Here is a 117242-nt window from a genome sequence, read left to right on the forward strand (position 1 = left end):
AAACATCTGTGGGTGATAAATGACGATTGATAAGTGGTGCCGACGCCTCAGCCTCGTACAACCCTATTCTGACATTGGTTGTTATAGCTTTTTCAAAAGCTTGAGAGTATGTTGAGCCCATGGATTCAAAGGTACACAAGTAATAAACTGCTATGTAATTATGTCTGAGGTATTTATGTGTACATGGCAACCTCTGATCAGTAATTTATATTTTCACTGCAGAGCCACATCATCCACGGTGAAATGAAGGACTTCAGAAGTGCACCATACTTCTGTCATCTCTTCCCGTGTCCTTCCAACGATTCGCTCACCTACACTGGGCCGGTGACCCCATTTTACTACTAGATTTTTATTGAAGACTTTCTTCATTTCAAATATTAGAGTTAGAGTTTTGCTGCAGAGAGGGTGAACTGGCATTTGAGATTATTGAATTATTGCCGCACATGACGAAGTCGTTGCCATTGGGCTGCGTGGCCTTTGTGACTGAAGCCAGAGCCATTGAGGGCAGGATAGAGAGGATAGTGGAGCAAATGACAGACGACAGCAGAAAGAGGGAAAAGTAGAAGAGATAAGAATAATACAGACAAAAACAGACTGAGGCCGGGAGTTGTAGAGAGCAGGAAGGTTGGAGTGTGCTGGCCGGGCCCCAGCGGAGCCATCGATCCAGGCTGGCCTTTCATCAGAGACAGGAAACCTGAGCTCCATGCTTCATCACCTTCCCCACAGAGTCCTCTCCTCTCCTCTCCTCTCCTCAGCCTCCAGTACGAGGCTGCTGTCAAGTTATCATTCTATGGCAGAGGCCGTTTCACTGGCACCAAGTACACGTGCAGGCGTCCATTCACAGCCACTCATTTATTATGCTCTCTGTGCATGTGTGTGTGTACTTGTGGGTTTCGGCGTATGACGTTGTGTACACATCAGTACACAAATTGTCTTGCTTGTCCTGCTTTTGGCGGGGGCGGGCGGGTTGTCATGGAGGCCGTGCGACTTGGGGGTAACAAGGTTAGGTTATCAAATTTGTTTGGGCGTCACAGCCTCCTTTGGGAGAGCTCAACCCCCACACTCCACTACCTTCGCCCTCATCTCTCACTCAGCTCAGTCTAAAATAGCTCAGCAGGCCAGTGTCAGGGTTCTGTCGTGTAGCAGCTGGTGTGTTTGCGTATATGTTTCATGACACTGTAAGAATCCATTTACTAAATAGTTTAAGAGATGTTACCATTTACGCTCTGCAATTAGCCACAGCAAACGGCAACCCACTAGAGAGTATTCGTCTCAGCTGCTGGACAGCTGTGCCTGATTTCAAAGTAATTACAGTCAGTACAACAACAGTCGAGTTAAGAATACTTGAGTTCAAATACAAGGGATTATAATGATATAATGATTATACTTATAATTTTTCCTCTAACGCCATAGCGGACCTTTGGTTTAACATTCCCTGAAATACAGTATCTTAATATTTACAGGATGTCTTGGCACAGAATTTGGTGCAGCACCGATATCCTCTTAGAACAGTCGGATCAAAATCATTTTGGGGAAAGCTATTCTTTAATTGGTTTTAACGTGGTTTTGGATCACTTGGCTACTATTGATATAAACTAATGGACCCCCAGACGATGAATCGTCATCAGATCAAGGCTTGATTTTGTCGAGTGCTTTGGTTTACGATGGAATACCTGCAAAGCTAACAGTCTCTCAGGCTCAGCTGAGCACAAAAGTCAGCGCTTAATATTATGTCTGCGTTGAAATGTCCTGGGGAAGCCCTGTCCAGATTTGACCACACATTCTGCACAGCACACTCAGTTTTCACCAGGAGAGATGAGCCTAATGAGCAACCCAAACAGGACACACACACTCTTCTCCTCGTACTGTATTGATCACACTGTCGCTCCCTGAGACACCCCGTCACATCTAAAAGTTTAGCTGCCTTATCGGACACAGAACCGCTTTATTTCACTGCCTGCTTCTTCATATCCTCATCATGCGCATTGATCTGTTCGCTTGCTGTCCTGATCAATGCTGATGGATTTCCCTCGACAGGGACTGGTGGAAGAAAATATGTATACATCTTACTATGAATAATACATTGCCCAAGAACTGCAGAATGACATCAGTCTGTGTTTATTATGGGAGGTAAAGTAAGAGCTGCATTTCTTTGTGTTGTAATGTGACATAGTGACTGTTGCATCAACAGATCTAACCCTTGCAGACTTCATGTTATTTTCCCATTCATCTTAATAGGTGACACTGAAATCTACAACGTCCAACAATGCTATATGCAGGCTAAAACGCAGCACCAGAGTGTTGAGTGTTAATTGTGCGTTAAAGTGATAATCCACTTAGTAGGGCAAAGGAAGTGCTGGAATTAGAGGTAAACCACATACATAGAGAACAGATATGAAATTTAACCTTCGGGTTTCACCGTTAGTGGCATCACGGTTCACTGCGGTTCTGGAACAGCGTTAGCCTTTCCCTTTTACCTGCATGACTCGTTGGAGCATTTGGATGCCTCTAATGAATTTTTCAGTATCACAGGTAGATTGAGGAGCCTCGTAAAAAATCAAAAGAAGAAATATGCAGACGCTAACAGAAACGGAAAGCCCAGGTTTTAGCGTCTGGCCAAACGGATTTCTGGAATATGAATAATGTAAAAACCAGAAGAGGGGAGCTGAGAGAAGAAGATATGGCTCCAGTTCAAATAGAATTTAGTCACAGAATATGCTGGTCCTGTCGATGGGCTGTGACACAAAGGTTCTGGTCTGACCATTATGAAGTTATAAAAATTAGAAATGCATATCATGCATATCCTTGAAAGCAGCAACACAGATGTCTCCATCAAGCCTAATAGGCAGCGGTGCCATCTTCATCCAACTAGGAATCTTCTTGGCAGGTCTCACTTTGCCCCCCCCCCCTGCACAGCCACATGCAGAGTGAGTAAATGGTCATCATGATCAATATCTATTTCCTGCGGAGTCAGGTTTCAGAATAATGTCCATATTGAACCAATGTTTCAGCAGACTCCCAGTTTTTCTCTCCAGCTGCGCAAGGTTTCCATCACTGAAGGAGAGAAAATCCCTACAAATCAGATTAAACTAATTATTTTCCGAGAAACAATTGATCATCCATCTCGCTCCACTGGCCTAACTGGGAGAGCCTAACAGTGCAGACTGGGAAATTGAGAAGGGAATGTGTCTCTAATCGAGTTTACAATTTCTGTTTATCCTGCACAGATCAGCAGTGTTAACTTAATAGGTGGAAACTCTCGATCTCACCGCTACTCTGAGTCTGAGGCGACCCTTAAACCAAAATCCATGCGTCCTGCTGGAGGTTTAGGTTTTTGATTTAACGCAACGGCTCCAGAATTGATAACCTGTGATCCCGGTAAAACCGGCTTACTTTCCTGACATTCCAGTCGACGCTAATTTTACAAAATTTATAGTAGGTCAAGTCTCTGTTTTGTGTTTCTGAGCACTGTAAATCAAGAAGAGGTTCACGTTTCCATCATGTGTTTCTGTGGGGAAAAGTCCAAGACCGACACCCAAGATCAAAGAAAGATTTCACTGAAAGTTTGATTTTTACTTTTGAAGGACAGTTCAGGTCTAGGTATTACAAATCAAATGCTTTCCTGACGCAGTACTCCTTACTGTGATATTGAGTACATTGGTTTCCACTGGTTTCCACACTCCTACCTCAGGAAACTGAGTATTTATCTTGATGGGAAAGAAAAAGGCCAGATCTCGTCTGCACATTTATGTCTTAATCATTATGGGAATATCGTCCTTCTGCTAACGACAATAAACTGTTGGATTACCTTGATACTGCATTGCCCTTGCATTATCAGTGATTCTGGTTATTTCGGCTGAAAGATATGATCTTAACACATCAAAGGCCCTGAAACCTCAACAGGCTTACTCAGTAATGAGAGTGAAACTATTTTGTGTAAGAATTAGAAATGCTTCAATCGGTTTAGCTCATTTGAAAATATAATATAAAGCTGTGACTATCAGAGTACCAACAGCATTTCATAATACATCTGATGATGCAAGCCCATTATGTCAACATCTCCTGCAATCACAACCTCATGCGACTGTCATCATATTTGTTAAGATTTGCATTTGAAACATCACTACTGCACTGGAGTCGAGTCGAAATACGCAAATGTACACATCCAAGTTATTTTTTTACTAAAGTGATACACTTAGTGACCAATTTGTGTTTTCTTTGCCAGCAGAAATTAGAGCCAAACTACAACCTGAAGTTGTGATGAACTGGAAGCATTAACCAGCGCAGCAAGCAAGCGACTGATAAATGAGAGCGACAATTAATCTGTGGCAGTTACAACCTGCGGGTTCTAGCAAGTTGCATCAAAATAAGAGCATGTAACCCATCATTTACGGTTTAACTCGTCGACAGTTCAGAAAGTACTTTTTACTTTTCTAATCTCCCTGTTATGGCTGCACAAATAATATGCTGTCCATAGTCCACACTCCCAGCCAGTCTTACTGCAGGTGTCTGATCCTGTTCTGATGCGCCAGTGACACCCATCGAGGCAGGGTGGGATGCAGGTGCTACAGCCCACCCGGCCCCACCTTGAACACGCTGCACCATTTCCTAATGAACACTCATTCTTGGGCCCGATCGCTCGTCCTCATTTGGTTTCATTTCACTCTGGCACTTTCCTCTTTCTTCCTGTGCGCCGCTCTTCTCTCCCGATGCTCATGCAGGCAGGAAGTGCCAGGTCAGGCCAGGTTATTTCAGGCCTAATTGGGGAAATTGATGTTCCCTCAGAAACCGGGCACCTTGACATGCCTTTCATCCTCCCTGCGACACTTCCTCCCAAATGGCAAGAGCCAGACATGTTGACGGCTTTCTGAAACACAGACAACTGTCCTTTTCGAGGACTTTTCTCGCCAAATGCATGACTGACACTTGCCGGATGAGGAGTATAATCAGGGGTAAACCAAAAACAATCTCGGCAGGTCCCTCAAGAAATGAGCTATTCAGCTTTATTGCATCTTTACATGAACAAAGCAAATTAAATGTTGAAAGGAAGAGAGCGTCCCTGAAAGGGTGGGGAGAATGGGGGCATCGCTCTGTGCTAATGGGGCTATTTGTGGGGAATGTCTGGAAGGGAGTGGCAGGGCAGTGGCTCTATCGTGTCCCCGATCACCGGGTCGCCTCGGAGCGGGCCGTAACCTGAACCCTACATGCACTACTTCCACACCACAGGCAGTGAGCCACTGACAAAGACGAGGACCAGAGGACCATGTCCTGGAGGTGGTGCAGCAGATGTTCTTGTATCATTCTAATCTGTCACTAATATCATCTTCAAGTCCCCAAATCTCCAAAATCTGGTCATGTAAAATGAGAGTTCTTTTTACTAATCACCTACAATAAATGCAGTAAAATCTTTCAAATTAAATATAAGGGAAAACAAAACCCAAATGGGTTTGGCTGCTTACTAATGGAAGGCATGACACAGACATAAAAGAAGACTTTGATGTACGTAAGTAAAGGTAGCGGTATCTGCTACAAGAAGAAGTCATGCATCTGAATTTGTATGAAAGTAAAGCAGTGAAAGTCAATTTAACTTCAGTCGTTGATCTACAGCGTAACTTTAGCATTTCCCACTGGAGATCAGTGAATTTGCTTTTTAAACTTTTATGCATGATATTTATATCAAAACAAATAATCTACTACTGTACTTTCGGCTTGTCCCGTCAGGGGTCGGCACAGCAAATCAATGTTCTCCACTTCACCCTGTCCTTCGCATCATATCAGAACAAATAACACTTTGTATTAATAATCAGGACCTACAAATCAATTCAAAACTAAAATAGTGAACAATGTCTTGTAGTAAAAAGTAACACTATATGCCTGAATAATGGAGTAGAAGCATTGACCTTCTAGTTAATGCTTTGTAGCTTCTAATTAATTACAGTACTTGAGTCAAAGTACTTGAACGCATGCAGTGACCCAGTGGGCTTATCAGTTTTGTCAGTGACCCTGCAACAACACTGCTCTGGGCTTTATTTTCCTGAAGACAAATGTGGGCACAGATACAATGAACAAAAGCCTGTCTGAGGGGCTCCCGACCAGAACACCCACCAATACCGACAGCCACAGCTAGATGCCCATCCAGGAGTGGATGGCCAGCTGAAATTACCAATTAGTTTACCAATTGGCTGCAGCAGATTCGATTGGTTTGTAAATAATTCTAGTTACTGGCCCGTAGAGCAGGACGGATGGCGCCATGCCTTTGTCCTACTGACACACTATCCCATAGAGCTGGGCCTCGAGGGGGAGGCAGCGGACATCAATACAGGCCCCGGCAGCTACTGAACCCTCCTCCACCTCCTCCTCCCAGACACACACACACACACACGCTCTGATACACAAACACACGGACCCTCTTGCAGCGCTCGGCTGATTCTGGAGAAGGCGAAACCTCAACCGCCTGAGAAGGTGCTGATGACAAACAAAGACAACAGGAATTGTGTGTGTGTGTGTGTGTGTGTGTGTGAAAAAGACAAAATCTCTTCGGCATGTTTTGCGACTGGAATCCAGAGAGTGTAGTCCAACAGCTGGAGCGGAGAGGAAACTTTACAACTGGACCACACTTTATTATTTTTTGTTTTAAGTCACTTGAGACTAGTGTACAAATACATACATACATAGTTTGAATTTGCAAGCATTTTTATGTCACCATGTCTCTGTATGAGCAAGTGTGAGAGGATGGGGGTGCTGCACTGGGCCAGAGTGGAGGTCACATGGTTCATTCATACCTCCCACATTGAAGGTCAAGGCTTCTACACTCAGGAGCAGAGGAGAGGAGGTTGAAACAAATCGATCATGCAGATAAAAATACTCTGCACCTCAGCCAGTCTCCTTTATAAGTGCACAGACACACTTTCACAAACATATTATTCACACACCGCCAACGACACGACTTAAATGCCACAACAAAGAATCCTGGCCTGATTTTAATGAAAGCGATATCAAAGTGAGAGCACCGACTCCCTAGCCTTCGGGATAAAGATACTGTAATGGACAACCATTAAAAGATCATAGTAGTTTAAATGTGTTGCTCCTGTCTAAACCTCATGAAATCAAACCACTATTTGCACTCAATAGGAAGAGGGGGGGGGGGGGGGGGGCAAGATGGTGAAGTTACTTCTCATTACAGCACTTCATAGATATCACCGGTGCATGATGTTTAAAAACGACTTGCACGGTGACGCTAGAAACTGCAGTGGGCAATGGCGGGCTAAGAGTGTGAACATCGGACACAACGCCTCTCATGATAAACGACAACGTGTGATTTATGCGAGCGGCGAGAGGAGTGGTAATTGGGAGTAAAGCTCCACAATGCTTTTAGTTAATCACAAGTCAACTAGTGAAAGATGTCTGTGCCGCCGCTGCTTCTATTATGGATGCTGGTAAATGGTGAGGAGAGGGCTGTGCCGGTGAGCACTCATCAGGTAATGAATGAGGAGCCGCGCTGTGAACGGATGGGGGGCCGTGGAAGGAGACTCCCAGATCAGGCAACCTTTCTGAGTGGTGATCTGGCCAGTACATTAAATAGTGCTGTCAAAAATAGACTGATCAGCAACAGTCCTACTTCCTGCCGTCGATCTGATAAACACGGCTCTGCAAAAACAATAAAAGGCCGCTAAAACCCAGCACTGCGAGAGCGACTGAGGGCTCACAAGTCAGACGGGTAAGGAAACGGCCAAGTAATCCCAGAAAATGAATGAGCAACACGTCTGAGCTCACCGCACGCCTCATCCTCAGCCATCAACGGCCAAGACGGACGAGTGAGATCACCGCAGGAGAGTTCCAATCAATAGTGTTCCTATATTTCAGCAGGAGGCAACTGCTGGCGTGACGCTGTTGTTATTAGGATAAGTAAGAACTATTTCCATTATTCTACAGCATCAGAGCAGAGGAGATCCAAGTTCTACTAATCTGAGTAGAAACACTGATGAGTTCTGTCCCATCCAGGCCCTTAATGCATTTGCTGTCAAATTATGCAAATAGTGTTCATTAGCAAGATGGTCAGAACTGCCTCGAGTCTTATGATATATGAAGTGGTATAAACAAAGTCAAGTCAACGACATAAATAGAGACAGAGTTTGATAAAAAAAAAACAGAAAAAAAACTACTAATTGTGTGTGTACCTGGGTTGCATGCAGGTTCATGGTGTTATTCAAACAAATGCAGCACATTAATCAAGAAGAGGTTGTCATAGCGACAGTGTCAGGACTGAACTCATGCTGATATGTTTACTGATGTTACTGAAACACAGGGGCTACAGAAGCTTTAAAGATAATGGCTAACAGTCGCTTATTATGCATCATCAGCTAACTGGTCTTGATGTTACCATTAAAGTTCTTTTCAATTATTCTAGTGCATAAACCATTCAATGCTTTGCAAACTGCTATCTGCAAACCTGCAGGCCATACCATAGTGTATCAATTTAGAATTGCATTCTCTCACTCATTGATTCTTTCAAGAGCATTACGAGCATTAACGTTTGTGCAGTTAAATGCGGCATGCAAAGTGCTTGTTGAATGCCATGATTTCAAGCACATTTATTTACCCAGACATGGGGGGTGTGGTTTTAAGTTAATAGAATTACAGATGAAGTTATAAAGTTCCTATACAATTTAGTTGACAATCTGAATGTCAGTGTGACCCTTAATCACTAAAGACATATGTGCATGCATACACGGGGGCTACGGGGGGGGGGGGGGTAATAATGCCAACAAAACCACAATCAATATTTCCACTGTGTCGTGACATGAATCCGTCACAGTCAAGGTTAAATACATCACATCAAGCAACTGGCGTGATGTTGAATGAGATGTCTCCATTCCAATATGGCTATATCAGAACTGCTCAAGCTTGCAAAACATCCAGAGCGGGGGGGGGGGGGGGGGGGGGGGGGGGCAGAAGAAGTGGAGGTTTAGGGTGCTCGGAGCATGCCTGTGGCAAACCTCAGTCAGATATAGTTTGTCTTTAGCACTGGGCCACATGAAGAATTGATGAAGCTCTCTGGAATGGTGCTATCATCAAGGCAGCGAAGAATCAGAGCATCACAAAACCTGCATCTCTGCCTCCCCTGTGCAAAGCGCCCGCCATTTATGAAAGTCATCCATTAGCTTCAGCCACACGGCCCAGCTCCTGCATGCATCTGCGGTCACTGTGGTGTGTGTGTGTGTGTGTCAGGAAGAAAAAAGGGTAAAAAAAAGAAGAAACAAGGAGGTGAGAAGAAGAACCAGTAACAGTTATCATATACAATGTTGGTGATGACTTGATAACCAATAAAGTGATTGGCTGAAAAACATATTGTAGACATTTTGAGCCATGCCACAGTAGGACCAGCACACTGTTAAAGCCAGCAAGACAGAAGAACAAAAGAAAAGTTACAATGAGATAAAAGGCAACACAGAGAGGCAGCAGAAGACAAACCTGCTCTCTCACACACACACACACACACACACGCAGCTGATCTTCTTACACAGCCTTGGCTGTCTGTAGGCTAACCACAACCCTGCTCCCTGCAGTGGTGACCGCAAAGCAGTCAACAGAGGCACACTGGGCCTTATCCTGCATGACACGCTGGTCGATAATCATGCACACAGCCGCATAGCACAACACCGCTGTAACTGCTATAGCCCGCCTGTCTGCCTGCTGCGTAAACAAACATGCCTGGATGGAGCCGCTCTCACACAAACAGCAATTCATCATTTGACAATCAAGATTTTTTTGTTTTTAAGTTATTGAATATTTGATTTCTTCTCACTGTCCAAAGTGTTTGCACAGCACATTAAAGCAATTAAAGCTATTTGAAGCTAAACGCACATTGAGATTGTGAAGAACAAAAGACAGATAGAAGAAGCTGTTTGATGATCTGCCAGTCACTGTGTTGTGAAAAGGCCTCCATGGCAACACAATTCATTTATTTACATTCAATTTGTATTTCATACTAATCATAAAACATGGAAACATTTGCTTGTTTCAGCGCTGCCGTTTAGTGGATTCTAGCTGTCAACTATACTAAAGATAAATTCATATATAAAAAAAAACATTAAATTATTTTTTTATGTAATGCTGAATATGACTTAACATGTGGATGATCACACATGAATAAAGACATTTCCAGGTGATTTTGACGACAGAGAATCCCTCTAACGCTCTTTTTGACAGCACAACATTCTCCCCATTCTAACAGGGCCATACATACATTATCCATTCTTAGCTGTTATATATTGTTCTTAGCTCAACAATCCAGATTAAGATTCTGAGAAAGGTAAAGAAAAGAACCATTAAATAACTCTGAAACACCTTCTCCCATCCTGTAGTACTGGACTGCAAAATGCAACCTGTGGTGTTCTTTATTTTACCATGACAAAATAGAGCATGACGGACAGCCAACAACCAACCTTGGACTGCAGACAGTGACAGAACAAAGACAAATTGTCACGTAAAGCTGCTGATTTAAGCCCTCATCGGTATGCATCAATAATGCCAGCAACCCGTTCCCACTAAGGTTTTAAACTCAAATGTTATTTAAAGTTCTAATTTCACAATTAAAAAAGCTGATGAAAGACATTATGAACTGTTCACGTTCTACATAGAACCTAAAAATGTGCTTGGCAATTTGCATGTTGCCATTATGTAAAAAAGAAATAAATCACAAAGACACAATTCAACTTATCGAAAAAAAGAATCTACTTCTCACCATGCGTGTGAGCGTGACGGGCTTTTCAGACACCGTTGAAACGGTCTGTAAGGTACATATGAAAAATAAAAATGTATTAATAATCAAATGCAATTATAATCGATAAGCCATTCATCGTAATGCTAAGGTATTAATCAGATGCAGTGATTTGCTGAGATTTTAGAAAACATTCAAATAATTAGGATTCATCGAGTAAACTTAAAATGCCTATGTGATGCATGCTTTATGTTTTTCTCAGCTTTTAGATCCAGCCTGTGAACAGTAGGGATCATTCGCAGAAAACTAGGTGTTTGGAAATTTGGAAACTAGACAGCACCACCTGCTGGTTGATATGTGCACTGCCCATTGTGTGGACCCGTAGAGGAAACACACAATAACGTTTTTACAAAGCAGGAAACAACCATTTGATGGTAGAACACTACCTGACTTTGGAGGCAGTTGGTTGTTGGCTATATTAAAAGAATCGAACATCAAATATGACCCAAATTAATGTTGTATTATGGCAATTATTTTTACTACTATGACAACTGGATATTAATATCCTGTAAGTTGATGCGGATTCTGCCTCACCTTCATATTGTTTTTGTGTCATAAATACAATGTTTGCCTTTAATCTTAAAGCGCCGAGCAGGAGAAACAAGGTTAGTATCAAAGAAGCTTTTTCAAAGTCCATGATGCGTTTAACCAACGGTAACGAAACTCATATCCTTTAAAGAATCGGTTCACAGGCAGGCCAGCCCAGTCTTAAATAAGGAAGTAAAGTTTTTGATTAAATCATTCAGGAACAGAAAAAAAAATACCGCTTTATTTTTAATGGTTCACATTTTTTTAAATTTGGATGAAATATTACTAAAAATGCTAAAATATCCTGTGAAGCAAGTTAAAATATAGCTGTGTAGTGAGATTCTTAACTCCGTAGCTTTGCATGAATACACATGAAGGAAAACAAACCTGAAACCTTTTTATCAGTGTGTCCCATCACAGATCACTTTCCTCTCTCTAGCCTCTCAAACACAGCAAAGACACACAGAGACAATCCATTATGATACACACAAGCTAAACCTGCCCACACCTACAAACACACTTTACAAAAATCCATTATGAAGTCTTCACAGACACGCAACAAAGAGGGGCGCTGGTCCAGTCTGAGTGGTCCATGAGTGTTGGTCTTCTCCTGGGCGGACTTTGACTCCCCTTGTGGCCTGGATCAGAGCTGAATTCCTTCCCGCTGCCAGAGGGTCAAGACACTTAGCAATTTCACAGACTTCCCTTTCTGGATTTCCAGCATACACACATAAGACGCAACGCAACGCAGCGCACGTGCATGTAAAGGCACACAGAGGCACTGCGTGTGCACCAGAGCACGGGCACAAACACGCAGCACGGGGCGATATAAGGCTGCAAGAGACCATCAGGCCTGGAAATATCTAGAAGCTAGACAGAGAAATGGGGACGTGAGAAAGAAGAGGAGAGCATGAGGAAGGTGATGATGGCTTTGGGATGGAGGTGAAAGAAGAAAAACAAGAACAGCAAAGAATGAAGTCACACAAACAGGCACATAAATACTGTAAACATGCACACTTTAATTAACATAAACACGTACAGGATCACTTTGTGACATCACTGCTAATTGATTATTTATGAAATCCATGTGTGTGTGTGTGTGTGTGTGTGTGTTTTGCGCTGCCTTTATCCCACTGTCCAGAGAATCACGTCAGGGAATAACAGACACAAGAGGATCAAATTGATTAAGGCAGGAGTTCTCAGCAGCAACAGAGGATTAAGCCGGCTGATAAGTGTTTCCTTCAAAGCCAGGTGTAGATCAAACGTGAGAGAGACCCCCGGCTGGCTCTCTGGAGTCAGTATGATTCTTTCCTCTCCTCCTCTTCCTCCCTCAGCTGTTGGTTTTCGGCTTTATTATGACAGCCACTACAGATCGCCTCTCTAACAACGACAGGCCCTGCCCTTGTACCTACACACCATTAGCTCTCCATCTGTCAGCTTCCTAACAGGTTCCAGTAACGCAGCCAAGAACTCACTTCCTCTCCAACGGACAGCAGTCGACTACGGACTGGCCTCAATCCAGAGATGTTCCTGTCTTTGACTATTTGCTCCTCTTTCTTACATCCTTTTTGCCTACACCCCCTCCTCTTCCCTCTTGATCCACTTTTAACCCTTTAACTCCAGTCCTCTCATCCCCCTCCTGGTTCTCCTCCCGACGTGTTCCCTCTAGTATTCGGCGAGGTTCAGGACCGGTGCCAATGGTCAACAGGGGATTAACAAGACTGGAGGTTGGAGAATGTGTGAAAACCCGTTAAGTCCCTCACTCTGCAGGCCAGAGGGTTTTTTTTTTTCTTTATCTCACACGTGATCACGCACAAACTCACACACGAGGAGAAAACCCACACCTGCACAAAGTCAAACCAGGAGAAAGCTGCATCTGGGATCACACGTTTATCACTCAGCATGCAACCCCGGTCAAGACCCAGGCTTACTGAGTGTAATGAATCTACAATAAAAGAGCGGATCCTACAGTGTGGTACAGTCTGCATGACCCAGCAGCTTCTGGGATAAAACCTTCCATGTTGTCTCATGTTCTGTGTGGGAAGCCTCCAGAAGTTCCAGTTTCCTCCCAAAGTTCAAGAGCATGAAATAGAAATGAGTGATTATTCTCATTTGCATGTAGGGAGCTTCAATCTATCTTCAGAGCGCCACCTGCGTTTCACCTCATAGCTGCAATATAGACTCCGACCACCTGGGAAAGGATAAATGGATGGATGGATAGACAGACACCATATTTGTTGAAGCTAAAATTATTTCTAGCCTAAAATAAAATACAATAAAATACTCAAATGAGTGTCAGAAGGATGTAGTGGCTAATGGCAGCAACAGCGACACTGGTCCTGGCAAATGGGCTTTGTGGCCGTGTGTAACTCTATCTGTGGAGAGGGACGAGAGCAGCGGTTGGGTAATGGAAAGGTCATTTAGCCAATCCCCTCGGTAGGGGGGCCGGTCTGACACGGCTCGTTTGTCACAGTTCAATAACTGCCACTCCAGGGAGTGTGAGGGAGAGAGAGAAACAGTGAGATGGGCAAGAAACTAAAGTGTGTGTGTGTGTGTGGGGGGGGGGGGGGGGGGCACAGCTGATTCCCAGCGCTCATCCCTCCATTAGAAGCCTGAAACGGGGTCACCAGGCTGCGCACTTTGGACTCATGTCCTTCTGAAAACTCGTGAACCTCGTCTGTGAGGATTATCTTTGCTCCAACTAGTAGATGTTGGGTTTTGCCATATGTTTAAACTACACCCAGTTAAAGAACCCGTGGATGGTTTCGCTAGAATTATGCCTGAATGTAATTCAGATATTTTTATCAAGCAGCAGAATGAGAAATAGGATGAAGTTTAACTGGTTAAAGGGTCGCAGCGGACCCTAACCCACGCAAAACTAGAGCGGACGGATGCCTGATTGAGCTCTGGGAAAATGTGATGAGCATTTACATTGATTTTATTTTTTTAATTGACTGCACCATCAAGACTATTGAATTCGTACACTATATATGTAATTAAAGTGGTTAAATATGTGGAAATATATAATACTGGACCATTAGTTATTTAATTTAATTGTGATTAAAGAAAGGGCAAAAAAAGCTAATCAAAAACCCATAGCATCATCATTCTCAGTTGGTTGTATTGATTTGTGGCGTCCCCAACATGACCTCATGTGTGTGACAGCATAATCCCCAGCTTTGTGAGAGAGCCAAATATTCTCACACATCTCAGAGCAAATAGAATTTCCCTCAGGGATTAATAAACTATTCTGATTCTGATTGGTGTCCTTCTCCTCACTTTGAAAATCAATAAGCTTCAATGTGCCCGTTCACGTCTCCATGGCTTCCCGCAGATATGCCCGAGGCACAGAGTTTGGGTGGAGATTTCGGCTTTTGAATGGATCTCTTGTGGAGCTTAAAGAACTTCTGACTCAATCAGGGTTCGAGCCTAAAGTGGGTTCGTGCCGACATGTTTTTAAACAGGTCTGTGTCGCCCCCATGTGGAAAGAAGAAGAACGTGCGAAACAGATGAAAGGAAATGTTTGATTGACGTTATGCCAATAGGTTTTAAATCCTGCAAAAATAAAAACGGAAAATTATTAAATATATAGTTCACTGATATTTTCACACGAGTGTGCTGGTAATAATTTGAATTTTCCAACTTTATATTAAAGCCCTCCTCTGTATGTCAGCTGCAGCCAGGTTAACCATCAATCAGGCATCAGTGAAGGGTTTAAAATCAAACCATGCTGTTCATCCTTATGACTGGGGTGGTTTAAGTGGGGGCACTTGTGCTTGAGTGGCCCTTAAGTGGGCGTGGCTCCAGATACACATGATGAAATACAGATCATTTACCATTTGTTGTACAGACATAGTTCATTAACATTGCTGTACATTATACCATTTCTTATTTGTTTAATACTTTTTATGGGCGTTGAACTGGTGAGCGGTCTGCTATCATATTGATTCAGGATAAAAAATAATGATTACCCTTTCGGGTAATAAATATTACAATAAGTATATCTTCAGAAAATGAAATCCACAACATGTATGCGTGTATTTGCGTCCTCGTGTGGTCAGTACTTACATTTTCCTGCAGTTATACTGTGATTCAGTGTAAGTTACACAGTCCGGTTCCTCGAGGTATCCAGAGATGCTTTCCTGCAGCAGTTTGCATGCATAATCCAAAACACATAATACAGAACATCTACCAAAATAGATAATAAAAATATTCATTTTAAATAAAATGTTCATATCCCTTCCATTCCTAGGAAACTGCATGATCATTTCCTTCCAAAACAATGAATGTTCCAAGCTTCTAAGTACAGAGTAACTTCACAGACTTGACCACCTCACTTCCTCATTAACTCTTAGTCCCACCCTCAGCATAGGATACTCATCACTGATTAGCTGAAATAGAACAGCCAATCAAACATATAACAAGTACCGGTAGATTAGCAGGGGCTAAAGCTTTTTCCAATAGCGTCATAAATAATACAAATGCAAAATTGTTTAGACGCTGCACTGTGACAGAAATATACATGAAATTAAACAATACGAAAATCAATAGGAAAAAAATAAAGACATTTTTGTCACTTACGAACATCCTTTACATTTAAAAGTTTTCATTTGCCTGTTCTTGTAATGAAATAAAATGAATTTACAAAACAAAACAAAGTTCTGCCTCTGAAAAGACAGATAGCCAATCGTTGTTTAGAACACTGAGGTGGCTACTGGCTTGGCCAATCAGATTTCATCTGCTCACTGTCACTGTCTAGAACCAACACTTCATCTGCAGCAGATGAAGATCACCCCAAAACGGAAATGTGCTACTTTATAGACACAGACCCTTTGTCATGAGTCACATCTCATCACAATCAAACTGATTTTCAAAAGCATCTTTTATAAAAGGTCTTGTTGCTTTTAGTGACTTATGTATTTATTAATTAGCCCTACGCTCTATGACAGTTCAATTAATAACAAAATCACTTTTTATATATGAGCACCAAAGCAACATGCTCGTATGCCTTCCGCTGGTTATTTTGAAAAGTATCTAAATCAATAGCACATATAAAGATAATTTAACTGCGGCTGATGAATAGCACTTCCTGTGTTCATGTGGGTTTGTGTGAAATTATATCTGCCGTCCATATATTGTGAGTGACCCTCAAAATAACAGCAACAGCTGTTAATAAAGCTCCAAATACAAAACATATTTCATGTGTGAGGAAATCATTTCCGATTTCAACTGATGGTAGAGGAAATATGTCACATGAATATCAAACCATTACATCTGTATGGCTCAACTGATAACACATTTATGTTCTTATACAACCACGTGAATGAAATTCAACGGTTGAAGTGAGTTTATTTGCATCCAGTCCGTTCTTCAGTATACACACAACGTATGTTTGTCCAAAGATCAGCTGGCCGTCTCAAAAATATCAACAGTTCACAACCTCACAGCAATGTAGAATGACGTCATGGTTCTAAATAGTAGGTTCATCATAACTAACAAATAAAACTAAAGGAATTGCCTGACTGTAGCAAACAGAAACTTCAGGTAACACTGATAATACTAATACTAATGCACTTGAGACGAAAAGGTTCATTCACAAATTGTATCAAGTTGAGGGAACGCCCACCACAACTCAGTGTACACTATTAACCTGAATATTTGTGAATATGAGGAACTCTTTCCATCAAACACGGCATTCAGAGGAAAAACAGAGGTGTTCCACAAAATAACAGAAGTAGAAGGAGAAGAAACATGTCTTTGTAGTCTGTTTGTTTTTTCATTTTCACAAATTCTGGTCGAACCAAGTCCTTATGAATAGTGTACACTTACATTTTAGCATAGATTTTCCATTTTAACAACCATGAAATGTCTCCAGAGTTCCATACAAAGTGCAAACAAGCACACACAAAATACAAGCTTCATACAATACTCCCAAAACACAATGTCAAATGTGTTCCAAAGTATTTATAGTCTTCCTCACTTGGGGTTTGAGTGAAAATTTCATGAAGCCAAAATTAAAATGAAAACATCGGCGTTCACATCAGTAATGTTAATTAGCCATAAGGAAATGTGGTTCCTTTGAATACGCAATTAGTCACACACAAAAAATAACATTTAGAATACCAGTAATTTACAAAGCATGTCAATAAATAGCTGGCTTCCCCTTGAATCACTAGTGTATGCTACTTTTTCTTTAATTGTGCAAGGTGTGCTTGAGCTTATGTAACTACAGCTGAACTCTACTGTGGACTTGTCCCGTGGTGCTCCTTGTGATGTTGCGGGTGCTTTGTTCGCTTGGCCGGCTGCGTCCTTCATGCGTAGCTGTTGGTTGTGACCAGCAGCTCATAGGCTGGGTCATGACCCCGCCTGCATAACACCACGCAAGCACAGAGCATGCCCAGCATCTAAAGGCAGACAGCAAGAGAAGGGTGAAAGCACAGGAAGTCACACTCGTTGATTTTCTCATCAACCACTATGATAATGATTTCATTTTGCCTTCTTGCCATCAGGAGAAATAATACTAAACAGGTAAATGATGCTAAACCAATCTTTTGTTCACACCTGCAGCACGTGTGTGTGCCGTTATAGTGAGTTAACATGAAGCGGTCCACCATGCTGTGTCTGTCGGTGCTTTGAGAGCAGCAACAGCAGGTCAGCGCTGCAGTCAGCTCCATTTGTGCTGACAGATTACTGCAGCTCGGTAAATGCTCTTTCACTAGATTCAACTGGAAAGTGTTTTTCGCTGTGGATGAATTACACTCACACTTATATTGGCCGTTCTTTGATGTAGGATTAGTCACCTTTTCCTCTAAAAGTTTAGTCCTCAACTCGGATTATAACTTTTTTTTTGCTTTATACCAAAATATATTCGACCAAATGGCTGATCGGTTGTCTGGCAGGTTTAATGCACATCCATAGATCAGTTGTAGTACTTAAACCACTTATTTCTGAGTAGAAAATAAGGATTGCATATCAGAAATGCTGATCTTTAAACATTTGCATTTACAGTTAAACACAATACGATTGAGCGTAACGCGGTTACCCTTCAGGGCGCCATCCTCGTCCTCCTTACCTGTATAGACGCAAAAGTGAGAGCAGCCCAAATGACGTACATCATGATCTCCTTTAACTTCTTCACAACAAGAGCTTCACAACCCTAAATCACAAAATAATTGTAATTAAAAAGAGCTTCTTACCAAATAAACAGACAGGTGATAATGTCAGAGTGATTAAACATTACGTCTGTTTGAGGCACAGAGAACAGAATAGCCGTGATTTTAATATTGTTCTGTAGTTTTTGTTTGCAGGCTTGGCTCAGAGCATCTTCTTTGTACCTCTTGGTAGAGATCTGCTGGTCGGGAGAGCGTGCCGCTGCAGTTGGTGATGCTGGGCTGACAGCAGCTGACTGGGACGCTGTTGTTCTTGGACTCTTTAAACCAGCGCGTATTCTTCCAGTCAGAGTAGTTGTGAATGCCACAGCAGCGAAGCTAACGGAAGAATACAGAGGAACAGTGCTGCAAAATAAATCTGCAGTCTGGAGTCAAGAGTTTTCCAAGAATGTAAAATAATACACAAACAAATCACCGAACAAAATAAAACCTAAGATCACCCAATTAATTAAAAACAAAATTCCTGTTCACATTAGGATCTAAGCCAACACAGTAGAAATATTTCATGCAGTTTTCTTCTCACCTGCCTCTGCACATAGTCGATGGCACGACTGGGAGCATCAGCGTTGGTCCCGTTGTATTCATTGTAAACCTTCTGGATGGAGTGATTCACTTCGTCTTCTACCTGCAGCACAAACACATCAGTCACGGTTCAGCCACTGAAATGCATCTTCAATGAACGGCATTCCCACATTCTTTAAAAAAAAACTAAAAATAACATGTGTAATGAAACATCATGTGGTTCATATTTGATAACATGTAAATGCGAAGGAAATCTTTATTTATTGCATTGATTGGAATCTACCTTTGCCCTGTATATGTAGCCAAGAACAACGACCACACATTCTGTCACAAACACCAGCAGGAGGATGGCAGCAAACTGAAACGACAGCAAGCAGACGTTCAATTGAGGAGAGTTGGAAATAAAGATGTTGATATTACTATTGATTTTCCACTATATCAACATCATATCTAAGAAAGTATCTCTCTATCTCGATGAAGAAATGTTTGTAAATGTATGCTCTGCCTCTGCCTTCAGGCTGCGATTCCAAACTCACAGTTGCAAGCCCACAGGAGCTTTCGCGTATTGTTGCGCAGCAGCCAATCAAGCCGATGATGAAGAGAAGGGTCCCGACTGCTATGATTGTGACAGCGGGAATCAAAGTGTACACGTCTTCAAAGAAGTGGTCGTAGTCATCGTATGTGATGAAGACATAGGCTCCGATGTAGCACAGAATCCCAGCTGCAGCCTGTGTGGGAAGAGCAACAAGGAAAAGTCGGACGCTTCTTTGGAACTCACGTGATTATATTTGTTCATCGGATTCTGTTATGATATACTACACACACACACAGGAGAAAACACACTGCAGTGTTTAGTTTACTTGCTACTTTGCTTGGGTAGTTAGGGTTGTGTAAAAACACATACTTTTATTTTGTTAAAAAAAACAAAGAGATATGACAGAAAACACACCACAAAAAATATATATAGTGTAGATTCTGTGGAGCATTTTGTGTTTTCCTCCTCACATTCAGGATTATTATGCTTGCATGCCAAGTGAATGAATGAATGAATGAATGAATGAATGAATGAATCGTGTATAACCTGCTCAGAACCTGCTGATTCAACAGTACCAGACAGCTGCAGCATGACGTCATGGCTACAACTTGTGGGTGGCAGCTACCTGCAGTTTAGCTAGCGCCCGTCACACCTTTATTTACCCCCGATTGGTTTCCCTTACAAGCACGACTCTGTCTGTGTATTTCTTGATCAAAACGTGCGCTCGTCTGTCGCGGAAGCTCCGCATGCAGCGCGTCATTGGCGCAGTTTTTTTTTTTTAAGCTTGCTTATGCTAATGCTAATGCTAATGTTTCTTCTCCGTGGCCTCTCAACAGGGATGCTGCACATTGATCCGAGCAACCGGTGCGTTCTTACCCAAAATATGAGATTGAGAAAAACCAAAACCGTTTTGGATGACGTAATTCCACACTGCCCCATGGTATCGTGATCCCTTATATTACAAATGTAACTATTTAAAATATCTAATAATGCACCTGCGCCGTCGCTGTTATTATAATAATAAAATGGCTTCGGTCGGTCCTCCTGTCCAATTGTGCAGACTCTCCTCTCCTGGCTCGGCCAATGAAATCATCACGACTGAGGAAAAGAAGATCACGTGATTGGATGACGTTGCTATTCACAACAAACAGACCGGACGTGTGGACGTCGTCACGTTATACCAGTCACTATATACGTTGTTGTGTTTTTATTGTGTTATTATTATTCATCCATTGTCATTTGTTTATTTTTTCGTTTTTTTAGGACTAAAACAATAAAAAACAAAAAATTGACAAGCAGCATCAGCACCAAGCTGGTCTGTTCATATGCAGTACAGGTTTGTTGCCAGTCGGTGGCAGTGTTGTACTGCTACTGTATTTCCACACTGGTTTAGTGCAGGAGGAAGATGTGGTAAAATGTAATCCGTGTGGTAATCCTTATCCTGACGACATATATTTTTTTCAGAGGTTTGAATTTTTCATTAACGGTCACACGGTCCAAATATGAATAAATACAAGAGTGCTAACTGCTAAGCCTTCGCTTGATTTAAATAAACAAGACCTGCTTACTTCCTGTGATAGGGGGATTGATTATTTCTGTTAAAAATTAGTGCCTTAAGGTTTTATTGAGTTAAAGATTGGCACATTTGTGTCTGTCTGCATTGATGACCATCACCGAGCAATTACAAATTCAAGAAGAGAAACGAAGGCCACCACATTTGCCACCACATACATTCACGTTGTGAATTATGCATCAAGTCTAGCTTTAGTTTTAGTGATTCTTAAAGCAGAACAGTAAAAAAGAAAAGCAATAAGAAATGGTGCTGGTGACAAAAAGCAACCTAAAGTCACGGGCTCCAGCATGTTATTATGACTTGAGGTCATTTGCCCAATCATGACCTCCAATGAATGCATCACTGGCTGTTTTAAAGTTTGTATACACCACATAAAAATAACAAATTTCTGCACCTTATACTAAAAATATACTAAATAAGTTGAGGAGAATTACAGTGAATGTGACTTCACTTGTGAAATAGTAAATGAGATCCGATCATTTTAAATACTTTGTACTTCTTTGACACATGTCGCTTTAACCTCCAGTTATTCTACTATTTATTTGTGTTGGTCTATTTCGCTAATGTTTTCAGTTTATTAGAATTGTTTAATGGCCTTTAACCCAGTAGCTTCAGCACACAAGAGACATATTTTTTTCTTTTGATTTATTACTACCCCCCCCCCGGCTAACCGAACTAACCGACAAAAAAAAAAAGATAAAAAATAATTTATTTTATTGATATTGAATTTATAATTGCTTTCTCCTTGGCAAGCATCACCAACAGAGAAAATAGAAATGCAGAGTAGTTAATTTGTGTGCCGACGGAACGAGGGATTATGGAATAAATCTGAGTAAACAAAGACAACATATAAGAAAACATTTATACAGAGGGTACAGAGTTGCTAAACTTTAAATCTCTCACTCTCCCTGGACTGAGAAGACAGACACACCAGTGAATCAAACCCTTATCTGTCAGTGTGTCACAATTTATCAAAGAAAATCAAAGACAGTGCGAATAATTATTTTATTTAATATAAATAAAGTTCAATGACAAGACACATTGTGAAATGTAATCAACGAAAGGCTGAGTATTGCAGATGATAGTTGTACGCTGGGTAATACAATCATACGGATCACGAGACTACTTTTATTTATTTGTTTGTTTGTTTATTTATTTAGGCTAACCCCATGAGGCCAAATGACCCGGGAATCCGTTTCCATGCGTGCCAGACGTTCAACACTTTGTGTTTTGGAAGTAGCTGTCTAAAATCTTCATCAACAAGTTCGTCTCCTGAAAAAGAATATGAAATAGAACAATCAGTCATTTCATTTCAGTCAATTTTGCGCGCAAACAAAAGGAGCTTGTGGGATGGTGGAACTCGCCTGATGCGCCGGGCGTCGCTCTTGCGTGTCCTCCTGCGCCTGCAGCGCTCCACGCACGAACTCTTGGATCAGCTCCACAAGGGCGCTCTGCTCCGATGGCGCGTTGACTTCCAGCGCGTCTCCATCCTGTCCCTCAGCCGAAGGCAGCAGGGGGTCATCCATAACGCTCTTCTTCCCCATTAAGTGTCCTGTGGATTCAAATCAAGATACCCTCGATATTAAAAAGAAGGCTATACTTTAAAAAAATAGCAACACCATGCACGAATTCAAAATCGATACAGGACAAACGTTCGTTTGTAAAATTAATAATGATAAAAAAAGAATGTATTTGACGGGGTGGCAAAAATGAAATTCCATCATAAGCATAACTCGAAGTTCTCACCTGTAGCCCAAAGGTTGCCCCTTGGATTCAATTTAATTTTTGCAACTTTATTCCTCAGCTCAGTCAGGTCGAAGCTGACCGCGGCGGTGAAGGGCAAGAAAGAAAGGAAGACGAAGGCAGTGAGTAAGCCGCAATGGCACGCATTACGCAGCGTGAAGCCTCCCATCTCAACGCGTAAAGACGCGCTGTCCTCCCTCCTGTTTAACGTTGATCGATCAGAGCATCCGGCTTTTATGGGATCTCCTGAGAGGGGCGGGGCCTGTTTATGACGCGCACACTTTGCATTTAGCCGAATGAAAAGCGTGATTTCCGCGGACTGCGTGTCTTCGGGTCTTTTACGCACGACGGGCTTTCATCTAACCTCAAGTAGACGTTTATATTATTTGCAGTATTGATGACATCGGTCAATAATCACCCGAAATATTGAGGAACAAAATGTGAAGCTCCATTCACTGCAATTTTAATAAAAAAAAAAGTGATCCAGAATCCAGGATTTATTCCGGATCATCACTAAAATGTAATCAACTGTTCCTGGTAACATTCTCAACATTTAATCAAGGATCTGTCCTGAATTATGTTGCTAAAAGACAAGCAGACCAACACCAGTGATTACATAAACCCCTCCTTGGCAGAGGAAATAATATTAATAATAATAATAATAATGACTAATTTAAAGCTTGACTTTCCTCAAGTATAGCTTATTTTAATCATCTTCATACTCACTAGTTTTCTACAGAACAGATCAACTTTATACAAAATGGAAACACACTATTCTTGCTGCAAAAAGGCTTTTACCAAACATTCCCATCAGAGAAATTACTCGACAGCAGCTTAATAAATAAGTCTATGACTCAACGCGACTGAATGTTCAGAATCAGATCAATAATGAGTCCATTTCTGACACGAGACATTTACAGATCAACACTGCTCTACTACATAGTCAAAAAGACATCCTGTTAATGTCGGAATAAAATGAGACAGTTTAAACAACGGATTATGGATGAAGACCAATTTCATATTTTAATATCATCCATATTCAGTTTTCATAAAATATTTCAGGTGGGAATGAAACATGAGATCATTATTCTAAATAAATGCTTGTCCTCATTCTGAGAATTACAAATAAAGATCCTTTACAAACTTAAGCTATCCAAGTTCCTTCATAAAAATATTTTAAAGCTTAACTTTTATTCCCCCCCACTTCAACAAAATGTTCGAACAAATGGTACAAAAGAGCCAGTTGGATTTGACAAAGTCTAACTTAATTCGGTCTTAAAAGGCATGACAGGTTTCTTGGACGTGGTTTATGCTCCTGGAGTCTTGACATTTGAGCACTTCACTCCCGATGGACCAACACAAAGAGCCCCAGCATGAAGAGAACGGCGTACTGCAGAGAGGTTTGACAAATTAGATCACCACACTCAACATCTGCAGGCTCAAAGGATGAAGCAAAACTTACTTTGAACTTGGGATAATCATTCATGAGAATGGTGACAATTCCAATGTATGGCACAAACCTGAAGACGTACAAATAGTGGCGATCAATACATTTATTTGAAGCTCATGTGTGTAACTTTTAAACTGATAACTGTGTCTAAGTTCCACAAACAGCTTTATGACAGAGAGGAAGCATGAAAGCTTAAGACAAAAAGTGTTTTCTTTCTCAAATATCTGTCATCAGGACAGCTACAGAGCCGTGCTCTTTATTTACGGCAAGGTGCATCACACAGATCTCACTACAGCATCCATCCTGCACATCCAGACAATGAAGAATAGGATTTTTTTACATAACACTTACCTGATTAAAATTTCAATTAAGATAATACGGCAAATCTAATCATATAATTTTGTAAAATAAATATTTAACTGTAATGTGAATTTGCTGCTTCTTGACTTTGAGCTGTTTCCAACCCACACAGGTCAATCATGCTCAGTTCAATCTTTGTACTCTTAATTTTAACTGGCAGCAACGCTCCTCAGGTTTTGAGGCAAAACGAAATCTCATTGATACTTCGGTCTTCGTGACGTTACCTCTTTTGTTGTCAATATATTTGTATTATTACACTTTTTCCCCTCAAACAAAGTACTTACCCTCGAGCTCGACCAACGACATCTTTCTTCTCCAGCCAGTGTTGACCCTGCTTGTACAGCCCTCTGTCATCCACTGAATTGTTGTCCCCTTTGGTCAAGAACTTAATGTCTCCATTTTCTCTATGAACAAAATAAAAGATTTTAGACATTCAGGCCCTTTTTTTTTATCAACATAAACATGTCTGGATGAGCAACAATGCCACATGAATGAGAATCCATACTTCTCATGGATCTTTAGTACTCTGTGTACGATGGGGATCTCCCTGCCTTCTATCCTGAAGACAACAATCTCTCCGACTCTGATGGGATCCTCTACACGATTGGTCAGAAACAGCAGGTCTCCTCTGTGAAAAGCTGGCTCCATACTGCCACTGAATTAATAGCACATACAGATCAGAATTAATTGAGGCCATTTTAAACAAACCATTTATTAATATAAGTTTTTCTGGGGGGAAAAGTACGAGGACAGAAAAAACAACAACTGAGAAATCTGATATGGAAATCAAGTAAGTTGAATTTTGTCAAGCAGTTTTTGAAAAAAAGTGAATGAAATATCTCCCATTATTTACCAATGAATCCCATAGGCTCACCCTATGTGATGGAGGTGAGGGCCTAAATGATCACTTTGAACTAACATGGTCCAAAATCTTTGTCTAGGTACAGTTAGAGCTAAGCAAACAGGCAGGAAATCAGATGTACTTCCCAAGGCTGGTATGTTTTTGATACACGCGACACTACACGACGTCGTGATCCCAGATACAGCAACTGTTCACTTTACTATGATTGCTATTTGCAGTATTTATTCAGGAAACATTTAACCTTGGTTAACCGTGAATCACTGGAAGACTGAGGAACATTCATGAACTACGGAGGCTTCGGCCGTGCAGTGCTGAACACATTTATTGTCAGCTAACAACAACCTAAGAGGCACGCAACAGCCTCAGCTCAAATAATCAACACTGTTGAGACTAGAGCACGGCAGTTTAATAAATCCAGATCTTCATTTACTGTTGTTGTACAACACACTTACCTCAGAACAACAACAATCGGACTCTCACTGCCAGTGACAACCATCAGCCCCTTCCAGATCATCAGCGCAGAGGAAACGATCATTCCAAAGTTCAGCACTTGGTAATAGAGCTGCAAACAGAATAAAAAAACAAGAAGCATTGATCATTTTAAAGCCAAATAAAGGATAAACAACGAGAAATAAAACTATTTCAGACATGAATATTTTTTTATATTTATTAGATAGAATGTTAGAGTACATAAACTCCATATGTTTGAAGTAACCCTGAATTCTTTCTAGCTGGCTGCAGCGACGTCTTGTCTAGGTGCGTTTTACGCTGCGAGGTATCGCAAACAAGATGAAAGGCACATCTACGTGAGACTGTTCGCTTTGTAAGATGCTAACAAGTGACAACGAGAACACGCTAGCTGCACACAAAGAGGCGGCCGCAGCGCGGACAGCGCTCCGGGACGTACCTGCCGTTTATTCATGCGGCGAACATCGTCAAGAAAGTCTAGAGATAGCATTTTTGCAAATTCTACAGGGTTGGGAAAAACACAAAAATCATGAAAACGATTAAAGCAACGAGCATATGTATGAAGAGTCGAGCAGCGAGTCTCGCATGGGCTTCTTCCGGTTGCGCTCAGCCGGATGTCCCGCCTCCAGGAAGCGTTGTGTTGAGGTGTCAGTTTACGATACGAGAAAGAGCAGCAGAGGGGGATCCCAAAAACCGGGATGGAGCCGAAGGCTGAAGCTTCAGCAGCGTTGTTCATTAAATGTCTGAGTGTACATCCTTCTCCGTTTTTCAGGAAATGCATCACGAGTTGCATCAATTGCGTAATTTAATATTGGTTTTATTTTTATTTGTATTGTTAATTGTGGATGATTTATGTACGAAGGACTTTCAACGGAAACAAGCCCGCAAGGGCTTTTTTGAAATGCTCCTCTTAGACCGGATGTTTGACGTTATTTGTACTGTAATACATGCTACTGTGCGACTGTACTTGTACTCTAACATTCTATCTAATAAATATATTCATCATCATCAGTGTTGAATTGTTGAAGCAGATTCACCAGAGCCGCTTGAAGTGACAAGAGCTACATTTCATTCTGTGAAATATTCTTAAATCAGAATCCCCCTTTCCGCGAATGGCGCTGCCCTCTAATCTATTTCTGCAAATTCTGCAACCAAGAGTTCATAAATAGAATGTTTGACTTATCCACGTGACAAAAGTAATGACTCCATTATTGTTTCCCTGTCATGAATGGCCACATTCTTTTAAAAACAAGCTTCATGCAAATCTTCTTTTTTTTTATTACTCTGATTAGAGAGACTACAGACAGACAAACATCATCAAAAACATAACCTCCTTGGCAGAGGTATTAATAATACACTTGTAAAAACCTCTGTATACTTCAAGCAAAAATAGATTAACAGTTGCATTACTTTGGAGGAAGTCAGCTGGTACCTGACAATGTTGTATCCGATATTTACTTTATTTCTCAAATGATAAATGTGTCTACTGTTTGGGCCGAGGCACATCGCATTCATCGGGTTCAGCAGGACTAAAACTCTGGCTGATATTTTTCTGTAGATATGCTGCGACAGGTGAGCCCTCGATTGCACACGCTGCTTTAAAAATGTCAAGTCTCTGCAAAGCATTCACAACTACACAAACACAAGAGTTTTTCTGATGATGATTGTGAGTCTTATGAGAGAGCGGAAGCTTACCGTTGGTGACACTGAATCTGGAGCTATCTCAAACCAAACAAGCACCAATGAACACAATCACCCAGAATCAATTATTCATGTCACTTTAATGACTGCTTTTAAAGGTGAGTAAACACTATTGTGCAAATACATTTGCGCCTAATGTGGATATAGGCCAGTTTAATTTCAACAAACAGAAGGCGTAAAGTCTGCACTGCCTCTTACTCAAATGTTAATAATCCAAACAATCTCAGTTGACAAACGACAATCTTCCATCACAACCAATTAATAAATGCTTTCTCTTATGGGGGGGCCACATACAATTTCCTGGAGGAAGTGAGTTCGACTGAATAAGTGATAATAAGATTAGTGGTCAGTCATTAGAAACAAAGAAACGCACTTGCCATTGTGGATAGTTGACTTTGTGGTGATTATTAGTAACACATTTGTTTCATGTGTTTCTGCCATCCTTATAAAATCATGTTTTATTTTAACATTTACATTCTGGTTTTCCCTCAGTGTTCATTTTTGTTTTATGATATGGACTGAGAGATTTACCCTGATGCAACATTATTAACTTTTCCCGCGGTCATGCGTGTTTGCAGGGACACATTTAAATCTGCCTTGTAATAGATTGTAACCCAAGATTTTAAATTCAAGACTATTCCATTGTTTACAGAATTTGCTAAAAACAAAAATAAATATGCATAAAAAACAAAAAAATATATGTTGATGCATTATTTAATTAGATTTGTAAAATGCAGGAGTAAGAAGATGAAGGAATTAGATGGTATTTCTTTTTTTATGACAGATCTGAGGACAGTAACATCATGGTAGTGTTTGCTGTGCTACACATGTTATGTTACAACATGGTACATGTGTCATACAGAGGCTGTTGTGGCTGGATTTAACCCCTCCTTCTCTGGACCTGTCTGAGCAGTAGCTGTGAGGTGATACCAACTGTTCTACTGATAATAGACAGCAATATTGTGAAAATATGCAGCACATGCCATCCACTCAAGCTAATTGAAGGTTTACGCACATGATGTGATGAATATTAATATTCCTACTACATCTGTACAGCATCTAATGGCCTGAGTGTTTGGTTGTTGTTAACACCGAGATGTCACATGATTTTTAGGTCAAACTTCATCACAGATATTTTTGTTTAATCCCATTGGATAAAGATTATTGTTGTGGGTCCTTCCAAAAATCCTCTTCCTGTGCAATATTTGAAAAGGAGGCTGCCTAGTCCTACATAATGTGCATATAGATGATTTATACATTATTTTATTCAGAAGTAGCCTTTAAGTTCACCCATTAGAGGAAATAATGCGAGATATGCATCAGAATGCCAATTTATCATAGTCAGCAGAAGCTTGCTGTGATATGGTAGATTAACGCCGCACTGACAGTCTACTTGGGGGTGGGACAGAGACCAAGCGGCCTGTGACTTTTGTTGTACGGCGATAACACTTTTTTCAAATGCCAACTAGTCTGTGGCATTTGGTGACGTGTGATCCTTTTCATATAATCTGCCTAAATGGTCACAACTCCCGTGGCCCGCCATTGTTCAACGCGGTCAGTCAGAGGGAGAGGGAAGTGGGTCTTGGATGCCACATTTGGCACTCCATGCCCTTGTTTTTCTATGTTATTTGTCCATTCTCATTGTGCCTCTGATATTACACTGTTTACATTCACATATTCTCATTCCTCTTTGTACAGTTCCTCTTCTATTTGATGCTGCGGAAATGGAATCTGAGACATATTTTCACATATTGGCACATAATGAGCCTGAATGTGAGACTGGCTGCAGCAAATCATGTTTAATGTGCTACAGACTCAGTGTGAGAATGTCACATTAACACTGTCCTATTAAAGTAAATGGCAATTACCCAGGCGGAAATGAATACACAAAATGTCTACAGTTGGGGACTAACAATTCCCTCATTTCCTGTATTTCATCCTGGGTATTAATACTGGAATTAATGTGAGTGATCCCATGCTTTTAAAGACAGACCGACAAAGCTATTGCGTGTAGCAGGAAGAGCTGTGCCAGTGCATTTCCCTCCTATGATTTCCCAGCTTCACTGATCATTTCTTCTGCGATGTCTTACAGGAAACTGAATTGGATCAAGTTTTGTCTCATTGTCTGAAATGATTCTTCGCAGGCAAAATTAGATATTTTTAAATTGCCAAAAACGATGACAGTGTGAGGACATGACATTTTCTATTTTCAATTCATAGTATTTTGTGACAATTATGTCACTCAGTAGAATGAAATAAGGACTATAATAATATATCCTCCTTTGCATACTTTGTTTAAATCCTGCTAAATGGTTTTTAGATATTTCTTTCCTTAAACCTATAGAATGAAAACTGTAATAGCGTTAGATAGTGACAGAAGTAACAGAGTCATTGCATGCATGAACCTTCATGTTTCTTAAGTCATCGCCTACAGTTGGTGCTGCGTTGGTCCAAGTGTTGTTGTTTTTTCAATGTCTATTTAATACATAAATAAACATCATATATTTGTTATAGATTAGGAGAAAAAGATACTCAGGTAAGAAGAATGGAAGCATCAGCTTCCTCCCGTTAACGCCTGTCCCCCAGTTGGCAGCGTCTGACCCGATCACGCTACCGGACGACATTAGAAGTGGCACAATGTGAACCTTCATTTACACATTTAGCTTCCTGTTCACACTTGACTCACTTATGACTGGGAATCACAAATGATTATCTTGATGAAGTAAGCCTTTAACCCTGTAAACACGCATAGCTGGTTGTGATTTGTTGTTGAAATATCTCAACTACCAGATTTCCATAGCCATTCTTTTGCTATTCATTGTTCCCAGATTGTACATGATCCTAGCAAGCCCCCAATATTCACCACCATGAGGAAGATTTTTGTGTTTGCCAGTGAAATATTTTACCAGTCCGTTACTCAGATAAAACATTGTTCTCCAAACAAGTCCAAATGGACCTAAAGAGGATGTCCAGGGCAGTTTTTATTTGCTGACAACCACACCTTGTTCGGATGGCCCTTTAGTTTTAATGATAGGATTCTACAGTAAAGTGGATCAACTGACAGCTTTTTATTAAAAATCAGAAATATCTGAAAAAGTATAGACAGATATATAGTTGTTGTAATAGTCAGTACCATTACGGTACGTCTTCTCTTGAACACTCTGCCATGGTGCAAATAAAGGGTGAACGTCACTGTGATGACAGAAAGAAGCGTCCTCTAATATAACAGGAGTCACTGAGATAACGAAGGATAACTGATCCTTACCGATAAATGTGATAACGAGTGACTGACGTGAGATGAGTGGGACAGCTTTCACTACAGTGACTCATCCCACTCCATACTGTGCTAATTTCTATTCTAAAAAAAATGACACGTGGAGTTTAAAAAGGCACGTGTCACGCTCGCCTCAAGACACATTTTATTTTACATCCGGCTGGATGCAAATCAGCAGTTTCCAAAATCAGTGCAATGTGCACAGAATGGCAAGTGAACGCGACAGGTTACAAATCACAGCACCATTAGCCACTGTACAACAATGTTACACAAACAGAGTTAATATGTTTCTGAAAAATACAGTTGTTTATTCCCAGCCTGAAAAGCAATGTAAAACGGTGAGGTTCATCTCAGGTCATAATTATACTTAAACGGACATAATACCTCCACTACATTCTCATAAAAGACCTGCTCCAACACTTTAATTTACACTTGGGCTGCACGTAATGCCACTCCAGTTCACCATTTCTTGTCTTGCACATTCATGTAGTACAAATACACTGACCTGAGACTGGGATTCACAAGCTGTGACCTACAATGGTGCACTTGTTGACAGAATACAAACCTCGGAAAACTTCTAGTCACTACTTTACAGAACCTGTAAATCACAACATGTGAGGGCATCAATCATCGATAAATGATTATGACGAGGAATGGCGGCTGTTCAACTTCAATACTAATGTCAAAGTATTTAATTGATCACTTTCCTGTTCTCTGGAGGTTTTTCCACTCTTTTAGAAATAGAAGTATCATCTGTATCCTGGCTTTTTTTACAGTTCAATCTCTGCTGTTGCGCTGACACACATCGTACATAACACTGACCCATATCCGTTTTTTTTAAAATTTAGATTATCTGTAGCCATCATGTCCCACTGAGTCATAATTACTCTATTCCATTTTAGCAATTGTGGCAGCATCAGCCGCTTTTTGCTTAGTTGGGGTCGATCCTCCTTCCTGCTCTGACTTCCTGGGCAATCTGGGACTGCCACCAGTTTTCCGGCCGGCCTGAGGGCTGGATGAGCTGGCAGCCATCTTGCGTTGAAGAAGTGGACTCTTGGATCCCTTTGGCTTTGTTGGTGTCGATAAGGAGTCCCTGGCCTTTAGTGACCTCAGGCTGAGCAGACCACAGAAGTAGTTGCACTGGTGTTGGGACACAAACTGCTCAAAAAGTATCGGATTCCCTTCAATAGAGAGACCTTGATGCCTGCAACAATAACACACAGCAAAGAATCTGTCAGTTGAAAATCACCTGAAGAATCTTTACATTAGACACAACGCAAACATACGAACCCTGTCGATTTGACTGAGATTCCAACATTGGTGATCTTAGTGTCAAAGCCTGCAAAACAACAACACGTTATTTACTTTATTGTTGAGCAAACTACTTACAAGCGACAGATATGCAAAATTGTCACTCAAGCATTAAAAATATAATACTGAAAAATAACAGACAATCATTTAGCATGTTCCTTATCCCCAATTGTTACAGCAACCTGCGGATAGCGCCTGTGGTGCCCAAAGGTTGTCATGGTTACATAACTGACCTCAGAGATTATGGGACGTTGTGTCAAGTGCTAACCAATTCTGAGCTTTAAATTGTTCATTGTCACCAAAATAAGGTAGCGAGTAAATAAATAAAAAAAGAGGGAATTTGACATGCAGCCTACCTTCCAGCTGAGTAAGGAGCAGATTGCCGTTGGTCCACTGAAATATCCAGTGCTCAAGGGCGCAGCACTTCTGCTCCACATCAGAGCCTGTCCTCGTATGATCCAGGACACGGTATTTCTGATAAACTCCTCTCAGGTCCACCTCCACAGTGGCGTAAGGGACGGTGTTTGCAGGTCGGTACATCAAGTAGACTGGAATCACCCTGAGCAACAAATGTTGTCACGATTTGCATGACATTCAGATTGAGGTTTAATGACTGATGTGCCATCTATGATACTGAGGAGGATGTTCAGTGGGGGTGAATAGATCGTACTCACTCAAGAGTAGGGCCAAAGTTTTCAATCGCTCTTGCCTCTGCAGAGAAGATTTTGCAGTATTCACGTGCCAAATTCTGAATTCTACACTCCTGTTTGCAGATACATTGGAAAATGGCCAGTGAATAGAAGCTCAGCCTACACTGGTATAATACTTTTCCATTTGATTAGTATCACATTAATCCTGGGTAGGTGGCAGGAATGACGCCTGACGCTCTTTGATGCCGTATTTGACATCATACACACCTGCTTGACAGTCTCCAGGTTCCTGTCTAGCAGCAGGCTTTCTCCTTTCCCACCGTACGAGATGGGGCTGCGAGTTTTCACGATGCATGTGTTTCCAGACTCGAACACAGGCTCCAGACCATAGATGACCTTTGCCCTCCAAACTTTATGTGAGCAGCCGTCACCGATATGCGATTCCTGCATCATTATACGGCCAAAGAATCTGTTAGCCCAGCTGCCAGAATCTGCCACACCCTTGCTGAAAATCATGGGTGTCATTTCGATTTCCTCCCCAACTGAGTACAGAACAAAGACAGAACTACAGTGAGATTCTGAGACCAACACTAAATACTGTAACAACAGTAATCACCACATCTTACCGCCGAGATCCTCCCGTAGGGACATCCCCCCCAAGACTGCAGCACAGAGAGAGAAGACAGAGTAAGGCCCAGTCATGCAGTGACATATATTAGCTTTATGACACATGTAAATGAAAGGTTTCCATACTTTCTGTACTAAGGAGACAGTCTGTGGAGTCCGTCCCATAATCATTTGTTATCGTGCATCTGTAAACGCCAGAGTCTTTGGATGACGCCTGAACAATGGCCAGATTGACCTGGCTCTCATCCCCAGCACTAAGGAGCACAGAAACACAAAGAAAAGCAGAATGCTTCGGATAAATGAATAAAATAATCGGCCATTCAAGCTGGAAGGATCGTTATTATCATAAAGTAACATTAATACACAACTGAAATACATTTTATGTTGCTCTGGAAACTTACTTTCTTTTAATCTGACCAATCTCCTCTTCATTTCTGTACCATTTAATTGTAGAGTCACTGAGAACATTGAAGAACTGACACCACAACTTCAAGTGTCCCGAAGTATCTGCAAAGGTCTCGGCCCTGATCTTACGAATGACCTGAGGAGCTAAAAGGACAACATGGTGACACATACTGCATGCATTATACTAACGTCACGTACTGTACAGTACAGTATACCGTCATTATATCGGCAGTTTACCGGGGGCAGCAGTCAATCCAGCTTCCGTGGAAATAAAGGAGACATTCTGAGATTATAAATATTCTGTACAAATAGATGTACAATCCTGATGGATAGATGCCTTTAAATCCTGCGCATTTTACCATTAATAGATCCTCATGTGTGCAACTGGGACACATTCTTGATGGCAGCTAATGAAGGCACTCACAAGCACAACATGAAAGTATGAAATGAAGAAGTTAATATGTTCATTTAATTGGATTAAGTTAAATTAAAATATTGTTTTCCCTAATACAAAATCAACTATATTTTAAACAAAAACAAACCAGAGCCACATCAAGACACTGTAGTTTATGAATATTCTGTTTTTATATACTGTATTTCCTATTTTTGACCTTTGATTTTGATTTTGCATGCTCACTGGAAATGTCATAAACTAAAGCTACACACCGTAAAGGTGTTAAAGCAACATTCAGAAACTAGCTGATGACGTGATGGCCATTTTACCTTTAAATGGGTCATGCTTCACCTTCTCTGCAGGCTTCCCCTCCGCTCTGATGGCGTGGATCTCCTCTGGGGGCGGTTGGTTTGGGGTCAGGGTCTCGGCCGTCATCTTCCTCCTGCTCATCAGTGGAGAAATCCTCTCTGCAGGAGAGGATCGCTCAGTCGGGGGCTGCAGACGAGGCGACCGTCGTGCCAAGCTCGGGGATGGGGAGGGAGTCACCGGACTTGCTGAGGTCTCCTTTTTCTGGATTTCATTATCAACTGGCGACGTGTCCTCCGCAGCCTCTTCGCCCTTAGCTTTGGGTATCATGATTTTGCGTCGGGCACCAGAGGCCAGCTCTCGTGCCGTTGCAGCAGGAATGGAGGAATTGCCATTTTTTTTCTTTAACACTGGACTGGTCTCCAGAACTGGTTTGGTTAAGGCATCGTTTTTTGGAAGTTCCTTCACCGTTGAGATGTCCTGCTGAAGTTCAAGACTATTCGCTTGTTTTTCTGTCCCAAGTTCAAGTAACTCACGTCCAGTCTGTAAGTAATTGCTTCCTGGGTCATGTTCCTCTGTCTCAGGTGAATCTAAGTGCGTTTCAATAGTTCCACTCTCAGCTGGGATGTTGAGTTTAATTTCTGGACTTATCTTTTCATTAAATCCTGTGTCTTTGTCTGGAACAGCTTCATCCTCGGTATGATCCAAAACAGGAATACTTGAGTCTTGATCACGAGTAGGAAGAGTCATAGATTCTTCACATGTTGAAACCAGATTTGCTGCCGGAGTTTCCTCGCTAGGTTTTTTTGCACTGCTCTGAAGTCTTGTACTCTCTGTAGTGGTGTCAGTTCCTACGACTGAGATGGGCGGGATTACGGCTGGTTTCTCTAAAGCCTGAACAGGTGCTGAAGTCGGGGCCTGAGACTGAATTTGTTCCAGTTCCATTTCATTTAGCAGACGATAAACCTCCATCAGTGTTTCTTTTAAATTCCTCGGCATATCTTCAACCTTCGTCACAGGTTGTGACTTCTCCTCCTCCAATTTCCTGTCATCGTTAGCTTTTAATTCTCCTCGCACGCCGTCAGCACGGGCCAGCGTGCCGGCCCCTGACTTTGAGAGTGTGGAGTCAAGAGCCTTTATTTGTAATCTCAAAAGTTCAGCTATAGATATAATTTTTGTTTCAAGCTGTGTAACCTCTTGGAAGTTCTCCGTTTGGACTTTGGACATGCTTGTGTTTTCTGGAGTATTTTTCTGGAGTGGAGAGGCATGATCGATTTCCACCTCCATTCTTAATTTAGATTTGTTATATTCATTCTTCTCACTTTCTTCATTAGCTGCATCCACATTGACAACCTCCCTGTCTTTATCTGCAGCATTTTCAATTTCCATCTCAACTGTATCATTTCTCATCTCATTAGGGGCAATAGTGCCAGACAGTGTTACTAATTCACCTTCCTCCTCGCCCTGCCTCTTCTCACTGACTTGCATTTCTGTTCCTTCTGCATCTTTTATTGTTCTGTCCACTCGGCTTTGGTGGCTGTCGGGGGAAACGTCACACCCACGAGAGCTCTCCTCACCGCCTGGCCTTCGGAGTGGTGACATCTGTAGGTCTGTAAAAGGGATTGTCGGTATTTCATTTGATCCTCTGGAATGATCCAATGAGTCCCGTGTCACTTTATCACTGGCTGTTTGAAGACCCCCGTTCAAAGAAGCGGTCTGCGTGTCACCTGACGGGGCGTGTCCATCCGATGGAGCTTTTCCCAGTGGTTGTGCTTCCACTGTGTGCTGTTTGAGTGGACGTTCCTGGCTGACGCACGCGTCATTCCCGCTCATCTCTGTATCGTCCTGCGTTACCTTGGAACAAAATACAAGCAGAGATGTCAATGCAATGAGTACTTAACTGTTTATCCCTCGCAAGGCAGAACATCAAAATAATGCAGTGTGCCAAAGAGCGGCTGAGCAGAAATCAACTTCAGAACCATTCTAAATGAGATTCTGCTTTGTTTCATCACAGCGCAGCAAAATTATTCTGACTTCTCACTTCATTTCACACACACGCGATGCATCCCAAGGGACTGGCCTGCTGATCGGGAGAGACCTTCCGTAATATTTCACTGTTCAGTCATTAACACACTAAATAACAGCCTTAAATTCAGAGAGACACAGATACCCAGAGCATGTTGTTCACTGTCAGATTCCCATTATTGACCTGATGCCCTTTAAATATTAGCACGAGGAATTCCTCGTCACATTTCATTTCATCATGAATGAGATGAGACATAATTTAACTCAAAGGTTGTTTTGCCTCAAAACGCATCCGTAAATCTGACAAAAAAAAAATCCGTAATCATTAATACTACATATAGAGGCCTCTTCTCATGTGAGGTTGCTATTTTACATTTATATGTGGCCAGAAAGGAATGTGAATCATTGGTGCTTCAGCTGTGCAGTCGTCGCCCCCCCCCTCCCCACAATCTCTGAGTGAGGTCAGTATTCAGCCATTCAGATGGAGTCAGAGTTATTGTCCATAATCAATAATCTAAAGAATCATTCACAATCTAAGTAGAGAATTATTGTACTGTATTTGGGGGGGGGGGGGGGGGATTTGTCTAATTTGTTTACTTTCTAACCTAACCTACAGGCTGGCCCCCCATCAGTGATTGCATAAACTATAAAAGAGTAAATGTAAAGTGTTTAAAAAAATAACTATGTTCCAGTGCGAGGCTGTGAGTCGTCCCCCCCCCCCCCCTCGTTCAACAGGTTGTTTAGAATATAATTCATCAATGCACTATTGCCTTAGAATGCCGAACTCTAAATATAAGTTCAGATCATAGGAAATCTTGCACTGGCTAACTCGCAGTCCTTTGAAACGACAAGATCAAATGGATTGCATGAACATTGCGTCTGGCAGCTTGTGCATCGTGCCATTCTTGTCCCCCAGTGGGACATACCGTATGCATGAACACCAGAAATAGCTGCAGGTTGCTTGTGTTACTGATGAGGCCCGCATTGGCAGCACAAAGGCCTCATGAGCTCATGATGTAAAAACGTTCGCTCACCTCACTCAGCCGAGACGCAGACCCAGCTCTTTGGCAGGCTCTCGTTTCCTTCTCGGACAGCTGATTTCCGTCTCGTTCACATGGATGCAGACGTAAGGAAGTCCTGCTTTCACGCGATGCCTTCACAGAGTCTCTGCATGGCAACAATGCACCACCAGAAGCGCTTGATTTCTCATCGACATCCATGACTGTGACATTTTCAGTTCTGGACTTGTCCTCCTGGGTTGCGCGGGGGGGTTGTTGGGATGCTGCTGCAGTACTCGTCTTTCTTTGCCATGAAGGCAGGTGAGGGCTTTGTTTCTTGGTCTCCAAATGTTTCACTCTGGAAGTGTATTTCGTTTCCTTCTGATGTTTTGCAGGATGTTTACTTGGCGTTCCGGACACATTGCGACCGGTAGACGCAGGGACAGCAGAGGGTAGCAAAGCAGAGAGCTGTTCTTTCTGTGAAGACGTAGTGACCTCCATACTTGTGTTTCCATCCTTTAAGCATCTTTCAGCAGGCGAAACGTCCTTTTTGTCTGATTTCTGATTTTCTGTAACATTTTGGGAGCCTGAATCCACAGCGGATGATGAGCTAACAATGTTCTCCACCTCCATAACCTCCTCTGCTTTCCCCTCACATTGTCCTGACTCTGCGCTGGTCAGAGATACAGATATGGAACCCTTATGCTTTCCTTTTCCGCCCTCGGGTGTACGCTCTCTGGGTGGATCTGATTTTGCAACTTTCCCAGTGTTGGATATTTTAATCTTCTTTTTGACGAAGGGAATTTTGGGTTGGTGTGCAGTAAACATCTTCTGGGCTGCATCATATTTATGTGTCACACTCTTATTAGCATTTTCCCCGATGACCTGTCCATTAGTTAAAGTTGTCAGTGCTCCATTTGTAAGGGGGGCCGGGTTTTCCTTCACCTCTTCCACAGTTGCCTCCTGCATCGTGACATCAGTTTCCACAGCAACAGCCTGATGACTCTCCTCAATGATGTCCTCCTCCATGGAGCTCGGTCTGCTGAGGAAGGCCTCCATGGCGGAGCGGCGTTTCCTCTGGGCGCGGTCCGGACTGATGGTCCGTAGCGGCTCCTGATTTTCTTTACCCTCTGCTTCCTTGCGTCTGATTTCAGCCTTTTGTTTGAGCTTAGCAAAGTAGCGCTGATGGATCTGAAACTCGTTCATTTCACCCACCTCCAAAACCCCAGAGCAGGACACGATGCCTTTAGTATTAATGGCAGAGGCCTGGTATATAGCTGCATCCTCTGTAGTGCAACTGCAAAGAAAAGTTCTTGCAAATTAACCTCACGGAAATGTCTTCAAATCTATTCATTTATTCCTCAATGAAACAAAGAAAAAAAATAATGTTTTGGCAAATGTTATATTAATCTTTCCAAATGTACATACTTGTAAATGTGCAAGGAATGATTTTGTCCATTGCGGAATATTTCGTATTTCGGTAGTCCACAGTATCTGTCTAACTGCACATCATCCTTATACCAAATAACTTGAGGAACGGGGTGTCCTGAAAAGAAGAAGAATAAAACCAGAAAATTGGGAAAATAATTTCCATCAACTTTCATTGCAGTTTGTGTTTTTCATTTTTACAAATCAAAAAGTAAAATGTGAAGCTGTACCTGAAACGGCACAAGAGAACTTCACGTTGCAATTCTCAGACACAGCTTTTGATTTGAGGGTTGTTTCGAAGGAGGGCTGCGTTTCTTCTGTCAGCTGCGCTATAATGCTGCAAAGCGTGTTCCTGTGCAACAAAATGGCAGCGTGTCAGCAATCTATACTGGATTATCATTATCACATCATATCATAGCATTGCACAGTATTCATGACTAGATTGAAACAATTTAGCATCTTCATCAAAATCAAGTTTGAATTTATCTTTGCAAATTAAATATTTTATAAACCACAGAAAGAGAAACAAAAGGAAAGTTTGATCTTTGAGTCCTTCATTGCGAATAGTCGTTTAACTTGTTCTTGCAGACCTCCAGTTAGTCTGAATGATATTAATGAGAAAGAGGAAAATCATCCTCACCCATCTGAATTATTAAAGTGCCCAGAAAGGCACAGAGTATTGAAGGATATAAATTGATGTGGTCCTCTGTGCATGTTGCAGAAGGCTTCCCATCATGTTTGTATATATTACTAGCAGTTTATCCATGTCCAGTGTCGACATCCATTTTAGTGCTGGTTCAGCACACAGTTAAAGTGTTCCCTTACACTTCACTAAGAAAACTAAGCAGCACTAATAATAAAGACAGCCACTCTGTAATAATATACTGCGTATACAAGGTGCTGTTTTATCGAGCTGGCATTAGGTGCTGAGCTATACTGTAAAGGCAACAGAACGCCACAGTATTTTAAAGTAAGATTTGTATTTTTGAAGTAAAAAAGTTTTTATTTCTATCAGCTAGTATTTTCTCTTCATTGTTTGAGAAGGTTATTTTCCTCACAACAGTTATCCCAATGTTAATCATAATAACAATAATAATGGGGCAGTGGGTAGCACTGTTGCCTCACAGCGAGAAGGTCATAGGTTCAAATCCAACTCGGGGCCTTTCTGTGAGGAGTTTGCATGTTCTCCCTGTGTCTGCGTGGGTTCTCTCCTCCCACCACCAAAAACATGCAAATTAGGTGAATTGTTTACACTAAATATGAATGATCGTCTGTAAATGTGTGGCCCTGCGATGAACTGGCGACTTGTCCAGGGTGTACCCCGCCTCTCACAGTATGGTAAGAGAGCGCGGATCATGCTCCCGTCACCAAACTGAGATAATGCAGATTCAGAATCATTCCAAATGTGTGAATGAAAAGCTATTACATCTGGATGAACAGTAGATTTAACCCAACATTATAATCATAACTAATTATCTACTGATTACAAACACATACTGTATATCACATAACTAAATTGAGAAGAGCTGCTCGCTGCTTACTTCTATCATCGGAGGTATCAATAATGAGTTGTTCCATGAACAAAAGTTTCCATGCAGTGGCTACTGTTAGCATTTGCTTGCAGTAAAACGACCCATGCTGCATAACTGGGATGCTGCTGTTTATTTAAACCCTGGTGACCATAGCAACAAGCACAGAAGTGACACGGAGCACATGTATAAATGTATCAAAACGTGCAACCAGGTTGCTATGGGTTGTAAAAGCGCTTGCTTTGTACCTGTTTCCTGGCCTCACGTTGGAGATGTAGCTGCAGCCACCAGTGCGACCGCTCCCACTGAAGTCATCCCCATTGCCGGATCTTCCATTGCCAGACGAGTTGCGTGACAAAGTCCTCCGTGAATCCATTTAATACCAGGGGGTGAAAAAAAAGTTCCGCGGTAGAAAACAAAGTGCGTTGCACCTTATTTTTCTGTCCTTCCAATGAGATTAATAAGAGTGAAAAGAGAACCGTGAGAACATGAAAACCAATTATTTCACCACACACAAAATGACAATTACGGTACATTTAAAAACCAACAACTCCAAAAACATTTCAAGAAAAAAAGTGTTTTCCTGTGGTTGAGATCAAAAACAAACTCTCTCGAGACATGCCTCTGTCCTCCTCATTCCTTACCTAAACAACATTCAGCAGTCATTCCACACAGCTGACTTACCATTTACAGGTTTCCTTCCTTCCTCTGACTGATACCCCACTGCACTGACTGGCTCTGCAATTCCCAATCAAACATGAGCATGCATAAGCTGCTGGGCTATTTATAGCTGGCCTGCAAATAGGCACAGGAGCACACCCAAAAGTTGCCTTTGGACCATTTTATAAATACAAAATAATAAAGCAACCCCAAAAAACACAGAAGTAATTCTGAAGTATGGAAAACATAAAAATCCATGTTATGTCATTCAGTCCATTGCTCGGCCATTCCTGAATGATCAACTCTCTGAAAAGAAGGGGAGGATTTAAAAGGGGTTGCTTCTCGTCTGTTACCGATGGATTACACGAGCTTAGAGAAGAGAAGGAACATTTTTGTGGTCGGTAGTTAGCTCTGTGTGCAGACTGTAGTAAAGAATGCTATGAGCCTGTCGGTCAGGAGAATGACGCCGTCACCGCTCTTCCGTTAATATGAGCAGTGCATTCTTTCAGCCATCCAGACACATGGACAACTTCCAAACATGAAAGGGTGGCGTTACAATGACTTCTATTTACCAAAGAACTTGTTAAAAAAAAACTTCACTATGTTGTTTTATTTAAATAAAACTTACATACAGTTTATAACACAGCATAAGACGGTGAAGATGACCCACTCTCAGGCATGCATTGTCCAGTGAGTGATAATTGCATTGGTTCCCAGGGGGGGGGACGCTGTAGGAATAGAACGGCCTTATATAGGCAGATCCCTCTGACTGCCAACCAGCTCTTATCTTCACACAAGCATGCGCATACACACAACCTGTAGGAATGAAAACGAGAAGAATCACCTTCAGGAGTGATTATTGTCCAGAATATGCCGCTTTTTTCTAGACAAACCTTCCTAATGTTTCAACAACTAATATCAGGCAACACAGGAACTACGTCGTATGATTCAGCCTGCGTTCTCTCTGAATCAAGTTTTCATGGTATGTTGTTGTTTTTGTCACGTACATTTCGTATATGTGTCACAAAGATAGAACGCTTTCCACTATGTTGCCCCAAGATAATACACTGACTCAAGATAAATTTAAGAACTTATTTTCAAAACATTTAGGTATTCAAATGGAAAAAGATATAATTCTATTTAAATCTAATTTATTATATTAATTCACTATGATCATAAATATGTTTAATTAAAAAGATAGTCACCTTACACACACAGTCATTTATTTATGGTTTGCAGAGAGTGTGTGTGTGTGTGTGTGTGTGTGTGTGTGTGTGACTAGCTGTTAATCCTCTATGTAAAGCTGGAAAGCACCGTTTCCTCAGCGTGGTCTGGGCGTGCTGGACGGGGTACAAAGAACCCGAAGGACAATCCAGCGGGGAGTTGCCACAGAAGCCGAGCAGGAACGCGTGAGAGCATTTCCCCCTCTAAACGTGTTCCTGAACATATTTCTGGACGCGACCTCCGGAGATTCTCCACTTGTTACGAGCTACTTCGACAGGCATTTTCCACCAACGTGTGTCTCGTAAGGACTATTTTTGTCATCCAAGTCATATGATTCCCCACTTTGCGCAAAACAAATAAACATGTCAATGTTATATGAATTCAGATGGTCTGTTGGGGGCATGATTTCAGCACCACATGACCTCGTGTTTTTGCTATGTATAGTGCTAGTCAAAATCCTGTTGTGGCTTAGTTTGACAGATTTATACAGGGGCTGTAGCTAATGCTGCACTGACATCATTACTTCTGGCATTGCTGATACTAATTATCTCTCTTTTGCAATAATAATTAGCGGTATGCACGGTTGCTCATACAGATGAAAGAGACCGTATAAACTTCTGTTAGAGAGTGCGGTCATTTTCACTATTAAATCCTTACATCCAAATTAAATACTCCCATGAGTTTGATATTAGCAGAGCGGCAACGCACAGGCTCAGATCTTGAGATCTTTTGTTTTTCAGGGTGCACAGAGGTGCCAAAATTATCTGAATAATACAGCCCTTTATTTTTGGCCAACATAGAAAGGGATAATTAGAAATGGTGCCGTGGCAAACTTGAGAATATGCTTTATTTATCAAGCCAATAAAGACATTTCCTGCAGCAGTGAAGTATTGGCCGGTATCGCTTCCTCTTTTTTTAATTAAGTACCGGTAGACGTATCAAGTGAGTGCATTCAAAGTATTTTTCAATGGAATACTCTAAAAAAAACTTTTCATAAAATGCTTCTGATGAACGTCGAGTAGCTCTTGTTTGATTACGCTAGATTTTCCAAAAATTAAAAGCAAGTTTGGGTTTTAATTGATGGCGCTGCCACCGGAGAAAAAAACCGTCCTGAGATAAATCACTCCAATTAAATCTACCCAATACGCCAGCTGCACGGAGAACAGACTGTCCTAATCCGAGCGGGATATTGCAGCACCCAGATCCAAAATGGTTTCAGTGGTGAAGTGTTGACGTGGACAGAGAAGGGGGGGGCCCACCCGCAAACAAACAGGGCTTGAAGCTCTGATTTGGGGGGATTTGGATCCAGGCATTCATGAAAATATTTCAGAATTTTAATCACCATGATTTTAGACAAATATCTCTCCTAACATCTTGGAAAAAATATAACAAATCTACAATTAGATTTCAGTTAGGGAGTGCCTGAAAGGCTCCGGCCATGAGAGTTTATTGGCAGGGTGGCCGAGGGCCAAATATGTCCCTGAGCACCTCCCACATGTTTGCACAGTTGGACAGCAGCTTGTTTTGATGTTTGACACGTCTCTGTGGAAACTGAGCTTGGTTTTGTACAGCCGTCTGGCTGCTTAAGTTGTGACATCATCATTTGAATAGAAACACCAGCTCTTCGGAAGCAGACACAGGAGAAGACTTAACCTCGAGGGGCAGCTGTGTGCCCTACACACACACACACACACACACACACACGCACGCACACACACACACCTACGCGCACACACACACACACACACCTACACACATACACCATGACTTCATGTAGTCCTGCAATGCTTGAACACCCTTCAGGCCATCACACTTAGATTATAAACATGCAGGAAATTACACGATGCATGATGGAAGTAAATATACAGTAATTATAATAAATAAATCGTTTATATAAATAATAATATAATGAATATGTAACTGTAGAAAATATCACGTTTGACTACACTATGCTTGATATATATATATATGTATATAAATACACAGTATACTCTTCTACTATGAACATCCTCATATTGTACCATCGTTAACTGCGTCTCTAACAAATGAAAGCAAAATAAGTGAAACTCTAAAGGGCAGGTTTTCCGTGCGGTGGCGCTGCTGTGCCCCCTTATGGCGAGAGTGGGAACTACAAAAAGCCACCACGATCAGCTGGGGTCGACCTGGCCCTCATGCTGCTGGTCAAACGCTCCACAAACACCTCACTTTGAATACTGGAACGTGTTTTGTGCATTTTTAAATGAATGAAATGAGAAGTGATTAGTAATACAAATACAATGATATATATCTTAATTGAAACAGCAATATAATTGTACAATATAATTGAACATATTTTCCTGCAAACCCAAACGACACCTGTGGAGACTTTACCTGGCGTGTCTTTGCAGGAAGACTTCTCTTTTGCGGTAACAACATGGCGTTCGTTGTAACCAGCTGGTTGTTACAAATCCTGACGTCCTGCAGCGAGTTCAGCCAATCAGAGGAGAGTTGGCGGGGCCTCACGTGTCCATCGCAGTTTGCCTGTTTGAACACCAGATGTCGCTGTCGTGTAAGAGCTACGTAAAGTTAATGATCAAAAAGCGTTGGAAATGATGTTGCAAATTTATTATACGTATCTTATTTGATAAATCTAGGAAAAGATGAGACGTCAAACACGAGATTCAAAACTTCCGAGGAAGCTTTCCACGGTCAGCGAAATGAGCGGCGTTTCTGCTGGCGTGACGCGGAAGCAACGTTATCATTACGACATTATTATATTTATATTATATTCTGCGCTAAGAACGCCGGACAATCGATTATTGTTCCAGGCCGTCTGCGTGCTCTAAAGTTGGACACTGCGACTGACTGCTAGAGCTGTTAGAGTTTCTTGCGTAAGGGACTTTGGTTTCACCGTCATTTTTCTGGATCCCATACGTAAATGTTTTAAGCATTTCTCCCGGTAGGACACACTGAACGTGGTCGGGGCCAGTGCGCTGCGCATGAAAACGCACTTTTCGTTATTCAGAATATATTACGGTATAAGAAGGCCTGTCGCGCGGCAGCAGCGTGTCCAGCTCGTCGTAGCTCGCCGTGATCGTATAGTGGTTAGTACTCTGCGTTGTGGCCGCAGCAACCCCGGTTCGAATCCGGGTCACGGCAATGTTTGACATTGTCACGGCAGACGAGTCTGACTTTTCACAACATCGGAAGCTTTTGGTCACAAATCCGAAGACATTTATTTTCCGTTCATTTGCCAGTGAAAATGATTCACAAACTAGTAGTATAGCATAGTAGTAGTATAAGGTGAAGGGTCGTTGTCCCCCCCACCCTCAGGTGAGCTGTTATGTTGAGCTGCAGGTGTGGCTGAGGAATCAGGATTGTGGATTTTGGTGGTCTTCTGATTCGGATTAAACCAAACCTAAACAAGTCCAGTTGATTTTGCTCTTGGTGATTTACCTCCGCCTGGATGACTCACAGCCGGCCCCGCAGATCTGCGCTGGAAGTTAAGTTTGCTATTCGCTCGGTTCGTGTGGCTTTAGTCACGACGCCGACCACACAGCCTATCGGAGTCCCGGCTCCGGTCGGTAACTCTTGAACGCAGCATCTCAGTCATCGCTCAGTTGGTTGACAGACTCGCCATTCAGCATCCTCATCTCGCCCAGAAGTAAAAAAAAAAAAAAAAAAGCGGCATGGCAACGGTGAGGAGAGGTGGGGGGAGAAGGGGGGGTGTAAGGGGTGGCAGTCCAACCGGACCAGAGAGAGAGAGACAGAGACAGAGAGGGAGAGAGATGGGGAGGGCGAGGGAGAGGGAGAGAGAAAGAGAGACAGAGAGAGAGAGGGAGAGAGAGCGAGCGAGAGAGACAGAGAGAGATACAGAGAGACAGAGAGAGAGAGGGAGAGAGAGGGAGAGAGAGAGGGAGAGAGAGAGGGAGAGCGAGCGAGAGAGACAGAGAGAGAGACAGAGAGACAGAGAGAGAGAGAGGGAGAGCGAGCGAGAGAGACAGAGAGAGAGACAGAGAGACAGAGAGAGAGACAGAGAGAGACAGAGAGACAGAGAGAGAGAGAGAGAGGGAGAGAGAGAGCGCCGTCTCCGGCTCTCCGCTCCTCTCTCGCTGGAACGCGCCGTGGGTTCCTCGGAGTCGGACTCTCAGCGCTCCCCACGCCGAAGCAATGCGCCTCCGCCGCCGATCCACCGGACCTTCCAAGCGACTGTCCAGGTGCTGGACCGGACGACGGGGACGCCGTTAACCTCACAGCAGATCAAACTTGTCCCTAGATCCGGTCCCCGGTCCCCGGACCTGCAGACCGGGAACATGCTGAGCCGACTGATGAGCACCAGCATCCGGAGCTTGGACCGGGAATGCAACTGCACCGTGAGGCTGCTGGACGACTCGGAGTACACCTGCAGCATCCAGGTCAGTCGATCAGCATGTCCTAGGATCACCTGGTGCGCGTGCCAGGGTGGGGGCGCGTGCCACGGTGGGGGGTCAGGCTCTTTCTTTCCCTTTCATTTGTGCTTATTGCCAGACGTCTGTCATCAACGGGCTGCCGACGTTACCTGTGCTGACGTCATGACCGCATGTGGCGTTGCTTTCATTGTGTAACAGAGCGATTCAGGATTACTGAGCAGCGTCACGCATGCTTTGATTTATTTATTTTTAATTTTTATTTTTTTTCCTATACCTTGTCTGCATTCGTGCTCAACAGTGACAACGTACACGACGTCAACGCATGCTTTGATTTCAATGAATCACGAATCGAATCTGGAGGATCAGACCTGATTTCAGTGCTCAGAGAGGATTTGGGTTGTCGGTCCAGAAGCTGTTCCGGTCAGTTTGCCCTTCAGCTTGACCCTGGATTTCATGTTATCGGACCCATGAATGAGATGATGGCACCAGAAAGTCACCATAGACTGTGATTGATACACAGCATTGATCCGGCCTTTCCTGTACAATAAATGTCACAAAAATATCGGTTTAGAGGGGATGTTTGCTAATTCGTTTCCTTTAGTAGCTTGTTAAAAATGAGCTTCCCAAACACACTGTGTTCGTTTATTCCACCATGACAGACAACTGGAGGAGAGCTGGGAGAGAAAATGAAATATATTTATTCAAAATGGATGGGAACAGGTTGGGGTTGTAAATAAAGACATTTTAATGAGTTTAAGTGCCGCTGATCTGTTGGTGCAGCCGACCAAGTTCCTCATTCTCAGCTTTGGCATGTTCCAAACGGTTTACGAGTCGTTGGTCTTTGTTCTCCGTGGCTACAGTGACTTGTAGCTGTACCTGCTTTATGTGGTGTCGATTGTTGTTCAATAGGTTTACCGGCTGAGCCAGTTTATTCTGCTCATTGAACAAATCAGCCACTCAGTGAGTACCCAGCAGCTACTTTGAAATATTTCTCTTCATTCCTAGCATTTTGCCTCAGAAATCAATCGTCATACATTGATATGGATGATGGCCAGACATGTCATCAGTAAGCAGAAGGCGAGTTTACAAGTGGAGGAAGCCGTAGATTCACGTCTTTACCTCTTCTGTGACGTCTTTAGAGCAGCTGCAGCATCGAGGAGTCTGTCGGGTGCGTCGTCGAACCTGTTCCTTTGCATCAAAGGAACATGAGATGGCGTTCCTTTGATGATTGTTACTCAATGGGGATTCCACCGCTGCTGAATCCGGGATGGCAGCACACAAAGACCAATCACCACCGGTTCATTCCTGGGATCTGACAGCAAAAGGCAAAGCAAGCCTTTCAACATCTCACAACTTAAAGTGGCAATTCCTAAAGGCCGGATAAAGTGATTTTCAGCTTTCGCTGCCCTCCAACCACTGGTTAACGGAATAATAAATATCATCAACAAGTGCTAGCTATCTCAAAAATGATAAAATTAGATTTATTAAAAGAAAAAAATATATCACTGTTTGAAATTTAACTAAACTTGTGCACCGCAACTTCTCAGACGCTCCTTCCCCGAATCATTATTCAGCATGTTAGACTGTTAAGATACGGCAATGCCACCGTTTTACTGTCTGAGAGCAGACATCAAGGAGAAAATGCTTTTATTAAGAGGAATTATCTGAATGTCTCATTATTTTTATACTCTGGCACTCTTCATCTCCTCGTCAAGCACAGCTGGTCTAAGTGGAACATCAACAGGATAGTTGGGTTAATCAATTGTCCAGTGTTGACCTCATATCACTATTTATTTGCTGGCAACAGAATGTGTGAACATGACAGTATATGAATAAAAGGTGAATATGTCATTTCCCCACTGCATAGAGGAAATGATATTGAGCTTATAATTAGAGCATGATTACGGATGTCATGCTTTCCTTTCCCTGCACACCTTGGAGACGTGGCCCAGAATAAAGAAACCACGCGGGACGCTGCATCGAGTTCAATTAGCCTTCACCTTGAACTGAAGCCACATCAAAAGGGAATGATGCTCGAAATGACTTTCACAACTGGAAAGGCAATCTGTGACAGCAGAAACTAAACTACCCTTGAGCTCGGTGATGTCATCTGGAGGTGGAGTCTGCGCAGCAATGATTTTGGTGGTAGACCAGATCAACTAGCCTCTTATAGGACAACATTTTAATAAAAAAAAAACCCGGAATGATCAGAAAAACCAACATCTGAACACATCACCATAAGCACTGCCTGAAATGTCAGCCATCTTCATCCTCTCTGCTGTGATTTAGGGGAAGGGGCTATGACCTCCACTCTGACCTGCTCTGCCGCCATCCACCGGACGCTGCTTCAAATGTTTACGCTTCCCCTTCGGAAAGCTGTTACGTCATCATTTTCACATATGCAGACAATATTTTTAACGCTGACACGGTGCAGCAGAGCGCCCGTCTCACCCATCAGAGCGCCCGTCTCACCCAGCAGAGCGCCCGTCTCACCCATCAGAGCGCCCGTCTCACCCAGCAGAGCGCCCGTCTCACCCAGCAGAGCGCCCGTCTCACCCATCAGAGCGGCCGTCTCACCCAGCAGAGCGCCCGTCTCACCCATCAGAGCGCCCGTCTCACCCATCAGAGCGCCCGTCTCACCCATCAGAGCGCCCGTCTCACCCAGCAGAGCGTCTGTCTCACCCATCAGAGCGCCCGTCTCACCCATCAGAGCGCCCATCGCACCCATCAGAGCGCCCGTCTCACCCATCAGAGCGCCCGTCTCACCCAGCAGAGCGCCCGTCTCACCCATCAGAGCGCCCGTCTCACCCAGCAGACCGCCCGTCTCACCCAGCAGAGCGCCCGTCTCACCCATCAGCTTGTCAAGCCTTGGATGCACGTGACAGCCTCACACGCCATGTCTGCCTGTCTCTCTAAGAATTGTTGCTGATTGATGCATCAGAAACACGGGGAGTCCCACGTTCATTGATTTCTCCTTTTATTTCGACACTATTCAGCCCTCCAGGATTTTCAGAGGCCTCTCAACCACCACGGGGCACAGTGCAGTCCCTCAAAGCTTCAATCCAGCGCTGGTGCGGAGAGGTTGGCTGAGAGGGGATCGGTGAAGCGGCGCTACGGATTACACGGGAGGCAGTGGGAAAATTAGATGTAGACAGGCAGCTGGTTTGCAAGGAAGAGACGCCCCAGAAGAGCCAGAATCGGGGCTGGAAAATGTTCAGTTACGTGATGTTGGTGGTGATTATCGGCAAAAAATATTCTGCCTGGAATCCTAGAAGCAAATTTTAAAGCCATAGGATTTGAAAGAGCGATTGCCTCACTGGGCAATGTGGCAACGATCCAGCAGTTGCAGCAAATAAAATAATTACAGTGGCCTCGAGCTGAATGAATGATCAGTGTTGTCATATTTCATCAAGTATTTCACACATATTACTGACTTCAAGGTGATCAATCAAAGTTCAAATATGAGGCTGATTAAAAAGAAGAAGAATTCTGCTTGCATCCGACTGTTAAGACAAACAACAAGCCGCCAGTCAGCAGTATTTCATTAGATTCTGACCCACATTATGTATGAAGAGAATCTAATGAGTAAAAATGCAGATCATGCGTTCAATCTAAAATATTTTTTACTGCGTATACACAGTATGTGGAACGAGGTTTACCATCAGGGTGAATTATATTCGTCATACAGCATTGCAACCAGTCAGGGGAGCCAGATGTCATTTGTACTATATTAATGTACTGAGACTGAGAGCAAGATAAATGGTAGGCTAGTATTCAACCAGAATTCATTCCTCAATACTAAGTGCTTCAGGCACTTGGCACCGGCGCAAGTCCGACTGGCCACTAATAAAATTAAGGCTGTTCTTTTGAAGTCAAATGCAGAACTTGGAAAGGACTCCTTCTGTTTGGCATTGACAAAGCGTTATGCAAATGGGTTGCTCTTGTCTCCTTCGTGGTCTCTTTGCGTATCTCGTATGGTTTTGCTTCTTAGTCTGGACGGTTCGGTTCCTGGTAATATTCCCAAATGTCCTGTCAATTTTATCAGCATCCGCCCAGAACCTTTTGAGTTATTTTGCTAACTGACGGACAGACATTGCATAACCTCCACCTCACCTTGGCGGAGGTTATCATTTGGCTGTCATATTTGTAAGGCGTCGCAGTCTTTAATGCTGCATTTGTCATCATCACAATTTCAATTTCATGTATGAGCCAAGTGGCCAAGCCACAATAAGGTGCTAGATAATACAAAATGTCCTCAGAAAGCTGCAGCCACACTATGAAGATTAGTAGAATAAATGCATATATTATCCTCTCGATGTGCTCACCCCTGCATCGGCTCTGCAGCAGGGAAGCCTCAGGCTTTAAAATAATACAAATACATTTTTTTATTCACACTGGAGAGCTTCTCTTTGCATCATTTCTCTTTTTTCTTCTTTCAAGTCTGACTTGAAAGAGGAGTGGCTTATTTAGTGAAGGCAGAGGTCAGACATCGTGACTGTTTCAGACACACGTGGCGATTCTGTGTAGATGAACATCAGCCGTGCTGAAGTGGGAAATCATCCGGTCATGATTTTCACTCAGACGAGGGTCTCATGTGTTATTCATGATCCCATTCCTTCTGGCTCCAGTGCTGCTATTTAATCACAATGTTAATGATGTTTACACTGAGGTGTGTGTGTGTGTGGGGGGGGGGGGGTCAGATTTAACTTGGGCTTCTCTTCTTTTTCTGTGCAGTATTTTCGCGAATCCACATATAATTAAAAGATAACAAAAATAAAGCCGTTGGTGTCATGTGGCCCTGGAGGTTCGTTTTGTGTGTTCTGGAAAGAAAAGGCAGCTGATCGTCCTGCTGGCTTGGCACTTACCTGCAATGTGTGTGCCGGCAGGTGCCCCAGGAAGAGGAAGTACATTGGACAAAGAGGAAATGGAGACATCGCACCACAGAGATGAATGTAATGACGCAAGGAGTCTCACGAGGGCAGCGCACAGTGTCTGTTATTTGGTGCTGCAGCAGAGTGACATAGAATAGTGAGATAGAATGTTAGAGTACAAGTACAGTCAAACAGTAGTATGTATTACAGTACAGGTACAGTGAAACATCCTGTCTAAGAGGAGCATTTGCGGTCTTGTTTCCGTTGAAAGTCCTTCGTACATAAATCACTGACGTGTCTTATATTAGCCTCTCCCACCGGTGTATTGATTGCGCATGTAAATGAGTAAATGGTGGTGCTTCGAGCATTTGGTCAGGTTCTTTCTAAGCTCAGTGTATTTACTCAGTTGCTGTTTTCGAGAGGTTTCGATCCAATGGGATGTTGAAATGTATTCCATCAAACCCGGTGTTTCCAAATTCTCTCCCCATTTCATATTAGGCGATACTAAGTATCACGAATACATTGAGGTGTTTCTTTGTGTCTTGTGAAACCTCGTATTTAATTTTGAAAGCAATCGATAGTACCTCTCTATTGATATACTCAGCTGCCTGTCATGCACGTTTTTTCCTCGTTCAGAGGATGTTTACGTACGTAAGAAGTTTCATCTCTTTTACTGCAGCCACAGCTAACACAGCTTATGCTAAATCCATGCTCTCTACAGGAGTCAGCAAATCCCCCCCCCCCCCCCCCCCCCCCCCACACACACTCCATGTTTCTAAACTCAGCAGTTATTCTTTTACTGTTTTCATCTGATAAAATGCTGATTCCATTGTCTGAATTTAGGTCAATCTAAAATGTTTTTATTTATTCTTACAAGCTGTCTTTCAGCGAAAAGCACTGAGATTTTTTGTAGCTATCATAAAAACTGCTGTACATTTTTTTATGTAGCTTTATAAGGTGGCTCATGATAAAGGTTGAGAGTTTGATATGTTGGAAAAGATCTCATCCTTTTAGTGATAAATTATGCTGCGCTCGTCGGCTTTTACTTTATTGATCGGTTTATTGTAAAAGCACACAAAGAACACCTTTTTTCCCCCAGTGTTGTTGTGTATGTGGACATCTTGTTTGACTAACTAATTGGAATTGTCACGATATCTGGTTCATTTTTTATTGACAACACCAGGTTAGCTTCCCACTTGTTTCCATTCTAAGTTCACTGTTGGCTCTGCTCCATCTGCGTTCCTCTTGCCAGACTCTCGGTGAGAACATAACCACATTTCACAAAATGATTTTATTTTTTCTACAAAAAAGCCTCAATCTCTGAAATGAAATAAACTTCTTCTGTTAATTATAGTAGCAGAGATGTGAGGCGATCCAGGAGCACAAGAAAACGAAATAACACAAATCAGTGATTGGAGGTTCCGAGCACCGGACTCATTATCCTTTTCAGCAACATGCAGAATCAATCATTCCTTCTTCTTCTTCTTCTTCTTCTTACCACCAACACAAGTAATGTGTACCGGTAGTACACACTAATTACAAATCACCACTGTATTTTACAAAGATCTGCTTTTAACAGGAGGGAAACAGTCAAGAATTAAAACTCTCAAGGGCATAGCCATCCAGCCATCGCGTCATCCAGATTAGTGTGGATCTCCCTCATATTATGCATCAGCATGCTCTCTTTAGCTCAGCTCATCAGTCCACAAGTCTGCTGCCGTCTATTTTTAAACTCTCGCTATAGCAGAGCAACTGCATGTGGACGGAATACTAAGCATTTTGACTTGCTGTCGCTCATCCCCTCTCAAACTGTGGGTGACTGCGTTCATCATCTGCTCTCTTCCATCCACACGACGGTGCACACCTCAGTCAAGTGCCAGGCGGAGAGCCCTCGCTTTCCTTCCCAGCTCTCCTGAGCTCCCTTGTGCGACGCTTCTGCACACATGAACCCACAATCGGTATGCTGTCTCTTTCTTTTATCCGGCTGTCATGATGCCTCCTTGTCGAGCTGAGTTTCTTTAAGCCAGAACGGTTAACAGACTACTGAGTGGTCTCATAACGTCTCTGCGAGACAGTCCAGCTGTTGCTTGAAGATAAAGGACTGAGGAGGGTGCTCAGGTCTGTGTGCCCCGTGGAAGCGCTTTGTTCTTCTCTCCTTCGTGACCTTCAGAGCGGTGGAGAGCATTAGAATGACTCATTGACGTACACTTACTTTCGGCATTTACTTCACGTAGTCGATGACATTTTCGATAAGATGCTGTTTTATATATTGGCCAATCTATTGAAATGCAAGATGTATTTTTTTGACATTTTTTTTCCTTGATCCTGTGGAGGGGAAATGCTTCTCTGCATTTGACCCGTCCATGAGGAGCACAGGATGGCCCTTAAAGCGTTTGGGGAGAAAGTTGGGCTTTGATATCTTGCTTAAAGATGCATCAGCGAGTAGACTGGCGGGGGGGGGGGCTGGAGCTCAAACCACCTTGTCTGAGGTCAGAGACAGCAACTATATAATATACAGAAACACACATATGAACCCACACTCAGTCAGAACATTCGGTTTTTGTTGTTTGCTTTCAAAAAGTTCTTTAAGTTTGCTTCCATCAAAATGAATGCGAGTTGTTAAGTTACAAAAACACACAAGCCTCTTTGTCCAATGACAATCAAGTGAAGTAGCAGCTCCTGAATCCAACCTTTAATACTAACATCCAGTGGTTTCCCCGCTTGTTTTTCTGTGCCTCAGACGTCACAGATAAAGACGCCACCTCATTTTCATGATTTGAAACAATCTCCAGGCTTTACGATTATATTCAGACTCTTTCAAACTCTTTCTCCCACTGTCTCAATCTTTTATTTCTCTCTTCCTCGAGCCTTGTCTGGATCTCAAACCATCCGTATCAAAATAATGAAGAGGTTCTCACCAATTAGGAGCACATAAACCACGGGATGCTGCTGTAAGATGCATGGGGAAAAACCTTTACTCCATTTATATTTTCTGTGCATGACTAACGCGATGAAAGACAGAGGAGACTCATGAAATGCAGCTCCTGCTTTTCACACACAATAATTTGAGAACTAATACAAGGCTTGTAGTGAAAGAATTGAGACTTGACTTGGTCTTAGGACTTTTGGAACTTTAGAACATGTCCTATGTTGTTCTGCTCAACAACAAACAACGTTTCATCCTGCTCCACCCGTTTCCTTTGCCTCTCTGTCCCCACTCTTCCTGCCAGCCCATAAATACCTGCCTGGACCCCAATTCTCATTCTGCTACATTATCCTCCACCTTGTGACAGTTTATGAATTTTTAATACACACCACCCATGACTGTTCTGCAGACACGCGTGCTGACGTCACGATCCTTATTTGAGATTTGCTCTAAAATGTATCTGAATTATGTACAAACTGAAGGATCGTGAGCAAAAGGATAACGTGAAAAGTGTTCTGTACATGCAGCAGCTATGATAGAATTACAGCTGCAGCCAGGTGAGTCTCACCTGGGTCTCAGATCTCCTCTGTTCTCACCTGTCCATCAACTCTTCCTCCTCATTCACTCTAAGCCCAGCATATGGTCAACTCAAATCTCTCCTCTCATCGGGAGAGCCGATAGAGCTACACTAAAAAAAAAAGATTTTGGGTGCAATGTCACACTGACCTTGGCTGAAGCAGGACACTAGGGCTGCTGGGATATGCTGTCCTGTTTGCAGCAGTAATGACAACCTGAAGAATGATGAAGCTGAGGTGCACGGTGGGGTTTTCAACCTTCTTGCACTTGAAACATTCCTGCTGGCTAAGACATTACACAGTACACGCCACAATGACAAATAGGGACACAACAACAAAGAAACTAACAAACGATGTAACTTTAAAGCAAGATGACCACAATGCTATAAAAAAAACTGCTAGAAAGGGTATAACCGTGTGCTGTCAAGAAAGATCAAAGTGTGAGGTCACTTGCCAAAAAGAAAAACCTAAACATAAAGTGATTGAAATTTGTTTTAAATACCTTTCTATGTGATCAGTGATCATCTCTGATAGCAGACAGGAGGTTCTAGTAGTCAGTGTGGCATTTTCTCCTTCGTTAACTTGATTTGCAATTTATTGCTGTGTGCAGTGAGTTGTTTTTTGCTGGTATTATGACCAAGTATATGGAGTGAGCAGTGTTGACCTTTTTTTTTGTTAGCAATCACCTCATCACAGGCTGCTGCCATCCATCACAGGCATCCACAGGGACGCAGCCGACTGAAAATAGGGCTAACAAAGACTCTTAACCCCATTTGAACAGAACTAAATGCCTTAAGAACGAATCTTCCCCAAGGTGAAAAACAAACTAGGGCAAAAGTGGAGACGGCAGCTACAGTCTGACACCGATTTAAAACATACAACGTCATCACCGTAACATCATTGTAATTTTTTGGAACTACTGTTAAAATTGCCACTTCTTCTCCTCCATCTCATCCTCCTCTTCCTTCTTCTTCTTTTTCATGTAATCTTTTTTCATTGACATATCAATGAATAATTTACTTTGTAAAAGATGAGAAAATAATTTCATTTCTAAACGCCTACAGGTTTTTTTTTTGTGTGAGAACGGCTGTGTCAGTGTTTGCTGGGGTTATTAAAGTTTGTATTTTTTTACTGCATTGTAATCCAACAAAAGGTTAAAAAGACCAAAACCATTAAAGGCTTCACATTTTGGCTCTGATTTCTAATCTTGAAAATGGCTCCTTTCTAACCTCTTGAGTCCTGAACTGGCAAGCATTTTTAATTTATTTTTGCTATTTGGGGTGATTGGGACCAGATGAGTCTAAAACTATTATTATTATTATCAATATATTATTAATAGAATATTATTTAGTCATTACGTAGGTACTGAGATAAATGATGGCAACATTAAGAACACTCATTTTGACTTTTGATAGAACAAATAGTCACAACTGAGGAATGATCTGCGAAACTCTTTATTTGGTGGCAGGATTTGGAATTGGGGTCTGGTCGACCTCCCACCCGATGTCCTCATATGTGGACGCCAGGTCCCGGGAGGTTAAACATTGCTGCAGTGAAGTGGCTTGAACACACAAATGTAAGATGCTTCAGGGAGGCGGCCCTTCGACTATTCTCTCCTATCATAGGTTGAAACGCCTCCAATCCAACTCTGATCTCCCAGTATAAAAGGCTTCAGAGCGAGCGTTGGCCTTGGTGTGTGTGAAAACGTTGTGATGAGTGTGTGGCTGTGGCGTCTGCTGCACAGCTTGGCCAAAACACCAGCTTAATGATAGCAGCTGGAGAGTAGTGATGTAATGATCTTGTTTCCATAGAGACCCAAGATTTCCACCCAGTATTTCCAAAAATGCAAGAGTGGTGGAAAGTCATCGTGCTGGGTGGGACACAGTGCTGCTGTGATGAGACATATACCGGTACTGTATGGACGTCTCAACCAACCACTCCTTTGTCATCAAGCAGCGACGGCAGCTTTTCACATTTTTAAAAACCTCATTTGTAAATATAATAGTATTCAGTGTCATTGAAAACGTATTGCCTTGCTATGCATGCATGCAGTTTCACGTGTGCCAATGAAGCTAAATCACCATGACTGTGAACCTTTGCCTTTTTGTCAAAGTGTGTGAGTTACTAAATCGTCAGCCAGTCTTTTATTGGTGTATAATCTGCTGCAGGCCAGTTGGTCTGCTTAGAAAAATGTGTATTTCTAAGGAATTTAAGTACACAAGGAGACATGGTACTCTCTTTTTGCTGTTTTTCTGAGTGTAGCATACAGCAAAGTAGTTACAAAATCCCCTTCAGACAGTTGCGTTTCCTCCTGGGTTTAACCCACATTGGGGGGGTAGTGGGCGCCCTGTGAAATAAGCAAACTCAGCCGTCCTCAAGACGTTGTCTGTCCTGCTGTTAAATGCTGCCTCAAGCTGAATACCTGTGTTCTCCCTCCAGTCCATGTTTGTTTCACTTTAACCTGACTGACTGTCGCATCTTGTCGGCAGCCATCGCTCCTTGAATAGTAATAGTAGAAAGCTAAGGGTTAAACTGCTACAGCAGGAAGACAAGAAGCACCAATCAAACAGACAGGCAGGACACCCCGCCCCCCCCTGCATGTCAACACAAACAGTCCGTATCACAGCTTCACATTTCTTCCATTCGGAAAGTGTGTTTTATGCTTGAGAAAATATGTTGTTGAGCGCGGGGGGGGGGGGGGCTGTGTGACAGGAATAAGAAGCAACTCCTGGTCCTCTCTGGGGCTCAGTGAATCTAATTGTCTTCTCCACTGTGTGTCTGCATTTTGAGTGCTGCAGCAGTCCCTGTCACAGGCTGCTGATTGTTCCTGAAGCTAACAGAGAAGCTTCTGCCCCGCTTGTAAAGATTATATAAGAATTCATTCAAAGACCAACCAATTAGCTTCAAGAAATTCTGCATACTTTTTTCCTAAATTGGTTTTATGTTATTTCTATAAAAAGTAACCTCCTGATAATTGCCAAGCGGCCGACTAATTATCTTCCTCGACATTCAGAAGTGCCAGTGAGGTTGATGTGTGCCCTCTTTTGCATCATCTATCTTTCTTCATGTATTTGTCTTTTTAGATCCTGAATGCGTGTTTCTCTCTCTCTCTGAGTGTCTGTTCCCCAGACGGCGCTCCATCTCCACTGACTCTGAATGAGAGCAGTTGTATCTTTATTATCCTTCCACCCTGGAACGGAATGACCCCAGAGTGGTGTTTGGGGTCGAATAAAGGTTGTACAGGCCAGGCTCGTTTAATTGATTTCTTGCGTACTGCAGTAAACCGTTCCACGGTGTATAGGAGAGCTAAAACAACAGTGTCCTTCTGAATCCATAGGCTGTGATCAGTAACACGTTTGACCTGCTGTTTGCTCAGTCAGGGAAACAGTATCGGCTGTTGGCACTTTTCACAGGGAGAGCTCCAAGCCTTTTACTCAGTACTACCCATAGTGACTGCTTGCAGTGTTTTTTATTTTCCCCAGCTCGGGCTGCATGTCTTTAGTTCGCAGTGGCTCGATATGTCATGCAATCAGTGCACAAAGGGCCTGACACAGCTATTCCATAATAACCTGATCTGTTACGGACTGGTGCGAGAGGACCCCAAGAAACAGAGGACGGAGACAGTACAAACGTGACTATAAGCTTTACTGGAATGTTCATCAGTTGAGTCACTATCCCGGAGCTGCGCACGGGTTACGGGGTGGCTGGAGCCCAACGAAAATATCTGGTTAAACAAAAAGACACAGCCAAAAGAACAAAGCAAATAAGCAAGCTCAAAATACAAACTCTAACAAAGGCAGATCCCAGGGATGAGGAGCGGCAGAAAGACGTTCTGTAAGCAGGGACACGATCCATGAAAAATAGTCCGACTAGGAGCAGCGGGCGGAGCAGGGCTTATGAAGGCCGGTCGTAATCAGCCTCAGGTGTGTCTGGGATGAGAGGCAGAAAACAGGTGTGAGTCGTAAGCCAATCAGCCAGTGCAGCCACATGACCCTCACATGATCCTCATTAAGAAGAAGAAGAAAAAGAAGAAAGTTCCTTTTATTAATCCTGCATGGGGGGGTTCTTTTTCCACTCCACATACAATTTTACATGCAATATTTATAAACAGATCAATGGAGAGATGGTCGAGTGAAGGGCATGCCACATAGAGCAGCACCCAGGGAGCAGCTTCTGGAGTTCGGTGCCTTGCTCAAGGGCACTTGGTCTTGAACCAGCCACCCTCTGCATAGGCCATTTTACCTCCTGAAAAGTATGAGTCCCAACAAGGATACAATGAGTCCCATATTATTATTTAGGTATTGCAACATTAGTGTCATCACTGTTTTCAAATATCTTATCTTATCTTGCCACATTCAGCCGGTTCCTCTTTGTGAGGATTTGCTGATTTTCAGTGAACTTCATTCACTTTTTCAGAGGCATGACTCGACTCATTGTTATCGAAATGCGCTCGAGACAATGCTGCAAAGTGAGCAAACGTCGCGGCGCCGGTTGCCATAGCGTCAGATTAACGTAGAAAGGCTTGTAATGCAAAATCTCGTTGCTTGGAGATCTTGCTATTTTTGTCGTTATCGCCATTGCGAGATCATACAAATCAGCATTTCCAGTTTGAGGAAATACAAAAATGTCTTTATATTAAAAAAAACAAAAACGATGCATCCATAAGACGCTGTGCATCCCCGCAGGACACAAGGGACACAAGGACAAAGACAAACGAGAACACTGCCCTCTGGTCCCCAAGCAAAGTCCTTATGGATTAAGCTACTGCCGCTTTGTGCACTGCGATTGTTCTTGAGTTATGCTACAGTTAAATCCAGTGACAAAAAAACATAGCGCTACCCACTGAGCTGTGTAATAATAAATGCATGGTCTTAATGTAATGCAGTGGCTATGCAGACAAAAAATGCAGTTTGAAATAAAATGAAGAAGAAACAATGAGCATGAGTGCTAGAATGGTTCTGCCTATAGGAGTGAGTTTTGTTCTGGGGTGTGGGCTTGTGTTTTTAGGTGAGTCGTACTGAACCGGTGTTGCTTCCCTCATGCTCTGTTGTTCTGAAGCCAAAATATTATTTTACCCTGAGAAGTGGTGGGATATGTTCCATCCATCAAGCATCAAGCATCCATCAATGGTCATACATTTTATGTTAATAAGAAAATAACTCTTTAATATAACTATAATAAGCAACAATAATAATAATTTACGCAGATTAATGGAAGCCAATTTGAAGATTATGCAAAATAATTATTAATAATAATAATTATTATTATAATAATTATCATCTGCTGTTCTTTGAAGTTAGACAAAAAAAATCTTAATATTTCTGAACCAGATGGCATTAGAATATAATTGTAAGTTATGGCTTCCAATCAATCAATCAATCTTAATGCTATTCAGCTGCTGACTTAAAGGAACATCGTCTGCAGTCTCTTACTTCTGAACTTGTACTAAAGTACACAATACCATATCACAAGATTACGATAAGGAGGCAGCAACTTTAAGAACAGAGAAAATGCTCATGCACCAGGGCAGGTGTTGTTCAGGACCATTTACTCAGTTTGTTGCAGTTTCTTCCCCGTGCATAAAGTGACACCATCATTTATTGATGTGGTGTTTCCCAAGCTGATATGGAATCCCTCTCAATAATTAATCTGAAGCAAAGCCTGGCCAGGCAGTGGTGTGCTGGTGCCGCACTGCTGCTCATTTGGCCCCAGTATGGGTCATCTCCATCTCACTATTTATCACTTTTATTATAGCTGTGATGAACGCTGCGCGTGCTTCCATGAAGCACTTAAGGCATTCTGCCTGCGTAATACATTTGTCTGCCACTGACAGACTTTCACTAATCTAATTTGCCCATGAGTCACCGTGGCTAATATCACGACTGCCTGCCGCACACACACACCCTCCCTTACTATTAGCACTTTGATCACTAACGTCTCACCTTTCCAAGGAACGCACTACATACATGAAAATGGGTGCCGAGGCATCACTTCTGCTTCATTGCATACTGTATGTATCGGTGTTTCATTCATTCATGCAGGTCGTGCGGCAGCCTGTCCCAGCAGTCTACAGGCGACAGGCGGGCTACACCCTGGACAAGCCGCCAGTTCATCACAGGACCGCACAAAGACAGACAATCATTCACACACACACACACACACACACACACACACACGCTCACACCTACGGACAATTTAGCGTAACCGTTTCACCTAATTTGCTTGTTTTTGATGGTGGGAGGACGTTGGAGAACCTGGAGAGAACCCACACAGACACGGGGAGAACATGCAAACTCCTCACAGAAAGGCTGCACGTTGGACTTGAACCTGTGACCCCTCTTGCATGTTTGTGCATGTAAATTACCCGCAAATTAAAACCTACTTCTAAATGCAGAAGGCCAGCATTGCTTAAATGATTTCCTCTTGGGTTGAAATGTAAACCAGATAACTCATTTGTACTCGCCACTCCGCCATAACTTTGAGCTGCAGGTTGGAAATGAGTTTGGAAACCTGGTGATGAATGGGGTTTAATTACTGTGGGAGATTATTCTGGGTCACTGAATTTGTAGTGGGGGTATTTGGGGTAGTTTTTACACTTCTAACCCTTAAAAATCTTACATGAAGGCCAACAGCAATCCTGTAATGGAAAGAAAAGAAGATATTTGTGGTGCAGTTGAATAAGCATGTCAAAAAGTCCCTGTCATCAATCTAGACTGGTAGAGAAACATGAAAATGTTTACTGGATAGCAAACAGACCTTTTTGCCATTTAGAGACTACATGTCACTACAGGAAAAGGCAGTGACATTAAAGCTCATCATTTGTACATTCATTCATGTGCGTGAGGTGGGGTACACCCTGAACAAGTCGCCGGTTTAGCACAAGAAAAACAACCAACCAACCAACCACTTCTTTGATTGAGGCAGTATCAATATGCAAAGTGGTGAGAAGAGATGACAACAGACAACACTCTTCAAGACTTGCTTTAAAATAAATATCACAACTTTCTTTCATAGATTTTTCTATCCATTTTTAAACATTTATAACCAAAATGTAATGCACTCTCCTGAAATGTCTGGGTTAATGAAAGCGGCACCTTCGGTACTCTATGATGGATTGGATATTTAGAAGTAATGGATCTGAAAACAAAGAATATTTTATACAAGTGTAAACAGAAAAATGAAACTGTGTTCTAAATCCTGTTATATAAGTTCTAAAGAGTAAAGCGATTTATCTCAATAGCAGGTTAATTAATTGCCAGTGTCTTGATATCTTGACAATAAAAGGGTTTTAATCCTTCAATGGTATGAATATAATTACCCCCCTACAACAATAAAACCTAAGAGACGAGAAAGAGAGATTAAATTCCCACACTAAAATCACATGAACAAATAAGAGAAGTGCAATTTATCTACTTGAAAACAATAAAGCAGCGTTTTAACAGGCAACACATAATAATTCCTCTCTGTGTGTTGTAGCTTAGCTCTTGGCTGAAGTCTCATAAGGATGTTGAAAACACTTAACGTGTGATCGATAATGTATTTGCCTCACAGCCTGCTCTTTTGTCCCGGTGGAGCCTGATCAGCTCCCTGACGTTCTGTGTGGCTCATCAGCATGCCACACATCACCAGAACCGTTTGGGCCGCTGCCTGTGGCCAATAGACTGTTGATTGTATTCTACGGCTGTTTAGTTAAGCCGGACAATAAGCGAGCGCCTCGACTTTGCTTCGATCTCATCATTACAAACTGCAGAGTCAGGTTAATTACCAGGAATAATGGGACTACCTGCACCCATTGTGATGCACGACGAAGGCTCAGAGGTTCTTTATTAAGTCCTACAGTTTGTAACCTATTGTAATGCCTGATAGTTACATCACAGAACCTGTATCTGCTTGCATTGTGCTGCTAATAGCGCTCGCTTTTGTGAGATTAGTAGTTAAAACATTTTGAATGAAATCTGTTCATACATTTCATTCCCTCTTATTTATTTGCTGCAAGCGCTGAGCAGGAAAAATGTCTCACGTCTTTGTTGTTATTTGCTAGCTCCTAACTCGGACATTTATCAGACGTATCAAGCACACACATGCACATGGAAACGCACACACATTTTCTGGATAGCATCGTGCTCGCTTACTACAGTGCGTCGCAGATGGAGAGAGTGGGAGGCACAAATTGAGGGTTCACAGGTGTACGAAAGACATTTATTATAGAGCAAGAGGGATTGAGGCTCTTTGTGTGCATGCGTGAGACTGCACATGGATGTATTTCTATTTTTGCTACTGGAAAGGCCTGTCTTTGTGAGTCAGAGTGAATACGGTGACGGTGACAGACGGACATACTGAAAAAGAAGAGGATCAGCCTGGTGCCTCCCGGGGAGGGACAGGCAGGTGACGTCATGGGTTCAGAGCGGGTCTCCTTCACACTTTGATGTACTCTAAAGTGATAGAACGGTTTACATCCTGCAGATTGTTTGCTGGTACGGTTGTAGGTTGTTTGTTTCGCCTGGATTTATCCATAAAGTCTCATTTAGATTTTTTTTCTTTAATCAATCAATCAATCACACAATGCGACAATTTCAACATGTTATGCAAAAATCCACAATTGATCCACATGAAACTGTTAAACACATTTTGTAAACAAGCCTGTGTCTCCCCAACACCAGATTGTTTATGATGCCTTTAAACTTACCAGAAGACACAAGTGGTGCTAATTTTAGGTGCTTTTGTAATATATTTCATTCCAATGGTGCAATTAGGGAATAGTTTTTTGGGCGAAGTGAAAATCAGCCATTTAAGTCACAGCTTGGATTTAAAACATTTATCCAAAGTGTATTTTTTTGCTTTCATCTAGTGCAGGCTGCAAACAGACTTAATGAAATCTGTTATTTACATAGCACCTGCCAAATGATATACCGGTACACTGAACAAAAATATAAAGGCAACACTTCTGTTTTCGCTCCCATTTTTCATGAGCTGAACTCATAGACCGAAATCATTTTCTATATGCACAAAAAAATAAACGCGTTCTGTTAAATGTCGTGTCAGTGAGCTTTTCTCCTTTGCTGAGATAATCCATCCCACCCCAAAGGTGCGGCATATCAAGACGCTGATTACACAGCATGGATATTGAACAGGCGGGCCACAATAAAATGCCACTGTGAGAACACTTAATGCCAATCTGCATGAGTTTCATGCCTTTAAATTGTATCTGGTCTCACCCTCCTTTCTTCCTGCGTGTCATCTCCCTTTCTGTGGCTGGTTTTGGCTTTCTCTTTTCCTGCCTTCCGTTCTCATGTGTCTGACTTTTATTTTCTCTGACTGCAGTTTTCTATCGCTTATACAGATGTCTCGGCTCAAAGGGCACTGTAGGAGATTCCATTTGTTCATTGCCACTAAAGGAAAGGAAAACTACACGGTGTGCGTCGAACTCACGATGCGTATTTGATTTCTTGCTAACAGTTTTAAATGAAAAGAATTACCCCCACAAATATAAGATGGTAGAAGATTAGAGGAGCAAAGGGCCACCCTGACTTCCATCCTATGCACAGATTCAACCAAAGAAGAAAGACATGATAAAAAGTGATGAGTGTTTGTTCGCAGATGGGATTTTCTAACCCTTCAACAGAAATCTAGCTGTTTTAGTCTCTGTGCTAACCCGGGATTTGACCTTTAGGTTACATCTTTTACTTTATGTCTATGGCTAAGCTAATAGTTTGTGCAGCTTTATGCAACGTCTCTTAGTAGCTGAGTAGTTTCCTGCCCTCGTCCCTGTCAATCATGACCAAAACTATACGCATTAGAATTAGAATTTAGACGGGTAAGATACTTCCAGGTTCTGTAATCATACAAAATGTAACCAAAGCACGTTGATACTTGCCTACGTCCTCTCTGAGCACAGCTTCAAGTCTTTTTCTGCAGCAGACATTTCTCAACGCTTTCACAGGTGGCTGCTGCTTTAGAATAAATATTTGATAGCCCTCATGCATCTCCCTTGAGGCCTGTAAAATATTAAAACGATTTCCGGTGGCTGTTCGGACTTCTCAGACTCCATATAAAATATAAATATCGATGAGAAGGTAAAAAAATAATGTTGATGTGTTCTTAATTTCCTAGTTTAAAATCTCTTTTTTAATATTTTTTTTACTGTGTGATGATAAAGACTTGTGGTTACATTTCATTACATTTCATCTGCATGTTTCTTGTCTGTGAAGACGCTAATATCGAGATGGAGAGGGTTTCCTCACTCACATCCTCTCTTTGATGGCACTAATTGGAATGCAGATTAAATGAATTTTCTCATATAATTTTTTTCTCCAGAGAGATGCAAAGGGGCAGTACCTGTTTGACCTCCTCTGCCATCATCTCAACCTGCTGGAGAAAGACTACTTTGGCATTAGATATGTTGACCCAGACAAACAGAGGGTAGGTATTATGTTTGATGATATTTTAATAATATTATTTAGTTGTGACTTAGTTGTGTCTAAATTGGCAGCGACACATTTGGATGGTTTTTAACGGCAGGTATTTATTGATCTGCCTTTCCCTTTCAGCACTGGTTGGAGTTTTCAAAGTCAATTGCCAAACAAATTAAATGCAAGTATTTCATTTATAATACTTAATTTTAAACTAAGAAAGAAAAATAGAGGAATTAACACGAACTACAGCACCAATTCATGACAAGAGCGTATAAATGTTTCCGTCTTTCCCAGCCCAGCCTCCTTTCATCATGTGCTTGCGTGTCAAGTTTTACCCTCCTGACCCCGCTGAACTCAAAGAGGAAATCACCAGGTAAGATTTCAATAGTGCAATGTTTCAAAATGAGCAGTTTAGCGTCATTATTGTTGACTGAAGCGAGGGGACCCCAGGGAACCGAGGACGGAGACGGTGTGAACGTTGACTTTATATTTTACTGATGTTAGTTCGTCAGAAAGCTCAATTTCCTGGAGCTGCACACGGGATTGCGGGGTGGCTGGACCCCAACGAAAATATCTATATAAAACAAAACACAGCCGAGAAAGAATAACCAAAAAAAGCAAGCTCTACTAACAGTCATTCGCAAACAAAAAGAAAATGCTACGCAAGACCTGCGTGCACGAATCAGCTGCGGTCGGCGAGGCCAGACCCGGGGACGGGGACGGGGAGCGGCAGAAAGACGTTCTGCACCCAGAGGCGAAATCCAGGGCTTATGAGGGCTGGTGGCAATTTGCCTCAATCTGCCTCAGGTGCGCCCGGGGTGACCGCAGCCAATCCGCACGCCGCAGGTCCTGGAGCGAGAGGCATGAACAGGTGTACGTGATAAGGCAAATGAACAGGTGCAGCAGCATGACCCTCACAATTATCATCTTTTAACATTTAAAGCGTAAAAAGTAATTTTTGTTTGTTTGTATTTTTGCTGTGTCTGATGTCTGGATGATTACGAGAATAATAAATTCAAGCTTGAAGTGGCTTTCATTTTATTCACCCCATAATCAGTTATTACAATTTGAACATTAAAAGTTACTCTAAAAGTTACACCGCCCATATCTGCACCGTTTCTCCGCTCCACGCTGTTCTGTATTTGTTTTTTTGACTTGTTGCTGTTGTGCAACCAGACAATATAACTGCTGTGTGTGTAGATCAATATTCTTGGCTATTGACGAGGCACGGTGGGATTATGGTTGAAGTTTCTCTGTAAAATGACACTTGGCAAACTCCATAAGCCAACATGACGGGCTGATGAAGAAAGAGCACGTCTGCTTTGTTGTTTTATTACAGTTTACAGTTAATACATTAATACATATTGAAACTATCAACGTGTCTTGAGGAAGTTTTTATCACCATTGTTTCAACGCCCATGCTTAATTAGAGATTTATTTTTGTTCCACTCATTGTCGGTCTTTGTCAAAATGCAAAGCAACCAGAGGAGATGACCTCCTTCTGCAAATCATGGCGCATGAGGCCAATTTTTCTTTGGAGGCCTTTTGATGCTATTTTCCCCTTTTATTGCAGCTCTGCGTCTTCACGTACATGCTTCCTGGTTTTTTAATCAGTTAGTGGATGTTCCAAACATTATGTGGAAAAGTGATGTCTATTTTAAAACGGAATTAAGCATGGCTGACCTGGTAATAGCTTCTAATATTCAACTTGGGACACATGCATCACCGATCGTTATTGGTTTGAGCTCATAACATCACGAAGCTGCTGACTTAGAATGAGTCTCCACAGCACTTCGGAGACCGATTACACTGAACCGCCTCTGTTTTACGGTTTTGTTCACGTCCTCATTTCAGATCAGAAAATATCTTCTTCATTTCCTGTTAGTGTGTTATTTTTGTTTTGGCTCTTCGGTCAGGTTTTACATTAGTACAAAACACTGCAGTCAAAAAAATGTGAAAGAATTATTTTCTCTTTTGTCTGAAATGAGAATCTTTTCTCATATGCTTAGCATTCCTGACTTTATTGGTAAAACATACAAATTAAATAGCTCAGTGATAGTCTTCTTGATTAACTCGGGCTTTCAACATGCCATTCTTTATTACTGAGTGAAATATATGCGAATAGTGTAAAGTATAATGTTGTAAATCGAATTTAAATACGTATATTGAACGAGTACTATGACGCAAAAGACAAATTTTCGGCCGTACTTCGGGACAGTAGCAGAAGCAGTGAGGAGGAGGGTTAGATTTATTCTCTTGATTTAGAGGGTGCAGTGTCATGAAGCTTGTCACCACGACAGCGCTGTGTGTGGGATCCTTGACAGCTGAACAAACTGCTGCGAGTCGTGACCCTGAGAGCCCACAGATCCATATGAATCACATCCCTCCAATCATTCCACACACAGTGAAATCTCAAATGTGCAATCCAGGCCTCCTTGAAAGAGTAGAACACCTGCAGTGGAGAGTTCCTCCACCATCTGCCATCTGCGCTGAATGTTTTAATAATACATTACAAATAGCAAATCATGAATGGTGAATTAAATCTGCTTTTAGCCACTAACTTTCTTTATATGTCTGACCAGAAGATTCAGATTCAGAATACTTTATTATTCCCAAAGGGAAATTCCTGAAAGAAATATATTTGTTCATAACCAGTTTCATGAGCTGCTGAAAAATGTCAGCTATTATCAGGTAATAACTTCAGCATCCTCACCGGCATATGAAGTAAATGCTGGGCATTACATTTGACACACGAGTAATCTCTGTATGTTGTCGATGGGACCAGAACATAGATTTGAGTGCAAAGCATAGTCATCATACTGTAAATGAGTGTCGATTCTCAAGATGATTACGCTTTAGTCTGTGTAGGTTCTGTCATCCAGGTCAATGAGGGCATGGTAAATCACGAACAGCAAAAAAAAGAACAATCACCTGGACTTGCTCAAGTTTGATTGAAGACGTTTCACCTCTCATCCAAGAGAGTTCAGAGAGACTGATTAAACGGGGCTGATTGAAGAAAAAAATAATATTCTAACACTACATGACAGAGTTTTTTTTTCTGTTCGTTATACTGTACATAAACAAGTTGGATTAAAGTTGAATCCAGTAGAAAAAGAAGAGGTGGCATGAGTGAAATTACTTTCAAAATTTTATAAAAAACTTTCATGAACTATCTTCATGAAACTTGCGGGATGACTGGGCATTCAATTTTGTATTAAACTCCAATCTATGTTTATGTTTTGCTTTGTATTTTATATAGTGAGGAATGGGGCATGACGGTAGCCATTTTTACTGACCACATCTTCAGTCGAAGGAAGACGTACTTGCAATCTTTAAATATGTAGAATGTGTTTTGCAAGCAATGGGAATTTTGATGCTGCTCCAATCTGAATAATGACCCAAATCAGTTTGTCTGTGCTCATTTCCACAGATACCACGTCTTCCTGCAGGTTAAGAGGGATCTCTATCATGGCCGGCTTCTGTGCAAGACGTCAGATGCTGCTCTGTTGGCTGCCTACATTCTACAAGGTATGACAGTCATCATTCAGAAGTGAAACGCGCTGTACTACTTTCAAACCAAACTGCTCTGCATTCGATTTAAAAACTGTCATATCCCTGGTGCATTATAGAAAATTATTTTAGACGTGCTTTTAATGGGAAATTGGTTCATCTAATATCAGTTTTAAAGGCTTTTCCACTCGTGTTGAAGTCATCAAAGCTCACCACAACTGTAGCTTTGAATAAAGTTTGTCAAGCGAATACAGTGTCACATTGATTATACACCATCAATTATGTTTTTGTTACCTTTCTCTTGTGCATTTTGCAAATTAATGCCCTGATTTGTTTCTTTTCAACCACATACATAATGAAAGTGGCAAAATATCCTTGGAGCAGTCAAATCCGTGACATGATCACATTATCAAACGTGGTGCCTGTCTTGTATTTTCCAGCTGAAATTGGTGACTACGATGTTGGGAAACACCCAGAGGGCTACAGCTCCAAGTTTCAGTTCTTCCCTAAGCACTCAGAGAAGCTGGAGCGGCGGATTGCTGACATCCACAAGACTGAGCTAATGTAAGCTGACACCTGTCCATGTCCCTGGCTCCCTTGCACACAGGTGTATAGTCCTTTCCTCCAGAGCAGCCACAGTGCAGGCTTAACACAATCTCTGTTGATTCTCCAGACTACGTAATGCATCTTAAATTCAGTGGTCAGACATTTGGAAAATGAAATGAAGGAATGTTGTGACAGATTTAGGTCTTCAGCAGGGGTTCAGGATATACATAGAGGGAAGATGCTAACTTTCATGCAACACTGATGTAATCAGTTTGGCTTGTGGTATGGAAGTTGATGAGGCTTGTTGAGATGGAATTGCTTGCGAAGATCATCCCAATCATTTGGATGAGATGCTTTTGTCTCCATTCAACCACATCAGCTCGTCTAGCATTCAGAACTTGCAGTGATTTTCATTCACCCACTTCTTCTGAGATCAAATCTGTGGGTTAATTTGTACCTTATTGACAAAGACATGGCAGACGGGCTGAATTTGCAAAGGGCATGCTGCAGTAAATCCTCAGACAACCGAGACCAACAAGCCACATGGATATTGTTATGACATGATGGTCTATGACATCACCAGGAAAATGGATGGATGATGGATGGATGCCACGAGTTTGTGACACTAAAAGTAAAACGTTGACATCCTGAATCAAGAACGTTGTTTTCGATGAGGCAATTATTGTGGGGGTTTTTTTTCTCTCAGAGGTCAGAGTCCTGAAACTTCAGAGCTCAACTTCCTCCAGAAAGCTCAGATGCTGGAGACGTACGGTGTGGACCCTCATCCATGCAAGGTTGTCTTTACATCAGAAATTTAATATACTTTAGTTAGCTGCAGGATTTAAAATAAAATGTAGTCTGACTCTGAATCTAAAATAAGGGAAACAAATATATTTTGTGTGCCTGTCAGGATGTGTCTGGCAACCCAGCTTTCCTGGCTTTCACTCCCTTTGGATTCACTGTGCTGCAAGGAAACAGGAGGCTGCATTTCCTCAAATGGTGAGTAGAGATGAATGTTTGAAAGTGGAGATGATGCCGGACAATAATCATATTTAACGATTGGATGTGAGTGCCCACATTACGGGGGGAAGACTTTGTTGCTCTTTGTGTATATAAAAAAGCTAAATGAATATACTTCTGCCAACAAATACAACAAACTACTAAACTTTGAAGTCCAAAAATGTCATGTTTTCGAGTTGACAAAGCACACAGCAAGTTATCTGGAATCTCTTAGCGATACTCTTCCAAATAACAGAAGGGCTTCAGAACATGTTGTTTAGGCTGCCAGCAAAGACAACAGAGCATTTCTCCACCGAGCTCAAATGGCAAAATAACCACATTGCAGCTCCAATTTTGTTCTCAATTTAGATTATTTTTAGCTGAAGTCAAAAGTATAAAATAACTCAAAAAGTTTTTGAAATGCAGTGAGAACAACTTTGCTGAAAATGTAGTGAAATGTGAGAGAAAGGCGTCAATTTCACTTCCACCGATCTGTAGAGTACTGCAGATGATATTGGTAAACTTTGTTGCGCCAACTGTTGTGATTTACTAGAAATCTGTCATTTTGAAATGAAAAGCTGTTTGTTTATTAATTTGCCACCAGCTACATTTCATATTTGTCCGCCTGTTCTTCTGGTTATTTTTCATTTGTTTAATTTTGCTTTTTCACTTTGTCTCCTCTATCCACTTGTCCTCGCTCTCCTCTCTGTCTGTGTCTCTTACTCAGGGAGGAGGTGACCAAACTCAAGTTTGAAGCAAAGACATTCCATATATATGCAAATCAGACAGAGGTGTGTGTGTGCGCCTGATTAAAACACGTGCTTTATGCATGGATACGCTACCAAGCTAACCCTAACCCGGGGAACCATTGTACCAGTAATCTATCCTCAGCAGTGGGGGGGGGGGGGGAGGGAACTGATTCATCAAAGGAACTGACAGAGACTTGGTTGGTGCAGGTCTAGAGGAATACTAGTCTTGTGTGGATGTCTCAAAGCTCAGGGCTCAGTCAAATTCCAGCATGGTTATATAATACATGTATAAATTGCTGTTCTTGACATGTCACAGGATAAGAAGATCATACTGACATACTTTGCACCCACTGCTGAGGCCTGTAAGCATCTGTGGAAGTGTGGGGTCGAGAATCAGGCCTTCTTCAAGTGAGTTACCAGACCTGACAGACATAGAAGGAAGGACATCACCCAGTGTGCATTTCTGATTCATGATTTATCTTCTCTATCCTTTCACTCACAGGTTGGAAAAGTCGAGTCAAGTACGAACCGTGTCCAGTAGTAATCTCTTTTTCAAGGGTAGCCGCTTTAGATACAGGTGTTTCTTACATTAAATAGAGGAACTACTATGCATATTAAGTTCATATCTACATAATAATATAAAAATCATAAATTAACAGGATTTATTTTTCTTTTCAGTGGAAAGGTTGCAAAAGAGGTGATGGAACAAAGTGCCAAAATTAAGCGAGATCCTCCTGAGATACACAGGTCAGGATTATTATAAAGCATTTGCCAAAAATAATCTGAAATGATTTATACTGACACATGTTTATGGGCCATCTGACCGTGTGTGTGTGTGCGTGTGTGTGTATTTGAATTTGTCCAGGGCCGGCATGGTACCAAGTAGGAGCTGTCCATCCATCACCCACGGGCCACGTTTGACCAGTGTGCCCAGGACCCGACGGAGAGCAGTACACATCTCCATCATGGAGGGTAAAACTCAAACTCAGAAATACTCTTAAAACATCTGAGATGGTCGAGTGAAGATGAAGTAGCCACCTTCATCATACACACATGCACACACATTATTATTATTATTCATTCATTCAGAATCACCCTCTTAGTCGATCTTTAGTGTATTAGGGACTGTTCAGTCACCACCAATGTGACCATTCCGGCCAACTGCATTATGATAAGTCATCAGAGAAACAAGCTGAGCTAACAGAAGAGACCGGCCCCTCATTTTTTGCTGCATTTTTCGTCTGCGGCATGAAAAAAAAAAAAAAAAAGTTTTTATTTATTTATTTATTTTCATTTTTATTTTGACATATATTTTTAATTTTTTTAAATTAAAAATATAGATGGGCTGCTTAGCTCGCAGCCCATCTTATCAGTCGGTGTCCACGCAAAGTGTGTTCCTTGTGTTCAGGGACGTTTGTTGCTCCATTCCGCTGTTTGACCATGTTATTGTACTGACCGTGGTTAGTTAGCCCTTTGCTGCAGTCCGAAGATTCGCATGAGGGTGATGATGGTGTCAATAATATCGACTTTCTGCTTTCGCCCAGCTGGTCATGGTCTGCACCATCAGCACCGATAAGCCAACAACTTCAGGCATTACTGTGACATAAGTGTCATCCTGTCGGTTAATAAAGAGCACTTACTGTCCCCTCTTTCCTATAACAGGCTATTAACCTTAAATCAATGCAGCTACTCTGTGTTTGCTCTCAGCCAGCAACCCTAGCAAAGCTAAACAAACTTTTAACATTGTCTCTTTGCATTATCCCCTCAACTTCTCACTGACATGGAGCGCCCGCTCTGACATTTCACCCCTCTGTTGCGACACTGAAACAAACACCCTGTGTCTTACCCTCTTGCTCTATCAGTGCTGAGTATTTCCACTGCTAATAATATTGCAGTCTGAAAATAGCTCCTGCTGTCAGGGGCCATTCTTTGTGTGTCACAGCTGAGGGCAGGGAGGGATGAGGTGAACTGGGACACAAGGGGACCAGATTCCCGGACCTTGTCTTTCGATCGCTGTCATACAGTAGAGAGCTACGCATGCTGTGGAAGAGTGACGGTTGCTGATCTAGAAAGGCAAAGTTGGAAACAAAGGAGACAGAGACAGGGAAGACAAGACAAAACACATAAAAAGAGAGACTGTCTCGGAGCACATCTGTGTTTGGACGAGTGTTTACGCTCTCTGGGAACCATGGTGAAGTGTCTGATCCGGATCAAGACCAAAGTGAAGGTTCACTTGCGCCTGGTTAATCACTGCTACCGAGATGTTCAGGTGCGTGTGCTCTCTATGGGACCCAGACTCCTGGGCAAGGCTCTGGGGGTCCTGCCGCTCTTTCCTGCCATCCCTGGGGGTTCTTACTCCACTTCAGGATCAGATCCTGGTTCCAAACGGAGTTCTAGGACCTCCTCCAGACTAGCTGTCCCACTCAAGCCCAACTGTTCCAGACCACCAGCCAACAACGAAGGTAAAAACTAGGGCTGGTTTGGTCGTGGTCTTATCGAGTGCAGTTTTTGCTGTATTTGGAAACAGCATCCTTAAAATGTTTCTGGAAGAATGTGGGTTTTTTTGCGGGGGGGTTACAATTAGCCAAATATGTGTGAATTATGGGGTGAAATATGTTTCTCTGATGCCTCGTTAATATTGCATGCCACTATATAATAATATGCTGTTAAATACCAATGCCTTGGCTAACTTTAAGTTTTGCGATATTTTCTCACACAACATGAGTTTTCTGAGAGGGTGTTTCTATGTACTACATCATTTTCCCTTAAACCTCTTTTAAGTGCTCAACAAACAGACAAGATGAGACATTTGTTCAGCACGTGTCCGTAAGACACGATCGGACCGAATATTCACACACTGGGTTGTGGGTATGTTTTTAGCAAATATTTTTCATCGTACCTCAGGATTTTAAACTAAATTGCACCGATAACCCATAAATCAATCATTAATTAAAGTTTAATAAAATAAATTATTATTATTTGATTAATTAACGCAACACCTTTTGCTCCCAGCACAAACACTATTTCCCTAAATTTCCACAAATGTTGTTTTTACTTATGATAGACATGTTCAGTGTGTCAATTAGGAGAAGACACACATGGACGCAGTGAGGGAGGACATGAGTGTGACTGGCGGGGCAAGTCGAAAGTGCATTAGTAGTTCAGCGTGTCAATATGTAATATCCATGCTGATGACTCCACTCATTAACTTCTCATACACAGCTTTCCTTTACTTTGTGTCGTCAGGTCTAGAGTCTCTTCGAGACAGTGCCCACTCCACGCCTGTGCGCGCCGTCTCCCATGGCGAGTCCTTCATGTCTTCTCGAGGCCAGATGGTGGACGGCAGCGAAGCAAGCACTTCGGCAGTCATCTCCGATGAGGCCTACTGCCCATCGGACAGCGTGTTGCCTACGCCCGTGGCCGAGCACGGGATGGAGATGCCTTTGGCTCGTCACTCGAACGTAGATGATAAGGATTCAGACGCAGCCACATCGAAGGAGGGACAGGCGGCAGAATGCAGTTCCGCCAGGAGAGCACTGCGTATGGTCCGAAGCAGGCCATCACCACCAAGTGACATAGCGGAGTTGAATAAGTTCATCCTGAGTGTGTTACGAATGTTCCTGGTTACCGTCGGACTGCTCTTCGTCCTGCTGCTTCTTCTCATCATGCTGACAGAGTCGGACCTAGACATTGCCTTCCTAAGAGATATCCGCAAAACACCTGAATTCCAGCAGTTCCACTTTGAATACTTTTGCCCTCTGCGGCGCTGGTTCGCCTGTAAGTTAAGGTGGATGGGAGGTTTCCTCATCAGCAAATGAGGCGAAGCAAAAAATGCCTCAATGGAACAATGTCAATTGGTGGAGGAGGAGCTTGTGGGACATACACTTCAGAAGAAAGGACAGGAAGAGAAAAAGAAAGGGATGGTGGCCCTTTTTCAAAAATCTACTCTGCATCTACCAGGAAGGATTTCCTGTCCCCTTAGGAGCCTTGCTTTTTAAGTTTTATCGTCACTGCAGGGAAAGGAAGTGACATTTCAGTATGGAAATTCAGGTCATTTCAAGGTATTTTATTTTTGCACAAAGTTACACCAACATTTCATTTAAACGCCCAAAGGGTAGAAGCAACCACATAAAACAGTTGCCTTTATTTTTATAGCAATTCATATGTTGCCATATTATTGTAACACGGACTGAGTAATCCTTGGAGACAGGATGAAAATGGGGCATTCTAGCTCAACTATTTTCAATATATTTAAGCCAATAACAATCATCATGTTGCTGTCGTCACATCTTTTGAAAAACAAGTAATAATGTACAAACTGAGCAGTACTTCCTGAATGTAGATATGTTCTAAGTCAAATCATTTGCAAGTGTTTTTTGTCATGTAAAGAGACACGTCAAACAGTCACAGGTAAGAATAGGAAAATAAATTTAACACATTTGTGACAATTTTCTGTCTCCCCTGTTCTATTACAGCAGTACTGGAATACAAAAAGATCTACTTAGACCTGGTTGCGTTAGATTGATGTTGGTGCTTCTCTGTCTGAAGCCCTGAATGTTTATTTTTGTAATAACGCCTCCCATTACCACAGATGTCGAGCAACTAGTAAAATATTAGAATCTAGAAATTACAGATAAGTTATAAGGATATGCATTAAAAAAAGAAAGAAAAGGAAAGTGTTTGGCTAGCTCTTTTGACGATCACACGCTGTAGGGGGAAGTTAATTTTGACGTACAATGTTGTTGACAACACCGAAAAAAAACTAAATTCTGTCCATGTGAGTAGATTATAAACATTAGTGCTATACTGTCAAGAGAGTTTATTTTCTTTCCGAGCTACGCTGATTGGACGTCACATAACTCTGTTTAAGCCTACTGTGTTCACATTTAGGCATCTATTTGTAAAGGGTGATTATATGTAAATCACATTTTCAATTTTCTACAATCTCATAAATATGGACCTTGCCTCACAGTGACTTCTAATGGACTTGAACTATTATTTGCCACTGTTGAATTTCACTTTCCTGCCTCTCTTGCTAAACAAACCACGTAACTTGCTGCAATCTTCATCATCACACCTACCAAAGAAACTTCTGTCAGTTTGCTTCAACAGATTGAAAATATTTTAGTCTGCTGTTACATATTTATTTAACAGATAGCCTGCAGCGGGATTTTACCAGAATCATTTGAAACCTTAAAGTTACATCAAGACAGTCTTGATCCTCAAAATATGCAACAAAAGAAATAGGATAGGGAAGTGATTTAGCTTTTAGGCTATCTGTTTTCTTGTTATTATAATAATTCATTTAATTTACATAGCCCTTTTCATAATATTAGAAAAATAATCCTTAGCTGGTACAGAAAAAAATAAAACAACAGCCAAAAGAAGAATCTTACACATTACAAAACAAATACAAGCCGTTAAAATGATAGCAACAAAGAGGAAATTACATAAACATTAAAAGCATATTTGAATTGGTGAGTCTTGAGTATTGTTTTAAATGTTGACTGGTCAGTGCAGGCTTGAATGTGTTTAGTTTCTGAAAGTTGTCTTGCTCCCTTGTATAGAGGTTGAATGGGTTGAGGCTGTTAGGGACTCTTAGGGCATGTAAAGGTGGATGTCTTCAGTGTAGCAGTGGACATGGAGACCATGATGATGCCTTGCTAAGAGGGAGGAGGTAGAGAATGAAGATCAGATGAACAAGCACTCAACCTTGGGGGACACCTTGGGACAGAGGAGCAGTGTAGGAGGTGCAGGTATTGATTTGGATGAACTCTTTTTCTGAGGTACAATCACTGGTGGTGTTGAGAAGGAGGGTGTTGATGGTACTGAAGGCAGCAGTAAGGACAAGGAACATAATGTATCAAGGTGGTCGTAAGAGACTTTGAGGAGGGCCGTTTCGTTTCTGTGTTTGGTACTGAAAGGACTGGATTGGTTCAAATGGGTTTTGGGATTTCAGTTTAGAATATTTTAGATTCTTCCCAAAATAAACACAGATCGAAAAAAGTGATTTTGAAATACTATACTATGTAATATATAGACTTTAAATGCTAATTTTATTTATTGTACAGTATTAATATTTTTAAGTTAAAAAAAAAACCTCTTGTTATGCTGGGTTTCAGTACTAATAAATTAAATAAGTGGAAGTACTAGCTTTAATGGAGACTGTTTTTGATTGATTTGAGATATGGCAAGACTACTAATCCCACAGTGGAGAAGTTTGCTTGTCAGCTTCATACCTTATCATACCATCACATCAGCCTGTCCGAAACAGGTGGCAAAAAAAAAATGTTAACCTGAATCATGTTGCTGGTATCAAATTCAGAATTAGAATATATTTGCAGTGTTAGGACTTGAAGTATTTCGCTTGTGCTGTTTATTTTTGAGTAAGGCTCATAAATGATAATGCCGTTTTATGCAATGTCCCAACAGCGCGTGGATTGAAAATAAAGGGGAAGGTGTCCTGAGCTACCGATTATCAGAAGTATCTATTGTCAAATGTGAATCCCGTCTGATTGTTGTCTGATCCCAGGCTGACCCGAGTCATAGAAGCATTAAGTTGTCTTGTGAAAGTACATGTAAGCGAACTCAACACATCAGTTCCTACCGACGACTCTGAGCAGGGTTTACCACAATGAAGAGGGGCCGTTTGCATTTCCAGCTGATTTTAGAAACACAAGTAGCAAAGTAGCACTTGTAATATCTGAATATTTCTTTTTGCATTGCTGTGACAGCAGCTCTCGTACTCATTTTATTGACTCGTGAATAAGGCCGCATCTCAGCAGGGTCTATTTCCTGACCCATGGAAATGTCTTCGTAAGCATGTGTTCTGCATATATTACTGCCAAACAGGACTGCTTATTTCAAAACATTCACCGAAGACTGGTGTAAACTGTTTATGAATAAATATATTGATTCTCAAAATCTGCCAGCCGGTCTGTCTACAAATTCAATCTTCGAAACACAGAAGAAAGGAGTTCAGCCGCTTCTCAAATTTTCCCACAAAAACCAGTTGAACCGAGGACATACCCTTCTTTTACATCACTATACTGCCATCTTGAGGGCATGTTACATCACGAAGTTACACAATTCATGCATCGCATTGTGTCACACTTTGGATTTTAAACGATGCATTCACAACTAACGTTGTTACGGGGGTCACATTGCTGTCAATCGGCAAAAAAAACAAATAAGCAGCTTTGTCAATGTGGAGTTTCTGGCCACCATCTGTAATGCTACGTTGGGTGAACGATGGCAGCATCGTGCTGCCGTAGGAATGTTTCTCAGCAGTGAAGTCTGACAGCTTGTGAAGGGAAAGGGTAAAATAAATGCACCGAGCTCGCCTTCCAGAGAGAACTGGGTTTCACCATTTTATAATGAAGCGAAAGAAGCAAAGTACACGACCAAATTTAAACAGGAGTGTATACAGAGAGAAGACGCGAGACAACAGAACGAGTTATCAGCAGACGTAGGTCTGCGGATACAGCGGAGCATCTCATAATGACTTGACTGCGTCAAAGTCTCTTATCAGTCATTTGCAAAACAATAAAGATAAAAGTCAGATATACATTTTAAGTATTTTTTTTATTTATTATTAAAACAAATAATCATAAACAAACTTAGAATGTAGAGTGAAATCTAAACATTTATATGCATTTGGTGTAAACTGACAGGTGAACGTAAAACTGACTTAAATGTCATTGCTCACATTGAAATACGAGTATAGTCTGTCTGATCTGAGTACAAGTGTAAAACCCTAACTGCACTAAAATGATTTTATTATGTGATCCTTTAATTCTGCTGAAAGCCACTAGGAGGACTTGCTCCTCCCCATTTCAGTCGCTGAAGATGTGCACGCGCCCTGATGCATTGCCCCCGAGCAAGGCATTTCTCGTGGGATGGACAGCCGTGACATACGGCACCGTTTGAAGCCTCTCGCCATCCACGAAGGCGTGTTGCACGGTGCCGTTTTCATGGAACACCTGCACCGTCCTGGGCCTCGACACGCTCCCCACCACGAAACAGTCGTCCCGTTTGGGGTCCCACACGGCCGACAGCTTGCTCAGCCAGCAACCCGTCTGCATGTCATGTCTGGAAAAGGAGAATGAGACGCCTCAAAGCACAGACCGCAGGCAATAGAGGGTTCGAAACAGGATGTACCTAATGGATGTCAGCAGGGGAGAGTCAGTAGTCATCGCAGATGTATCGTATATTCTGTCAAAAGTGGAAAAAACAGTCATCAAGCTAGGACTAAAATATACAAGCGAGTACAGTGTACTCGTGCCGAGTCCACTGTACCTTATACGGTCATCCATACAGCAGGTGAGAACTCTGTTCCCGGTACAAGGGGAGAAATAAGCACTGGATATGCTTAAGGAGTGGCCGTGCAGCTGGGAGACTGTCTGGCTGTTGCTCTTCTTCAGGCATCTGCCGTCATAAATATTCACTACCCTGAAGACGAGAACAAAACATCGATTGAGTAATCAAAAAGAAACAGTGGCAAGATACAACGAGGATACCGATAAGCAGACGTACTCGCTTTCTGCCACAGCAAAGTACTGCTTCTGTAAAGGGTGAACGCTAACACAACACAGTGCCTTGGTGTCCAAGGAGTGGAGGGACTCGTGTGAGGTCCTGCAGAGAAATGTAATGCGACGTTGAGAAAAAAATCACTCATTAAAAAGACACATTAATGTTATTTTTTACCACAAGGAAGGGTGACGAATACAATACCCTGGGGTACGCCGATCGACAATGGCAACGCGCCCATACATGTTCCCAACGACTAGCGTCGAGCAATCAGGTGACATGAAATCAAATGTTTTTAGACCGTTGTCAGAGTCATACACCTAAAAAAAACAACAACAAAATGCAAGCAAGTTGATGTAAAAAAGTGGAATCGATTAAACTGAATTCAGAGTAAAAGTGAAAACTCCCAAGAAGTCGACTTCTGGTCACTAAAGTCTTTTTAAAGTACTTATAACTAAAGTTATCTTACGTCATCAAAGACGGCCTTCTCTACATCCATGCAGCGCAGAGACCCGTCGTAGCTGAGGCTCAGCAGGTGGCTGGGATGAGCCCTGGAGAACGCCACGCAGGCCACCGGACGAGCGTGCGGCTCGAAGAGCAGCACGCCGTCATCGCCCCAGTCGCTGCCCTGAGTCACGAAAAAGACGAGGGGAAAGAGAACCCGCTGGTTTTCATTCAACTCAAACCCGTTTGATATTATTTATGGTTTTACATTAACATTAACATCTTTGCAGATGACGCGTGTCTAACGGCGCCTCGTCTGGAACGCATGATTCACGGTTTACGGCAGGCCTCTCTGCAGCAGCATGATTCAAATGCATCAAAGGTTGGGCGTCTTGATCAATGCACTGAACCCTTTTTACTCGTTTTATCTTTTTGAAAATGAGAATCGGAATCGCCTCTTCTCCGGCTGCTCATCAGAAATACAGGTCGCCGTTTTGCTGGAGCTGATCCCAGCTGGCTACGGGAGCGAGGCGGGGTACACCCTGGATGAGTCACCAGTGTGTGTGTGTGTGTGTGTGTGTGTTTATATATCAGGTGAGACAAGAATTTCCCCACTGGGCATTTTTGAAGTACATTAAATCTTAAGCTTCCTGTCCACTCGAGTTGCATTTCAACTTCAAACACAACCCGAACATGAAGGACACGCACCAACTTCCACAGGCCAACTTTCCCCCATTTGTCTCCCGCGGCGATCAGCAAGCTGCTGGTGCAGGGGTGGAACGCAGCAGAGACGATGCGGCTCATCACCACTTTGGCCACTCGGTCCTCCGTGAGCCTCATCTTCTTCAGGGTTTCGCAGTACCTGAGCGAAGACAAACGTAGAGAACATTCATGAACGTCTCTCCCAAATTCAACATGGAGACCAGAGATAGATGCAACGGCCACAAAGTCCCAAACTCTTACCCCGTCAGACTAAGCTCCATCTTTCCTTCTTTTATTTCCTATATGGAAAGAAGAATATTGTTTTTTTTTTTTTTTTTTACATTGATTCAGAAAAAGCAAATGGAAAAACTATTTTCACTTTATCAAAGATGCGAGACGAGACCTCTCCCCGAAACATTTTAAGGTTTAAGCAAGTTATGGCACAATAGTCAGCCGGTAAAAAGCACGGTATGCAATTTGCATAGAAGGGACAACTCTTAAAGTAAAAAAAAAAAAAACATTTAGAACTACAATTTAATGAGGAGATTAAAGCATGGAAGGCGAGTCCTACCTCAGAGCAGAGCTCCAGAAGCTGTGGCGGCAGCTTGCTTCCCTCTTCCAGATTGATCGCCACCATGGCGAGGGGGCCGGGGGGCTTCTTGAGCTGCTTGGGCTTCTACACAAGCAAAACGACGACAGCGGTTAAGCAAAAACACGGACAGAAAAATAGCAGCAATAAAATGAAAAGGACAGAAGTGGACGAGCGTTTAGCTACCTGCGGGGGTGTCGAAGGTTCTGCTTTCTTATTCTGGAGGCGGGGGGACTTGCGAGACGGCAGCACCTCCTTCACCGCAGCCTGTAACCTGATACGATGACATCAAGGGGACGAAGGTCGACCTTTAAAGTCTCATTCTTAGATCTGAGGCCGAGCAGAAAGTAGTGATGCTAATCGTCTCTCGGAGGACAAAGCCGTCCTACTGATGAACTTGTCTCTACCTCACGAGACCCTTCTGCGAAGGCTTCGGCCGCGTCCCCCGCTTAAACTCCTCCGTCGCCTTGAGACAACAACACAACAATTAATATCCATCAGCCATTAAGGAGCGCATCAATAGAGACATGAGAAGCACAAGAACTATGAACAACGTTTAATCCGATGAGCGCAAAAAAATATACATGAAATACATGTCAAATACAATATATACACGCCCAGAACCATTTACTGCATTATAATATTACAGGTTTGGATATCAGGATGCAGCCAGTACGTAGTCAGGGGGGGGGGGACGTGGACGTAGTGAGGGGGGACGTGGACGTAGTGAGGGGGGACATGGACGTAGTCAGGGGGGACATGGACGTAGTGAGGGGGGACGTGGACGTAGTGAGGGGGGACATGGACGTAGTGAGGCGGGACATGAACGTAGTGAGGGGGGACATGGACGTAGTCAGGGGGGACATGGACGTAGTCAGGGGGGACATGGACGTAGTGAGGGGGGACATGAGAGTGGCTGGGGTTGGGGAGGACGACGAGAAGGACAGGGTGAAGTGGAGACCCTGACGGGACATACCTAAAGTACAGAAAGTAGTACCGGTAGTACTGGTAGTAGTTCCTACTTGTGCCATGTGAATCTGGATTTTGTACTTTTGTCCGTCTGCAGCCCCGACACGGATTCATGCCTCAATCCTCAGTTTAAATATAACGGATGAGAACCGAGACTCAAAACAGGAGACGAGTGTCCCTCCATTTATGGAAAGGGTCACACAACGACCCCGTCTCTACCTACCTGGAGTAGGTTGATCGAGGACAGGAACTCTTGGTTCTGTCTGATGTTCTCCAGCCGCTCCAGCTCGTACGCAGAAAGTTCTTCATGGCGACGTGACGCCTGGAAGAGTCCCCGACTTTGGTTCGTGTTACGGAGACAGACGGAGACCAGACGGAGACCAGAGTCGTTCCTCTACTTACTGATGGACAGTCTGCGTCCTCCTTTCCCTTCATGTTCTCGCTGCTCTGCTGGGTGACGTCACTGAACCTTTTTGTTCTCTGTCAGTAAAACACGAGCAGGTTCACTCAACAGACGCGCCATTGCTGCGTTGCTGCGTTGCTGCGTTGCTGCGTGTCTGGCGGGTTCTCTTCTCTCACCCGCTTCCTCCTGGGCGCGCTACTTTCAGGAGAATACTGGAGGCGCTTCGGTCCGAGCGCCTTTCGTGACGACCGGCGGAGTGATACGTCTCGCTTCACGGGGGTCGTTTCCTAACAAATTAACCTTTTTTTTAAAAAATGTCAACTAATGTTAACGTCATTTAACAAGTTAACCAAGCATAGTAAAGATAATTGAGGGTATTATTCTAGATTAATAATCCCGACCACTCACCGTTACCGATGCTTCCACGACAGCTTCCCGGTTTAGCGTCGTCGTCATCGTTAAAGCTGCGATAACGCAAATGAGCGGCAAAAAAGCCGAGAGGGGCTCGCGCACATGTTTAAATGTTTAGTAACGAGCCCCGCCCATCCGCGGAGAAACAGAATCGCAAGCAGCTCATTGGTCAGTTCTTCACCAAAGAACATGGAGGATCATGTGAAACAAAACTTTATTAAATGAATCAAGAAGATCAAAACAAGAATGAACTGGACTCGGTTGAGGTTGGGTTAGAACCCTTTCCCGAGTTTTATTAGTTATTCACTTTGTGCCATGCTTTTTTTAAGGTGGTAAGGATCATCCATCCATCAATTTTATTTTGCTTTTCTGCTTAGATAAGGATCAGTTCTGCCAATATCACCACATTAATTAATAACATTGATCATTCAAATGGCACGCCTGAAATATTATTCAGGCATCTGAAATAAACACGGCGTTTGTTACCAGAGAGATGTGCTGGTGCGTGTGCGCCCTCCAGAGGAATAATCTACGCACTACATCACGTGACGGGGGTTGGAAATGTGCTGCAGGAAAGGAGCATGAAAAAAAGATTCATTTACTTCTTATTCTCAGCTAATATTTGCAGCTGCTGGTAAATAATAATTAAAAAAAATCCCCTCCCCTGCTATTCCTCTGAAAGCACACAGAAGCCATTTATTATAGTGAAAATACATTTACTCAATTATTAAATTACTCACTCCTTCCAATCTTACTTGTAGTAAAAAATAGTAATTATCACAAACAACAACAACAATACACGAAATAATGGCAACATCACCTCGACCAAGAAAAACAGTAAAGTGATACGTCTGCTGCTGCCGCATTAATATCAGTGATTGTTCTTACGTGTGTATTTTTTAATGCAAACCAACTTCAAATCCAATCATGTTGCTTTTTTTCTTAAACCATATATATTAAAGGAGATAATTGATTGATTATGATAAATGTTCCAACTTTATGAAACTCATTCACAGAAACTCAATTTCAATACACGTGGCAGCATTTAGAGACACTTCACCCCCTGAGAAAGAATAGATTTATTGACAAGAGGTAATCAGGAAAGTATACACTTTTTTTTACAAAACTGGAAATACTACTGAAGCTGTTGAAATCGACTGAAAGATCATTCTCATACCACTGGGTATTGCTCTGCTCACTGCAAACATTTGATGTGCCTGTTGGAGGGTAAAGATTCATGTGCAAGGATTCCATTTAAATACAGTACACATACTGGTCTAAGTATAGATTTGATTTGAACACATTAAAGTGGTACATGCCTGCCACTTAAAGCTCTTTTCTATACAAAGCCTGTAAAAAATACGTATAAATAGTCCAAGAATAAGCACAATATTACTACTGTATAGTTCCTGCTAACACATTGGAATAAACAGGAAAGAGAATGTGTTACACTTATAAGTTGTTTTCAACATTTGCTTAAAAGTGTCATACACAGAAGAATTATTATAGAGTTGAACAATCATAAGGATAACACATTTCGAGGGGTAAGATTTGTTAACACATTGCACACTGGGAAATGCTTCAGAATGCCTGTACAGGGCTTGTACACAGCAAACATTTCTGTTTCATTGGCAAATCGAAGGACAAAATAGTTTACATACATCTGTGGTGTGTAATCCATTTCACGATTAAGGCATAACCATAATGCACTGATCAAAGAGGAAGGGGATTAACCCCTTAATCTCTTGTCTGAAGCGAAGAGGCTGGGAATTTAACCTCCTGAAGTGGCCTTACACTGGTGACGTCTGCTACATACACTGCCCCGTGCTGACACTCTATGTACTCTATGTACTCTATGTACTGTACATCATGTTGAGTAAAGGTGATAGCCACTGAAAACGGTGTCCCTGCTCAATCAGAAATAAAGAGTTCATCTTCTTTTAGAATGACTTTAACTGCTCTTAATTTCTGATCTTTGGCACATAAATCCTCAGAGCACATAATTAAACTCGAACCGTAACCGCGTGTCACTTGCCTTTAATTCTTTGCAGATTTGTAAAAGTTGAAATCCCACTCTTTAAAGTCTTTTTCTGGAACGGCTGAGCAATATAAATGGAGACAACATCATTTTCTGACTTTTCTGGGAGTTGGTCATCGTGTGTCAAAAGTGAGCACCATCTCTCATGAATGAGAGCCTTAGCCTTATATTATCGCGCACATTACTGTTAAAACGTGACTAAATGTCATATCTGTACACGCTCTCATGTCTTTATTCTGTGGTTGAAAATAATGATCATAAAATGGTATCTAAGACAATAAATAACATATAAATACTCTGTACCTATAGAAATAAAACCTCTCTCGGCCTCTAATAACGATTATACAGAACGAGTTCATCAGGGAGCACATACTATAAGAGCACGGCCTACTTTTGTCTAATACAAATAGTTATATGTACACTCTCTGTGACATGTCTGCGATAGAAAGCAATCCCCTTCATGATGACGTTTTGGGTTCGATTCTCAGTGATGCCTCATACAGGCTCTCCTCATCCAACGCTCTGCTGCTATCCAACAAGTACTTTGCCACCTAGAGGACAAAAAAAAAACACAGAAACAGTTTGTTCAAGATTTCTGTCTTTTTGCAGCAAGGAATCGCAACATGTACCTGAAACTAGACCCCATTGCTAGTACCTTTAAAGTGATTCGGATACTGACAGGATACTTCATTTGACACCCATCATAGTAATGGAAGAACTACATTGTGTAAAACTACAAGAAGCAATAAATATAAGAACCCTTAGGGTGCTCATCCATTCAAGAAGTACATTTTGATTGATATGGATGCAAAATAAAATATGAATGCATGCATGCAGATATCACTAGGAGAAACATTGTTAGTATTCAAATTATGTTCCTTATAATTAATCAATATATTAATCAAATGTCCATACCTTTGGTTGATAATCAATCTTGTAAGCCGTTTGCTGAAACTGACGTATCTCACGGATTATGTGCGATATCTGAAGACAGAAAACAGCCAGCGCAAATGAAACATTCTGCGTTCCACGTTCAGATTGCTGACAAATTTCCAAAGTGCATTCAAACCTTCGACAGTGCAGAATGCATGTTATTGATTGTTAGCATGCTGGGGTTCCTCACCATCCTCATCTTGGAGAAGTTAACTAGGTTGTCCTCAGTGTAGTTGGGCGTCCCCTCCTCAATGAAGGCCAAGTCAGTCAGATACATTCCCAGATAAGGAACGCATGGAGGGTCACAGCTGAGGACAGGGGACAGGGATCATATCGGCATGTTGGCATAGTACAAAGTGAAATGGTGGATTCTCCACTTCCTGTTAGCACAGGAAGGTAAAGGCTTGGAAACTCACTTCTTCAAAGCTTCTCTCAGGTTTTTGAATCGTCCCTCTGATGATACCAGCTTCTGCAACTTGTCGATCACAGTCTTTGTCTGGAAAACAGATCAAGTCAAACTGTTATTACCAGCAGTTAAAGTTTTATTGGAGTATTCTGCCTTCCAAAGTTTAAAAAAAACTGAGGGATTCAGTATCATCATCAGCAGCCTCTCCAGGAGCATGTTGTCTTCATTTTGTTCTTTCACACCGTTACACTTTTAATTATTATATATATACTCAGTTGTATTGCGTATTCTGCAAAACTGCCGAAATCTCTACCTCCAGGTGATGTTAAGGTGATGGGCCACCTGAATTTGGGAGATTTCTTCAAAGCTAAGCTGAAACCTGGTAATCCTCCACTCCGGACAAATATCGATTGACTTCACTGCAGGAGGAAAATAACAGAAACCTGTTTGGAGACTTTGAGCCAAGTCTTCTTGAGGCGGAAAATCGAGCTGCGGTTGAGAGACGACGTGATCTCCAGCATGGCGTTGTAGTTGTGGAGGCAGCGGCAGATGTCAGCCACAGCCACCCATTTCTCGATCACCCCCACCCGCATGTTGACGTCATCCCAGTGTAGAATCTCTGTGGCAATTCTGTTGCTGATCTGATGAAAGAGGAGAAGAAGAAGTCAGAAACACTGACTCGTCATCCATCCATCGGTCCATCTGCTTGGCTATCTACCTACACGCACGTACTGTTACGTACATCATTGAAATGTTTGGTTGTTTTCATGATGTACGGAGTTCTTTCGTTCTTGTCGTTCTTCATCCAGCCTTGACCAAAGAACTCTCTGCAGAAACGAAACACGTTTTCAAACAGTCAACCATTTTAAATCCCACTGACTTTCAGCCACCATATTTGCACGAGTCGCGCGTGGGTGTGCTCTTCACTCGTAGGGGATGACTTTGAAGACGAGGTGGTCCAGCAGTGTGAGCTGCTCGGCTATCTCCAGTGCAGAGTGGTTCTCAAACGGCTCAGTCTTACAGTCCTCCATGGCCTGAAACACAGTCACGAGCACCAGGCATGAAAAGCGTCTTAAGAAGTAAGTCGATTCAACCGGACACTGTGATTTTAAGAGGGAACAGGCTTTTACAATCTTTCTCTTACCATCTGTGTGATTTCTTCCAGGGTGACCTGGTTGTCTCCAGGGTCCTCCTGAGTGAGAGTCCTACATGCATAAAAAAGTTTGGATTATGGGCTCCCCAGGCTGAAACTGTTTGCAAGCGAGGCTGCATGCTGACAGGTTGGTAAGATCACACTTCCCAGAGGAAAAGAAAAGTAACCCAGAGATTTTCAGCAAGCACTGCCCTCAATTCCGGGTTTCCAGTTTTATTACTATGACTGAAAATGCACCTTATTTTTCTACAGTGTGCTGTCAATCAGATGTGTGATGTTATATGCCTCGGAGCGTGATCAAGCGATTATAGTCGAAGCACCAACCTGATTATGTTGGCAGCTGCCTTCCTTTCCTGTGTCAGGAGCTCTGGGTCATGCATCACCTCTTCCAGGAAGCCAATTACCCGCATCTTGAGTTCTGTGTTCAGCTCAAAATCCTGAGAAATGACAGCAGAGGAATTAGAGAAGTGTTGTTTAGCTTCTGTAAAGGCACAGGAATATGAAAAGGCACACACACAAAAAAAAAAAGGAATAAGTGACCTGTACCTGCGAGTGTTTGGAGACCCAGTGGCGCAGCACATTCAGGACTCGGTTTGTGGCAGCTCTTCTTATCACAAACTCTTTGTCTCCGTTCCTCTGGTCTGTGGGAAAACCTGAAACCGGATTTAACAATGCCACAGTCAAAAAGAGAGGGCTCAGTATGATACAAACTTTTAGTTTTTAGTGTAGCTTTCTATACTATTATATTATTTGAATAATTAAGCCCATTAACGGTTCTCCAACGTGGTGTTGGCGGTATAGAGGTCAGCATAGCAGCTGACCGGCCAATGCAATCGTTTACAGGATAGAGTACTTCTATGTCCTGCTACAGTCTTCATGAATGGTCCAATGATGCCAAATTCAGCTTCCTCACAGAGGATGTGACTTTTAATACGCTGAGGTTCTCCTTGGGAGTGACCAGGTGGGAAAGGATCAGAAGTGAAGGTTAGATGCTTTCGGGAGGCCAGTCTTCCATAACTTGTCATAATAACTTTGCAGAGAAACAGGAAACAGAAATGCCACCCCCCTCGTGTGACTGACCCGTGCTGGCGAGCGACATGCGCCGGTACTTCTCCTTGGTTGGAGTGCCTTCATTGGCACCGGCGGTGGCGATGGCAAATGCTGAGGCGGCAGAAAGGGCACTGCGGTTGTTGTCCAGCTCCCGGCAGGATGACACTACCATCCCATTGTTGAAGGAAAACAGGGAAAAATCTGCAGGGAGGGCGGGGGAGGGGAATTAAAGAATACAATCTTTAATTTGCCTTCTTTGTGTTTTAAATTGCTTCAAGCACTCTTCCACTGAAATGAGAACAGTTCATATTTTCTACTACAAACTTGGCCAGTGAAGGGCAGCAGAGAGCTAAAACACACCCAGCAGTCTGTCCAGCTGCTCGTGCAGTAACAGTGTATTGCTTCTGTCTCCCTCCCTCACCCTCTCCCTTCCTCCCTACCTTCCTGCGCTCTGCTGGGGGCGGTATAGACGAACATGCACATCGTTGCTAAGGTACAAGGTTTCCTTCCACCTACTCACGGAAGGCACTGGCTTCCCTTGTATCCAGCACCGTGGGAAGACAACACACTGGGGATGAATTGTGCCTGACTACCTACGGGGTGGATGCTCCCTCTCCGTGCTGCACGGGGAGAGCCAGGAGGCTGTGGGTGGCTTTTATCAGGACCTTATTTGGATAGAGTTATGAGTTTAATTCTCTTTTGAAAGCAGAAGTTTTCTATACAGTTAACTGTATCAAAGTTTATGTGAATCGCTCTTGTCATTGCAACCTCTTTCAACGTCTAAATACAAAATTTGATGCTGCTGGGCGATTAAAAAAACAACAACATACTTGATATGATTCATGTACAATAAAATGTGCAAAGATAAATGTGACAAACATAATAAAATAATAATAATTTGACGGCTGGTGGAATATACTTACCAATGTCGCTCTTCTTATTGAGATGTAAATGAGATCATTACCACTAAAAGCTATAGCCAGCAGAACAGCTGTTACCTTAGCTTAGCACAAAAAAAAAAAAAGAGTTTTAGAGTTGCATGACAGTGACGCCGCTCTTCTCATCTAGCGCTGTGCAAGGCTTTGTCCAGCAATGTCAAAGAATTGCTGTTAAATTTGAAACCTCGCGTAACCTCTGCTCTGCAACTTTTAAATAAAGTTCCACGAGACAAATGTATATTTTTTCAGTAGATTCAATTACCAGTTGACGTGCTTATTACATATTCTATGGTTTTCTGATGGTTTCAGTAAAATCATGTAAGCGGCCGGCTTTTAAGTTCTTGTGTAAGAGGAAGGTTAAATATGCTTCGTTTAATCCGTGTTTCTTTTTGTATTACTAATGATTCTATTTTTCCTACTAAGATGGGGAAACACTGCTGGCAGGTTTAGTTTTGTCAGTATAGCGTTACAGATTAATTCCTGCAGTTTACTAGTTCTTGCATCCGTTGTGATTTGATTCTCATGGCCGTTTATTTATTTTGTAACTGGTGAGTTGTGCTTTTAAAGACATTCTGAAAGATTCTGAGAGGCACAATGATGGCGAGCCAGAGTCGGGCTGTACCAGAGTTTTTTGACTTGATGCTCTTGGGTGTTGATGGTGACTTGGGGGGAGAAATCTCCGCTTCTGTTTCATCACTCTGACTTGGGTCCTCGTCGCATTCCTCTCTGACTGACAGATCTGAACAGAAAGAACGAGTTTTACAATCTAACGAGGAAGTAGCGGGTGAGGAGATTGTGGTAGAGGAGACATCAAAATCTCTAAATATGCGAATGAATTCTGGAAGAAGCCTGTTTTACTGACTTGCTCCTTTTTAATGTGAACTCTCTAAATGAGCTTCTTTTGGCTTCTCATGTGAAAGATACAGATCAACACCATTGTACAAAGATCTTAAGAGCTGCGACACGACCACAGCACACACTAGCCTCGTAAAAACTCAAATTAAAGTAAAGCAAGTAAAACCAAAAATTCTGACCTTGCTTATTGGTCACAGATTCCTCCACCTTGCCCTCAGCTTTGGCCTCGCCATCATCAGACAGCTTGGCGGCCATGCTGCTGGACACGTAGAGCTTATTGATGTCCAGGGTGGTTTTGCTGAAGGGTGACATGGTGGAGTGCATACTTGCGTAGCCATTGGGCGAACAGCTGAGTGCCGCCAGGTCGAGGGCTTTGCCCCCCGTAATGATGGGAATGTTGAGGGAAAGTTTGCGACGACGATTCGGCGAGGACGTCTTGGAGATAGAGAGGGGAGGTGGTGAGGAGAATTTGCGACTGGCACGTGGCGATGTGGGAGGCTCCCCATATAGGAGCTTGTTGCTCTGACTACTGGCAAAGAAAAGCTCCAACGAACTACCATAAAGGAGAGAGAGAGAGAGGGATGAATGTGTAAGACGAGAAAAAAACGTCACGGCAAGTGTCTGTCAACACCAAAAAACAGTACTTTTTGTTTTTTGGGTTAATTATTCCCAGGACAAATGGTGATAATAGGGGTGCACGGTGCTCTTGGTGTCTATACAGAGGCAGAGAGGGAACACATTAACCACAGGGCTCTCCGGGAGCTCCTGCCTCCGTTATTTAAGCTACATTGTTTAAGACAGCATCCTCCTTGCACTGAGAGCCACCCCCTCTGAAGGCCTATAAATAGTATGTCAAGTGACAGTGTGGGAGGCACGGGTGCTGCCAACAGCAACCAGCCCAGGGGAGGCCCACAGAGACCCGGGGAGAGAAAGGGGACACGGATCGAGATGAAGAAAGAAAGCAAGAGAGAGAGGGGGAGAGAACATTGGTAAAAAAAAAAAAAAGCAGCGGCAGAATCACTGAGACTGAGAAGGAGGGGGCGCGAGAGGAGCAGCAACATAGTGGATATGGATTCCACCACAGTTAAGGCTGTTTTGTTGGGAGTGGGCGAGTGGGAAGCCTCCAGCCCTGTGTGATGTTTGCTGCAGCCATGTTGTGTCTCCTTCCCTAAATTTGAAAAATAGTAAAAGAAAGAAGATGAGATGTAAAAAGTTGGAAGGATGGGGGGGGGGACTCAAAGCAGAAAGAAAAGGCAAAAATGAAAGATGGCAGTGAAAAGAAGACACAAGCAAAGTGGGAAAGAGGGAAGACAGGAGGTGGGTACCTGAGAAAAGACAGGCGTAAGATGAAATAGAAGAAGAGGGCAGAATCTGGGTGCAAAACACAGCCATCAATTTTTAATACTGTAGAGTCGCTTCAGATTATGGGAGAAAAGGAGAGGGAGAAAATGCGAAGAGAGAGGGAGAAGATGAGAAGAGAGGGAGAAGGTGGGGTCCTGCAGCAGAGTGAAGGGTTTCCATGGTGACAGCGCAGTGGAGACAGAATTGGTCAGACTTGCGAAAAGAAAAAGAAAAGTGAGAGAATGTAAAAGGGTAAAGGGAGGAATGACAAAGAGGAGGTGGGAGGAGGAGGTGGGCTGATGAGCCGTGATGGCGGACAGAGGAGGGGGAGCGTGGACGTACTGGCATGACCTCTCTCTGCCGATGCCGTCCCCTCACCTGGACGGACTATGATAACAGAGTGGGCTGCTTACAGGAAGTCCATGTTAGGCGAAGACAAGTTTAAACACTGGGGGGCAGGGGGGGGGGGAGTCCCACCTTTTCACTGCACCATTACTCATGCTGCATCCCCAGGAAGAGATGTCAAACTTTCTTCCTTTTACAGAGTCCACAAACAACGGAGACGTCTCAGCGTGAGACGCTGGGATGAAGTTCATGTAACAGAAAACTTCAGCTGTTTCAAGGCGTGGCTGTAAACTCAGACAGAGCAGTGGCTCGATCACTTTGCAGACACTGCCTGGTTATGCATCTTCTGTTTTAGCTTCGGACCTGCGCCGTCTGCTTGTCGATCGCTTTGCAGCTGGACCGTTTGTCCCGCGTCCCGCGTGTTCTCTTCACTATTTGCTGACAGCACACATTGCAAGAATCTATGTGCTGATGAAGAGCAGCCACTCTGATGGATTGATGAAGAGGTGCAAACCATCACAGATGTGAGCTTGCTCTGAGCCAGGTAATCTACTTTTTATACTGTAAAAGCCTGCTCAGACTAATCCCACGAGCAGCTCAGAATCCGATTATGAACGATGGAAAAAGGTCAGTCACTGCCAGAAGTCTCGACTAAACGACCGCAGATTGTTCTCCTGCTCCCAGAACTTTGTGACCTGTAGCATTAAACGACTGCGGCTGTTTACTGAGGTCATCAAATCAAACAGGACATGATATTTATAGGTGGAATCAAAAACTATGCATGCAGGAAATACAAAGTAAAGACATTACGTTGACTCACAGTGTAACAGATGATCAATCAAACGAAGGAATGTCTGCACACATTATGCAAAAGGCAGAGCAAGACATGATGGGTTTACAATGGTCACTGATTGAACCTCCTGGGATCAACGCACTCAGAGGATCACTCACCGTGCAGGGATGGCGCTGATGGGCTTCTTGTAGATGGTGATGAGCTTGTCCAGCACGACGTCAGCGCTGGTGAAGACGCGGTAGGAGTGGAGAAAGGTGTTGAGAAAGTCAATGGAGAGGAAGCGCAAGTCGGTCAGTCGCTCCAGCAGGCGCTCCACGCTGGCGTAGCGGATCTGCAGCACCTTGCAGGAGTTCATCATTTTGCTGAAGCGAATGTCAACGTCATCGCAGTACAAGCTGGTGTCTGACCTGCGTTAGGATTTGATGTGAGGTTAGGAATGCAACGCAGAGGGATTTAGCTCCCGGTATTTAAGCAGCACGTTTCTGGTCATGTGCTTGTGTGTGTGTGTGTGTGTGTGTGTGTGTGGGGGGGGGGGTTAGTGTTCTCACTGCAGACAAATCTGAAGAGTTACACAGAAGACCAGAATATAAATAGGTTCTAATGCATATAGTGCTAGTGCAAGAACAATCTGGATCTTTGTTTGGTGTGCATGGTGTAAACGCATGGGGGTCTGACTCACTTTATCATCTGTGGGACGCTGACTTTACTGTTCTCCTCAAAGGCATTCATCATCAGACCATTGCATCGGATGTTGTCAATGCACTGTAAGACAAGAGCACGGAAGTTGAGAGAGAAAATCCATTTCATCGAGGCGTTTGTAATATCTATACTTCTACACCCACTTCACACCGAGTTTAATTGTTGCTGTTCACAGTTTAGATCTGGTCTTAACTGTCCCCTTTTGGACCAGGTTCAATGCTGGCCCTCTTGTTTTTCTATTATATATACCGGTAGAGCAGGACTGTCCAAGCTGAGGGCCAGATTTGAAATCGGTTATTTAACATTTTAATTTATATGCAACAAACAATGAAGTTAGCAAATGTAAAGCATTCAGACAAACACATCAGGGCACACAAGTGATCTGAGATTTCAGCGGAATCTCTGTGTGATAACAGACACGTTGATCTGATAACAAAACAGCAGGTGAGATTACAACACATTCGTGTGAAGAGCGAGCCTGAGCTCTACAATGTCACGTAAGTGGGAGTCACTTTGTCGGGGTCTCCAATGGTTTATGCTCAAGTTAATAACAGAGAAAATCTGCTCACACAAATCTGTGGAGCGAATGTGAGTGTCTCTGGAAGCGTGCCCTTGTCCTGCTGCCAGTAAAGGGAAACGAGAGAGAGTTGCTGCAGCATTCGCTGCCGCCCCGAAGTCCTATCAGCTCCAGCTGCAAGTGAGGCGGCGCCTCATCGGGGCCCACAGCGAGTGGAGAGGAGAATAACAGCTATCTGTCTTTGGACTTATCAGCGAAGGATGCGATGACTGCTGCATACCGCTTTGTCTATTCATCCCTATTGCACAGCCAGGACGTCCTGCAGAGCTGGGACACGTGTGGTGCAGCACTCCGTTTGGGACCAGTGTCTCTGGAAAGGCTGTGGCTTTGTCGCAAAACGCAAATAACTGGATAAGAAACTGCATCTTTTCAATGAATGATGACATTCAGCGCATTCAAATGCTTTGTTATGTCAACCAAAACAGCCAAGTCTGCCACCCATTGGTTGAGTGGAACTGTCAGATATTTGCTATCCACAGTGGTGGCTGCAGTTTCATGTGTAAAGACACACCTGGCTGATGTCGCTTGTCCACGCAGATTTCTCCTGTCGGGATGAAGCCACCAGGATGATGGTGTAGGCCTGGCTGTCTTTCGGCTCCACCATCACTTTAAAGTCCAGGTGCTCTGCGTCCTGTCCGCTGCGCTCGCCTTTTGCTGAAAGGCACAAATTCAGTGACTTTCACATTACTGTAATAGGATAAAACATCCTGAGTGGAAAAAAAACAAAACAAAACAAGCAGAGAAACAAAGTTCTGCTGATTATTCAGATGGGTTTGTCCTTATGGAGACACGATTGGTGAAGCTTTTGCCATTGAGCTAAAGAGGACTGATTCTTGTCTTTACTCTGCACGGAAGTCTCTCCTGAAAAATGTCGTCTCTACATTCCTCTTGAGGGCAGCAGCTGATACCGTGCATATTATCTAGAATGATCCATTTTGGTTATCTTGATTAAATCTAGAGCAACCAAAACATCTCAACCAATCATCCACTGCAATTTCTTTGGTGGCATTTGATGGTGGTGAGGCAGGAAATAGCATTCTGGATGAAAAGTGTGTGGGACTCTGGAGGGCCGCGTAAGCGAGACTATTATGAAGAACGCTTTGCAAGCAAAAGGCTTAAATCGATCCCTGACTGTTTTCACAAATCGGTCTAAAAATACAAGAGCTTACCTCGACTACGTAAATACACAGACAAACATATATCATTATTTCTTATAGAAATCTGTTTTGTTTGGGGACCGCCAATGTCGTTTATGTCGCAAGGCATTCTGGGTGTGACGTGAAACGGCTGCAGCACCCGGCTCACTGCTGTTGTTTAATATGGCAGGGATCTTTTAGCAGCCATCGGCTCCTCCGTTCCACAGCGTCGGCAAAGACGCGAGGACAGTGAGGAAGAAGCCAGAGATGAAAATCGATGGGAGAACTCTAGATTTGGTTTTGTTCTCCGTGGCATCTGCGTCGCCATGCCGACAGAGAGAGAGAGAGAGACAGTCTACTATGAAGAGCTCCGCCTCTCCCCTGAAACAGACTCCGGCAGCTTCCCTGACCCACTAAAGCAGAGACAGCGTTAGAAAATGAATATAAGCTATTGAAGAGGTATGAATTTAATTAATTTAGATTCATTTTATATTCATTTTATTTAGACCGATTTGTCAAAACAGTCAGGGATCGCTTTAAAGAAGTAACAGAGCATGTTTTTTAGTTGTGGTTTTATTATACTGACTTATTCTGTCTACACACTTTTTGCAACTGTTAGTGAGGGAGCGAAGTAGAAAAGGTCGGAAGTAACAGGAGAGATAACAGTACCGAAATAGAACATTTTGATTTATGCACGGCATCATCAATGGAACAAAATAAAACACATTAAAATAACTCGAAACAATCAAATATCCCGTCACTTACACTCATCGTCCGTTCCCTCCAGTTCCTCCATCAGCGTGCAGTCAATGAGAGAGACCACTCCATTCTGCGGCAGGGTCAAAGGTCACATGCAGGCGGTTTACCAGCTGATCAGCAGTGCAGGGTTCTATATATTTATCAAATCCTAAGTCATGTTTTTGCTATACGTTGTAGTGGATTTTGGAAGAAACACAAATGACTAACAAATACATGGTTTAATTTAACAGCTGGGTCAAATGCCAGTTTTCTCAAGCTTTTGATTTTCAATATCTCCCTTGACCCTCGTGAAAATTATAACTGCCGACTCCGTTTAACATAATAATTTCTGCTGCACCTTGGTGATGTGGAGTTTCCCCCCTGAGCCGCGGGTACAGATGATGAGGTGTTTGGAGAAGAGGAAGCACTGCCGCTCGCCTTCCTTCTTCAGAGACAGAGAGCCCAGGCGGCCTCTGGTGATCTTCCCTTTCTCGCTCATCGGCACCTGGATCAGAGAACCTGCGGGGTGTCAGCATCACGCAGCACAGAAGCCCTCATAATGAATTATTGTGTTCACATGTCTCCATAGATGGAGGAAGGTGCTGAACATCTGGGTAAGAGTGCATGTGATAAATGTCTGATGTGTTTCATGCACAGTGGATGATAATTAACTTGAGTAAACTTCTAAACTTCTATCTCTGAGAGAACAGAATACAGAATGCAAGGACTATGAGGGAGGATAAAATCCATCATGTCGTTTATATTCTATATTTCTGTCAGTTTCAAAAAAGACATTGTCCAAAGACATAAAAACATTTTAATGATCTATTTTATTTCATGTATCATTTCCCACTGAGTTTAAAGATCTGTCTGGAAATATTATACAATATGTTCTGGTCATGATATCAATGCTTCTTTGTAATTTATTAGATGTATTTATTCCATTATTTTGGATGCTGTACTGCGCGGATACTTAGTATCGTGTAAGAGTAATTACATTTTTGGTAATAGGTGATATACGGTATTGTAATTACAGTACACTGTCGTTTCTAAACCCACTTCCACTCAGCAAAGGGAGGAATGACGAAGAGGAGGTGGGAGTTTGTGCTTTCAGAGTTTTCATATTTACCTTGCCTAACAAATGTCTGGCTGGTGTCCAGCAGCACTTCACAGCCCTCAACAATCATCCGCTCGATGGCGAGGTTCTTCCTGATGTTCTCCGTCTCACTCACCTCATCGTGCATAATTCTGTAAGGAAAGATTCCCGTAACTACAGACGCGATGCAGATACAGTGAAGATATAACAATTAGAAATAGGATAAACTAGAATTTCTACAAACTTGTAGATCCTGTATTATTTGAGTTTTACAAGATCCCCCCCCCCCCCCCCCCTTTTCATTTGGTTCATAGACTGACCGGCTTACCTGGAAAGTTCCTCCAGTTTTGACTTGGCGTATTCCAAACTGTTTCTCTCCACATGTTCATGGGGGGTGTGAGCCAGCAACTCATGCAACGTCAAGATGTAACGGGGAATCTGTGGGAGAAACAGAAAGAAATGCTTGAGGAAAAAATAGTATCATTAAACATTGAGTGTTAAAACAGGACAGAATTCATACAGAATCGTTGCCTAATCAAAGCATCTTTAGAAAAGGAAACAAGTCTTTTAGTCATTGTTGTATGTTATAAAGTTAATTGGATCCACCACATGCTTTACAAGCTTAAGGAATGGCACAGAGTACTTTATGAAAGTTTACTGTTTACGGATCGTGAAATAATTCTTCATCCACACTCGAAGTCGGGAATCTCACCTGAAACATGGGGTAAGTGAGGAAGGTCTCAAGTGTCCTCTCCTCACAGTCGGGCTTGGCCTCGTACTGCTTCAGCAGCTTGTCGAAGTCGCGGTTCTGTTTGCAATGGGCCAGGATCTGCAGGCTGTACTGGTGGTTCCGCACAAACTCCTGGTAGATGTTCAGCATGGGCAGCAAGATGTCAAACAGGTCAGCTGTGGAGAGAAGGATGCATTCTGCTGAGTACATACCATGAAAGAGAGCAAAAGCTTTTACCCTGATCTGAATAGAGCCTGATCGGAGCAACTGTTAATATGAAAGGCGTTTTCACAGCTGGAAAATGTCGTCTTGTTATTTTAGATATATATTTAGATTCTACTCAAACGAGTGCATGTCCCAGTGTTAACAATATAAAAGTCTCTCCTACCCAGAACCAGTGTCGGCCAGCTGGCTATCCTCGCCTTCAGTCCCTGATAGAAGATCTGATGGAGGAACATGATGGTCTCACTGATGAAACAAATAAGCAAAATGGTGGTCAGGAGAGATCTTTTTTTTTTTCTCACACTGCGTCTGAGTCCGATTTTTAATCACAACCAGTCTCGCAACCTGTTGAGGAAGATGCTGCTGACATCATCGTGCGTGATGGGAGGCTTCTTGGAGCTGGCGGCCATGCGGAGCGGACGCAGGAAGTTGTTGACCAAGATGTGGAGCTGCTGGACGTATTCCGCCTCTGCTTCCAGCATGCTGAATACCACCTGGTTCCTCTTCCTCATGCTCTCTGCGTGGGGCGAGCGGATGTAGTCCTGGATGATGGTTTTCCACTTCCTGCGACATATCCAACCTCGCAGGAAACTCTGTACCTGTCATGGCAAAGGTTCAACGTTGCTGAGCCTCCTCTTTCAGAACCGTGTGTTCACCTGGTGGAAAACATCCAACATGGCCGAAGCCCCCTCTCTTCCCTTCCTCTTAGCATCACTTTGGCTTTTAGATAAAGAAACAACAGTGAGTCAGGCTTTTTTTTTTTCTAGTGAAAGATGCGCTGCATCGGATCAGTCACCTTTTTGATCTTCTTGATCTCTGTGTCATCTTCACTGGGGGGAACCTCTGGATTTGCCTGGATCTTCTCATTGTCTTTGAGCAATCCAGCAATCTGAAATTCAACACGAGTTAACATTAAAATGAACTCTTTTTTTATTATGCTTAATGTTCATTTCTGTAATTTTTTATTTTATTTTATTTTTTGTCATTGTTGTTGGACGAAAAACATCTGTTACCACCACAACACGCCGTTGCCATGAAAACGGAGACGTGCTGATTATCATTTTCTGGTACAGATTGCTGTTTCATGTACAAAAGGAGCTGATTCATGCATATTGAAAACGTTCAACTGAATGTAGCTATTCATTAGCACATTAAAGAGAGGTGCATTTGATCTAGTTTAGACTGAATAATTAGGATACAAAACACTCAACAGTCTCATAGAGCCTCTAACACGGACGCCCCTGTGTTGCTCCAAGCTGTGATGCTCGCCACGAATCCTCAACGTAGTCGTTTGTAATCTCTGTGATGGCCCTATCCCGTGTCCCCTTTATGTCTCTGTAATCTACTTTCACTTCCATACTGTCAGTCTGTCTGACTGTCTCCACACTAAAACAAAACACACACACACACACACACACACACCTGTGTCATTATCATAAAATCACAAGGCAAGTTACCTCTGATTTTAGCCGCTCAATCTCGATTTCCCCATCCTCTATCTGTTGTCGAAGTTGCTTAGCAACCGTTTTCTCCGTCTCAACTATTTGGAGAAGATGGAGATACTTCTGCATGAGGGTCTCATGCTCTGTCGCCAGGTTCCTGTAACTACACAGACACATGGGAAATATCTCATTCATGTGCGGGCTCTCCATGGATTTATCAAAAGAAAAGCCGATCTCTGATCAGCATGAGATTGAGTCACGGACGTTACGCGCTCCCGCAGCCAGAGCTATAAATGGCTATGGGCCAGGTGTAAACGCTGCTCGTGCATTAACAATCATTCTTTAATGCCCATTTGACTCAAGCATTTGAGTTGATTCAACACTGCAAAACAGCAGAAAGATACAAGTGTTGGAAATGTTTTTTTAAATTATAATTATTGTTATTATTATGATTATTATAATCAGAAAACTCAATGTGATAATAGTTAATATAGACTTTTATTGCTCTGCTGTGTATTGCATATTTACAGGCCAAATTACTCCTGTACGGTAAGTGTTGCTGCGTTGACTGGGTACTAATCAATATAATCCTCAACGAATCCAATCAATTAACCTTTCACCATACGAATGTGCACCGCTGACATTTAGCACGATTGAATTTCTTGGCTTTCGTGACCCTCTTTTGTCTCAGAGTCTTAAAGGAGCATTTCGCTCACTATAAATCTCAGGAATTCATGCGAAAAATATCTGTGGGTTTTTTTTCATTTTAAATTTCTTGAATGAGTATACTAAACTATAATGATAGGATTACACACAATACTCCTTTGGAGTCAGTAGAGCGCTATCTGACTGAGCTCCCTCACCAGAAGGGCAGGTTCAACATTAAAAGGAGTGAAAGATTATTTCCAATGCAAACAACAGCTGCACAAGATGTAGTGGCTCACGCTGCGTTGTTTTCCAGCAGGATCTGGGACAAAGGCTCATTTAAATTCTGTCTTGACCCCAAATGCACTGACCTCTACATCATGTACCCAGTGGGATTGTGGCGCTGACAGGAAGCGGTGTGATAATGGTACAGTGGAGAAAAATGGTGAAAAAACTTATTGTGTGCACGCTGAATCCACAAAGATCTAAAACACCGTCACGTGATTATGAGATGCGTGTAAACATATGTGCCCTGTTGTAATAACGATCAAGAGTGAGGCTAGATTAGCTAATTCATACAGTTCATTTCTGCTGCTCTTCATTCTGTACATTTTCTCAGCACACACACACACACACACACACACACACACATACATTCACAGGAAAACTATCGTCCGCACAATCTTCTTCCTCGGAACATCTTCAGCTTGTGTGTGCATGTAGGTGAAAGGTCATGTGTGAACGGTACCTGGCCTGTGTGATGGCAGCCACCCACTCATCACAGTCCTTGATGTCCTCTGTGCGCAATTCCAAAGCTTTCTGGTTGTCATGATTGAATGTGACAGTGAAGTAATACTGGAAACAACATCACAGAACGCGTTACTATATAATATAGTTATTATATATTTGTTCAGCATGCAATGAGACAATGGCAATATATATATATATATATATATATATATATAATAGTACATTCTTATATATGCATACAAGAATGTTTCCTTGATGAGCTGCAGAGAAAGTGATCAAAGAAAGAATCTTAAAATATCTGCCTTTTTCTTCAACCAATATTTAACTGAAGCATCATGTATATAAACATAAAAGCACGTTGAAGTGTGTGAACGAGTGGAAGAGAGCGAGATCCTGAGGGAAAGGTCGAGGGATTCATTATAAAGCCTCTGTGCATTTAGTCGGTAACCTGGCAACTCACCTCCTAATCGGAGGAAGCCTCTTGACTGACACCGTGTTTGGTTCGGTTTTGTTTGATTTGGCTGCATATCTGTGACACAAACACCTTCCCATAACTCCCCCCACCAATTATCTCCCACCTACTCTCACCTCAGCCAACAGGCCTCAAGGTTCGGCAGTAATAATTGTGGCTAATGCATGGAGAATTGATTTGTAATAGGCTTATTCAATAAAACCTAAGCGGTAGAATGCATCAAATTATATAACTCTGATGCATTGTAAATAGACCCCTACAAATCCAATGTATTGGATATTTTTTTTTTTTTTTTAGCCCTTCAAAATGCCAAGAGCAAATCATTTGTGAAGGGGAGTAATGTTCCGTATTTCCTGATGAGCGGCAGAATGGGCTTTTGTCAATAACGCGCCTCCCATCTCTCGCTTCATGTGAGCCGTGTGTGTCGAGCCTTTTAGGCGGCTAAATTTAGCTCCACGTCACAACATTTCTTTCTTTTCTTTTTCTGCCACAGAGACGTTACATATTGGGTAAGCGAGACAACATAGCTGTAGTAAATCCTTGTTTAAAATCTATTTGCAGCAACAATGTAATTGCGTTCGACACAGAAGAAAAGAAGAGCAGATCAAAGACATTGATTAAAAATGGCTTGAAATATCTCAACGTCTAAGCAGTTCTGAAAACCTGTCCGGGGTCACTCCACAATCTTACTTACTTATATATCCTTAACTTGATGTTTTTCTTTTTGTGAACTAATGACATATATTTTATATTTTTTTATAAGCTCTCAAAATAGAACAAAAACAATTAATAAGTTAAAAAATGCTGTTATAATCACACGTGTTGTTGTGGCTCTGAGGGACCCCCTATGGCATTTTCTTTTCTTTTTTGCATGAGTTTATCAAATGAAACAAACAGACTAAAAACAAAAACCAGTATCGCCACTTCACCCGCTCCTCCACCCCCCCTCACATCTCTCATGCCCATATTTGTCAAGTCAGGCACAATGCCGAGGCACGTTGTTGCACATTTCATTGGTCCCTTCAAAATGCACTTTTTCAGATGCAAACAGGGGTTGCCATAGTAACTGTGGGCTTTAACGTATTTCGCCTTCTAAATGTGAAAATAATAACACTTAAAAAGTAGAAAACTCACACACACAAAAAACAACAACGATACAATGAGAATGGAGAGACAGACGGAGAGGGAGGGAAAGAAAGATCTACTGGTATTGGCTTGTTGAGGACTAAGGGCTATAAAAAGCGCTGTTGCCTGCAAGGTGGCAGTTGGCTTGGCATCTATTCGCTGCACTGTCCCCGTCCCCTTCCCCTTCCCGTCCCCGTCACACACAGATAAGATCCACCACTTGTCCTCGCTATTCCTCTGACAGAAATACACACAGACATGCAGTCCATGTATGAACTACCATTAACAAGCTCAGCAGAAAGATGGAGTCTGTTGCGATCCAGATGTGTAACAGGCTCAGTGCCATCACCTCAGATGACCTCTGGACGCTCCTCATTCTCCATTTATCCAGAGCAGGGAAAGTGAAAAGGAAATCTGCATAATTATAGACACCTGGAGTATTGATTACTCTTTCCATGCTCATTCCGCCCTCTCATAGATCAACATCAGGACGTACAGGCGGACACAAAAGGTACAGACACACACACACAGCAACGCACCACGCTGGCTTGATTGCCAGCGCAATGTGTGCACGATTAAATTAAAATGTGCAAATACATGTTTCATTTTAGATATAGTTAAACAGTTGCTACACATCCACCACTCAGTTCTGATGATTGAAGGCTGTCCAATCCTTTTAATTCAGAATTAAAATGCCTGAACTAGAACAGCCTGCATGAACGGCTGCCTTTGTAGATGCCGTTCAGTCCGCGTTTCACCCCCAGAGCAAAGCGGGCCTCTTGTCACCCGATGTCCTTTGAAGGAATTCAACATTTACAATGAGCGAGGTTGGACCGTTCAGGCGCCGCCAGTGACCAGCAGTAAAGGGCTAAATAGCACGCAGGCTATGTCAGCATCAGCGGTTATATGAGCGTTTTTATGATCTGAGGAGTTTAGTTAAGGTCTGGTTGCTCTTAGGCTCCTAAATATGTTCATTCATTCTCCACTCGTAGTGTACATTGCTGAAATATAATCATAATAATCCTTTGAAACTGCCCATGAGTTGCTTCACAACTCAAGAATCCATGACAAAGTATTGCATAATAAAAAATTAATTATAGTATCGAGCTACTTCTGGTGATGCCGATCCTTAAAGCTCCCCTAGTGAGGAGTAGAGGGAGAATGTCCAGTCGCCAGGTAGCTCTGATGATATCAGCCACATGCAAACTGTGGAAGCCACACCATAATAACCCAGTCGCTATGCTTACGGCTACCTTTCCATTATCCTCCAATTGTTCCCATTAATTCAATCAAGCTTTAAAAAAAATCACACTCATAGTCCTATAAAAGTTTAAGTATGACGGCTCGGCTTTTTATTTGGATCCACGTCACTCCTGGATTCTGATCCCTTCATGTAATGGAAAACATGATCTCTATGAACGAGGTAATCACTAATCACTAATCACTCTCTAAATCACTTTTAATAAATGCACTACTAATACTTGTCCATGCTGGTTTCAGTCACATAAGTGAAGGGGAAGGGCGGGGCAGCCGAGGATGGACCCCCCCCCCATTGTATAGGGTCTGACTCGGAGGGGGAGTCGTTAGGAGGGGATAAACTTTTAAAGTTCATTAGATCAAGTAAAACCCAACTGAGTATTCTGAGACAGTGTTTTTTTGTACCACACAGCACAAAAATGACAATGTCAGCGCTTTCCCCACGTCGCTCATCCTAATTCAAATATCAGGATTTGCAGATCCTTAGGATTGAGCGCTTAACTGTTCTTTTTATTCCCAACAAAAGTGAAGACCACAGATTTTAAAATAACGCGGGGAAATGTTTGGCGAATCTCGGATGTGAAAAAACAGTCAGGGGGAATAACCGAGTGGTCTTCATGAGAAGATAAGGAAGGAGCTGCCACACGTTCTCATATAAATGTCGCCTATTCACCCCCCTATGCATAGATTATGCTGACGCCACAGATTAGATTACCAGTCGCAGGGACTTTAGACTCTTTTTGAGCAGTCCCGGCTCATGCCTGGTTTATTTGTTCAAGCAGCATCTTCCCTCAACCCTCTAAAAAACGGCCTCTTTGGAGGCAGCCGTGCTTCCACTGAGATTAGTTGAGCCTGTCAGCAAAAAATAAATAAATCACATGCATGTTAATCCAGGGGAATTAACCCCAAGGGGGGGGGGTTACTGAGAGGAAAATCATGCATTGGGAATGTTTTAGTTTTTAACCACGAGTCCACGACCGTCGTAAACAACCCGATGAAGATGATGATGATGATGATGATGATGATGATGATGAGAGCTGTCAAATGAAACAAGCCGCTTGTTGCCAAGGTAGGATGCTATTAATATCAAGAGAAGGAATCAAATCAATACTCGAAACGACATGGAAGGGTGGGGGGGGGGGGGCAGTTCCTGCGTTTAGAAAGTTTGCGCAGAAAACTTCTTTTATCCTGCGTTTGATGATGCGAGGCATTTAAAGTGCGTGAATCGAGACGATCGATCAATCAGTCAGGGATGATGACGCCATTACGCAACACCGAACGTCAAGCAAAACATCTCCGGGAGTACCGTTTGCGTAATGCCCGTGGTTAAACGCAGCAGCGTGCGTGGTTCACGCGGCGTCAGCACATCCAGCAGAGCCTGCTAGTTTGTGCGTGCGTGCGCGCGTGCGCCGGTCCCGACCCGCGCTGAACTCCGGCGCCTTTACCTGCTTCTCCAGGCATTCCTTCGCCGACAGAGGCGGCTTGGGGGACGGCGCCCGGCCGCAGACGCAGCCCTCCAGCAGGTAGAGTCCGGAGGCGCGCGAGCCGGAGTCGCTTTCGAAATAAAACAGCATGTTCTGCAACAGAGCAAACCACCTTGAATGCCATTTTGTGTTGTCCGAGCTTCTCTTACTCAGGCAGCCGCGCCTCGTCCCGTCCTTCTTCGCCAGCAGAGCCAGGAAGGCGACGTGGCCGTCATTGAGCCGCATCTCTGCGGGAGAGCCGCGAAGCGAACCGGCGGAGGCTGCGGGAGAGCCGCGAACCGGCGGAGGCTGCGGGAGAGCCGCGAAGCGAACCGGCGGAGGCTGCGGGGGAGCCGCGAACCGGCAGAGGCTGCGGGAGAGCCGCGAACCGGCGGAGGCTGCGGGAGAGCCGCGAACCGGCAGAGGCTGCGGGAGAGCCGCGAACCGGCGGAGGCTGCGGGATTCTCACGGTGCGACCATCAGCGCCCCCGAAACACACAGCGGGGCTCGGTGTCTCTCTGTCTCTCTCTTTCTCTCTCTCTGTCTCTCTCTCTCTGTGTGTCTCTCCCTCTCTCTCTCTCTGTGTCTCTCCCTCTCTCTGTGTGTGTGTCTCTCTCTCTCGCTCTCTGTCTCTCTTTCTCTCTCTCTCCCTCTCTCGCTCTCTCTCTCACTCTCTCTCTCTCGCTCTCTCTCTTTCTCTCTCTCTGTCTCTCCCTCTCCCTCTCTCTCTCTCACTCTCTCTCTCTCGCTCTCTCTCTTTCTCTCTCTCTGTCTCTCCCTCTCTCTCTCTCGCTCTCTGTCTCTCTCTCTGTCTCTCTCTCTCTCTCTCTCTCTCTCTCTCTCTCTCTCTCTCTCTCTCTCTCTCTCTCTCTCTGCACCCTGCTCTCGCCGGGGAGAGGAAAGCGCAGTCACGTGACCCGTCCTCGTGCGCAGCGATATTTCAGCACCTTGGACAGAGACTCAGATACAGTGTTTTTATAAGTTCGTTTCTCGTACTCGTGTATAAATACTACGCAGTAATATTATTAAATACTCTCACACGCGGTTGTCTGGTCCACAGTGGATAAACAGCTTATAGAGAAACAGCTGTGTGGCGCGCGTGCACGCAGCATAGGCCTTCTATTGAGAGCAAGACAGTAACTATCTGAGAAAGTGTAGCTGTGTACTGTGTGAGTATTGTAGTACGTGTGAAACAGTGTAATAGCATGAGAGAATTCTCTTTAAGTGCGCAGGCACACAAATACAAATTGCTGGTTTTAACAACTCTTTTTCTTTCTTATTGATTAAGGGAGAGGACAGTATTTCATTTCCTCTTCCTTTGTGTGTTGGATGGCACTGTGTTGAATTAGCTGCCATTCAGGGCTTGTACAGCCATTGAGCAGACCGAGCCACCAGGATGCCCCTGGCTCAGTTCTACTGCCTCCATCCCATAATAACCGCTCCTTCAGACAGGGGTGGTAATGAGGTGGTGATTCTCCCGTCTGAATGGCACTGATATTAGCGATTATATTTATGATTGTTTCATGTCACATCCCATTAGAGATGCTTTCAATCATCAGCGGACACTGAAGTAATGCAAAGTCTTTCTGGATGAGGGAAGCAGCATTTACTCTCATCTAACATTTGTTAATGAAATGCCAATTACTCGCACTGTGTCGTATGTTCAGCCTATTTCACGCATGCTTTTTTACTGAAAACCATTTTAATTTACTTTAAAAAAAAGAACTGAAACAATCCTAGTTATTGTAAAATGTGATCTTCGTGATTTCTCCACTCTTAACCTCTACATCCCTATAATCAGTTTTTTTTTTTTTTGCAGCTAGAATACGTGTGACAGCATAATCTGCTGATTCTTTCCCGTGGCAGATTGCCCAGTAAGGGCAGCTCTCAGACCAGGATTTGGCTCTGTGCACTCTGATGTGTGCCAGGTACCGCATGCAGGGTCGCCACCTGGCTGCAGCATCCTCGGCCCAAGCAGCATCAGAAATGGCCGCTAGCCGAAGCTGTAAAGAACACAGCTATGAATCTACCCATGTCATGCTGCACCAACAGATCTAAACCCAACAGGAGGACGAGAGCGGTTAAATAATAACTCAGAAATGACAATGTGACATTATAGGACAGGAAATACGGGGTCTTATTTGAAAATGTTTATCGGCCCTCGTTCTTATATGTGATTTGTTTAATGCTTGTATTTTCAAAAAAAACAAGGAATATGCCAAGAAGAAGAAGAAGACGAAGCATGCATTGATTGCCTATAGTAAAGGATCATTTTATCTTATTGATGACAAAGAACTCTTTATTTATCACGTAGCATGCTCGCACACACACACACACACGAAACGTCATGTCATAGAGAGTAACAGCAAATTTGTTTAGAAAAGAATTGGGGGAAAACTGGAGCATGACTGAAACTAGAAAACACTCAAGAGGGAATTTATCTAATACATTTTGAGGCCATGTGTCTACCTCTCTACATTTCAGCATTGTTTCCCCAACATACACTGCCGGGATTGGGATTACGATCCTGCAACTGGATTAAATTGAGCATAATGGTTGAGCATCCCAAACTGTTCATCAATATTTATTTAAAAAAAAATTTGATTGGCCTATTTACAAACTATCTTATAATGTTGAAGACAAATGTATCATAAATCTTCTTCCGTCTCCTTCAGGAAGCGTTCAACCAGCAGACCGGAGACAGGGGGACATGTGAAAATCAGTTCAATAGCATGTCACCATATGCTGCCGCGACACATGCATGAGGTCACATGGACACTCGTGAACATGCACAAATTTATGCATTTGCACCATCTACTGTCAGTCACACACACACACACACACACACACACACACACACACACACACAGGCTGAGTCATAAAGGCATGTGCTCATTATTATAATATAGTCAGTGCTGAGCATTTCTTGGTGAGATGAAATGTGACTCAATGGTAGATGTTGCTCACTGCTTCTTTATATGAAGTCCACTTTGCCATGCAGAGTGGTTTGTTAGCTGCGCATTAAGCCCTGAGGCGGGAATGCATCTCAGGAGGAGTCAGAATTAAAGGGATAGTGAACGTTGGCCACCATTCGAACAGGAGTTCAAATGAATTCTGTTGTTGGGCTTTATCAGTTGAATTTGTTCCCTAATAAATGTGTTTTAACTATAAATACTATTATGTGTTAGTGATGTGAAGCTACTGGACGCTCCTGCTCTCTTGCAGTGGGCGGCATGGCAGTTCAATGGTTAGCTTTGCTACGTCAAATCCACACCTGGACTGTTTTTCTGTGGAGTTTGATTGTCCCGTGTCTTCAGGAAACAGAACACTTCAATTCACTCATCACAAATCACAGTCATAAAGAGGTCTGGTATGAACTATCATGCAAAATGTATTCTGGATCTGATCCAGAATGAAGTCAGGAGAAAATATTACATTTTAACATTAAAGCCCCATTAGTGAGGGTTGCTATGGTGACTTTTCTGCAGGTTGATTGCTGCCCCTGCACAGCTGCGGAGGCTTCGTTGAACTGAACGAGGTGCACCTGTTACACATCTCACCTAATCAGCTCCTGCCTCTCTGGACAGTTCTCTGGCAGAATATCTTCTCTGCTTCCTCAGTCTTTACAGGCTCTCCCGTATTCCTCAGTTTTATCTTTAATACCTGAGGAAACAGATCCAGTTGAAATCGGGGTAAATTTTAACAAGAAATCCATTTTGTTTTTCGACACTTTCAATAATATCTTTCTTATTTACCTCCACAAAGGAGCTTCTGTTTTTGCTGGCTTTTACCAAGACGCTGTGGAATTAATAATGGGCAAACAGATTTGATGTATCTTCACAAACACAAAGATACAAGCAGGGATGCATATACAAACACATTCAAGCAGAAAGTGTCTTCACCTGTTAAGCCTCTGTTCTGTCTTGTTTCCTTTATAGAAGCTGTTTGTTGGAGAGGCCTAATATTCGATTGTGTATTTTTCCTCGACTGAAGCCCTCCATATTTAGAGGGTCTATTCTTGGCGGTGTCTCGCTACAGTTGCTTTTGCCATGCCCCGAGGAGAAGGAGAGGGGATTAATAAAGATTCCAGAGTAGGCTGTGCCTCACTTGGTCTCCAAACAGCAGCGATCTGGCGCTCACTGCCGGCAGCGCTCGACGGTACATGAGCACACTGGTGAAGAGCGGCAGCATGTAACTGCAGGAATAGACAAACTGACTTTGTGCGGTTGTGTTGAAATCCCTCCATCATTTCTGACATGCACCGATTCTTTCATTTACTTGGATTTAATTCTGTTTATTTGCTGTGCATGTGTGTGTGTGACACTGTAGACGCGCATGTTTTGATCGCTCGAAGCACATAATTATACATTTGACGTTAAAGAATCGCATAGTAACCAAGTTAGCGGCTGCTATGCAAACACGTAATGTGGATGTCTCTGGTGCTACCGTTGCAGAAATACCTCGAGTTTAAACTTGTGTGTACTCTGTGATGCAGATCACCCAGAAGTTCCCTTTGTCTTTATCTGTGGACAGAAATGGACACCAAACAATCCGAGGTGTGCTTCTAACATCATTAGAGGTTTTAAGGTAGAAGGAATGCCGAGTGCCTGATTTAACAAATTCTTGTTGACTCTTAGCAGCTCTGCAGGATTTTGTCCACTGAGAATATATCATTAAAAACTCTGTCTTTGAGGACTGAAAACTTGTGATTACTTTCTCACTTCCAATCTTCTAGGTCAGTGTTCAATGTGTTTCAGAAGCACTGACAAATAAAAGCAGTTCTTGCCCTCTTGTGTTCAGAGACTGACGGTGTCGCTGGGCTTCCGCTCTCACCTGCCGGGCCCTGATGCGTGCTGGCAGCCCTCTATGATCGCGTTTCACCCTTCAGTGAACAGCAGGCAGCACAGCACAACAGATGCAGATGATTGTATTGAATAAATTATTCTACATCAAATACCACTTCAGGCCACTAGAGGGGATCAGCGCCCTCGTAGCTGATCCAATCTGGCCATGGCTGACTTTTTATGCATAGCTTCAAAACACCGAATGTCATTCTGGATCGGATCCAGAATGACATTCGGTAAAAATCTTACATTAAAATTTTTAAAAGCCCTTTTACGGATTCAAAATTCTTTTACAAATCTATTTGCCTTTATCTAAATATAACTTTTGACTTTCACAGGTACATAAATGATTCTGAATAACTCCTGAACTCATCTAGAGATTGGTGGCCCCATGTCTTCATTCCTCTGCTGCACTGTGACCGGATATAAAACCGGATCAGATTCAGATCTGATCCGGTTTTATATCCAGCTATGCTTAGTAGTGCAATGTCAAGAGTTGAGTTGAATTTATTTTGATTAACTGATCATTTGTTTCTGTTTTTATTGTAACTTTCTGAGAAAGTGATCTTGAATCCACATCTGAATCCAGACCTGCCACAAAATTCAAACAACTCTTCCTAGACCCAAAATCTACCGCTGCAGAATAAATCATCACATTTCAATGGCAACGTCTTTAGGTATCTTATAGACAAACCAAACAAGCACGTCGCCCCCGTGACCGTAAATAACTGAAGAATCATCTGAACTGAGCAGATGAGCCGTTCTCCAGGTTCAAACACTAAACAGTAACATTTACACATAAATCACACTTTTAGGAAGAACAAAACCTCTTCTGCTATGCTGGAGGGAGAATGCAGAGACATTCCACTGAAGTCCATCCTGGGGGAGGATTTCACACACCGGGGGGGGGGGGGGGGGGGGGGGTGTACTTCCTCTGCTGCCTGGTCAGGGCTAACATCGTGTGCTACGAGTGAATGACATTTTATGGGCTCGTAGAAGCAGAACCCCGAAGCAGAGAAAGATAAAGTGAAGTGAAGACATGTTTATGCTTGGGTTTACAGTACTGCATGATTTACTTGAGATGCTGTCATCATCAGTGTGTCCCACTGCGCAGGCAGGTCCGTCAGACGGCTGGAGACTATGGAGATTTGACGTCCTGTCCTGTTATGAGGGCTTTCCTGCGATTTCAGATGAATAATAAGTCCTCGTGCATTTGATCTGCCTTATTTCTGTAGCACCTGTTTAAACTGGACTGTTTGGAACAGGTAATGCAGTCTGTGTTTTCTGTTGTCCTTGTCATCTGGAAGAATGTTTCATTTGGAGGAAGAATGTGTGTTTGTTTGACCTGTTTAAGATTTTTTGGCAAGTGCTGTTTTTTTTTTTGAGAAGATGGTGCTAAATTTTGGATGAAAAGTGTGGTGGGAGCAACAAGGCACGGGGGGGGGGGGGGGGGGGGGCAGGAATGTGTCCTCTCTAATCGCAGTGAGAGACAGAAGATGTTTTAGCTGATCTCCTTTGGTCCACATGAGCGGCTCTGCTGTCCGATTCTCCCGCAAACTCCGGAACTGGACAAAGAGAGGGCAGCGCCTGTTTGCTCAGCACCAGACGTTCACACTGGTGAGAGGAACTCAACTAAAACATCGACAACAATGCCAGCACAGCAGAGATGGCTCCGGTCCTTCCTCTTCTGATTGCATGCCAAGATGTCACAAAATATCAAGAGCAGATTATCAATCCATGCGGGAGAAGGCTGCACATGGGAATACTGAAGGTAAAGAATCAAGATTTAAAAACCCAAACTTATTTTAAACAAGGCTAAAGGTCCATCAAGAAAAAAAAAACATTTTTATACAAAAAAAAACTAAATGCTGAATATCTTTATCGATCACAAGTGGAATATTTACCACCAACAAGAGTTTGTGCTGACAAATGTTTGTCCACGAAACATTTAGTTTTCTAAATGATTTCCATAAAATGTATTTAAAGATTGATAAAAAAAAATTAGGCTGTTGAAGGAATGAACGTTGTGAGGTCAAAGCTTCTTTGGAGCATGTTTTGTTCTATCATGAATAGCAATTATAAGCCAGCTAAAATAAAATAAAACATCCGTTCATGTTCTGCTGCTGCAGACAATACAATCCACATCCACATTATTACGATCTGGGAGATGAAGGATCCGAGTTCTTTCTAGTTGCTTTTGTCTCTTTGAATAGATAGTTGGGAGTCACAATTCCTGCCTTGAGAATCTGATGGCAAATGTGTGGCGAGAAGTCCAAAACAGCACAGTTTATGCTTAAGTCAGGCGGACAGCCGACTCAGCACCTTTCCTGTTGCTGTGTGCTCGCTCAACATTATCTTTATCCCCTGTGACAGATTACCGCCTCAGGGCCTGAACAAACTGTCACACAGTCTACCCAGAATACTCCTCCCAGCCCAGGCCCTCGGAATTCTAACCGATAGCCCTGATCCCGTCCTTTCCTCCTCCTCACTTCCCGAAGACACACAGGCTAATTAGAGAATAAGAAAAACACCAAACTGAACATCTGAAACTTAGATTTACTTTCTCTATGATTATTTAATACAGTATTTGTTGAATATGTTCAGGGGGACATGACGACAAATGAGTAATATTTCTTGTTTTATTAGCTACGCACAAACCTATACATTCATCTAGCTTTGTATTCACAGTAAGAGGACACACAAAGTGTATAGGCCCAAAATAAATATGAATAGTCTGATACATAGAAGGCACAGTTGGACATTTGATCCCTAAAGCACATTTTGAATTCCAGACTTTTCTTTGTAGTAAAGTATTTTTAACATGTACAATTAGAACATTTACGTCAATAAAATAAGAATACAGAATTCCTCCGGTACTGGTCCATTGATTCCCAATGATAGAACCAGCCTGCGCTTCAGACACAGAAAGGATGTGACAGTTCAATTTGTTTTCAAAAAATTATATTTGCACGTATTTCACATTTAGAACACTTTATTACTAAACGCATGCATCACCACAACCATTGCTAGCATTTCTGAATATGGTCATTGCCCATGTTTCTCTATTGGTCAGCAAAACATCTGGGAAAGTTGTAGATTTCTGTCTTATTCTCATTTTAATGAAATATTAATATTAATATTAATATAATGGGCTTGCATGGAGGGTGGATTATTTACCAAAGTAGAAATGGTTACAGTTTATGGTGGATCCAGGTATGTATTTGGATTCAGGATAACTTCAAATTCAAAATTGCTATTATGGAAAATTATATTTTATTGATAACTAATAAAAAAATGCTGATGTTGATCAGTATTCTAGCTCAATTACAGCGATTCTTATTGCCCGATTGATGAAACAAACTTTGTTCCCGTTCCTGAGCTCCGGAGCTTTTTGAAATATAGCGAGTAATAAAACGAGAGCACAGCTTTACAATGCAGAAGCGTTTGGGTGGGTGCTGCGATGAGCTGAGTCACTGGAGCAGCTCTGATTCAGCTCAACACATGCACAGACCTGCCCACAGGTAATCACGGCTTGGGCTCCTGTGCTCCGCTTTAGGCCCACAGATCCTAAAAACCTGCGTTCCCACAGCTGCCTGAGGGACACACTGTTCACTTCACCTCTCACAAAGAGAGAAATGGAGAGAGAAGGGGGGGGGGGGGGGGGGGTCCACTGCCAGATGAGGGAGAGCAAGAGCGATAAAGACGGAAAGACATGATGAAAATGAAAGAGGAAGAGGGAAGCTTACATACCAGAGGGACAGACAAGAAATACTCCACTTCACACACACACACACACACACTCCTTTTATGTCTTTATGAGAGGGAGAAAACAGTCGCTTATGATCTGAGCTTCTTTGCTGGGGGGTTGGAAAGCGCATGCCACTGCCTGCACCTGTAGCAGACTGACTCCACATGTCACCGTGAATCATGCCATAGAACAACCGAACAGATAAAACACAACGTTTTCACTCTGAATGGGATATTATGACTTCAAAAGAAAAGCAATACTTTAGCAAGAATTGATAAATAATTATTTGTGAAGCTGAAACACGAGCTATTTCCTTCTGCCCCAGCATGGGCCCCCCCCCCCCCGGGGGGCAGGAAAGGGGAAAGCGAGTGGTCAACAGAGGTCTTTCCAGGAACGCCTGAACACCAGAGAAGCTGACAGGTATGTTCGTATTGGAATGTGCTTCTCAGCCACACCTGCAAAGAAAGGAAAAAAACCCCACACCTGCCAAGTCTGGCCTCTCTCACCCCACTGGCTGAATTCGCTCTGATTGGCAACTGGAAGAACTATTTGGCTCCGGTCCACAAAGGCCAGGGGGCAGGTATGGCAAGCTCTGAATGCGAACCAATGGCAGCCAGCGAGATCTCTCCGAGCCAGGCGGGGCTGCGGTGAAATAAAACTCATCAATGGGGTGTGTCTCAAAAGGTTGTCAGCAGTCGAACGGTGAAGGGTAGCTGCTGCAGGAACACTTTGAATGTTCCAGTTCCTCGCTGCACGAGGCCAACCGGAGCGGCTCCAGGGCGAACCGACCTCTTGTGTGGTGAAACGATGGAAGCGAGAGCAACAGATTTGACCTGCTTCGACCTTGAGAATTCCTCTTTCGGCGTCTGGACTTCAGTCAGAAATGGAGAGGCAGCTTTTTTTTTTTGCCGTCCGTGCCTCAGGAAAGTTTTGGCCTCTCATGATCAGTGTGATTTAACAGCTGCTGTTGTGTTGTGGTCACTCACATTTCCTTATCACTTTTCCAGCCCAGCTATAGATTCTGTATCCGTTGGACGGAGAACTGATAAGGGCATGTGCGTGACAATACCTACAAATACTGGAGACAACATCTGGCTCAGAGAGCCTTTGGGTACATCAAGTCATTATCTTTATAGCTGACGATCATGTTGAAGGCTGCAATTAGTTTTATGTGTAATAGTTTTAGATGCAAATTGAATTTGAGTTTTTATGAGTTACTGAATTTTATGTGAACTCTGTAAGTGACTTGGAGGTATACTCGTATTTAGGTTGTGTCAAAATCAATATTTAAACTTGCCAATCGCCAAATTATCACAAGTCTGTTTTACGTTAGTTCCTGCCGGATGTATTGATTTATGCTTTGCAACCAAGACCAGGATGCAACACACTCTGGTTTGGATTCCAGTGTGACTCGTTAAAATGCTGTTATTGCACTGACAGACATTTAATGCGACTATGACTGTCACAATCTGCTCAAATTGAGGATGATGCATCTGCTCAACTGGAAAGCAAAAATTAGGTGAGTCATTTCAATGTGACGCATGCCGACAGAATTGATGAAACACAATTTTCTAAATTGGAGTGTTTCCACGCTTCTTTTCTCGTTCTGTGAGCGTATAGTTTCACACAAAAGAAGCTATTCGGTTTTTAATATGCTAAATGAGAATAAACACACTGATGGATCAGCACCAATATAAAATAAAGTCGAAGGAAAATTCATAGGAAGTGTTGTGAATTCTGACATTACACATTAAGTCTAAAGTACAGTTTGGTACAGCGTGACTCAGAAAGTGTTTAAGCAGAGGGATACTTTATTCTTCCTGATGCCTACACAATTTCAATTTTTTGTATGTGGCTTTATTTCCTTTCACACAGCGGAGTTGATTTTCAGACTCCTAAATTGTCCAAAGAACAAGGTCAAGCCTGATTTTCATTTGCTTGAGCTGCCGCCGACCCAAATAGACATTTTCTTTTATTTTTGGAGCAATTTTTTAAGAATCAGATTTAATACCTGTTTACAGAATTGCTGATGGTTGCCACGCTATATTTCTAGTATATAGCGTATTTAATTAGCAGAGGCACTGAATTAATGCCTCCCTCACACACACACACAGGTAGCCCCAGAGGCATCCACTCCCACTCCACACCTGGTGGAAGATCCTCCCACCGCTGAAAGCCCAATAACCTTCACACACTCTCATCTTCCTCTCCGTAGTCCATAAGAAAATATTGAATTTTCTTTCACCGCTGAGTTTCTATCTTTTGCAATTTGCAACATAAATATGAAAAAAGAAAACATTTTGGCTCATAAGCATTTTGTTTAATCATGTATTTAATTTTATACCAGTCAACCAATATAGATGTTATATTTAAAAGCAATTATTGTCTCATCTTGCTAAGGTTATAAAAGTGTACCATAAACAGACTCTTGGAAGAGGTTTAAATAAGATTAAAAGCAATACACCTCATGTCAATCTAATGTCAATATTCAATCAACTAACTGGCGTGTTATATTTGTGCAAAACCTTCCAGTCATCATCAAATCATTTCAGGTCTGATGGACTTGACTGGGTGAAATCATCCATAATAAAGCCATGAACGTGTGAGTTAGATCATAAACATATCTGTGCTTTATTCACCCGGGTAGACGAGGTAAACAAGAACTCTGACTACAGGAGGAAGAATGTGCTGCTGAGATGATATAAAACCAGCCGTGGGGCATCCCACAGCGTCTTAGCGGTAGCATCCAGGGCCGGAGTAGCTGAACTTTTCCTGATGCAGCATGATCATAATCTGACCTGATGTCAACTTTAGAAGAAAAAAAAATTAAATTATTAAAGTTTGTCTCTTTGTTGGTGGTATAAAGTCTGCATGTCTCTATTTACACAATTAACCAATTAA

General features: G+C 42.7%; 7 protein-coding genes and 1 non-coding gene across 9 annotated transcripts; 2 read left to right on the forward strand and 6 right to left on the reverse strand.

Moving 5' to 3' along the window:
- Nucleotides 1-17619: 17619 nt before the first annotated feature.
- tspan3b (tetraspanin 3b) lies at nt 17620-20473 on the reverse strand. The gene is made up of 7 exons (XM_068739862.1): nt 20411-20473; nt 19536-19727; nt 19283-19357; nt 19001-19102; nt 18643-18795; nt 18381-18464; nt 17620-17712 (listed from the first exon to the last, which is right to left on the reverse strand). The coding sequence occupies exons 1-7, from the start codon at nt 20471-20473 to the stop codon at nt 17620-17622; spliced, it is 762 nt and encodes a 253-aa protein (XP_068595963.1).
- A 1467-nt stretch (nt 20474-21940) lies between these two features.
- On the reverse strand, nt 21941-23059 carry nmbb (neuromedin Bb). Its single transcript, XM_068741877.1, has 3 exons — nt 22854-23059; nt 22472-22659; nt 21941-22379 (listed from the first exon to the last, which is right to left on the reverse strand). Exons 1-3 carry the CDS (start codon nt 23017-23019, stop codon nt 22323-22325), a joined length of 411 nt encoding a protein of 136 aa, XP_068597978.1. The 5' UTR covers nt 23020-23059; the 3' UTR covers nt 21941-22322.
- Nucleotides 23060-23339: 280 nt separating this feature from the next.
- Nucleotides 23340-26592, reverse strand: sec11a (SEC11 homolog A, signal peptidase complex subunit). 2 transcript variants are annotated; one of them, XM_068749489.1, is made up of 6 exons: nt 26430-26592; nt 25975-26084; nt 25166-25315; nt 24945-25064; nt 24313-24370; nt 23340-24240 (listed from the first exon to the last, which is right to left on the reverse strand). In XM_068749489.1, exons 1-6 carry the CDS (start codon nt 26478-26480, stop codon nt 24190-24192), a joined length of 540 nt encoding a protein of 179 aa, XP_068605590.1. In that variant the 5' UTR covers nt 26481-26592; the 3' UTR covers nt 23340-24189. The 2 variants fall into 2 exon arrangements, with proteins under 2 accessions (XP_068605590.1, XP_068605666.1); XM_068749565.1 differs by lacking the exon at nt 26430-26592 and adding an exon at nt 26213-26329.
- Nucleotides 26593-31071: 4479 nt separating this feature from the next.
- On the reverse strand, nt 31072-41353 carry alpk3b (alpha-kinase 3b). Its single transcript, XM_068741247.1, has 14 exons — nt 41323-41353; nt 40887-41078; nt 39340-39461; nt 39110-39227; nt 37718-38978; nt 34682-36512; nt 33955-34102; nt 33680-33807; nt 33553-33588; nt 33194-33468; nt 32951-33039; nt 32633-32835; nt 32256-32304; nt 31072-32169 (listed from the first exon to the last, which is right to left on the reverse strand). The coding sequence occupies exons 2-14, from the start codon at nt 41012-41014 to the stop codon at nt 31854-31856; spliced, it is 4704 nt and encodes a 1567-aa protein (XP_068597348.1). The 5' UTR covers nt 41015-41078; nt 41323-41353; the 3' UTR covers nt 31072-31853.
- A 4235-nt stretch (nt 41354-45588) lies between these two features.
- Nucleotides 45589-45660, forward strand: trnah-gug (transfer RNA histidin (anticodon GUG)). The gene has a single exon. It is a non-coding gene; the product is annotated as a tRNA-His (tRNA).
- Nucleotides 45661-46814: 1154 nt separating this feature from the next.
- LOC137917659 (FERM domain-containing protein 5-like) lies at nt 46815-75316 on the forward strand. Its single transcript, XM_068760384.1, has 14 exons — nt 46815-46916; nt 65597-65701; nt 65830-65872; nt 65989-66067; nt 69125-69222; nt 69645-69768; nt 70457-70544; nt 70661-70749; nt 71477-71540; nt 71815-71906; nt 72001-72075; nt 72177-72245; nt 72364-72470; nt 74745-75316. The coding sequence occupies exons 1-14, from the start codon at nt 46815-46817 to the stop codon at nt 75314-75316; spliced, it is 1707 nt and encodes a 568-aa protein (XP_068616485.1).
- A 4017-nt stretch (nt 75317-79333) lies between these two features.
- Nucleotides 79334-83590, reverse strand: wdr76 (WD repeat domain 76). The gene is made up of 15 exons (XM_068741258.1): nt 83543-83590; nt 83311-83421; nt 83134-83211; nt 82955-83053; nt 82170-82228; nt 81949-82036; nt 81745-81849; nt 81435-81472; nt 81180-81333; nt 80497-80655; nt 80232-80347; nt 80034-80132; nt 79797-79949; nt 79659-79712; nt 79334-79589 (listed from the first exon to the last, which is right to left on the reverse strand). Exons 1-15 carry the CDS (start codon nt 83588-83590, stop codon nt 79334-79336), a joined length of 1617 nt encoding a protein of 538 aa, XP_068597359.1.
- Nucleotides 83591-86041: 2451 nt separating this feature from the next.
- LOC137908462 (ras-specific guanine nucleotide-releasing factor 1-like) lies at nt 86042-105995 on the reverse strand. The gene is made up of 27 exons (XM_068752904.1): nt 105732-105995; nt 101431-101537; nt 100053-100200; nt 99392-99484; nt 98941-99194; nt 98762-98841; nt 98356-98549; nt 97972-98081; nt 97677-97795; nt 96906-97066; nt 96575-96638; nt 95185-95327; nt 94077-94159; nt 93556-93804; nt 91098-91471; nt 90686-90802; nt 89156-89326; nt 88622-88728; nt 88400-88512; nt 88067-88127; nt 87850-87956; nt 87665-87749; nt 87366-87563; nt 86933-87012; nt 86707-86824; nt 86499-86567; nt 86042-86134 (listed from the first exon to the last, which is right to left on the reverse strand). The coding sequence occupies exons 1-27, from the start codon at nt 105993-105995 to the stop codon at nt 86042-86044; spliced, it is 3762 nt and encodes a 1253-aa protein (XP_068609005.1).
- Nucleotides 105996-117242: the final 11247 nt, after the last annotated feature.

Source organism: Brachionichthys hirsutus, chromosome 1 (assembly GCF_040956055.1).
Source record: "Brachionichthys hirsutus isolate HB-005 chromosome 1, CSIRO-AGI_Bhir_v1, whole genome shotgun sequence".
Classification (NCBI taxonomy): Eukaryota; Metazoa; Chordata; class Actinopteri; order Lophiiformes; family Brachionichthyidae; genus Brachionichthys; species Brachionichthys hirsutus.

Bases quoted from the DNA above. Each gene is read 5' to 3' on its own strand.
- nmbb (XM_068741877.1), bottom strand. From the start codon at position 23,019: ATGGGAGGCTTCACGCTGCGTAATGCGTGCCATTGCGGCTTACTCACT. The intron at 22,660-22,853 runs GTGAGAACTTCG...TTGAATCCACAG, and splicing joins GGGCAACCTTTGGGCTACAG to GACACTTAATGGGGAAGAAG. The intron at 22,380-22,471 runs GCGAGTTCCACC...ATTCTTTTTCAG, and splicing joins AGCGACGCCCGGCGCATCAG to GAGACGAACTTGTTGATGAA.
- LOC137917659 (XM_068760384.1), top strand. From the start codon at position 46,815: ATGCTGAGCCGACTGATGAGCACCAGCATCCGGAGCTTGGACCGGGAA. The intron at 46,917-65,596 runs GTCAGTCGATCA...TTTTTTCTCCAG, and splicing joins AGTACACCTGCAGCATCCAG to AGAGATGCAAAGGGGCAGTA. The intron at 71,907-72,000 runs GTGAGTTACCAG...TTTCACTCACAG, and splicing joins GAGAATCAGGCCTTCTTCAA to GTTGGAAAAGTCGAGTCAAG.
- tspan3b (XM_068739862.1), bottom strand. From the start codon at position 20,473: ATGGGGCAGTGTGGAATTACGTCATCCAAAACGGTTTTGGTTTTTCTC. The intron at 19,103-19,282 runs GTAGATTCCAAT...TTTGTGCTGCAG, and splicing joins GCTACATATACAGGGCAAAG to GTAGAAGACGAAGTGAATCA. The intron at 17,713-18,380 runs GTAAGGAGGACG...GTCTGCCTTTAG, and splicing joins TCACTTTTGCGTCTATACAG to ATGCTGGGCATGCTCTGTGC.
- sec11a (XM_068749489.1), bottom strand. From the start codon at position 26,480: ATGCTATCTCTAGACTTTCTTGACGATGTTCGCCGCATGAATAAACGG. The intron at 25,065-25,165 runs GTATGGATTCTC...TTTTGTTCATAG, and splicing joins GTACTAAAGATCCATGAGAA to AGAAAATGGAGACATTAAGT. The intron at 24,371-24,944 runs GTAAGTACTTTG...GTACGTCTTCAG, and splicing joins GTCGTTGGTCGAGCTCGAGG to GTTTGTGCCATACATTGGAA.
- alpk3b (XM_068741247.1), bottom strand. From the start codon at position 41,014: ATGGATTCACGGAGGACTTTGTCACGCAACTCGTCTGGCAATGGAAGA. The intron at 33,469-33,552 runs GTAAGATGTGGT...TTCTGTACTCAG, and splicing joins CCTACGGGAGGATCTCGGCG to TTGGGGAGGAAATCGAAATG. The intron at 32,836-32,950 runs GTGAGTACGATC...TTTGTTGCTCAG, and splicing joins AACTTTGGCCCTACTCTTGA to GGTGATTCCAGTCTACTTGA.
- LOC137908462 (XM_068752904.1), bottom strand. From the start codon at position 105,995: ATGCGGCTCAATGACGGCCACGTCGCCTTCCTGGCTCTGCTGGCGAAG. The intron at 97,067-97,676 runs GTAAATATGAAA...GACACCCCGCAG, and splicing joins CCAGACATTTGTTAGGCAAG to GTTCTCTGATCCAGGTGCCG. The intron at 96,639-96,905 runs GTGCAGCAGAAA...ACCCTGCCGCAG, and splicing joins GGAAACTCCACATCACCAAG to AATGGAGTGGTCTCTCTCAT.
- wdr76 (XM_068741258.1), bottom strand. From the start codon at position 83,590: ATGACGACGACGCTAAACCGGGAAGCTGTCGTGGAAGCATCGGTAACG. The intron at 83,054-83,133 runs GTAAGTAGAGGA...GGACTCTTCCAG, and splicing joins AGGACGCAGACTGTCCATCA to GCGTCACGTCGCCATGAAGA. The intron at 81,334-81,434 runs GTAAGAGTTTGG...GTCTTCGCTCAG, and splicing joins ATGGAGCTTAGTCTGACGGG to GTACTGCGAAACCCTGAAGA.